This window comes from Juglans microcarpa x Juglans regia, chromosome 4D, assembly GCF_004785595.1.
Source record: "Juglans microcarpa x Juglans regia isolate MS1-56 chromosome 4D, Jm3101_v1.0, whole genome shotgun sequence".
NCBI classification, from domain to species: domain Eukaryota; kingdom Viridiplantae; phylum Streptophyta; class Magnoliopsida; order Fagales; family Juglandaceae; genus Juglans; species Juglans microcarpa x Juglans regia.
In genome coordinates, this window is record NC_054600.1 from 2927302 (window position 1) to 3064512 (window position 137211).

General features: G+C 35.7%; 7 protein-coding genes, 1 long non-coding RNA gene and 2 other non-coding genes across 13 annotated transcripts; 5 read left to right on the forward strand and 5 right to left on the reverse strand.

Annotated features, from left to right (window-relative positions):
- The first annotated feature begins 5867 nt into the window (after positions 1-5867).
- LOC121259594 (F-box/kelch-repeat protein At3g06240-like) lies at positions 5868-6749 on the forward strand. Its single transcript, XM_041161229.1, has one exon. It carries the CDS (start codon positions 5868-5870, stop codon positions 6747-6749), a length of 882 nt encoding a protein of 293 aa, XP_041017163.1.
- A 35993-nt stretch (positions 6750-42742) lies between these two features.
- On the forward strand, positions 42743-43366 carry LOC121259595 (F-box/kelch-repeat protein At3g06240-like). The gene has a single exon (XM_041161231.1). The coding sequence runs from the start codon at positions 42743-42745 to the stop codon at positions 43364-43366; it is 624 nt and encodes a 207-aa protein (XP_041017165.1).
- Positions 43367-66307: 22941 nt separating this feature from the next.
- Positions 66308-67613, reverse strand: LOC121259616 (40S ribosomal protein S28). 2 transcript variants are annotated; one of them, XR_005939605.1, is made up of 3 exons: positions 67468-67613; positions 66475-66797; positions 66308-66438 (listed from the first exon to the last, which is right to left on the reverse strand). XR_005939605.1 is itself a non-coding variant. In XM_041161253.1 (2 exons), exon 2 carries the CDS (start codon positions 66772-66774, stop codon positions 66577-66579), a length of 198 nt encoding a protein of 65 aa, XP_041017187.1. In that variant the 5' UTR covers positions 66775-66797; positions 67468-67613; the 3' UTR covers positions 66470-66576. The 2 variants fall into 2 exon arrangements, 1 of the variants encoding a protein (XP_041017187.1); XM_041161253.1 differs by lacking the exon at positions 66308-66438 and having other exon boundaries at positions 66470-66797.
- Positions 66994-67078, reverse strand: LOC121261734. Its single transcript, XR_005939961.1, has one exon. It is a non-coding gene; the product is annotated as a small nucleolar RNA snoR53Y (small nucleolar RNA).
- Positions 67220-67313, reverse strand: LOC121261730. The gene has a single exon (XR_005939958.1). It is a non-coding gene; the product is annotated as a small nucleolar RNA snoR69Y (small nucleolar RNA).
- Positions 67614-69116: 1503 nt separating the features above from the next.
- On the reverse strand, positions 69117-71655 carry LOC121259614 (F-box protein PP2-B15-like). The gene is made up of 3 exons (XM_041161251.1): positions 71300-71655; positions 69908-70029; positions 69117-69753 (listed from the first exon to the last, which is right to left on the reverse strand). The coding sequence occupies exons 1-3, from the start codon at positions 71561-71563 to the stop codon at positions 69285-69287; spliced, it is 855 nt and encodes a 284-aa protein (XP_041017185.1). The 5' UTR covers positions 71564-71655; the 3' UTR covers positions 69117-69284.
- A 768-nt stretch (positions 71656-72423) lies between these two features.
- LOC121259615 (F-box protein PP2-B15-like) lies at positions 72424-74040 on the reverse strand. Its single transcript, XM_041161252.1, has 3 exons — positions 73353-74040; positions 73084-73202; positions 72424-72964 (listed from the first exon to the last, which is right to left on the reverse strand). The coding sequence occupies exons 1-3, from the start codon at positions 73617-73619 to the stop codon at positions 72505-72507; spliced, it is 846 nt and encodes a 281-aa protein (XP_041017186.1). The 5' UTR covers positions 73620-74040; the 3' UTR covers positions 72424-72504.
- Positions 74041-82537: 8497 nt separating this feature from the next.
- Positions 82538-93902, forward strand: LOC121259613 (phospholipase D zeta 1-like). 3 transcript variants are annotated; one of them, XM_041161249.1, is made up of 20 exons: positions 82543-82974; positions 83688-83789; positions 84011-84126; positions 84258-84399; positions 84964-85125; positions 86077-86250; positions 86646-86888; positions 86978-87094; positions 88090-88229; positions 88350-88499; positions 88837-88993; positions 89239-89760; positions 90073-90183; positions 90413-90559; positions 90648-90845; positions 91193-91294; positions 91905-92036; positions 92263-92328; positions 93125-93186; positions 93270-93902. In XM_041161249.1, exons 1-20 carry the CDS (start codon positions 82768-82770, stop codon positions 93520-93522), a joined length of 3303 nt encoding a protein of 1100 aa, XP_041017183.1. In that variant the 5' UTR covers positions 82543-82767; the 3' UTR covers positions 93523-93902. The 3 variants fall into 3 exon arrangements, 2 of the variants coding, with proteins under 2 accessions (XP_041017184.1, XP_041017183.1); XM_041161250.1 differs by lacking the exon at positions 93125-93186 and having other exon boundaries at positions 82539-82974; positions 93270-93530; XR_005939604.1 differs by lacking the exons at positions 92263-92328; positions 93125-93186; positions 93270-93902 and having other exon boundaries at positions 82538-82974; positions 91207-91294.
- Positions 93903-104980: 11078 nt separating this feature from the next.
- Positions 104981-108554, forward strand: LOC121260859 (probable protein phosphatase 2C 34). The gene is made up of 6 exons (XM_041162909.1): positions 104981-105315; positions 106409-106720; positions 106944-107255; positions 107436-107553; positions 107635-107858; positions 108196-108554. Exons 2-6 carry the CDS (start codon positions 106478-106480, stop codon positions 108406-108408), a joined length of 1110 nt encoding a protein of 369 aa, XP_041018843.1. The 5' UTR covers positions 104981-105315; positions 106409-106477; the 3' UTR covers positions 108409-108554.
- A 12577-nt stretch (positions 108555-121131) lies between these two features.
- LOC121259200 lies at positions 121132-121394 on the forward strand. Its single transcript, XR_005939532.1, has 2 exons — positions 121132-121167; positions 121249-121394. It is a non-coding gene; the product is annotated as an uncharacterized LOC121259200 (long non-coding RNA).
- The last annotated feature ends 15817 nt before the right edge of the window (positions 121395-137211 follow it).

A 137211-nucleotide genomic window follows, 5' to 3' on the forward strand; every position in this document is an offset into this window, starting at 1 on the left:
ATATAATTGTATACATTTTGCCTAATCAAGTATGTAGTATAGTTTATAATTGAATAAATCATTTATGCGTGTGCAAAATCAATCAAACTCTTGCAAACCTCTTGCTCTGGAAATTGATGATACTGAGTGCGTGAAAATGAAAAAAATAAAAATAAACTAAGTTGAGCCTCCATCTAGCTATCACCGACCGCACATAACAAAATGCAAAGTGCATCGAGCAAGCTGCAAGTTTTAGCCATATTTACACATAGGTATATATGCCTCGGGAACCCTCGATTTATAAAGACAATTAATAACACTTAATGTGCAAGCTCCTACAAATTGGGCAGACATTTCATATATAGTCAACATGGGGAAGGGGTACCCATAGGGGACAACCCTTCCCCGCCTTTCCCTTAGCCAGGGATTATAAAGTGGCTTTATTCCTTAATGGCTGGGCATTTAAACCCAGTTGAGATTTATAAATTGGAGGTTGTATATATAGCTAGCCCCTCTCCCTTAGTGTAACACGAGGTTTGTAGCACGAGAAATATCTCTCTCAATGGATGTGTCTCTCTTGATGGAGCACTTTGGCTGTGGAGTTTGAGATTGTTTCTCTAGTCTTACCACGTAACACACTTTACCATCGACGAAGATGTCGGACCAACAACAATCGTGGAAGAAATCTGTAGAACAACCACACCAATCTAAGATTTGTCGCTTGAGGTAAACACTTCTGCTATGTACCCCTGTTTAAGAATTTCTAACATCGGTATCCAAGCCTACTTCGGTAGTTCCTGAGTTAGATTATGATCTACTCTGTGATTTGTTTTTACTGAAATATTTTTCGCATGTGATGAGAGAATTTTTTTTCTCTCTTGGTAACCATGGATGTCGGTGTTGGGCCACACAAGACGGAAACTTCATGAGGAGAAGTAATGCGGACCATCAAACCTGAGGTGGTGCAATTGAGGTGTAGCTCGCACTAGATGCTATTGAACACAACGAAGTGCGGCGTTAATCTAAGAGAGCATGTAAAGGTGCTACGTACACCTCAGTGTGACATGCACTTGAAAGTGGTTGCTCCATAGTGCACCATCAACCTGAGGGGTTGCGGCACCAGGTGCTGATGCCGCAGACCAAGCGGGGGTAGTACACCGTGTTGCGACGGTGCGCATCAGACCCATGAGCGCGAGACGACGAATAATGCACTGGTGCAGAGCACCTAAGGTGCCTTGCAACGAGCTCGATCTGTTGCGCGCAGAGCTGTGGCACAGTGGCGATGCAGCAAACAAAGGTGCAACAAGCCCCTCACTACGGTTCAACCACCCCTACAGGCAGCAAAGCCGGACACAAGGTCAATGCGACAGTCTCTGCCTTACCCAGAGTTGTACGTGTACTATGCCGCAGGTGGCGGGCAACCAATATCTTGGGCACCAATGCGTGACGACAGCGCGCACTGGTATGCAGGTGCCGCACTGCCAACTGCCAGAACGTGGTGGTGCTAACAAGAACCAGCGCCACGAGTTGTTGCCTGCCATGAAGGGCGGAGCCCCACGGAGTGGGGCTGAAGAAGAAGAATAGTTTTTTTGTTTTTGGACTTAGTGCACTCTCGCTGACTTTATCCTTTAAAATATATTATCAAAATCTGCTTTTTCTATTTTACATATTAAATTTTACAATACATCATATACCATTTTATCTATTTTTTCTTTTTATAATTTAATATTATAATTTTTAATATTTTTTATTCATTTCAAATATTTTCTCTAACTAATTACTAATAATATCCTCATATCTTTTGATATTTACAATATGTTCTTATATACAATGTGATAATTATGTTTTATTTTAATTTAACTAAAATTTATAAACTAAACCAAAATTTAAATTTATAAAATTTGAAGATAAGAGATTTCATCTACCCAAGAAAAAAGATGCTCGAAAATCCAAAATCTACCCTAAATATCAGACCATCCACAAATCTGTCCAAGAAAAAACCACTCGAAAAGGGAGAAGCTTGAGCTTAGGAATTTACCTCAGGAATTAGATGCTGGAGCTGTGTTGTTTTTTGGCACTTTGCAATCGTTGCCTCCTTTTGGGTTGAAGAGTAGAATCACTCTTGATAGGAAGTGAAGATGGCGCGCGAAATAATATATTGCGGCTGAAACGAAATAATCTCCCCGCAGGGAAGAAAGAAGTAGAAAAACAATAGTCTTGATATATTTTTAGTATCCAAACGAGCCCTAAACTCCTATTATTAACTTGTTCAGCAAATAGTTATGCCACATGAATATTCTTTTCCTGAAAATATTTTTGGCATGTTTGTCTAATATTCCATTATTTTGAACATGTACTTACTATTAATTTAGGCATTTTATTTATGCTCTAAGTTGCCTATATTGTTATTTTTTGTGAATAATGGAATATTATTGGGCTAAATGCCATTGCACATGAGATTATTTTATCAATAATATTTGTTAGGCTAATTTTAGAAATTGATCTTCAAATTTTTTAGAATGTGATAAAGTATATGATCGATCAAGTAGCCTAAGTATGTATAGTCCATGCTTATGATGAGCCCAAATGGATTTCTTCAATCTATGAAGAAATTATTTTTTGTATGTGACTAACTCGATAGATTGCTTATCCTAGTAGGAATATAGTTGACATTGATTTGGAATTATCTCCTATACGATATAAATTTGCGTAAAAATTAAGTTAGAAATTAATAATTTGACATTTTAGCTCAAGAGATTATTAAGAAGCTTAACGAATGCTCGATCTTGCAATGTGCGTTAATTATTTTTATTCTAACTTATAAGAATAATTTACTATAGTAGATTGAAGAATAAGAAAAGATTAAGTAAGAAATAAAGATATATCATTACTTAGCTACTAAAACTTCACAGACTACATTTATTGCACAAATCGTTTTTTTCTTTTAGCGCTTTTAATGCGATATTGGTGAAGTTTATACATAAACTGATTGACTTTGTAATCTTATTTCTCAAATGGAGAAATGATACACTAAAATATGTTCTTGGGGTATAGGATGATGGGTGTGAGACTTAAGAAATTGAACATTTTTTCGCTAATGAAATCCCTCTCCTTTACTTAGCAGAGTTAATAAGAAAATGAAATATAAGCATTTTCTACATTAAATCCCTATATATGCACACTAATATTTCTAAGGACATAAATAAAAAATCGCCTCATCATATAAATGAGATTCAAAAGAGAAAATTCTTTTTCTTAAAATTTTTTTAGTAAACTATTTTTTTCCGATTGCAATCGTATGAGTTATATAATGAGACCAAATATCTTGCAATGTTATAACTTGCTTAGAGTGGAGTTATAAGTAAATTATAGCGCAAGACAATTGTTACAATATCACACTTGGGCTGATGTATTATGGGGTTGCAACCTTAATGCTAACATGTCATCTATATTTCAAGTTCATTCACCTTTTATTAAGGCCAAGTGACTGTGTGATTGTTTTGTACAACGTGAATTCAATTAAGATGGAAATATGAAATATCTAAGGTTGAATATTTCTTGTTAAATCAAGAAAATTACTCATATTTTTTGCAAGGATGGGGTATTGTGGATTTTATTAATGCTTGATTTGTTGATATAATGTTTTATCTTACATTACCTTAATATTAATATTTTTAAATCTTCATAAAAGTTCATTGAAAACAGTCGGAGTAATTCACCAATTAGTGGGACAATACCTTTGCATGATGATATACCACTAGTTATAATGGTTCTAAAAAATTTACTAAAATATAAGATTCCCATAATTAGCATTACAGTAATATAACAATATTTTCTCTTCATTTAGAGACTAGAATGGAATATTTATAATATGTGCTCTACTAATAAACGTATTGAATTCACATATTAGGAGTCTCAAGATAGAATTTTAGATTCATTTCATTTATATGATCCAACATGTGGTTGTTGATCTTATCAACAAAAGAAACTTGGAGTGGATAGAAGTATAAATCTATCTCTTTCCACTAATTGAGCTGACTTTAATAAACATTTATCGCAAATTTGTTGGAACTTTTATGGAATGAATTAAATAGTTGACTCTCATAATACGCAAAGTATTTTGAGCGCATGCTTGTTACTTGTACTATTTTGATACAAAAAATAGGTAGGGATGACATTATATAACACGACTCGTTAATCCAACATAAACACGACACGATAATAATAGATTTTGGTTTAGTCTTAATGGGTTTGGGTCAAAACGGGTTGACCCGTTAAGACACGATTGCTTAACGGGTTGATAATGGGTCAACTCGTTTTGACCCGTTATGATCTGTTAAAAAAGCTAAAATTACAGTTATACCCTTATACCTAAAAGTAAAATTATTGATATTTTAATTTCGATATTTTTATTATTTGGATTGTAATTTTGGACTTGTAGTTAGTTTTATATTTTTTCTAGATATTGTGATTTTAACATTTATATAAAATTATGCTAAACTTAATCAGGTCAAACGGGTTTATTTCGAGTCTGTTCAATCTATTTACATAAACGGGTTGAAACATGTTATGTCGAGTCGGGTCAGGTCGTGTTAAACTATTTCGTAGTATTCACTAACGGATCAAAACGGATTGACACGACACGACCCGTTATATTAATGGGTCGTGTTAGGATTTGAGATTTTGACACGATAAGCTTAACGGGTCATGTTCAGGTTGACCCATATGGTATAATATACATGTATTGACACGACACGAACACGACATGTTAACATGATTTGACACCCCTAAAAAAGAGTATGAATGTTGCTAGTAGTATATATTTTCATGCGGCCTAAACCAACCATTTATTCTGAGAAGATATCAACCGGAAGCAATTCCAAGTATATCACTATATATATAATTGATCGTACGTATTTCATGATGCCATTGATCAATTAATCCTTTTGTTATATTAAGAAATTGTAAAGAAAAAATGAATTAAGTAGGTCAGGCACGAGTAATACGTATCTTGAGGGAAATACTAGAGCATGTTAGGTACTGATTTTGTGTCTGCGCGCATCACGTGGTGATTAATATAATAGCATTCCTTTCTATATAATATTAATTACAATAACCTAAGAATTTTGCTGATTTGCTAATTAATTGTGGTGTTTCGGGTATGGGTAAAAAAATATTATTAATTAATTAGAATCTCTCCGGAAAAGGAGATTACAATCTTTTCACAACACTCAAAATTAATCACCATTTTTTCTTTTTATATATAAGTCGATCAATATCTCTACATAGAGAAAATTATTCATACGCCATCTAATTGCCAGCTATTATAAGAATGGCCAGCCATAAATGCAACTATATATAATTATTCTGTATCGTAATTAGCAACGATCATGAAATGGGGGATTCGGGAAGACTTCGAGGGAAAGCCTTTATGAGCATAAATATCATTAACGTTGGGTGATTTTGCACATTTATTGCGCCAACTTCTCATTTACTTTTCACACCTCTTGGCTTTATAATAAGAAGACGTACATACTCATGCTTCATATTGCGCACACTAGTCAAGCTTGCAATCAAGTAAAGAAACCAAGCTGATGAACGACTTTCCAGACGACTTGTTGTCACAGATTTTGCTATGGCTGCCCGTTATTTCTTTATCGCGATTCAAGTGTGTCTGCAAATCTTGGTACGCCTTTATTTCAGATCAAACCTTCATCTATAAACACCTCCTCCACACTTAGTCCCCTTCCAACCGGAACAAGAATGCCCTTCTTCTCGTTAACCGGCGTGATAAAATCACCTCCAAACTTGTTGTCTCCACACTTTCTTACGAAACACTCCAAGTATCCCTCGCACAAGTACCCCTACCTTCACCATATTCTGGAATTATGGACAAGAGAGCATGGATGTATATCGTGGGCTCTTGTAATGGTCTCGTTTGTCTTCACGATAACAGCAGTTGGAATAATACTCTATTATGGAACCCTGCAACTAAAGAAACAAAGGTTGTCCCCATATCAAACATGCCCCGCATTTCTGTCGACTATGATTTTGTCGTCCTTAACGGCATCGGGTTTGGTTTTGATGCCAAAACTCACGACTACAAGATAATCAAGAATTTCCGACTCTACGAACCCGACTCTTACTTAGAACCATACTTTCCGATAATATGCAAGTACCATAGTGAGGTATATAGCTTAAGAACCAATTCTTGGAGACAAATTGACAGCGTCCCTTGTCACATTTGGGATTCTACTAGAGGTATGAGGACAAACCAGAATGGGATAGGTACTTGGTGGGCATCGGGTAATGATGATACAAATTGGCAAGGTATTTTGTCATTTGACATAACCAATGAGGTATTCCTAAAAACTCCACTGCCGGATGGTAGCGATATAGGTTATCCTAATGATAAATATCTAGAATATTTCTTGTTGAATGAATTGGTTGCTTTGGGTATTTCTTGGAAAGCTATAGTCGAAGAAGGGTCGCAAATGTGGTGGGATATATGGTTGTTGCATGAATATGGGGTTACGGAGTCTTGGACAAAGCTGTTCAGTGTTGGCCCTCTTACTGGAGTTTTTCGACCATTAGAATATTGGAGGAATGACATTATATTCTGGGAAAAAGATGATGGACAACTGGCCTTGTATGACCCCTCTACCAAAGAGATGACGAATCTTCAAATTGATGGAGAATTACTCTCGTTGCAGATCATTCCTTACATGGAAAGCCTAGTTTCTATAAGCGGAGCAAATGATATAGTATGAATAACAGAACAATTGTGAAAAGTGTTAGAATTTGTTTAAAGCAAACGTAGTACGTACCAGAGATAAGAGTGAAGAGAATTTTATGATTAAGGAATTAGCCTGAGCACAAGTGTTCTGCATGCACTTAAATCTTTCTTTTACATAATCTTCTTGTCTGCATGTGGTGTTTCTGCCTATGCATTAATAGCATAATAGCATTAGTTGTATGACTGAATGAAAACTACGTACAGAGAATGTTTTTCAAAACAGTAAGGCAAATTCTTCTCAATAAATTAGCAAATGTCGTTTTGAATGTTTTGGAAAATATTCCTTTAAGATACAAAGAATATAACAATCTATCATGTAGTACGTACCACCAATTACGGCCTCTATCACACCATGTTCTAGATACTGAAGCCAACACAACCTTGTATTGTCTTCTCTGTTAGATTGGGTTTAAATTTCTCAATCAGGGCTGTGATACTGAAACCAACACAGCCTTGTAATGTTGTGAATGCTTACAGATCACTCACAGAGTTCATCTCTAACAAAATAAAAAGATTAATTAGTGAGAAAGAGTTACAACATAACAACTGAGGTAAAGTGTTTTTTGAGTTTTGGGATAGGAGTGAAAAAGAGTTGAATAAAAAATATTATAAAATTAAAATATTGTTAGAATATAGTCTTATAATATTATCTTTGTTTAGAGATTTAAAAAGTCGAATTAGTTTGAAAAAGTTGTAATGATTAGTTTGAAAATATTTGTATTTGAATTATGTTTGGGAATGAGATGAGTTGAGAATTTTGAGATTAGATGTATTTCCAAACAACCCCTTAAGATCATCAAAAAAATAGCAAATAAGAAGCTAAGATAAAATGAAACTGGAACCGAACCGATTTTGACCCGTTTTGACAAGCAAAAAGCTTAAACAAACTACATCTTTATAGAACAAATCTATTCTAGACAAAGAACTTGGTCGTTACAACATAACAACAGGGCAAACAATTTCACCAACTTAAGATCATCAAAAAATAGCAAATAAGAAGCTAAGATAACATATTAATTATATAGGTCAAAGAAATTGATAGGAGAATGATCTCTAAAAAGTTTACGTCCCATGCAATCTTATGGTATTCCCCTGTCAATTGCTCCTACCTCAGACTCTTTTGGTTCATAGAATGCTCATACATTATCCAATAATAAGGCTGCACACAACATACGTATATATATTAGAGGGGGCATTAGGAAACTGAATCAAATTCCTTTATATATGTATATATATGTTAGAGGCATATGTGCACAACCTAAAGATTACTTATGCAAGTTATAGGTAAAACGACGACCCATTCTACTATGAACAGGTAGAGTAAAAGGGTATAGTATGTCAACGGCAAACCAAAACATAAGTGTACACAATCAAAGAAGCGCACATGTTTTCAAGCCTCATGCAGAGCAGGGGCATCATCACCAATGCCCCACACATCACCTATATATGTACTGGAGCAGAGCATGATTGATTTGATTGCACAAGCAAAATCTAGTCTCCAAAAACAAAGCATCACCTTTCCACTAGTAGATGAGTTTCCCTTAATTAATGCAACTCTAACTTCCCTCACTTCCCCACCTACTCAGACCTATATAATATAATATTTACTCATTACATAATTGCTATCCCTTGCAGCATTACTCTTGCTTTATCTAGTGATCTCACTTCGTAGTTACATACAAGCTGAAATACATAAGTAAATTTATCTTTAAGCAAAAAGCTATTGAAAAAATAGACAACTGACCAAACTCTTCTTACCTGAATGCATGCAGGTTCTTCTTGGTGACAAATTCCGTAGCATGTATGCAGCAGGATCTTTGGTATACTCTATGGCAGCCTGAAGCTTCAAACACAATGCAGCTTTGGTTCTAAGCAATGGCTCTTCCCTATTGCTATAATATGAAAAAGTCATAATATACCAGATACATGAGTCATAATAAGCTAACAATATATAAATCCTGGAAATCCAAATTCACACTCATATAACAATTTAAATATATATATATATATATATATATATATATATATATAAACGTGCTGCCATGTTCACCAACTCAAACATCATCAAAGTAACAACAAATAAGAAATCTAAATAACACATTAATTACACAAATTGAAGACCATGATAGGAGAAAGTCTTCTACTTATCAAAAAAATGAATGATCTTCTAAAAAATCTGAAGCAGCCTGTGATCTTGAAGGGCTATATATTCCCCTATCGATTGGTCATGCCTTAACCTTAAACAAATGAGCTTATCACAATGAAGAAGTAAGCAACTTTGAACAAATCAACTATGCAAATGGCAAAAATCTATGATGCTGGTAAAAATCTTAACAAGAATATGACAAGCGAAAGGAATGATGTTTGGTCATTAAAATTTCACTAGTTGATACATATCTCATTGTTCCCCTTGCCTAAACAATTGCAAACTCAATTTCAGAAACCATAAAAGCAACATATAAGATAGATAAGTTCAATACAAAACAATATAAAGCCACAAAGAGTTGGAGACTACCAATTTTTATATAAATGTTTCTTAGTGGATGATTTTTTTAACTTCATGTACAGAGAGTAAAACCCTACGGAGAGAGAAGACTCACTACCAACCTTCAGCCACCCTAGACCGGTGAGTGACACCTCACCATGGGCACAAACAAGACCGACGGGCCCTAGTGACTTTGCTAAGGGCTGTCTGGCGTAGGTCTTAGCTCTGGCAACCTGGTTTTTTGCTAGATTTGTCTCTCTATCTTTCTCGGAGGCGACATCAATCGTCGAACCTGTCCATCTGCTACCGCCACTGCCACCACCACAGACTTGGCCAACGGGCTCCGGCGACTCCTTTGAGGGCCTTCCAACATCGGTCCCCCTCCGGCCACCTGGAATTTGAGCTGCACTTTCATCGGTACAAATCTGGTTTCTGATCTGCTTTTTATTTGTATAATCCCTGAGATGACGAAGTGAGATTATCCTGGGTGACGATCTTGTGACTTGGGATTAGACAATGACGACATGCGACGTGGATTCATCTCAAATGGAAGGTGAGAGGTGGTTGAAAGGGAATAAAAAACTTTTACTTTTACCAAAGAGGGAGGAAATACCTTTCGCATCTCTGAACGTAGTAAAAGGATGGCTAAGATCATGTGTCTAGGTGGGACGACAGCTTCGTAGGTGGCTAAAGGGATAGAGGATTGTTTAGAACTCAACTGTCATGAAGGATTCTTGAGGGAGCTAAGCATGGGTAATGGAGTTCTCATCATTCAACATCACATTAATGCAAGGGGCAGCTTTCTGCAACTCTCAGAATTCCAAAATGGAAGGAGGAAATGTTGGTTAGTGATTCTGGAAGGTGCAAATGGCATTGGGTGGAAAGGTTTCTGCAATCCATTTGAAGCGTTACTGTGTCCAAAACCATTATTATAAAGCATGCAAACATAAGGGAGTTTATTGATGGAAAGATAGTGGGAAGGCATTCTTTGGTCAAAGGTGCCTCATATGCTTCAGTGTTGAGGTAACTGGCGGGTAGTCCAATCGAGAATAGCTCCACGATAGATGGAAAGAGTATGACACTTGTAGGAGACAAATACTGTCAAGTGACATAATACTTAAATTAAAATATATACTTATAAAATATTTAATTAAAAAACTATAATGTATAATTAAAACATATTTTGCACTCTAATTAAAATTATTAATACTTAAAATATAATAAACATAAGAATTAGAAATACTTAAATTAAAATATATACTTATAAAATATTTAATTAAAAAACTATAATGTATAATTAAAACATATTTTGCACTCTAATTAAAATTATTAATATTTAAAATATAATAAACATAAGAATTATTAATACTAAAATTAAAATATATACTTACAAAATATTTAATTAAAAAACTATAATGTATAATTAAAAAATGTTTTGCACTCTAATTAAAAATTATTATTACTTCAAATATTGGTGATTTGTAATGTAATTTTGCAAGATATTTGTGATTTGGAATGTGATTTTGTAATGTATTTGTGATTTAGAAGATGATTGGTTTACTATTTTAGTACTGGATTTTAGAGTTATTTTTACATGCAGTTAAACCTTAGATCTGTTTTAGAGTTGTGGCCAAATATTCTCTTAAAAAATATTTGGGTACAACTCTTGAATTGTTCAAAGTGGACAGTTTTGGATTCTATCATCTATATTGTAGATATATTCAGTTTAAACTTTTGTGTTAGTCAATTTAAATTTTGGTTTAGCATTTTCTTACATTCTTCGAGTATGTAGTCCATAAGTTTTTTGGCCCATGAAGAGAGTTGACGACTTATCGTGACTAGCATACTTAGAGAATTGTAGGAAAATACTACCGAAATTTTTACTAACAGTAGAGTTTTAGACTGAGTATATATGCGGTATAGATTATAGTCTCTCGAATGGGAGATGGCCAACTACCTTATAAAATATATGGTAATTAAACAAGTATATTAGAATATACTTTTGATAGTGTTTATCTCATGAAATGAGTTTTTTTTATAGCAACCGAAGAGTAACGAAAATATAGTGGATAAGAGTTTGATGATGTTGGGAGATAGACTTGGGCGAGACTATAAGGAATATGCACGAGGGGTTAAATATTTTATAGAATTTGCTCGCATGAGTGTTAACAGTCAAGGATTTATAAGATGTCCGTGCAAGAAGTGCAAAAATTTTAATTCTTATAATTTGGTGATAGTAGAGGATCGTTTATTTGTAAATGGAATCGATCATAAATATTCACCTTGGGTCTTACATGGCAAGCCATTTCCTAAATGAGTTAGATTTAGTAGTCAGTCCAATCAAATAAAAGAGGTAACAATATCGACATGGACGACATTAATATGGATGTTTCTGATGACGATGATAATAATAGAGAAGATATGATTGAAATGTTAAGCGATCTGGGTGCAGGAATATTTAGAACGAGGGATGGAGAAGGAATATCTACACAATCATTTGAGGGAAATGAAAACTTTGAAGACTGTGGGAGGATGCACAACTACAGTTGTACGAGGGGTGCACCCGTTATAGTAAGTTGTCTTTCACAGTGAGGTTACTCCATATTAAGTCTATGTGACGTCCCGACTCCCACGTACAAAAATAGGAGAATCGTGAAGTCAGGATGATGACAACACGGGTTACGCATCCCAACGAAATGTGTTCAAGTGTGTGCAACATGTAAAAGTGCACAATAAAAATTGCAGCGGATAATATAAATAAGTCATCTAAGTACCAGAAATTTACAAATATTCAAAACAAATTACCTTTAAAGAGTTATACAGTCATCTCAAATATATTACAAAGGCAACACATAAATTGATAAAAAAAAAATGAAACTCGATAAACAGGAGCAATCTCAGATCACTCCACCAACGGAGCCAAGCTAAGGCTCGTCATCCTCATCTGAATCAAAATCTGCGATACCATAAAATGGTACCATAAGTAAGTATAAACCAAACAACTCTCGGGATAAAAATACATTAATGCAACCAACATGCATTCATACGACAAAATCCACTTAGTCATAAAATATATTTTTTCTCCAAAAATGATTATTTCCAACACACGCCAAAATCCCATTTTGGCCCAAAAACATAGTATTTTATTTTCTCAGAAAATGATTCACACAAAACAAACCATTTATCGGACACTGTAGGTGGGAATCGCAGGCGGGACTATACCACCATCCCTGCTTACCATCATCCCTACTGCGTGCACCGTAGGCGGGAATCACAGGCGGGACACAACCATCATCCCTGCTTACCACCATCCCTACAGTTCCTTTCCACACAATGAATACTTATCACACAAAATGAATACTTATCACACACCATGAATACTTATCAGAGTACTGTAGGCGGGAATTACAGGCGAGACTATATCACCATCCCTGTTTACCACCATCCCTACCGCATGCACCGTAGGCGGGAATCACAGGCGGGACTCTACCACCATCCTTGCTTACCACCGTCCCTACAGTCTTTTTTCCTTTTTCCCATGCCAGTAAATATAGTCGTTTCAAACACATTCAAATCATTTCACATGAAAATCTAATTTTCAGATAAACACATGAACATGTATGCAATCATGTGAAAACCCAGTTTTCATTTACAAACATGAACATGCGTGCAAATATGCCATATACATGAAACAACACCACAACAACCAACAATTCACAATACCAACCAAACACACAACTCTGTTCATAATTCATCCGACCCCCGAACTCCTTAGACTCAGTCCGGCATGTCCAAGCAGATCACAATAATGTGTTAGTGCAAAAATACATTTAAATTACCAAAATTCTTTGGAAAAATACTTACAGTGCTATATAATAATTTTCGAAAGATCACGAAGCTGCAAGAAGTGGCGGCTCAGCAACGTAATAGTGTAAAATACACTGTGGCCGGGGGTCTCAAAAACTCACTTTTCAACGGAGACAATCCAAGACCTGAAATTGATAAGGTAGGGCCTAGAGAGGTCGGTGAAGCCAATGGTGGTGGTGGTTTGTCGTGGATGGTGGAGCAAAGGGTGGTTGAAGACTAAAAATATCCAAATCGGAAATAGAGTTGGATGTGCTTCACCGGTGACGGATCGGAGCTAGGGTTGGATCCATTGGGTTGCTAGGAGGTCAATGATGAAGTGGTGAAGAAATGGTGGCCGGAGGTGGCGCGACGGCTGCGCGCGAACGAAGAGAACGCCGCGGCTTGGTGTTGCCCGTGGAGGAGAACGACGGAACGAGAGGAGATGGAATTTGGGAGGTGGGGTCGCCGGCCGATGGGGAATCGAACGGAAGGGGCGGTGTCGCCGGACGGAGGCGCAAGGCGGTGGACTGGGCGAGCGACGGAAAGCACGGGGAGAGAGAGGGAAGACGTCGCGCGGGAAGGGGAAGAGCAGAGGAAGAAAAGAAAGAAAGGAAAGAAAAAGAGAAAGAGAAAAAGAAAAGTGGGGAAAAGAAATGAGGTCCAGTCCTCACATCTTGAGTCACAAAAATGATCCAACGGAAACGATTTTAAAACAACAAATCAATTAAAATAATTTAAACGTAATGATACAATGAAAATAAAGTAATTAAATCCCACAATCAATTAATTTAAAAAGAAGAACAATTTAAATGTACAACAATAAATAAATATTAAGAAAACATAACAATTTAATTTTCATAATTTAAAGATCATAAAACAACTCATTTAAAATATCCGATAATTATAAAATAAGAGAATAAATTTTTGAATTATTAAAAATAATCCTTCAGTGAAAATACACTAAAATACGGGGTGTTACAGTCTATTTGTCGTATTTCTGCCAAGGCCATCGACATATTGCTAGAATTATTTAAAGATACTCTCCCTCATGATAACGCTGTACCCCGTAATTTTTATGAAGCAAATCAATTGAAGTGAGGGCTAGGATTTGATTATAATATTACCCACGCTTGTAAAAATGATTGTGTTATTTTCTTGCAGCAATATGCAGAATTTGATTCATGTCCAGTTTGTCATGAGTAAAGATGGACATCCAATAAACGTAATGTACCCCAAAAAATGTTAAGACATTTTTTGTTAATTCCTCAACTTCAAAAATTGTTTACGTCTAGGTCGATTACGAAAGATATGTCTTGGCATCACACAGAAAGAGTCCAAAATGAAAACTTCATCTCACATCCTGCAGATTCCTTACAATGGAAGAAATTTGATGTCGAGTATCCATGGTTTGCCGAAGAACCTCGCAATGTACATCTTGGTTTAGTAACGGATGGTTTTAATCCATTTGGCAACATGAACACTTCTCGTAGTACTTGGCTTGTCATATTAATGCCTCATAACTTGCCACCTTAGATGTTTGTGAAGAATCCATATTTTATAATGAATTTACTGACACCAGGGCCAAGGTCACCATGGAACAAATTAGATATATATTTGCAACCACTAATTGCAGAGTTGAAAGAGTTGTGGGATCTGGGTGTCAGTACATACGATGCGGCCTTATCGTGAGAGTTTAAGATGCATGCTACAGTGATGTGGACAATAAATGATTTTCTAGCATATGGAAACTTGTCTGGGTGGAGCACAAAAGGTAAAATGACTTGTCCTATTTGCAATAAAGATACACAGACTCAATGGTTGACAAATGGTAGGAAATTATGTTTCATAGGACACCATTGATATTTACCACATGATCATAGATGGCGTTCAAATAGAGTGATGCTGGATGGAAGGGTTGAGCGTAGGTCATTACTGCCAAAGTTGTCTTGGAATGATATTTTCGCATAGTTGGGGGATGTTTCAGAAAATATATTTAGGAAAGATACAAGAGTTCGAAAGAGAAAACGACAAGCAGTGGAGTTGAGTTAGACAAAAAAAAAAGTATTTTTTTGAGTTGCCAGACTAGTCTAACTTGACATTGTGTCACAATCTAGATGTTATGCACATTGAGAAAAGTATATGTGAGAATATATTAGGCACTCTAATATCAATAGAAGGGAAGACAAAAGATACAGTTAACTCTCATAAAAATTTAAAGGAGTTTGGGATAAGACCGGAGTCGCATTTGCAAGATAATGGATCGTCAGCCTATATGCCAATCGGATAGTATACACTTTCAAATGATGAGAGAAAGAAATTATGTGATTGGTTCATGACAATCAAATTACCTGATGGCTATGCTTCAAACATGTCAAGATGTGTTCGAACACATGATTGGAAAATAATTGGTCGTAAAAGTTACGACTGTCATGTATTTCTGCAATGTCTGTTGCCTGGTGATGTGCGTGGAAAACGTACTCGAGATGTTCGTATAGCTCTCATAGAATTAGAGGAATTTTTTAGTGACATTTGTAGTAGAACGTTGAAAATTGATGTATCATTAAAAATGGAAGTTAACATTGCAGTGATATTGTGCAAATTGGAGAATTTGTATCTGCCTTCATTCTTTGATATAATTGTTCATTTGGCTATGTACCTAACTCGTAAAGCTTTAGTTGTTGGCCCAGTATAGATGGATGTATCCTATTGAACTATTTTTGAAAAAACTTAAGAGATCTGTGGGGAATAAAGCTCATCTGGAAGGTTCAATTGCAGAGTCATACATTGAGAATGAGTGGCATACCTTTTGTTAAATGTATTTCCATGGGATTGATACTAGATTTATGATACTGTATGGAAATTATGAAGGTGGATAAATTGGAATCTCATTGGCATTTTCTATATTTTTCCAAACCATATGTCCCATAGGCGCACAAGGGACTATAACCTATATGGGTGAGAGTTTGAAAGAACTCGATAGTATGTCTTAAATAATTGTGCAGAGATTCACTACTTCTTGAGATTATTGATGATCCTCTAAATAAATAATATCTAATTTAAGTTCATGTACAATAATATTGTATTACGTATTAGAAATTAATAGTTCACATGAACATGCGCAGTGAACATATACAACTACTTTGCACGAATGGTGTAACTGACGTAGAAAAGACGTACGAAGAGGAATTTACCACGTGGTTTGAACATACAGTATTATTGTAAAGCCCCATCTTATAATAATACGAACTACATACCACTAAACTTCACATATTTCTATCTAACATTGACATAACTATAATAATATTTATTTATGTAGGTTGTATCGAAATATGGTGAAAATTCAAAAGAAATCTGGCCAAAACTGTATGCTCTGGCATGTGGTCCGTCCAGACAAGCCATCCATTACTCAGGATGTTTGGTGCATAGATATAGATTTCACACAGCTGACAAATAACGATATAGGAAAACTCAAAATTGCGGGGTCGTAGTTGAAGAAAGCCATGGGGATGATAAGATTGACTTCTACGGAATTGTGAAAGATATCATAGAGTTAAAGTACGTTGGGGGATATATGATCTGTCTATTTAAATGTAATTGGTAGGATGTCTCAAATCTTAAGTTGAGAGTGCGTAATGATGAATATTTTGTGAGTGTCAATATATCTCGCACATAGTATGGGGACAATCATTTCCTTCTTGCTTGCCAACTGAATCAAGTTTTTTATTTAGATGATCCGGAATACGAGAACTCATGGCAGGTAGTGGAGAAGTTTGCACCAAAAAATGTATATGATTACATTCCAGAGGCAGAAGAACCACATGAAGAAGTTGATAGTCCAGCAAACAAAGAAGCATATAAAAAAAATGAATCAGACATCAATTTATTTGTTGATCCAAGCCAATATGACATGCTCCCATTGCGTAAAGAAAATGTTCAACCCGAAGTAATTGAGGGTGAAATGTAAGAAGAAGATGAATCAACTGAAGTGTCTACTAAGGAACTGAAGTGTCTACTGAGGATGAGGACGACTGGTCCAGCAAAACTGGTAGTGAATGAATTTCAAATAGATATTTTTGTAAGTATTATTCTTATAAATATCCGTAACGTTTGTTCGAATAATAATTTGTTACAATTTCAAACAGATATGCCTCCCAAATGCAAAGCAACACGTGTGTCAACCCCATACATTATCGACTCCCTGTATGGTTCACCTGCCATCAATAGTGGGCCAACATCACCAGATCCATAATAAGGTATTTTATCAAATTAAATATCACATTTTATGCTCAATTTAAGTAATATATATATGTAAAATAATTTAATTTAATTAATATATATATGCTTTAATTATTGTATATATAGTTGTTCTAAGCTAGCGCCGAGATCGATGTACTACGAGGGGTGTCTACATAGAGAAAGTAAGGAAAATGGATAAAATTAAAGTTGATTGTAACACCTCGTATTTTAGTGTATTTTTATTAATTCAAAAATTTATTCTTTTGTTTTAAAATTGTCAGATTTTTAAATGGTTTATTTTATGATCTTTAAATTGTGAAAATTAAATTTGATATGTTTTCTTAATATTAATTATTGTTATGCAATTTAAATTATTCTTTATTTTAAATTAATTTATTGTGGGATTTAAATATTTTATTTTCATTCTATTATTACGTTTAAATTATTTTAATTGAGATGCTGTTTTGAAATCTTTTTCGTTGGATCATTTTTGTCACCCAAGATGTGAGGATTGGACCTCATTTCTTTCCCTCCAATTTTCCTTTTTCCTTTTTCTTTCCTCTTCTTTTTCTTTTTTTCTTCCCTCTTTATCCCCTCTCCCCGCGCAACCTGCTCTCCTTTTCTCCCCTGCATTTGCGTCGTTCTCCACCCAGCCCGCCACCGTGCACTACCGTCCGGCGACACTTCCCCTCTCTCTCTCTCTCTCTCTCTCTCTCTCCGTTGGCCGTGTGAAACCTATTTGGGTTGTAAATTTTATGCGCCGTCGTGCACCTCACTGCCCCTTTCACCTCATTCTCCACCCACCAGCGACCATCCCCCTCCATTCCCAGCTCCTCCCTCGGCGCCGTTAGCTCCCTTGCACGATGCAAAGCCGCGATGCCCTTTGAGCTCACGAGCTGCCGTCGTGCCACCTCCGACCACCATTTCTTCACCACTTCATCCTCGACCTCCTAGCAACCTAACCCACCCATCCCCAGCTCAACGGCCAACCACCACCACCACTAGCTTCACCAACATCTCTAAGCCATTCTCTATCAATTTCGGGTCTTGGTTTGTCCCCATTCAAAAGTGGGTTTTTGAGACCCACGGCCACAGTGCATTTTGCACTGCAGCTGTGTTACCATTTCTTGCAGCTCCGTGATCCTTCAGAAATTATTATATAGCGCTATAAGTATTTTTCCAAACAACTTTCGTGATTTAAACGTATTTTTGCACTAACTCATTTTATCTGTGAACTGGTTGGTTATGCCGGACTGAGTCCGAGGAGTTCGGGGATCGGATGGATTAAGGACGAAGTTGTTTGTGAGTTTGGTTTGCATTGTGAGTTGTTGGTTGTTGGTAATGGCGTCGTTCATGTACATTGCATATTTGCACGCATGTTCATGTTTGTAACTGAAAACTGGATTTTCGCATGATTGCATATATGTCCATGTGTTTATTTGAATATTGGATTTTCATGAGAGAAATGATTTTGAGTATTGTTTGAAATGACTGGATTGTCTGGTTTGAGAAAAAGGAAAAGAGACTGTAGGGATGGTGGTAAGCAGGGATGGTGGTATAGTCTCACCTGCGATTCCCGCCTACGGTGCACGCGGTAGGGATGGTGGTAAGCAGGGATGGTGGTGTAGTCCCGCCTGCAATTCCTGCCTACAGTGCACGCGGTAGGAATAGTGATAGAGTCCCGCCTGTGAATCCCGCCTACAGTGCTCTGTTGAGTATCTCTGGTGTGAAAAGGAACTGTAGGGATGGTAGTAAGCAGGGATGGTGGTAGAGTCTCACCTGTGATTCTCATCTATAGTGTCCGATAAATGGTTTTGTTGTCGGTTTATGTTTTAATGGTTGTGTAACAACCCGATCCTAAGATTAAGCCATAAAATAAGTTTTATGTATTATTATTATTATTATTATTATTATTATTATTATTATTATTGTTATTATTATTATCAGATTTTATATTGTTCATTTTAATAAGATTCTTATCATTTCATTATTGGTATTTTATTATGAACCGATTTGGCAATAGATTTGAATTTTAAGCCTTATTTCTTATCTGTTAAGCCTCATCCTTATTCCCTAATCGATAATCCAAATCCTACTAGAGACCAACTCGTATGAGAAACCCTACCTTATATCCTTCAGTTTTTCCTCTATAAAAAACTCACGAGCCTCTTATTAAATACAACACAAAACAACAGCATGCACGTCTCAACCGCAACAAACCAGCGTCGCATACAAGCAAAACACAGAGCAGTCACCTCTCTTCCACCCTGAGCTACTTATTTCGCCAGAGTCTACCAAAGAAGACGTCGGAGCGCCACCACCAGCCACCACAGAAGACAGCGGACCCTCCTCAGCAGCCAAGGCACGCCGCAGCAGCCACGGACGTGAAGAAGCCTCTGCTTCTCTTCCACGGTAGCGACCTCAAGGGACGCCGAACCACCCATACGACGGCATAGAAACTTCTGGCCATCTTTGTTTCTGTCGCACCCATTCCTTTTCCGACAGTCCACGACCGTCGCCACCCTTCTCTCTCTCTCGACAGCGTTTCAGCGTGACAGAGCACCCTCTCTCCAACTCACGTTCTCTCTCTCGGCGTCTCACACCACTGCCCAAACAAAGCAGTTCCGCCGCATGTCAGCCTCCCTCTCGGTGAGTCCACCGCGGGATCGCAGAACCTCTCTCTCTCTCAAACTCTCTGCTTTTCTTTTAGTTTTAGCCATGTGTTTCGGTTCTTGAAAGAACCCGTGGGTTCTTTCTAATGGGCCCTTGGGCTTTAGGCCCTTATGCGCATGTGTTTGAGCTCATTTTGTTGGGCTCGTGTGGTATAATATTATTATGTTATGGCCTGGTTGTATGGTTTACACTAACTACTCTAATTATTTTAAATAGACCGTTTTATCAATTAAAGCTAGACTAATATTTTAAACCTAAAGTTTTTAATTAAATAAATATATTAGTCAAATGCTATTTTTATAAGGATATTTTGCGAGTATTTAGTTAATATTTCCTTTGTTGATTTAGTAGGATTTAATAAAATTATTATGTTAAGAATTTAATAAAATTATTATGTTAAGAAATGAAACTTATTTTAAGAATTTAAGTTTTATGACTTATTTTAAAATAGACCTAGTATTCTACTAATTTATAATATATTATTAGTATTTAAGTAATTTAAATACTAGGATTTATTGATTATAGTGTTAAACAAAAGATTTGTTTGACTATCTTCTAGATTGTGAATTTAATTAAGTAAGATATTAGTACTTATGTGTTTCCAAACCAATTTAGTGATAGTTATTATTTCATATAGGTCTCAAGTTACGAAGTGTTATTCGAGAAGACACGCAGTGAGGTAAGTAATTTGATCACAAGTTTAGGATCATCACAGTTTAGTTTATAGATAATTAATATTCAATCCAGTTCATTTCCAGCCATTATTTATGAACCACTCGTGTCATATGCAAATATGTCATCCAGCATAGCATACGATCATGTCATTCCGCATCATGTTTAGATTCAGAAATTATAATTATGTATGTATTATGTCATGCATCTCATGTGTATAAGACACGTAAGTCATCTTAAATTCAAGTGAAAGATAAGATCAGATCAGTTAATAAGATGGCCATTCAGATGCATGGTACCAATGTAGTTTAGTTTCAGGGTGGATATGCAAGCCACGAACTCAGTCGTGGTCCACCATAGTATGTCAGAATACTATCAGCGGCTCCCCTTGCGGCCGCGGGATGTGGGGCCGGTACACAACCTTGCACACAGGGTTAAGTGTGTTGGCCAGTTAGATAAATCAGATCAGTCAGATTAATCAGTCAGATGAGTCAGTTAATTCAGTTAAACAGTCATGCATAGCACAAGCATCAGTATGAATAGTCATGATTTTAAACTCTCAGTATGAAAGTTTTTATGAAAACCTTATATTTAGTATGTTTACGTTGTGATGGATTCCTTGCTGAGTCTTCGACTCATTTTTGTTTATTTTCATGTTTTAAACCACCCAGGTAATGATGATGAATATGAGCAGGCAGGCCAGGAGTAGAAAGAGCATTAAATTTTTATTCAGAGTTTCTAAAATAAAACATATTTTTATGACATGAGTTTCGTTCAGTTTATTTCATTTAATGTTTTTGGAAGACTTTTTATTAACCTTTTCTACAAAATAAATTGCTAATTTCATTTATGAAATTTGAGATCTCTTGCCGGATTTTATTTTTATGAAAAGTACGTGACACTCCTAGCCTGCGAGAAGGGGGAGTTACAGGTTGTGAGCATATTTTCTGGAAAATAATGGGTATTATTCATGGCGTGTTTATGTTCAAATGGGGTTTTTGGTGTGTTAGGAAAATATTCACTTTCGGGAAAAATGAGGTTTTGGGATCCATTTGTTGGTTGCATTAATGCGTTTTAAATCTTGAGAGTTGTTTAGATTATTTCTTACCTGTGGCACCATTTTATGGTATCGCAGATTTTGATGCAGATGAGTATGGCGAGTCTTAAGCTTTGGCTCTGTTGGAGGAGTGATCTGGGATTGCTCTCCTGTGTCAAGCTTCATTTTATCTCTTATTTATGTATTTGCCTTTTCAATATATTTTGGGATGACTATACAACTTTTTAAAATAATTTGTTTTGAATATTGTATTTAAATTTCTGGTACTTAGTTAACTTATTTATATTATCTGCTGTAATTTCTGCTGTGCACTTTTGCATGTTGCACACACTTGAGCACATTTCGTTCGGATGCGTGACCGTGTTGTCATCATCCCGACGTCACGATTCTCGCATTCCTGTACGTGAGAGTCGGGGCGTCAAATTGATATTCCTGATTATCACATATGTGGCTCTAGAGATTCGATAGCGTGGCTTTGTTTTTATGTTTGTATGCTTACTCACACGAATGCACCGATGGCTACATTCTCCTGGTCTAATGTTTTCCAAGATGTAAAAGATCATATAAAAAATAGCTACTTGGTAATAAGCTACATTCCAAGAAACTAAGTATATAACATGTTAATTTAAAGTTACTTTGTATTTGTCCTAATTATTTATAATTTTTGAAATGATGAGTTTGAACTTAATTTTGACCAATGAGAGGATCGATTAAAGGTTGAGGAACTAATATCGAATGCATTCCGGAGGTATAAAGGTCGATACCATGCACACTATAAGAAGTTCAGTACTACAACAGAGTCGCGCCAAAATCCATTCCAAGTAATGCCACCCAACGAATGGGAGAAGGTTTGTGATATATTTGCAGATCCTGCTTATTAGGTAATTTTGTTGCTATATTTTTTTAATTGTATATGATAGATATATTAAACATATAAACAAATTTTTTTTTAGCAACGGAGCATTGTGAACAGAACAAATATATCAAAATTAACGATACACATTTATGTGGATTTTTTATCTTTTCATTGTTTGTCTAAAAAAATGGTAAGTTATTGTTGTTCCCATTAAATATTAACATATAATACACTTTTTCTATCTAAGTTCTAATATAAATTTTCCTTTCGTAGGAAGAAGAAAGTCTTGCTGATTATGATCTGACCCAATTGTATGCTAAAACACATAAAAATCGTGATGGTGTTTGGACTAGTCCCGAAGCATAAACAAATTATGTCAATTTAAATTTCTTTAATTCTATTATCTAATAATATTTTTTTTACTTATACTAACTTTAATTTTTTGTTTTAGGACGAGATGATATCTTTTAAGGAAATTGCTCCGAATTTGACTAATGAATTATCTGTCAACGATGCTCAAATCATCAACATCATCATCCTCTTCTAGAGGCAGATTGAATGACGACAAGACTATGGAATTGGAGAAGCAATACTTGAAATAGAGCGATTGAGGTCCAAAGAAAAAGAGTTGCTAACCCGATTAGATCAAGCAGCAGATTTAGAGTCGAGATTAGAAGAGAGGCTGCAATTCAATAACCAAAAAATGTCTGAACAGTTCTAATCAATGATGTCCCAAAACTCTATGTCACCACCACAATCTTAAAATTTATTTATTTTTAATTGTCTTTATATTATGATGTTCCAAAATATTTGAACAATTGATGTTTGAATTACAATTTGTGTAATATTGGTATGGCATTTTTAATTAAATTCTGATGAGTATGATTAATATCGTTCGAGCGGTAAATAACCAGTACGAACGGTAAATTATCATTTATTAATCTATTCAAACAAAAACTAACCCATTCGAATAACAATCGAGAAATACGGTCCGTACGGACGTTCGAACAATAAAATATTTGTTTGAACAACATTAATATGCAAAACCCCATTTGAATGGATATAATTTTTGAAAATAAAATTTCTGTTCAAACGAACAGAATTTATGTTCGAACACAAGTCATTTGAAAAATTTATTAGTTTGAACGTATAAAATCTATTCGAACACTCTGTTCGTTCGAACAGGCTCAAATATGGTTATTAGTTCAAATGAATATTTCATATTGTTCGAATGGACGTATCGGTTCAAACTGAGAAATATTCCATTCGAACAATTTATTGAAACGAAATTGGTTCATCTAAAAAAAAGTTTAGTTCGAACAGTTTCGACTGGTTCCGCCCAATTTTTTCTCTAAAAATGATTGTTTGAGACAAAAGTCTCCAAAAACCTTTTGCGACGGTCTTTCCGAGACAACATAGAGATGAAATTTTTTCGTCTCTAAAAATATTTTAGGACAAAATTTGGATTTTTTGAGACAAAATTTTTTATCTCAAAAAACCCAATCTCTTGTAGTGGCTACTATTTATGTTTGATTTTATCATCTTCATAATTCACATACATATTAAAATACACGTTTTAAGTACTTTCATAGGTTAATTATTTAAAAATACACTAAAATATGACACATATATCAATCATCCATTATGACTGAAGATGACAAATCTAAAATAAAAACAATATTTCTTAAACATGGTCGACATCATTCTTTTAGATTATAATATTTTTTCCACTACAATCATTCCAAAATAAACAAATGCAATACCAATGAAATAAAAATAAAAAAGAGGGATTTGGAGCCAAAAATTGGTTCCCACCCATTTTCCACTAAGGGGAAGCCGCTTGAAGCAATTTTTGTATAGTCTAATAAACATACTATTAGACTACAACTAAAATGTGACGCTACGACTCCCACGTACAAAAACAAGGGAATCGTGACGTCAGGATGATGACAACACGGGTCACACATCCCAACGAAATGTGCTCAAGTGTGTGCAACATGCAAAAGTGCACAATAAAAATCGCAGTGGATAATATAAATAAGTCATCTAAGTACCAGAAGTTTAAATATAAATATTCAAAACAAATTACCTTTAAAAAGTTATACAGTCATCCCAAATATATTACAAAGGTAATACATAAATTGATAAAAAATGAAAGTCGATAAACAGGAGCAATCCCAGATTACTCCACGATTCTTAAGTTATCTCACCCAATGCTTCATAGTCTTGATCCTCAGCTGAAAAATCTAAAATCATATGAAAATATTGTGAAGATAAATGGGGTGAGTTATCAACAACTCAGTAAGTAGAGAACATATACTAGTATGCAAATATGAGCATTTACAGATTTCAGAAAGCAAAACAAAATATTTTATTTTCATAATGCAGAGTCAGAACATGTTATCAAAAAAATTAGAGCGAAAGTTCAAAAATATTCTTATTCAAACTTTCCTTGGCATAACATAACTGAAACATCATATTAGAACAGAATTCCATATTTAACCCCTATGGTAGGGTTGTACAAATCCCGACAGCCAACCGAGCAGAAACAGAATGTGAATCTTCCCCTTATCATTCTCGGAGCCCCGAGTGTGCACATAGGAAAGACCATGCAGAAAACCACTTTGTTTCCAAAGTGGGTGCACCAAAAACAGAAAAAATGGTACCAACCCAAACAAAGGCCATAGTTTTACACCCGTGGTAAGGTCAGAATAGAAACAAAATGTCATGCCAGAGGTTTCAAAAATCACATCATATCACATCCGAGTATAGAATATTTTCAAAACAGAACAAAATCAGATCACAAAAATATAATTCACGCACAAATTATCATATTCGCTCTCTTTTGTATAGTTCAGAAACAGAATGCCAAAACTTTGCTCATATCTACACCAGTCATGACAGAAAGTACTTTATTCTTAAACAGAATTTCATGAGTCATGCAAAACAAATAACTGAGGTCATTTCAAATTTCTTTTCATAACAAAACATGCATATTTTTCCAAAAATCAACCTCAGCCCATTTTATTTATTTTTATGCAAAATCTAGCATAAGAACCCCGTTTACCTAGATTTTTTAGCTTTTCAGAATTTTCCTCAAAATGTCGAGTCGACTATAATTCGTCACCTCTAAAAATAATCATGTAATTTCCGTAAGTTTTCAATCAATCACGTATTTCAATATTTAGGCCTAAACTTATAAAATAATCTGTTTTAATTCCTCAAAACTTAAATCCCTCATAATCCCAAAATATATCATCACTTTCTAAAATCATCAATATCCACCATAACCAACGTCAAACTCAAAACACTAATATTTAAACCTGAAACAGTCAACAAATCTCAGCATAAACCAATCACACAACCAATTCCATCATCCAATCCAACAGACCCCCTTACTCCTTGGACTCAGTCCGGCACAACCAACCAAATCACAGTAAATATGAGTTAGTATAAAAATACACTCAAATCGCAAAGATTCTTTGGGAATATACTTTCGGATCACGAAGGTGATAGAAGTGGCGTCACAGCAATATAACAGTGAAAAAAATGGACAAAGACCGTGGGTCTCAAAAATCTAACTTTTGAACGGAGATAAACGAAGACTTGAGATTACTAGAGAAGGGCTTAGGGATGTTGGTGAAGCTAATGGTGGTGGTGGTTGGCCGTGGGTGGAAGCGTGGGAGGTGTTTGGAGGCCAAAATGCTCAAAACGGAAATGTTGATGGTGGGACTTCACCATTGGCGGATCAGAGCTGAGAATGGGTGGGTTAGGTTGCTAGGAGGTCAAGGATGATGTGGTAAAGAGATGGTGGCCGGAGGTGGCGCGACGGTGGTGCTGGAACAAATTGTGGTCATAGCTTTAAGCTGTTGTGGAGGAGAATGGTGGCATGAGAGGGGCTGGAAATGGAGGGGGTGGTCGCCGGCCAGAGAGGAAGAGAATGGGAAGGGCGGTGAGGCACACGGCGGCAGTGGTGGTGGACAATGCAATGGACGGGGAGAAGAGAAGGAAATCGTGCGGAAGAGAAGAAAGAGAGAGGAGAAAAAGAAATGGGGGGAAAAGAAAAGGAGAAGAAAAGAAAAAAAAGAAAAAGAGAAAAAGGGAAAAAGAAAAAGGTGAGGGAAAGAAATAAGGTCCAATCCTCACATCTTGGGTCACAAAAATAATTCAACAAAAAGATTTCAAAACAACAAGTTAAATAAAATAATTTAAACGTAGTGATTAAATGACAATAAAATAATTAAATCCAACAATAAATTAATTTAAAATAAAGAGAAATTTAAATGCATAACAATAATTAATATTAAAGAAACATATCAAATTAATTTTCAGAAATTAAAAATCATAAAAATAAACCCACTAAAAATCAGATAAACTTAAAACAAGAGAATCAATTTTTAAATTAATAAAAAAAATCATTCAATAAAAAAATACACTAAAATATGGGGTATCACACTTTGTTTTGTCTCTGTTAAGACCCTGCCACAAGTATAATAGTGGTATAGTACAATCCCGCCATGGGTATAATGGTAATTTATAATCCTACTACGGGGTTAAACATGGTATGCGGCTGGGCCCCGCCATGTGTATAATAGAGGCATACGGCCCTGCCATGGGTATAATAGTGGCATACGGCCCCGCCATTGGTAGGGCTGTAATCGAGCCAAGTCGAGCCAGTCTTTGGCTTGCCGAGCTTGGCTTAACTCAATATACTCGAGTTCGAGATTTTTTTTTTATTATTATTCTTTGTTCGAGCTCAACTCGATAAGCTAAACTTTCAACTAGAGCTTTAGCTCGAATTGGCAGCTGTATATATGTTTTCCAATCAAGGATTCTACATATTATGTTTGTTTTCTACAAAAGAAGAGTACTACTACTGCATGGCATTAATTAATTATTAATGTTATAGGTAATATATACTGATAGACATTGCCACATGATGATCAGTACAATTTTCTTGCTATTTGATGATCTTTTTGTTTCTTTTTTCTTATTCTTAGGGTTTGATTGACCGTTCCACATAATAGCTGACATTCAAAGGCTTAAAAAATAGATTTAAATACAACTTTAAGGATGGCAATATATATAGATTGATGAGAATATATCCATCCACTTTGTTCAAATGGGTTAAAGACTATCCTGTAGGTTTTCCAATATTAGAAAATAAAATGAAAGAAAATTATCATGCCGCCTGTATATTTTCTAATTATCAAGGATTCTATCGTTGTTTTCTATAAACGAAAGCGGACTCTACATTAATGCGCGGTAGGCGATATATTCGGTAGACATTTCCCACATGAGTACATCATGAGTTTTTTTTTTTGCCCTTTTTCTTTTGTTCTTGTTTTATCTTTGTTAGGGTACTTTGATTGGACCTTTTAATTTACATAATTGCTGAGATTCAAAGGCTTAAAAAATTCCAATTTCGTGCACAACTGCAAAGATCATGACAATAATTTTATATACATGAGAATATGCAATATATATATCTTCTTTGTTTTCCCAATAAAAGAAATTACGAAAGGATCGATAATTAGACACAAGGATGCTATTATCCTTGTTTGCTATAAAAGAAGACTGCATGGCATTAGTTAATATTAATGTGGTATGTGATCGACATTGATAGACACTGCCATCATGTGATGAGTACAGTTTTCTTTTTCATCCTTTATATACATATATATATATATATATATATATAGATCTTATTCTTGTAAGGGTTTGGTTTGACCTTTCCCATTAATAACTAAGATTAAAAGGCTTAAAAAAATTGATTTCATTGCAAACATATCTTTTAATTAATGTTCATAATAACAAGTCGCGCATACATTAAGGAACAAAGCACAAAAAACTCTTAAACATCAGTTGATTGTTGTGGCAGTGGTAACATCAGTACCTAAAACTTGTTTATCATTCTCAAATATCATTTAAATATAAAATATTTTCTAATTTTTAATTTTTAACTTTTTTATCTAATCATTACCTAATCATTATAACTTTCTCAAATTCTTAAACAAAACACAAAAAACAATACAACTCTTTCAATTTTAAAAACAAAAATGCTATTAAAAAATAAAAAATTATATTCGATCATATAATTTTTTAACTTTATAATATTTTTACTCAATTTTCTCTCTCTTTTCTCAAAATCTAATAAAAGATTTTTATTAAATTATTTTACTGTTATTTACAAATATATTGAAATATTCTAAGTATTCAAATAGGGTTTAATTTTAAAAGTGACAATTTATGTACATGAGAAAATCCATCACCTTGTCTTCTTTCTTTTTTCAATTAAAAAACAAAAAGAAAGAAAACTGTGATTCCATCTGTATGTTTTCTAACTATAAAGGACCCTATCGGTCGTTGTTTTCTGCAAAACATCACAGACTATGCATTAATATAGTGGTAGATGATATGGAAAGACATTTCCCACGTAAGTACAGTTTTGATCTTTTGCCGTTTTCTTATGTTTTTGTTTTTAATTCTTTGTTAGGGTTTGATTGGACCTTTCCACAAAATTACTGAGATTCAAAAGCTTAAAAAAATTGATTTAAATGCAAACATGCCTTTCATTAATGTTGATAAACAAGCCGGCCTCATGCATAAGACTAGAACACTACAACAGAATGTGTATTTTGTGACAGAGAAAACTGTCACAAAAAAATGGCAAACCGTCACTAAAAATTTTTGGTGACGGTTTGAAACCGTCACCATGACCGTCACCTAAAGTGCGTCACAGAAAACATTTGGTGACGGTTTACTGTACAACCGTCACAAAAAATATTTTTAGTGACGGTTGGAAGTGTTACGTTCGGTACAACGTTCGAACGTTCATTTTTTGGTGACGGTTATGAACTGTCACAGAAAATAACGTTCGGACGTAAAATCAAACGTTCGGACGTTATACCCGACCGATTGGCGTTCGAATGAGAGAAGTTGACGTTCGTTGGATATCGTGTTCGAACGTATAAAATGTACGTTCGAATGTTAATGCATCCAAACGTTAATTACATTAAACGTTCGAATATTTGTTCGAACGAAAACGTAAATGTTCAAACGTAGCGCGTTTAATGTTCGGACGTATACTCGAATGTAAACGAAGGAGCGTCCGAATGCAAGTTTTCTGTTCGAACGTTAGTCGCTTTACCGTTCGAACGGTTTGTTCGTTTAAGCGTGAGTACGTTCGAACGTATAGTTTAACGTTCGTACGATTCAATTGTATTTACGTTCGAACGTTTGTTACAGTGTGAACCAACGTTCGAACGATTTTTATTTACATTCGAACGTACAGATCAGAAATACTAATTTCATAAAATTTAAAAATATAATACCAATAGTATCATATTACATACCCAATTAAGAAGTAACAATGTCTTATAAAAGTACAAAATTAGATATTAAAACTAGTCAGAAATATTGATAAAAGTTATTTCTTCTTTTTCCCTCGCCCACGGGGATTCTGTTGCAACGACATAACACGTTCCATTTGCACCATCATCTCCCGTTGCACTTGCTCTTGCACTTCATTGCGTATTCTTTCCTCCTGGTCTCTCTGTTGGTCCTGCAAACGCGTCTCTAAATGAGACTGTCGTTCTAAGAGAGACTCTAACTCTTGTTGTCTGGACCTCATATACTCATTCTCACGCCGTGCAGCTTCTAAATCTGCCGTAAGATTATTAATTTGTGAAGCCGATGAGGTTGAGGAGGATGAACATTTATGCTTGATAGATCGTCCCAAACCTCTTGCCATACTAGACTGCGGCCCGAGCACTTGCGTGAATATGTCTATGTCACTAGGAGATGATTCCTCAGAAGCCGACTGCATCTCCAACATTTTGCTCTGCAATTTAAAAGGTAATGATCGTAAATAATTAGTAACGTATTAAAAGAAATAGAAATAAGAAATAAACTATTAAAATATTATATAAATAATTTATTTAACAAAATTAACACTGCTTACATAATTATCTGCAGCGACAGGATCCATCCACTCACTATGCTCATTAGTGTGAGCAGCAGCATAGACATGAATGAGGGAAAAGTTTTCAGGATCATCACGTTTCTAAAAAAGCGAGAATATTAGCAATTTTAAAAAGATAATATTAGTACTTATCAGAAATAATATCAGGAAAATAAATGAATTCTATAATTTTTTAATTACCATTTTTTCAGCAAGACGCTGGAATGACCTTGAACCGGCACGATGGTGGACAGTCATAACGGATCTATTCTGTGCATTTGTAGAACTCAAGTGCTACAAAATATATTAAAAATGTTAATTGTAATACGTATACATATAATATATAAAACGAATATGAATGTAAATAATTAAAAGAGATAAATGTAAAATACCTGATAATCTGGAGATGCGAAAAGATCACAACACTTTCTCCAATCATCTAACTTCATCTGCTGAAAAGGAGACTGCGCAGCCTCTTCCAACGTCTCAAACTTCTTGAAGTGGTCATGACATCGTCCTTTGTGACGTCGGAATAGTGTAGCCATCAACTCATTCACGGTTCTCAAATCCTCGCTACGGCCAAAGTCGAGGTCGAATTCATCCTAATAAGGGAATCAGGAAAAAAATATAATATATTAATCTAGGTTAAAAAAATGTACTGAAAAGTAAACTCACCAGCACACGACTTCGAATGTGCTCCTTAATCTCATTCGGAACATCTCGCCATGAGCGCACATAAAATGGAGCATAAGCTCGAACTAATGTGCCAATATAGGAGGAAAGCGCTGCTGCACTATCATCCACTCCTCCAGTGGAATTATCAGGAATTGTGATCTTCAGTTTACCATGCCTTCTATTTTTTTCAAGAGAGATTCCACGTGTATAGCCACGACCGCGACGTGCAGATGCATCAACTACATGATAATAGATATACTATAATTATAATTATATAGTTATTGAGAAAAAAGTATTAACTATATATATAATTATCAACGACAATATTTCCTTACTGGTAGGTGTCGACTGGCTGTTGTTCTCTTCTGTGTTAGCTTGATCTTCAGGAACGGATTCCTCGAGTGGGAAGTCCTCAATGGGTTCAGGACTTGGACTTGGCGGAGGCACATTTCTTCGTTGTCGTTTTGGCGGCATTCTTGAAAATAATTAATTATATCAAAGAAAATTAATTAGAAGAAATTATGAAAATTCAAGATATTTTATAGTCACCTATATGAGTAAAATATTTAGTACTTTTATTCTTCAGATGAATTTTCCATGCTTGTTTCAGAATCTCCATCAATAACATCTTCATCATCATCATGCACCTCTTCTTCATCATCTTTATCCACCTCCTGCCCGGATTCTGATTCGCCTTCATCTTCTGACTCGTCTTCTTCTTCTTCCTCCTCACTGACTTGAATTGAATGATCATTTAATACAGACGGGTCGAGATGTACGGGTGGGACATCATCTCTACACAAGGGGAGCAACTCGAGTGCACCGAGGTCAACAAACAAGTTAATACCCTCTCCATCTTCCTGGTATGCCTCAACAATCGGAGTGTCATCTTCATCTCCACTATTCTCGTAATCTGCACCCGTTCCTGCTTCATATATATTTCGAAGAACAAATTTTTGTACGACTCACCAAGTTATCTCCTCACTATCTTCATCAACACTTTTCATTGGATCAATCAAGTAATAGACTTGGGTAGCTTGACAAGCCAATACGAATGGATCATCTTCGTACCATTTAGATGCAGTATTGACACTCGTAAAGTGATTATCCCTATGTATCGAAACCCGACCACCGCCTAGATCCCACCAATCACATTTAAAGACATATGTTACAGACCCACCTAGATATTTCAATCCGATAATATCACGTATGACACCATAATAGTCAATATCATCTGTTCCATGACTCCCCTCGACCAACACACCACAATTTTGAGTCTTTCTATTACGTTCACGGTCCAAAGTATGGAATCTATAACCTCGGACCGTGCATGCAGTATATCGAAGTGCTCTATTTGAGGGACCACGGGCCAATGCATACAATTCAGAAGAAATTGATCCGGGATCACGAGCACGTTGTTCCAAAATCTATAAATTGAAATAGATTATATTGATTATTTCATTATCCAGAGTTAAAAATTTCACAATATAACATATATATAATTTTAGTTCATACACGTTCTTCAAACCATCCGGGAAATTCTTCCTCGTGTCTTGCCTCTATATTTTCTACGCCTTCCGTCCTAAGTTTGTCCATGTGGTCACTGTTATAACATGTTGCAAAAGAAGTATATTTTGAGCACAACAATTCTAATTAATTTAAAGAAAACTATAATTATTCAAAGAAATGAAATGACATACCTAAGATAATCATCAATCTCTCGGCAGTTATTTAGCACATACCACCGAACTTTACCCAACTCTCCATCAATTAAATCGTAACCTGTTTGTGCACCCAAGGGTCGTACATTCTGGGAAAACACTGATAGCTCACGAGGAGGCGGAGTAGCAAGATCAGCATTTCGCTCTTGACGATTAAATCGTGTCTCAACACCACGAAGATATAGAGAGCAAAATGTTAACCATTCATCGTGTATATAGGTCTCTGCTATTGAACCCTCAGCTTTGGCTTTATTCCCAACAGTGCGCTTCAATCGACCCAAATATCTTTCAACTGGATACATCCAACGGAACTGCACCGGTCCACCCAGAAGTACCTCTCGCGGTAAATGTATTGCTAAATGGACCATGACATCAAAAAATGATGGTGGAAAGATCTGCTCGAATTTACATAGTATAGTAGCAATGTCTTCTTCCAATTTCGACAACACATCTCGATTTACTACCCGAGCGCACAAATCCTTGAAAAACATACATAGTTCAGATATGGCCACACGTACATTAGATGTAAGCTTCCCACGAATTCCCACAGGTAATAACTTCTGCAAAAATACGTGACAATCATGACTTTTCAATCCATTGATTTTCCAATCATCAGGACTCACGCATCTACCAATATTTGAAGCATAACCATCTGGCAACTTCACACCTTGCAACCATTTGCAGAAATCCATCCTCTCCTCCCTCGTCATCGTAAAACATGCATGCGGCATGACCACCCTGTTGCCTTCCACCCGTAAATGCAGATTATGTTTAATTCTCATTCTCTCAAGATCTTTCCTCGTCTTGATCGTGTCTTTCGTCTTTTTGTTAATACTCATCAATGTACCCAGTATATTATCACAAATATTCTTCTCTATATGCATTACATCCAAACTATGTCGCAACTTGCATGACGACCAATACGGCAAGTCAAAAAAAATACTACGCTTTGTCCAATTCAATTCTGGTACGGCTCGTTTTCTCTTGTTCTTTCCCCGACCTTTGCCAAAATTGTTCGCTCTAACATGTTCCAGTTGTTCCACTATCTCTTCTCCAGATAACTCTTTTGGTGCAATCCTATCCTCTACTCTCCCATCAAACTTGGCACATTCTCTTCTCCATGCATGATTTGCTGGTAAATAACGTCGATGACCCATGAAACACAACTTCTGAGAAAATTTTAGCCACTCACTAGCAGTTTCTTTATTACACGTCGGACACGCTAACTTCCCTTTCGTACTCCAGCCGAAAAGATTCCCATACGCCGGAAAATCATTTATGGTCCACATTACCACAGCATGCATCTGAAAAGATGTCGACTTAGATGCATCATAAGTTCTAACCCCTGTTTCCCATAACTCTTTCAGCTCTTCAATCAACGGCTGCATGAATACGTCAATATCATTCCCAGGTGATCTAGGGCCAGGGATGAGTAAAGTTAACAAAAAGTTTGGCGCCTTCATGCACCTCCATGGTGGAAGATTGTACGGAATCAATACCACGGGCCAAGTGCTATAACTTGTACTCATATTCCCAAAAGGGTTGAATCCATCGGTTGTGAGTCCCAGGCGCACGTTCCGAGCTTCTAACCCGAACTCTGGATACTGATTATCGAAAGACTGCCACGCAAGTGAATCAGCTGGATGCCTCATATACCCGTCATTCTTAACTCTTTTCTCCTCGTGCCACCTCATATCATGAGCTGTTTTCTTACACATATATAGTCTTTGCAACCTAGGTTTCAAGGGAAAATACCGCAACACCTTAACCGGAACGTTTTTCTTACCTTTCCACCTCGACTCTCCACATACAGGACATGCTTGTTTCTCCTCGTTCTCCTTCCAGAACAATACACAATCATTCTTGCATGCATGTATGGACTTGTACTCAAATCCTAATCCCTTTCTCAACTGCTTCGCTTCATAAAAGTTCTTAGGCAATGCAGACCCTTCGGGAAGCACCTCGTTAAATAAGTCCAATACCATGTTTATTGCTTTCGTCGACATCCCACACAATGATTTAATGTGAAGCAACCGCACAATAAACGACATTTTGGAATGTTTTGTACAACCTGGGTAAAGCTCGCGCTTTGCATCTTCCCACAGTGAAGGGAAATTTTCACAATCAGTCCCTGATCCACCAGTTGAGGCATTGTCGTTAACCTCATCCATAAACATCCCAGCTCCAATGTCACCCAACATCTCCTCCATCTCATCATGCTCATAATCATCATCCATGTGCCGCAAATAATTGTGATGATCGACCAATACATCTGCTGACCCTTCATACGGCTCACCATGCAGTACCCATCGCGTATACCCCAGATCCATACCGTTCACAAATATATGACGCTCTACTTCATCCAATCGCACACAAATTTTTACACCCTCGACATGGACACTTAATGTAACCACGACTATCAGCAGAAGCCCGTGCAAAATCAATGAAAGTTCTTACTCCACATGCATAGGGTACGTAATCCTTTCCAAGTCTATCGTCCAGACGCATCCAATTTTTATCCATTTCTAAAAACATCTATATATTAATAACACGTACATTGAAAATTCACATGCATGTCATGCTCCAATTCTCATTACTTTGTTGATAAGGTAGTTGGTCCTATCCCATTCGAGATTATATTCTCCATATTGCACAAATCTCGTCACTCTACTAATTTCTACGTTAGTAGAAATTTCGGCAGCACCTTCCCATAATTCTCCAAGTATACATGTTCAAATATAGGGATTGTGACCCGACGAACAGTATACCCGAATAACAATGAAGAAGACACCGAAACTTCATATTAAACGTGGAAAGTAGCGAGTAACAAAAATGTGCAATACAGATAATATAATCTCAAACTGTCCACACTGGACAATTCAGGAATCAGTGGACACATAAATGTACACTGATTCCCAAACGGGTCTAAGGGTATTTATGCAATGACACACGCACCTAGCAATATAATCATACAACAATATCTCCATATTTGTTAAACTAAAGAGGGATGGAAGATTATGTGACCCCCTGTTTCGTGTCTTGTACACAACGAGGGAGAATGATCTTGATGAAATGTTTAAATTTTGGTCTAATTACTTAACCGTCACAAACTGTCCGACCTCGACACTCCTCTCAAGGCCGAAGAGACTATGACAGTCAAGCAATTAGACCAAAATTTAGAGATTATAATTGTTATATATAATTTTAAATGTTATTATATAATTTTAATTATTATCATTCTACAATTATAATCTTAATTCTTATACTTAATTTAGTGAGTTATTTACTTATATAGACAATAAGTATATAATTTTTATATAAATATCTATTTGATCCTTATTTCCTTTCTCTTTAGTTTATAATAAATAAGTATATTTACATATTCAAACTCTACTTATTTAGTAGTTTCAAGACTTTTTTATTGAAGAGTATTTTAAAGGTTATATTATAATTTTAATTATTATCATTCTTAAAATATAATTTTAATTGTTATACTTACACTATCATTCTTAAATTTCAATGGTTATACAATAATTTTAATTATTATAATTCTTAAAGAGTTACTTTTATTTATTATTACTTAATTTAAAATATTATTATCACAATTTTTCAAATCCATATCACAAAAACACATTGTATAAATATCATAAAATTCAAATAAAGACAAGAAATAAAAATTTTTTCTTACCAAACTCAACTCTCTCTAACTCTCCAACTCAACTCTCTCTCTCTGTGTTGCGCGCACGGGAGAAGAAAAAATGTTCAAGGGCGCTCCCGTGCGCGCACTGATTAAGTTCTAAAATTATTTGTTTAAACGTTCGAACGTTTAACTTGTACGTCCGAACGTTACCTTAAACGTTCGAACGTTTAAGTTGTACGTCCGAACGTTATTTGATAAAATTTCCTCTCCTCGTAGCGTTCGGACGTTTACAGTACACGTTCGAACGTACCCTTCTTATTTATAACATAAAATCTAGCGGGAAAGTTCCCGCACTTTAATCATATATGTTCGAATGTATCACAAGTTTTCGTTCGAACGTTTGTAAATTTAGAGATTAACGTTCGAACATTTAACTTAAACGTCCGAACGTTTATTTCATCAAAGTGTTACCATATTTGAGAGTTAAATTTTCCGCACTAATTTAAGTAACGTTCGAACGTTAACATATTTGGTGTTCGGATGTACATAATTTTCTGGTGATTTTCATCAAATAACGTTCGAACGCATAGTCTAAACGTTCGAACGGTACAATAATCACACAGAAACCTTAATCGAGCGGGAAATTTCCCGCTCTTATTTTAACGTTCGAACGTTAACTTGAAACGTTCGAACGTACGATTCCTACTATACGAACTTATTACTTATTTGTAATAATGTAAATATATTCAAACGTCATTCATAAATAATAATTTAAATATTTAAAGTTCATATAACAACATACTAGAAAAAACTCACAATATATTCACAAAATAACATGCCACATGTATTAACATATTTTTAAAGTTGAGTAAGTAATAAACATGTATTAACAAAGCCTAATGAAAATATATACCTAATAAGAAACACAATATTTCAAATTCATATCACAACATATTTACAAAAACTCACAAACTATTTACAAACTATACAAATAATAATCACAATATTTCAAGAGTAAGTATAAAATCACAACAATATATTGATAAAGTTTAGAAATATACCTAGCACTCACAATATCCTCTTACAAATCAAAATCTTCCAACTTCCCAAAACAAGCAATCCTTCAAAAAAATACAACACTAACTTATTAGAAATATTCTATAACAAAAACACATTCTATAAATATCATAAAATTCAAATAAAGATAAGAAATAAAAATATTTTCTTACCAAAACTCAACTCTCTCTAACTCTCTAACTCAACTCTCTCTCACACTAACACCCTCTCTCTCTCTCTCTCTCTCTGTCTCTCTCTCTCTCTCGCTCTCTCTCTCTGTCTGTTGCGCGCACGGGAAAAGAAGAAATGATCCGCTTCCTCCCGTGCGCGTACTGATTAATACCGCAAATTATTAGTTTAAACGTTCGAACGTTTAAGTTGTACGTCCGAACATTATATGCTAAAATTTCACCCGCTCATAACGTTCGGACGTTTACAGTACACGTTCGAACGTAGCCTTCTTATTTATATCATAAAATCTAGCGGGAAAGTTCCCGCACTTTCCTCATATATGTTCGAATGTATCACAATTTATCGTTCGAACGTTTGTAAATTTACAGATAAACGTTCGAACATTTAACTTAAACGTCCGAACGTTTATTTCATCAAAGTGTTACCATATTTGAGAGTTAAATTTTCCGCACTAATTTAAGTAACGTTCGAACGTTAATGTATTTGGTGTTCGGATGTACATAATTTTCTGGTGATTTTCATCAAATAACGTTCGAACGCATAGTCTAAACGTTCGAACGTCTGAATAATCACACACATACCTTAATTGAGCGGGAAATTTCCCGCTCTTATTTAACGTTCAAACGTTAACCTGAAACGTTCGAACGTAATAGTCCTACTCTTTTTTAACGTTCGAACGTAATATATAAACTATACCATATATATAAATGAATAATATATATTAAATTGTTACTTATTAAATTCTTTATTATATACTAACTTATACTATAATATGTATTCTACATTTTATATATCTATAACTATATACTACATTGTATAGTATGATAGCATAATACTTTAAATGAGAACATAAATGTATATAATATATAAACTATACCATATATATAAATAAATAATATATATTAAATTGTTACTTATTAAATTCTTTATTATATACTAACTTATACTATAATATGTATTCTACATTTTATATATCTATAACTATATACTACATTGTATAGTATGATAGCATAATACTTTAAATGAGAACATAAATGTATATAATATATAAACTATACCATATATATAAATGAATAATATATATTAAATTGTTACTTATTAAATTCGTTATTATATACTAACTTATACTATAATATGTATTCTACATTTTATATATCTATAACTATATACTACATTGTATAGTATGATAGCATAATACTTTAAATGAGAACATAAATGTATATAATATATAAACTATACCATATATATAAATGAATAATATATATTAAATTGTTACTTATTAAATTCTTTATTATATACTAACTTATACTATAATATGTATTCTACATTTTATATATCTATAACTATATACTACATTGTATAGTATGATAGCATAATACTTTAAATGAGAACATAAATGTATATAATATATAAACTATACCATATATATAAATGAATAATATATATTAAATTGTTACTTATTAAATTCTTTATTATATACTAACTTATACTATAATATGTATTCTACATTTTATATATCTATAACTATATACTACATTGTATAGTATGATAGCATAATACTTTAAATGAGAACATAAATGTATATAATATATAAACTATACCATATATATAAATAAATAATATATATTAAATTGTTACTTATTAAATTCTTTATTATATACTAACTTATAATATAATATGTATTCTACATTTTATATATCTATTTATATCTATATACTACTTATTAAATAATCAATAAACACCATAAGCTCATAAACTATTCACAAAATTCACAAACAATAATCACAATTATTTCTAGAGTAAGCATAAAATCACAACAACATGTATAAACATATTGCTAAACTTTAGAAATATAACAAGTACTCGCAAAAAAACCAATAATCTAATTGTCAATAATATTATATAACATCGTAATCTATAACATAAACATTTATAATATAATATTAAATTGAAAAACGTTCGAACGTAATAATAATTACGTTCGAACGTTCTGTGTATATAAGGCCAAAACCGAACGTCGAAACGACATTTCTATTACGTTCATCGTCTACTCCGTTGCACGCCGCCACGCCTCCTTCGCCGCCGCCGTCAACTCCGCCACAACCGTCACTAAAGGTAGGCATTCATCTTTTATTCAAGTAACATGTATTTTATTGAAATTTGGATTGAGTTTTGTGTTAAACCGGATAAGTGATGTCGGATTTTCAACTTCATTTTCCGGCCACCACGGCTAGTCATTTGCCGAATAGTCACCGTAGAAATGTTTCTTGAAGTGTATACTTCATTTCCACGGTGACATTTCGGTATTTAGAACCGTGTAAAGAAATTTTTGAGATTTCAATAATGGCTGAGTCGACTCAGCCATTCTGCGTCGAAACGTTCGAACGTTTCACCAAAACGTTCGAACGTACGACGTTTAAATTACAAAGCCGTTACGGCTTCCACGTTCGAACGTTTGATTATAACATCCGAACGTAATGATTTTCTACATTATTCATGCTTCGACGTTCGGACGTCCATATTTATGTTCACATGTAAAACAAATACGTTCGAACGTATTTGTTTTAACGTCCGAACGTACGTCAGCCAATATTTATTTACTGCTTATGTTCGAACGTACATTGTTACATTCGAACGTATTTGTTTTACGTTCGAATGTAAATATATTGACATTATTTTACGTGCGAACGTATAAATAAACATCCGCACGTTTTATCTTTACGTTCGAACGTTATAGATAAAACGTTCGAACGTTACGGCAGAGCATCTTAGAATTAATACAAAAAAATGCATTATTGTAAATAATTTTTTTTTCCTTTTCTATTTTCAGGATATGGCTCTTCCATTGCATACTAGGAAACGAGGGAGGGAATGAGCCACGTCGGACACTGCCCGTATTGGAGCTCGTACTGTTATGGTAGAGTGAGAGATCTTAATTAATGAGTTCGACGAACTCTGTTGGCAGCAGACGAACCTGAGAGATGTTTTCCTCAGTAGAGGCTGGGGAAATATCTGCACATTGAGGGGGAAGGTATACCCCTCAATGGTTCAAGAATTCTATATGGGGATGTGTGACATGCCTCAGGATGCATCCTCTCACACCGTGACTGTACGCGGTGTTTCCATTGAGGTATCAGCAGATGTCATCGGCGAGCACCTTGGGATTCGTCGAGGAGTGGAGACATTTGCACACTCGACACCCCGTGAGGATGTAGGCACTTCTACATCATCTACTGGTCGGGGATGTGAGCCAGCATCAGCCAGAGATGCAGGCCAGTCAGAGGCTGAGGATACTGGCGTCGAGGCTCGGGATGATGACCGAGACGAGGATTTCTACATCCTCACCGGGAGGGATCGCATGCAGATCGAGCGGAAGAACGCCTTCAACCAGAACCATCTGCTGCATTTCTTCCGCATGTTGCACCTTATTGTTGCAACAAATGTCGATCCTGTGGCTCATAAAACCACATTTAGTCGGCTTCGGGCACAATTTTTGATACGAGTGGCACGTGGAGATCCTATAGATTTGCCATTGCACATCTTTCAGAGGATCCGTTACGAGGCGAGCATCGTCTCCACGGATAATCTCCCATATGGTATCCTCATCAGCCGACTATTACTTGCACGGGGAGTGCCGACCCAGCCAGAGGACCGGGTCAAAGATCAGATGAGCCCCCTCGACATGACCACGCATCGACGTAGCATTGGACAGGCGAGGGGACGTCAGCCACCCCCTGTAGAGGATCTAGTTCCTCCGACGCAGCCTGAGCCAGGTCATGTCGGGAGTAGTAGTCAGCATACGCCGAGTACATCTGCAGGAGATGTGCGGCCTGCTTGGGTTGATGCGGTCATCTCACAGCTGACTGCGCATATCGATCATAAGATCGATCGATCGCTCGAGGCTATATCGGTGTCTGTTGCCGAACTCACCCATCGTGTAACTATCCTCAACGACAAGGTTGATACCTTGACTGAGGAGGTACGGAGTTCGACTTTTGCGGATAACGTTATCATCTGACTGTTAATATCAAATTTTGTATTTTATTTTTAATATTTGTAACGAAAAATATTATTGAATATTTCTATCGTTTTTTAATTTCAATTTTTAACCTTCTTTGATGTTATATTTTTCAACTTTAATACTAAATCACTGCATTTCAAATATATATAAATCAATAATATATATTTATATATTACAAAGTGTGTATATATAAATATATACAATTCAATTTTTTAGACTTGTTCACAAATTATGCACAATAAAAACCACATAATTTTTAAATTAAAGTCATTTAATTTAAATTTACAATGAACGTTCGAATGTTATTACTTAACGTTCGAACATTGGTGCAAATATTTTACGTTCGAACGTAAAATTAATAACATTCAAACGGTTGCGCCAAAACATTTTACGTTCAAACGTAAACAGACATAATGTTCGAACGTATATGTAACGTTCGAACGCATATTTCCCATACGTTGGAACGTAAAAAAATCTCATTCTATCTTTAGTGACGGTTTCCAGAAATTGTCACAGAAAATACCTTTTAGTGACAGTCTAGAGACCGTCACAATTTCTTAACCGTCACTAAAAACCAATTGTGTTGTAGTGACCATATTTTGGAATTATCGACAAGAAAGTAGAGATTTTTATTGTGGGTTCTTGTAATGGTCTTGTTTGTCTTCACGACAACTGTGGCTTGAATACTATTTTATGGAACCCTGCAACCAAAGAAACAAAGGTTGTCCCTATATCAAACTTGCCCGGCCTTCCTGCCAACTATCGTGCCAGCCCTAATGGCATCGGATTTGGTTTTGATGCCAAAACTCACAACTACAAGATAATTAGAAATTTTCGATTCTTTGAACGCTACCCTAACTTAGATGAGTATGAAATGGGACTCGTAGACGAGAATGAAATGAGAGTCATGTTCTATAGCGAGGTATATAGCTTAAGAACTGACTCTTGGACACAAGTTGACAGCCTCCCTTTTTGTATTTGGAATGCTTGTAGAGGTATGAAGACAAACCTGAATGGGATTGGTAATTGGTGGGCATCGGATACTGATCATTGGGAAGGTATTTTGTCATTTGACATAGCCAAGGAAGTATTCCTAATAACTCCGATGCCGGATGATAGCCTTACATATAATGGATATCGATGTGATGTTGAATATTTCTTGTTCAATGAGTTGGTTGCTGCGGCTATTAGTTGGAAAAATAGATATGCGGAGGGGTCACGAATGTGTTGGGATGTATGGTTATTACATGAATATGGGGTTAGGGAGTCTTGGACAAAGCTGTTCAAGGTTGGCCCTCTTACAGGAATTCGTAGACCATTAGAATTTTGGAGGAATGACATCATATTCTTGGAAAAAGATGATAGACAGCTGGCTTTGTATGACGTCTCTACCAAAGAGATGATAACTATTCTTCAAATTGATGGAGATCAAGTATTCTCGTTTCAGGTCATTAGTTACATGGAAAGCCTAGTTTCCATTAGTGGATTAATTAATTAATTATGATTTATAAGAGAGCTAGGATTAGTATAAGTACTGTTTTTCACTTAAATATTTTCTTTTACATAACCCTCTTATTGTCTGTTTTCGACTTTTTGGTTTATCGACTTTGCTCATGTTAATATTAATATTTGATATCAATATAGTAGTACTGATCTGGACGAGTTTGGTACTTATCGAATGCAGGATTATCTTTCTATATTTTTCTGTGGTGATTGAAAGCATTCGTTGTATGCATTAAAGCGGTTTTAATAAAAACAAGCTTTGATTTCATAATGAATGAAAACCACGTACAGCGAATGTTTTAATTTCCAAAACAGTATGGCATGAAATTCTTCTCAATGAAGTTGCCAGCCAATGCCCTCTTAAATGTTTTGGTAAACATTTCTTTTAAAATCCAAACAAGTTAATTATCTCTATGGTGTCGACTCTTTTTGTGGAAAGCAATATGCATGAACGACCCCTGCTCACGTCCTTCAAAATTTATCCGATCTGCATGCATGCTGAGTCGAACATTGAGTTACGTAATCGCTCTTTAAGAAAAAGTAACCATATATGTTTCCAATAGCATTCAAATTAAATCACTTAATTTGCATAATTTATAATCTTCATCGACTTTCTAAACAGACATGCAAATTCCTACGTTAAGTTCACAAAAATAATTTCTCAGCTTTTTCTCAGGGCATGATATATTTTTATTGACCCTATTACTACTTCTGATCTTTCATATAAAATATATATCTTATTATCTGTCATTAAATATATATTGTAGTACTAGATCTACATGGATTAATATAAAGCTGCGCCTCATGATTATTGGGTTGAACTCTGTGAGATCTGTAGTACTGTACGTGAGTGCAAGCTGCTAGGATCGATGCATGCATGAGAGAGCTTTATCGATCTCTTTGATTCGAAATTAAAGATTGCCCTTGCATGCGTTTTTGTGGCCAGAGACGCGCGCTGGATCGTGTATGGTAAATTTCGTAAATGAGCACCATATATATGACATCCATTTGACATGGGATGATGATGATGAGAGCTTTAATTTGGTTCATGATAATCCATGCTCGATTGACGGATGAGTAATTATTCATTAATGTTCTTTGCATATATAGAATATCCAACTGCTACAATTAACTTAGCAAATCGGAAATTTTTTTGAAAGCATGCAATTACGAATTAAAATCTAGCGGCTTTTTATAATTTGGATTAATGGTTTCATTATCAGTAATTGGTTGTGTCGTGGTTTATAATGTACGTACGTACTGCATAAAATATTTTACAAAACATTTAGGTTAGAGATCGAACCACTAATAAATGAATTTTTCTATGAGAAAACAGTTAATTGTTTCGCCTTGCCAATGGAATCTGATCTTTAATTAGATGATCATGATACGTCTGAAATGAAGATTTCCTTAATCGGATGTTGTTTAATTTCTTTCCGGATCTCCCCATTGAAAATTTCTTTAGGACCTGTTTGGGAATACAATTATTCTGAGATATTTTTTTAATTTCAAACATCATTCAAATACAAATTAAACATTTTTTATTTTCAAATTATCAACTTTTTCATCTAATCATTACAGCTTAATTGTCCAAACTCTCAAGCAAAAATACAAAACCCTATATAACTTTTCCAAACTTCCAAACAAAAATTCTATTAAAAAATTATATTCAAACAAATTTTTAACCATATAATATTTTTATTCAACTTTTTCTCTCATTTTTCAAAAACTAATAAAAATCTTAACTCAAACTATTTTACTACTATTCACAAACCATTTCACTATTTTTTACAACTATTCTTAAATATTCTTACTATCCAAATGAGCCCTTAATTAGCTGGAACTAAATAAAATGAATGCCTATTCTCCCATTATTCAATTAATTTACACAACTTCAAAGAAAGTTTTAACCTATTATTCAAAGAGTTTTGCTACTCATCTTCCCCAAACATGCACCACACACTATACATTTTTTTATTTTTTTTATTTTTTTTTAATTTTTAAAGTTTTTATTTTTATTTTTCTTAAACTTAATGAATTATTATACTCATCATCTATATACCACACATTTGGTAAGATTAAAAACATATATTAAAAAAAGTGTAGTATGTGATGTGTGAAGATGATGAATAAAAATTTTCTTATTCAAAGTGGGTGGATATTCTCATGTACGTATATTGCCATCTTCGAATTTGTATTTAAATCTATTAATTTTTTAATTAAGCCTTTGGTGAATCTCAGTTGTTATGTGGAAAGGTCCAATCAAACCCTAAGAATAAGAAAAACAAAAACAGAAAGATCAAATAGCTAGCTAGAAAATAGTGATCACTTGCATGTGGCAATGTCTATCAATATTACCTATAACAGTAATGTTAATTAATGCCATGCAGTACTAGATCTTCTTTTGTAGAAAACAAGGATATATAATATATAGAAGATTCTTCGTTAGAAAATATATATACATCTGGATCCTCTGTATTAATTTTAAATATCTTTCCACCTTGTAGTACAGCCACTATAAAGGGAAAAAGAATTGTTTATTTCTTGTTAGTTATATATTTATTATTAAAATTAGTATTTTTTTATTAAAATGAGTATATTATTATCATTATTAAATAATTATATTCATTATAAATAATTCATCATAAATATTTATTTTTCTTGAAACGAGCTCTAAAATGTTTTCCATTTTTATGTCAGGATTCAAGACTATAGCTTTATGCATTCATTTCAAATATTCTGCCCACAATCATTTTTGTCTTTTTCATAAAAAGCAATATCTCAAAAATCTGCTCATCAAATGGTCAACTGATCAGGAATGGGATAAGTTTAGCAATTTATTATGGGTGGGTAACGTACGTAGGTCTATAATCCTCATCAGCTCCATCGATCTCTATATAAAGCTGGCATATCAACAACATTAACGCAGAAGGTAACACTGAAGTCACTTCACGTACAGCTACATATGTACGTACATACTTATCTTTTGGGTCGGGTCATGAGATGCATGGTAGCTTGCATATAATCATGATGATCATTGCATATATGTATGTACGTATCTCTCCATGCAATTACCTACATCTATCGTTTGGAACACACAACTCAAGTACGTACTATATACCGGCCATTTGCTCCGGCGGCCGTGTCCCAATTCAACGACCTCAAGATCCATGAGCGAGTCTCAATTATATATAATGCTACGGTATTATTCAATATTATTTCATCCTTGCATATCTCAAAAATAATTACCTTCTGACCTGTTTATATGTTTTATATTTGTTGTTGGTGTTCGCTTGATCTTTTTCATTTTGTGCATGAGATGGAAGGGGCCGGGATACCTCTTACAAATCATGTGTCAAAAGTGGAAACTAGGCTTTCCATGTAAGTAAGTAACGACCTTCACAACTTACTTCCAAAATGATTACTTTCGGATAGCTCTAAATAGAGCCCTTTCAGGAACTGTATGCCAAAGGTCGTGAATCTTGAAGCTATTTGGGACGTGGGAACAAAGGCTGTCGGGTTAGGCGTTACAAAAGGAACGAGAGGCCACTACGTACGTACATGGCTAAATACATGCAATCATAAGCAATCACCTGAGGATCATGACCGAACCCAACGACAATTAATACACAGAGCAAGAGCACTTCCATCCTTCCTCGACTACAAAATTCTTAGACAGACGCTATGCAGTGGTCCAACCGAAAGTAAGCCTTTAACAGCCTCCAATAATACTCCTTCACGGAAAAAATTCTACACAAATCACAAAGACTCATTACACTGGATAATGAAACACATCTTCCCGTCGCCGCTCATTTAGAAATCGATTGAAAGTTGAGCCCCTCATTCAGTTTTTCACTGCCCAAGAACACCATGTGTCCCATCCGCACCACTTTTACCAACTTCTTTGTTTTTCTACATTTCGCCAAAATTCATAGATAAACTCTCTCTTTCTTTCCCAATTCTTTTCTGAGGAGGTTCCACTGAAAAAATGAGAGCAGGTTTCTATCTATCTATCTAGACGTCTGCTTTAGAAATGAGGATCATCACATGAAAGTTCTCTCTTGAGGAGATTCCACACAATTATTATTGGACATCATCTGCTTTAAAAAATTGAATTTTCGATTTTGGGGTTAGGTCGTGTAACACCCCACTCTCTAATAAAGACATTTTAGAATTTTCGGAGAACCAATGTGCTACTAAACTTGACAAAAAACTTTTCCTTTTAACAACGCGCCAGATGTGAAAGATTTTAATAAATAAAACAAATACTTAAAATCTAAAATAGAGTCTGCGGAAGCACTTATTTAAAAAAATACAGAAGTCTTATGTGCTTAACAAAATAATTTATTTAACCTAAAACCATAAAAATAATCATAACATAATTTGTCTAGGCCTCTGCCTCGCCTCCCTAGATCAAGTCTTGGCATGCAGTCTCATCCTCATAAATGTCATCATTTGGGGTGGGTGGTTTAAAAAACATAAAAATATACAAAAATGAGTCGAATACTCAATAAACAACACATTATAGAGTAAACATAATAAGCATTAGGTTTCTTGGAAAACGTGCATACTCATAAATACATACGTAAATAACATGAACATGAACTTATCTTTTACTTATCATAGGTCGTTACCCATTGTTGTGGAATCTATACATAAGGAAGACATGCTGGGTGCACTACCAGCATGTATGACCTGGCAATGTAAGATGCCCATAACATAAGTACCGTCTTCATATCATAACATAGGTCATTACATATCTTATCATAATCATACTTGCATACTTGTCATATCATAGATTTCAAAAGAAATCGCATGCATACTTGTCATATCTTATCATATCATATCATAGATTTCAAATGAAATCGCATTCTTTCATAATTTCCGTGATACATGTTTCCTCACATAAAATTATGATTTTTCATAAAGTAACTTTAATGCATAAATCTTCACATAAAATCATGCATAGCTTTTCATAAATTATTTTAATGCATAACTCTCATATAAAATCATGATTTTTCATAAATAACTTAATACATAATTCTTAATATAAAATCATCATTATTCTATCATTACCGTACATACGTATAAGAGTATGATTATGCTACTTACCTTGCAACGGTAATCCACTATTTTCGACACGAAATCAGTTACCTATAAAATAAGCACACAAATTTTCATAAATTTCTAATTAAACTTGTGACTTTATTTAAAACCTAAAATACTAAAATAGCCTATATTTCCTAAAATCTTCTTAACACTAAAATATTCCCAACTAAAAATAAAAAATTCAAAACTCTCAAACTTTGCTTATAACTTGGAGGGTTATACGGCCAGCTTTTTAGTAGTAATTTTTGTAAATACTGAAAAGCTACCTATGAGCATAACTGACAGGGGCTAAAGACTTAAAAGCAACTTTATATTTTGAAAAAGTAACGATGTGATTCAACTTACTGAGAGAGGAAAAAAAACGGTAGGAAGAAAGAGAGCCTTACCGAGAGAGGAGATTGATCTCATGGATCCGACATTCTCTATGGTCGACGGTGGAGTGGCTTGGTTGAGATTTTGTGAGTATTGGTTTGAAGAAGAAAGTGTATGGTATTTCGAGAATCTGATTGTTGTGAATTTTCCGAGGGAGGATGGTGAATATATAGACGGCATTGGGTCTTCGACGTGTTTGTTTTAGAGGGCTTCGTAGGATTCTTATAGATGATAGGGAGGATATATGCATGGTAGGATTTTCTGATATGAGTTTGTCTCCCGTTGGTATTTGGATTTATTAGGGGATAGGGATGAGGCTTACGAGATAGGAAGAAATAAGGCTTAATATTCGAAACCAAACTCTAGTGACTATTGCAAAATCGAGTCCTACATAAAATTCTAATAACAATATAATAATAATCTTATTAAAATTAACAATGCAAAATCTCATAAAATTATAATAATAATAACAATAGAATATTTATAGTTATATGAAAAATACATAATTTATCTTATAGCATAATCTTATAATCGGGTTGTTACAGGTCGTAGTTTAAAAGTAAATACAAGAAAGAAAAAAGAAAATTGACTCTCAATTAATTTGGGTGTTGTGGTTTTGTATTGTGGATTTGTTGGTCAATGTTTATATTTCCTGTATTTTTTTAGTTCTATTTTGATTGAGAAGAGTTGTGGTTGTGAAGCGCTAGGACTGTAGATCAAAATTTGGATATTGATATTAATGATGTAGGTGATATTGATAGACAACATTAATATCAAAACTGTACTCTTCTTTTTCTAGAAAACAATAAAAATAGGAAAACATATATACAGTTGTGTAGATGTAAAAGTCTAGTTAGGACTAGGTGACTAAGTTGATAAGTTTGTATATGATTAGAGTGACTAAAATGATAAAGTTTATCCTATCATTAAGTTGGTAATTTTGGATGAATGTAAATTATTTATTGACTTTATCTATAACAATATTAAATTTATCTAGGAGGTATTAGAAGTTGTTCAGATAAGTCATAAGTGGAAAAATCGAGTTCCAAAGAATCTGCACTTATCTAAAGAAGAGGTTGATCTGAAATCTATTACTGCAGCGAAATGTCAGCATTTCATCAAGAGACGACTTCACGACCATCAGCAGAGTCTTATTGCAAATCAAATTCCTACGAGACTCATTCCATCAGCAAAGTCCTATTGCCGATCAAACTCCTATCCAATTTGTTCCGTCTGCAGAATCTTACTACAATTGGAATTGATTTTCAAATTGTTTATCTAAGAGATCATATTGGTTAGGATCAGTAGAGATTTAGATCTAGATATTTTATAAAGCACTTTCCAGTGCATATTGTGGTGAGAAACTTTCTTAGAGATTTTCATATTGTTTCTATCAGAGAGTAGTACTTGAGTGTGAGAAAATGAGAATTTTCTAGTGATCGACCGTCAAAAGCATGCAGGTCCTGACACCACTAATCAACATGGACAAGGGAGCTCGTCCGAAGCCACGCCACATTTAATAGGGCAAGAATGAGCCTGACTGAGGTCACGCCACATTTAATGATGCAGGAGTAGGCGCCCACGATGGGGCCACGCTGCATTCAATGCATCCTGAGAGATGGCACGCAACGGAAATGCCCTCCTCCTTGCAGGGAAGCGCCTAAGTGCTACTAGCGTAGAGTTGCCCAGGCCCCCAAAACACTACATCAACAGTCATGTTTATTGTAATCAAATGATGCCTTAATACTTGAAATGCCTGATCCCTTAGAATATTCCAATAATGAGAAATTAGATAAGTGCATTTTATGTTTAACTAATTAAGCATGAGTGATAGGTTTTTGTCCATACTTCATTAGTCTTTCGGTCCGGATCTCCCATGTCATGTTCACTACTAGCTTGTCATAGATGTCATACGTGAGTTCTTGAAAGGGCTCTCTTTCAAGTTGTCCGAAAGCACTCATTTTGGGAGCAAGTCATTGTGCGGTTCCATGTTGAGTGATGTTCATAAAATGTTAGTCATCATAGGTCAACGGAAGTATTAATTGGGCCCAAAACTTCTAACAGATGACTAAGGAATAGTGATGGAAATATTAATTTGATTAAAGCAGAAAATATAAAGAGTAAAAAGTTAAAAATTAAAATTTAGAAATTAATCTGTCTTAGAGACACACCGGATGAAGTTAAAGAGGGCATTGTCTCCACAAAACATGTTTTCTGAGATGTTAATGCAGCTGTCGATGGATTGGCTAAGGAAGGTCCAAAAGGAAAGTCTACGAGATACTCACATTCAAAGGAGCTCCCAAGAAACATACGTGGCTTTTTGTTAACAGATAAGAGTAGGAATACCATACTACAGTACAGATAAAAGAAGAATGCCTAGTTATAGTCTTTTGTCCGTTACACCACAGAATGTCTTGAATTGTTACGTTGTAACTAAGGTTTCTGTGTAAGTGACGGATATATTGAATAAACAGACATATCCAAAAATAAAAACCATAACAGATTACAGCTTCTAATACTCATTACTCCCTGCTCAAGCTGAAACAGTATATATATATATATATATATATATATATATATATATCAAGAAAAGATAGTGTTCAGCAGAGCTTCCAAAGAAAAGGGAAAAAAACAGAACAAAAAATAAACAGAAACAGAGGATAATCGGCAAAGAAGGAATATGAACTTCCAAATCTGCGAAAATGGGAGAAATGCTCTAACAGCATGTCAAAAAAGGAGTTGGAAGAAATGAACAGCCAAGAAATCAGAAGAAATGGAATGGTAAAAATGAAGAAAAATTGTATTGATTGCTCTAAGATGGAGATCTACATTTTTGTTTACAAATACACAAACTTGAGCTTACTCTGTTTAAAAACTAACTGCTAGAGTGGAGTAAGAGCTTCTGATATCAGTTGAAAATAACAAACAGAACAAATGATCTAAGCACGTGAATTTTGTATGAAACCTAATTGGAATAGATGATGACACCTCGACCACTTTCAAGATTGTCCTGTTCTTCATTATTGCGGGGAAACTAGGCTTTCCATGCAAGTAATCACCTGCAACGTGCTTATTTCTCCGTCAATGTGAAGAACAGTCATTTGTTCGGTTGAGGGTTCATACAAGACCAGCCGTCCAAAATATGTTTCTAGAAAAAGGGAGTCATTCTTCCAAAATTCTAATGGCCTCAAAGGTCCTCTGAGAGGACCAACGGTGCGTAGCTTTGTCCAAGAGTCCTGAACATCCTATTCATGCAACAACCATATATCCAAGAGCAAACCAAATCGAAAACTAATAGCCATAGCAATCAATTCATCCAACAGGAAAAAGTCTAGCCGAGTAATACAGTCATTATTTTCATCTACGCGGCATCCGGCTTCGGCATTGAGAAGAATACCTCGTTGCTGATATCAAATGACAAAATACCCTCCTAGTCGTCTCCCTTTGCTGACCAAGAACCTATCCCATTCTAGTCTATCCTCGTACCTGTCCAGGCATCCCTGACTTCACAATGGTATTGGTTGTCAATCTGTCTCCAAGAATCGATGCTCAAGCTGTATACCTCGCTAGCGTATATGAATCACTTTCCATAACAGTTGAAGAGTATAAAAAGTCTGATTATCTTGTAGTCGTGAGTTCTGGCATCAAAACCAAAACCGATACCATTAAAGATTGAGCGATAGCCAAGAGAAAGGTGGAGCCCGTTTGATATAGGGACAAGCTTTGTTTTTTGAGTTGCAGGTTCTAGAGAACAATATTCAAATCATAATTATCATGAACACAAGTGAGACCGTCACAAGAACCCACCATGTAAACCCTTACTTGATGATATTCAATCCAAGAATATATTAGAGGTAAACGATCTATGCATAATACCTAGAGAGTTTCATAAGAAAGCATCGAGGTAAGGTTGTAAATGAACCAGTCCGTACAATTGCTCTTTCGATACTCGCTCAGCTAAACTAAAATCGAGTTTGACTCTTAAAAAAAAAAAAGGCAAGCTCGATCTTTAGATAGAATTTTTTTGTTATCACTCTATGTAACGGTAACTTTAGGCAAATTTTTGACAAGTTAGTGTTATCCGTAGCCATCCAACATTTTAGTCACACACCATTAAATTAATGTTCAGTCGTATATGTAACTATATATAGCCATTTAGTGCCTATTTGGGTTTGAGTTTGGAGGCTTAAGAAACGTTTTTAAAAGCTTAAACGCTCTTTTAAAGAAAAAATAGTATGTTTAGTAAATTCTTTCCGAAGTAAGATGACAATGGATAACAATAAAATATCACTTTCTTTGAGGCCAAATAGAGATATTATTTCCTTAGGGTTCAGGTTCAGGTTCAGATTTATTACAAATAATCAAATAAAATACGATACTAAATATTATATAATAATGTTAACTAATCAATAACTCACATTCCATGGATTCTAATATTAATGGTAAATTTTGGCAAATATTTGACAAAGTTGACAATATTCGTAACACTCCAATAATCGTTTTAGTCGCATTAAACCATTAATGATGATGTTATGTCCGAGATATTACGTATAAAGTTTTATTTTCAATGAATCATATATACTTGACACTTGTGGCAATAAAAAATCCAACACAAGTTAATTTGTTTCGAACACGTCCATGTCATTACAAAATAAATTTGTCATTGGAATTAAGGCTGAAAAAGCAGTGGTTCTACCAATCATTACACCTAGAGGGGGGGTGAATAGGTGTATTCCAATTTTGATCGTCTTTTCAATATTAGAAACAAATAAACAGTTAATCAATGGACAAAAACAAATAACACAATGATTTTGGTCACGAAGTGGAAACTCATTTGAAGAACTTCTTCAAATTCTAAAACCACTCCGGGTGTAAGGCACCACCTAAAATCCACTATAGAAAAAGTTTATTACAACCAATTTAGAGACACTCACAAAACCTTTGTAGTTCCTAAACCTGGCTTGCAACATCACGAATGACCCACTCGATCTCTACACGCATGTAATGTCAGAACTCCGACCTTCTATAGCTTTCCACGAGAACCTCTCGATCTCTGCATCACAGCAGCTCCGGAAACCTTCCGGCCAACAACACGTCCATTTCAATGGACTTTGAATGAGATTTTATCTTGAGTGTGGTGTGGTGGATATGTGTTTGTCCAAGAGAGATTCACAAGGTGAGGAATAGGTTTCTCTCTTTGGCTCTTGAAACACTTAGGGTTTTTCTCTATTTTTCCACCCTCAGAACAGAAATGATCTGTTCTATTTATAGTCCCAGCAAGTCACGGCGCTCAAAACATGAATCTTTAGGTTGTCTTGAACATTGGCTCGAGCGAGGTGTCGAGCGAAGGTCGAGCGCAAGTTATCTTCTGTAACCGCTCGAGCGATGTGTCGAGCGAATGTCGAGCGAACGTTTCTGGATGAGTTCTGCTCGCGCGCAACATCGAGCGCACATCGAGCGAACCACTCTGGATGGGTTCTGCTCGAGCTCCACGTCAAGCTCACCTCGAGCGAACCACTCTGTTTGGGTTCCGCTCGAGCGCTTAGTCGAGCGCACATCGAGCGAACCACTCTGGATGGGTTCTGCTCGAGCGTTACGTCAAGCTCACCTCGAGCGAACCACTCTGCCTGGGTTCCGCTCGAGCGCTTAGTCGAGCTCACCTCGAGCGAACCACTCTGCCTGGTTCCGCTCGAGCGCCAGGTCGAGCGCCCATCGAGCGAACCTCTCTGGAAGGTTCCGCTCGAGCGCCAGTCGAGCGCCAGTCGAGCCATGTTGAGCACACTTCAATCTTTTTCATGTACCAATGCATCAACACTTGTTACAACTCAACTTTACATAGGTTTTCACAAGAATATGCCAATTAACTTATTTTTCCCTCAACAATCTCCCCCTTTGGCATTTCTGTGACAAAACCTCTAACCTATACATAGGACCTAATCCTAACACACCCAAATCAGGATTCCCATTTTTCAGGCAAAAAGTCTTAAGCACATTGAGATATTTCTGCAAACACTTAGCAAACGGTTAAACGTACCAATAACAATATGCAAGAAATAATCATAAGCATAAACATCTGTAGCACAGTTTTCAGAAAAGACTTTTCATTAAGAATTAAATCAGACATTGTTTTCAATTTAGACACACAATATTAGCACGAGCAGCATGTGATACAAATAAAAATAGCTGCTCCCCCACAAAACAAAAACAAAAGCTGCTCCAACAGCTTTCTTGCTACTCCCCCTAAATCTCTATACCACTCCCCCTTAATCTATACTCCCCCTTTTTGTCACAAACGCCAAGGGTCTCAAGTATCACCATGAGGCTGACTGCCATCATCATCAAAGCGCTCCTCTATATTGTTGAAGCGTTGAGTCACAAGCTGCTGCAGGTTGTTAACTTTAGCATCAAGGCTATCAAACCGTGCATCAAACCGGGCTTCAAGACGGGCAAGATACTCAATGACCCGCTGAAGGCTGGGTTCGGTCAAACCAGGTGCCGAGCTATGAGGCTGTGAGCTTGAAGGCTGAGAGCTCGATGGCTGAGACGTGGATGGCTGGGAGGAGGATGCAGGAGGATGCTCAACATTCAGTGGGTGAGGGGTAATGTGAGCACGACTCAGCTGCATGGTCCTACGCCCAATAGGAGCCTTAAGAGGAACTCTAGGCTCATTAGGAAGAAGCATAACAGCCTGAGAGAGGGCAATCCTAGTGATTAGGCAGGCGAGAGGCAAGCCAGTCCGTAATTTCGGGGAATTAAATGCCTCAAGCATAACCCGACAGAGATGACTCCCCAGATCAATGGAGACATCATTTATCAATGCATACAAAAAAATGGCGCGGTCAGGACCGACATCACTTTGATGACCAGTAGGATATAGGTTTGTGAGGACTATCCTACTGAGAATGAGAAACTCGAGTGTAAAACGTGAGGTGAGAATGGGTGATTTACCATCCCAACTCGAAAATGGACCGATTAAACATTCAACAATGACAGTCGGACTAGGAGGAGAAGTCTGTGTATATGGATATGTGGGGTTTGCCACTCGCGGGGCATCTAGCAAATCCGCAACCATGCCCGGAGTCACCCGGAAGACAATGTTCCGGAGACTGACTTCAAAAGAGCCATCATCAGAGATGGCAGCAATATTGGAGTAAAACTCCTTAACCAACTCCACAGAAGGAGTGGGATGACCAATGGTCAAGGCCAGCCACTGGCGAGACTCAAAAATGTGGGGAATAACAGTCTCAGAAAGCTCACCAAGGAGAACTTCCCGCTCGACAATAGGAGAACGGGTAGAAAAATTTTGAGTGTAAAATTCTCTTGCACGAGGATTGCGGAAATGTGCTTGAGCGGGGGCTGGAGGATTTTGGCGTGAACGAACTCTTCGAGACATGACAGAAGCTGGACAAAATCAGTGACCGTTAGACAAGGCTAAAGGTAATGTGAAATGCCCAATGCTTGATGAATGCACATGCCTAATTTTGAACCAAGCCAAACTTAGGTTAAAAAAAATTTTAAAAACCAGTCATGAATGTTGTCAAAAACCATTTTAAAATGCACAATGCACATGCCCAAAAACACAATTGAACAACCCATTTGGCATTTTGAGCACTTCAAGTGCAACTAAGCCAATGTTAGGTTTTAAACCCAATGGAGGTCCCAAGCCTCAATGCCAAACACTGTCCCTACACTAGAATAGACAAAAATGACCATGGGGACAAGGCAATACCAAAGCATGATGAAAATAGGAAATCAAACTTCATTGAAGCAATTCACCGAGCACTTGGAGTGCATCCAAGTACACACAAAATGAAAAACCCCTTGAGGGTTCTAAGAACCTCCTAAATACAAAGAGAATAGGAATGGACAACCAAGAGGTCCATTCAAACACCAAACAAACCAACAAATGTGTTCCATTTCGGAATCCCCAAATCTAAAGCCCTAATTTCCGAAATGTATATGCATGGAGATGTATGATGCAAAATGAAAAAAATGTCCAAAAATGATTGAGAAGAGCGAGAAATAAGAGACTTACCGTGATTGAAGCAAGATTTTGGGAGAAAATGAAGAAAACCACACGGAGAGAAGGGGAGAAGTTATCGCACGGGGTGGGGAGAGGAAACGGTGCGGGGGGGGGAAATAACGGGCTGGGGAAAAAGAAAAGGGAGGGGGGCGATTTTAAAACAAGTTCGCTCGAGCGGATTTTAAGTTAGCTCGAGCGGATGCCCAGAAATTTTCCTTCTTCTTTCTTTTTCTTACAGAAATTCAGTGTGATCCAACTATTAATGAAGTTAATTTTTAAATCATTCACACACATCAAATGTAGAAAGGCATCATGTCCTTATAAAACACGCAGGTAATAAACACAAAGTATCACAAGTAATAAAGACAGCCGTGTTAACAAATTCCTTGCTCAATCAAGAAATTTCAACCAAAAGGTGTGAGCGGGGTTGGGCTGTACAAGAAACCACAAGTGTTTGAGAAACTCTTCCAAGATGCAGAAAGTCAAACCCAATGCTGCTAGAACCTAGATGCTTCTGTTTGATTATCTGTATCAATGTTAAGATACTTGTTTACCCCTTTTTTTTTTTTTTTTTTTTAAATATATATATGCAACAACAGCCCTTTTTCTTTTCAATGACATACAATATCATCTTCTTTTCTTTTTCTTTGCACAAGGGAACAATAATGAGGTTGTCTAGCCCGTGGTCAATTCTGTGTGTAGGTAGAGTTTCCTAACACTTTTGATTGCCTCCCCAAAAACTCACGGTGGTGAAACGTCGATTGACTAAGCATGGAGTGAAGTGTGTGAAGCTAGTCACAGATTACAACTGATACTCATGTTTCAAACCTTTGTAAGCCATAGAAATATGATACAATTCTCAAAAGACACATGCACCTAGATTTTTAGAATTAACAACACCAATAACTAATATCACAACCAAGGAGAGCATGTAAAGGCAGTAATACCAAAAAAAATACGAGGAGGAATAATCACAAAATAACAAAGACAAAAACAAAACAACAAACAATGCAGGTAAAGCATGCAATGCATGTTATGCATGTTTCAACCCTCAGGTCAATGCACAAATACCAATAGCCTTTCGAAGTAATTCAAACCGAAGCCCATCCAAAGGTTTAGTGAAAAGGTCGGCTAGTTGGTGTTCGGTGGGAATGTACTCAAGAGTCACCACACGTGTTTCTACCAGCTCTCGAATAAGATGATGTCTAATGTCAATGTGCTTGGTCCTAGAGTGTTAGACAGGATTTTTTGAAATGTTTATGGCACTAGTATTGTCACAATAAATGCTCATCATACCTTGAGTAATACCATAGTCACACAACATTTGCTTCATCCACAACAATTGCGTGCAACAGCTGCCTGCAGCAATATATTCAGCCTTAGCCGTGGACAGCGATATGGAATTTTGCTTCTTGCTCATCCAGGCAACAAGGTTTGTGCCGACATAGAAACACCCACCAGAAGTACTTTTTCTATCATCTGCATTACCTGCCCAATCAGCATCGGAATAGCCTGCAAGCTCAGTATTAGAGTCTCTAGAATACCAGATCCCATAATTGACTGTCTCATTTACATAGCGAAGTATGCGTTTGACAGCTACTAAATGAGATTCCTTAGGATTAGCTTGAAATCTAGCACAGACCCCAACACTAAAAGCAATATCTGGTCTACTTGCAGTGAGATACAGTAGACTCCCAATTATGCTCCTATACAAGGATTGCTCAACATTCTTGCCTGACCCATCAGTACTAAGCTTAACACTCGTGCTCATAGGGGTTCTGGCATGGCTTTTCCCATCTAATCCAAATTTTTTGATTAATTCCTTTGCATATTTGGATTGAGATATAAACAGCCCATTGTCTAACTGTTTCACCTGGAGTCCTAAGAAAAAGGTTAGTTCACCTACCATGCTCATTTCAAATTCATTTTTCATTTCTTCTGCAAACTCAAGAGCCAGGGCGTCAACCGATGATCCAAATACAATGTCATCCACATAGATTTGAGCAACTGTTATGTCTTTTCCAACTTTTCTGATAAACAGTGTTCTGTCAACACTTCCTCTCAGAAAATTGTGATCTTCAAGATATGAAGTAAGCCTCTCATACCAAGCTCTAGGAGCTTGTTTCAAACCATATAAGGCTTTCTTCAACCTATAGACATGATTAGGATATTTTGGATCATTAAAGCCTTTTGGTTGTTCGACGTACACTTCTTCTTGGAGGATCCCATTCAGAAATGCACTCTTGACATCCATTTGATACAGCTTGAAACACATGTGGCATGCAATGCTTAATAATATCCGGATAGATTCAAGTCTGGCAACTGGAGCAAAGGTCTCGTCAAAGTCTATTCCTTCCATCTGTGCATACCCTTGAGCAACCAATCTTGCTTTATTTCTCACTATTGTACCATTCTCATCCGACTTATTCTTAAATATCCACTTAGTACCCTCGACATTGTGATACTCTGGTCTTGGCACCAAGTACCACACATTATTCCTCTCAAATTGGTTTATTTCTTCATGCATAGCATTCAACCAATTCTCATCATTTAAGGCTTCTTCGATTCTTTTTGGTTCAATTTGTGAGATGTAGCTTGAGTAAGCCAATTGATTTATCACTTTCCTCCCCAGCCTCATTCCTTCATCAATGTGTCCTATGATGTTATCCTGAGGATGATTTAACTTTACTCTTGACGAGGGCTCCTTTTGGTAACTCACTTTCTCATTTGATGAGGTCTCTAAGTTCTCATTTAGAGTATCAAAATCTTCTTGTCCAGTTTCACTTGGTGTGTGAGTTTGCTCTTCCTTGTTCAACTCCTCTCTAGGAGCATCATTGACCACCACATTTATGGATTCCATGACGGTTTGGGTGCGTAGATTGTAGCTCCTATACGCACGACTGTTTCTGGAATATCCAAGAAAAATTCCCTCATCACTCTTAGGGTCAAACTTAGCTAAGTTTTCCCTATCTCTCAAAATGTAGCATTTACTACCAAACACCCGGAAGTATTTCACATTTGGTTTCTTTCCTTTCCACATCTCATATGGTGTTTTGGAAGTGTTTGGTCGTGGATAGACTCTATTCACAATATGACATGCTGTGTTCACAGCTTCTCCCCAGAAGTGAGTAGGTACATTTTTACTGTGAATCATGACCCGTGCCATTTCTTGAATAACTCTGTTCTTTCTTTCGACCACTCCATTTTGTTGTGGAGTGATAGGGGCAGAAAATTCATGACTGATACCTTCTTCATCACAGAAACTCTCAAGATTTGAGTTTTCAAACTCTCTTCCATGATCACTCCTAATTCTGACTATTGCTTTCCCTTGCTCATTTTGAAGTTTCTTGCACAAAGTTCTAATCACATTAGGAGCTTCACCTTTTTCTCTCAGAAATTCTACCCAGGAGTATCTGGTGAAATCATCTACCATTACCAAAATGTATTTCTTTCCCCCCAGGCTCTCAGTTCTAGAGGGTCCCATAAGATCAATGTGCAGCAACTCTAATGGTCGTTCGGTCAGAATAGCCGTTGTGTGCTTGTGAGCTGTTCTAACTTGTTTTCCCAACTGACATGACCCACAAACAGGAGTCTCTACTTTACCCAGCTCAGGCAATCCTACCACCATCTCTTTCTTGGCAATCTTAGACAGATTTTTGTGATTCACATGTCCAAGTCTTTGATGCCAGAGGTCAGTAGCCTCATTCTTAGCACTATTGCAACTATGCTGAGGATTAGGGGCAATGCCATAACAATTATCAGATGTCCTTGTTCCTTGCATCATGCAATTTCCATTATTATCTGAAACAATACACATATCTTTTGAAAAACGGACTTCTGCACCATTGTCACACATTTGGCTTATACTGAGGAGATTGGCTTTTAATCCATCAACAAATAGGACTTCTCTCAAGATGGGCAGTCCAGGTATTTCAATTTCACCCCTTCCTATTATATCAGCTTTTCCACCATCTCCAAATGTTACTGTTCCACACTTGTACTCTTCAACTGTTTTAAATAGACTTTTATCACCTGACATGTGGCGAGAACATCCGCTATCAAGGTACCACATGTAGGTGTCTCTGGTCTTTAGAGCAATGTGCGCCACATTGCAAGTGTGTATTTTTCCAGTTCTGACCCACATTTTTCTAACTTTTGGAGAGATGTCCTTTTTGCTAGTTGACAGTTGGTCTATCTTGACATTGAGCATCTCATTTTGTCTAGTTAGGGCCCTGACTTGACTCCAAAGATCCAAATGCTCTCTTCTTGATTTACTATTTCCATCTCTCATAGGATTCCTCCTAAGCTCATAGCAGTTTGGTCGAATGTGACCAAACTTACCACAATTATGGCACACATAATTCTCCTTGCGATCTCTTTGTCCCCTGAAGGATGAGGCATACTTAGGAGCAGTTATGGGATTTTTACCCATTTTTGGTGAGTACACACTTCTACTTTGAGAGCGTGTATGATCATACATGGTGTATCTCTTCAATTTAAAACAGTCTCCTACAACATGACCAGTCTTACCACAGTGGTGACACACAGGACTTGTATTTCGAGCTCTTGACTTATCATGAGACTGAAGACCCATATTTACATGAGAGGATTTCTTACCCTTGTCAGATGGGTTAGCATTCCCTTTTGCAATTGACTCACGAACAAACACAGTTTTCCTCTCATTCTTATAGGAGACTTTTGAGGTAGTAGCTGCATCAGATTTCTCTGTATTATATCCTAGTCCACTCTTGTCACCAGGAGGCTTTCCTGACTCCAGGATTTCATCCAGCTTTTCTTTCCTAGTGGACAAGGATTTCAGTTCATCCTTCAACAGAATCATCTCACTTTCTTGATTTTTTAATTCCTCTTCTAGAAGAACATTTCTTATTTTCAACTGATCAGTTAAACCAATGGCTTCATTTAATTTGCTTTGAAGCTCTTCATTTTCTCGTTTGCTGAAGTCTATCTCCTCAATGTGCGCTTTGTTGCGCTTTCTCAATTTAACACATTCATTGTACAGCTTCTCGTAGACTTCTTGCAACTGATCTTCATACCCAGATTCATTTCCAGATATGCTCCCATCATCAGACACTGATTCACTACATTGACTTTTGCTACTGACAGAGGTAGTGAATGCCATGTAGTTAAGATTTCTTTTTGGAGAAGAGTTATCTGATGATTCACTCGACTCTGATTCACTCTCACTTAGAGATGCAATCTTAGCTCTTTCTTTTGCCTTTTTGTAATTTGCACATTCCAGACGAATGTGTCCAAATCCATGACATTCATGACACTGCACCCTTGATTGTACCTTGTCTTTATTTGTTCTAGTGTACTTCTCAGTGCTTCTCTCCTTGTTCCCTGAACTTGAGCCTCTATTATATCTTTCAAACTTTTTCTTCTCTGGCCTCTGGTTCTTATTGTTTCTAGCCACAAACATTTTCCTGAACTTCTTAGCATAAAATGCTATTTCTCTGTCACTCATAGCTGACTCATCGGATGACTCATCTGAAAACTTTTCTCACAATTCTGTTCTCAGGAATTCTGTCCCCTAGATTAAAACGAGAATTGACAACATCATTTAGTTTGGCATAAAAGGCATCGAAGGTTTCATCATCCTTCATTCTAAGTTCTTCAAAACTTGTGGTCAGTATTTGAAATTTAGAATTCTTTACAGCCTTGGTACCCTCATGGGTGACCTCAAGAATGTCCCAAGCTTCTTTGCAATTCTCACACATGGAGATTCGCTTGAACTCCTCCTGGGACACGGCCATGAAAATCGCATTCAGGCCTTTGCTATTCCAACCACACTCACTAATTTCCTCCCTAGAGTAATTATCCACACCTTTGGGAGTTTGAACTCCTTCAATAATAGTGACTGGTTCTCTCCATCCCTTTGTTATAGAAACCCACACTCGTTCATCCACAGATTTTAGAAAAGCTCTCATTTGAACTTTCCAATAAGCATAGTTGTTTCCATCAAAATAAGGTGGCGATGTGAGAGATTGAGACTTATCCATTTTAACCACTACAGCAGGATCACACTCAGGAATTTAATCCCAGCGGAGTGAACCCGCTCTGATACCAATTGAAAAAGCAGTGGTTCTACCAATCACTACACCTAGAGGGGGGGTGAATAGGTGTATTCCAATTTTGATCGTCTTTTCAATATTAGAAACAAATAAACAGTTAATCAATGGACAAAAACAAATAACACAATGATTTTGGTCACGAAGTGGAAACTCATTTGAAGAACTTCTTCAAATTCTAAAACCACTCCGGGTGTAAGGCACCACCTAAAATCCACTATAGAAAAAGTTTATTACAACCAATTTAGAGACACTCACAAAACCTTTGTAGTTCCTAAACCTGGCTTGCAACATCACGAATGACCCACTCGATCTCTACACGCATGTAATGTCAGAACTCCGACCTTCTATAGCTTTCCACGAGAACCTCTCGATCTCTGCATCACAGCAGCTCCGGAAACCTTCCGGCCAACAACACGTCCATTTCAATGGACTTTGAATGAGATTTTATCTTGAGTGTGGTGTGGTGGATATGTGTTTGTCCAAGAGAGATTCACAAGGTGAGGAATAGGTTTCTCTCTTTGGCTCTTGAAACACTTAGGGTTTTTCTCTATTTTTCCACCCTCAGAACAGAAATGATCTGTTCTATTTATAGTCCCAGCAAGTCACGGCGCTCAAAACATGAATCTTTAGGTTGTCTTGAACATTGGCTCTAGCGAGGTGTCGAGCGAAGGTCGAGCGCAAGTTATCTTCTGTAACCGCTCGAGCGATGTGTCGAGCAAATGTCGAGCGAACGTTTCTGGATGAGTTCTGCTCCCGTGCAACATCGAGCGCACATCGAGCGAACCACTCTGGATGGGTTCCGCTCGAGCGCTGAGTCGAGCGCACATCGAGCGAACCACTCTGGATGGGTTCTACTCGAGCTCCACGTCAAGCTCACCTCGAGCGAACCACTCTGTTTGGGTTCCGCTCGAGCGCTTAGTCGAGCGCACATCGAGCGAACCACTCTGGATGGGTTCTGCTCAAGCGTTACGTCAAGCTCACCTCGAGCGAACCACTCTGCCTGGGTTCCGCTCGAGCGCTTAGTCGAGCTCACCTCGAGCGAACCACTCTGCCTGGTTCCGCTCGAGCGCCAGGTCGAGCGCCCATCGAGCGAACCTCTCTGGAAGGTTCCGCTCGAGCGCCAGTCGAGCGCCAGTCGAGCCATGTTGAGCACACTTCAATCTTTTTTATGTACCAATGCATCAACACTTGTTACAACTCAACTTTACATAGGTTTTCACAAGAATATGCCAATTAACTCATTTTTCCCTCAACAAAGGCGGCCTACTTGTTGTGATGGTGTGAGAAGTAATCAGAATTTTCTTTGATCCGAGAAGAATTGATTGCCTAGAAGATCAAGGGGAGAAAATAAAAAGAATAATTCTTAGTGTAGAGTGTAGATTTGCAAAATGAACCAATAAGTAGAGATGTTTGGTCTACAAATTAACAAATTTATAAACTGATATGACTTAATGTGATACGTCAAATTGTATAGCACTTTTATTATAAAGTAGATCTAAGTCAAATACGGTATTATGGAAGATAGAGATTTTGGAGAGATGTGGGTGGCCAGTGGTGAAGATTTTAGTGATGGTGGTGGTGTTGGCATAGTTGTGGGTGTAAGAAGTGGAGAGAGAGATGAGGCAGGATCAGAGTAGTGAAAAAGTAGTACTGTGGCTAGACAAGCACTAGAACTCATAGTCTCATTCTATAGTTTTCTTTTGTCTCTGGATGGCTTAAATCGAGAAATGATCTAAAATCAGGTCCTCTCTACCACTTTCACGTAACAGAAATAGGCACCATTTCGAGGAAGTCATTTATGCGACTTGAGTGCAACATAGATAGCAAAAAATGGGGTATCATCGGGGTACCATTTTTCCCAATTGAGAGTATCCGTGGAGTTTTCCAAGAGATCTATTCGTTTATGTGATTCGAATAGTATTTGGTACCCATTTCTGTGATTTTCAAACAAACAAACAAAAACAAAGAAAACCTGTTTGTAGAACATGGGTGGCTCCTTTGTTTGCATTTTTTTTGCGAACAGTTTATTTCCATCTTTTAAGGCGTTCTCTTTGTAGAACATGGATGATGACCAAGAAATTAGTCATAAAAATCTATTTTTTTTTCTTTTTTATCCACCACTTTATACTGTTGTTATTGTTCTGAAATGATTGTTGGGAACCTCACCCTCTCCTATTGTATCATCTTTCCTTATGAAATATATTTGCTTGCTTAGAAAAAACAAAAACAAAGAAAAGAGTTCGTAATATTGATTTTGGACAACATTCTCTGTATTTTTCTGCCATTATAAACCACACCATCCACCAACTACCGCCAAAACCATAATCAACATGATATTAACTCCAAACCCACTACTATTCAGCTAATGTTATTAATGCACACACCAGATCACCACTGACAAATTGAAGGAATCGTGCCTGAATCTCAGGCATATCACATTCACTGATAATGGGAATTATGAATGATTTTCATGCAGCCAAATCACATACAAATCACTTGACTAATTGACTTCATTATTGCAATACTTAAAAATCCTTCTCATTTGCTAATTTGTGGTAGTTGGGTGTTAAAGTGGACTCATGATCGATTTGTGGTGGTTGTGTGATTAAGGGATCGCATTAAGTGTGAAACTTATCCAAAGCACCTCATAAGGCTCTATATAAAGCCAAGGCGTAGATTTTGAACAACAAAAGAATTGAGGTAGGCCAGCAAGTCAGCAAAAGCCAAGAGTTCTATTCTTCGGCATTTCTATCTTTGTCTGTCTGTCAATGCGGGGTTGGGACTGTTATTTATGAATGTTCATGCAATGATCAACATTATTATGTAAGCACAAGATTTGTCCCGACCTACAACGATCAAGAGTTTTGGCCTATGCCCACGGATCATCTTGTGTTTCGTAAAGATGTTGGCTGTTGCATGGCCAGATATAAACAGACGCTAGTCTGTCTAAAGACCCAACAAAAATTAGATACAGGTCAATACAACTACAATATCTGCGTTGATGGAGCCTCATGAGTTGTGAGATAGTTGTGGAATGGTTCGTGCCGACTAGATCAACACCTCAGGTTTGCAATTGTTATTGAACACTGATTTACTTTATTGTTCCATTTCAGAATCAGAGATATCTTTGTGAAATCCAAGAAAGCCCATTACAACAACAACGTCCATCTAAGGCACTTCCTAACATATAATGGGCCAAACATGCAAGTCATGTAAATATCAACAGGATTAAGTTTCTTCTTATGATTCATATGGAGAAAAAAAACTTCCTTTCGAGTAAAACACATGATGATGATCCTACATGATACACCAAAAGGTCTATCAAATTTTGCTGCAAGTATCAAAAGTTCGTGTTTATTTATTTCATCATCTCATAAATTATCATTGAAGTGTGGCTTTGTATTGCCTATCCAACCTACTGAAACATGCGCCAGTGGACTCCGGCCAATGACATCAACTCTCATGTATTGTGTACACACCTCAAAGAATAATGGACTCGGTAATTGTAAAATCAAACTTCATTAAACCAACAGTACTTAAAGTGCCATTGACTAACCACAAGAAGAAACCAGCAAGAACTTGAGAAGCAGGGGAGCAACGAGCAGCCAATTAACGCAACCTTCTTGCTTCTCTTTCAGACTCGAGTAAGGTTAGGATGTCGCCTTCCCTCACAGGTCCCTTGACATTCCTCATGATGAACCGGTTCTGATCGTCCAGAAACTTGACTCTCACCTGAGTCACCTGTCCTCTCGATCCGGTCCGACCCATTACTTTCACCACCACGGCATGCTTCACTTGAGATTCCATCCTGTGCTAAGCAACGGCGGATGCTGAACAGAGAACATGTTTAAATTTCCAGCATTAGTAAAGAAAGACTGCAACTTTGCTCGCCGATTTTTTAATTTCTCTTCTTTTCTATTGAAATAAAACCACAAAAACTCTTTTTCCAGATGAGAAAAGGATCGTGAAAATTCGTAGAAAATTCAAAAGGAATTAAAACTCTAACCTACAATGCAGTGTTTAAATAATTCCCTCAGCAAATAAATAAAGAAAGATCCGATCATGTAGTTATCAGAATTAGCATGGTTTAATCTGAAGCATCATAGGGAACAATTACTCCTCCTTACGAACATATAACGTCCAAAACAAACTAAAGCAAACAAGTTAAATGAATGAACACGTCAAATATAACTTTTAAAAAAGACCAAAATTAAACAAACCTATATTTCGAAAAAAAGAGGGGAGAAATATGTCTAGGCTCAGATAATCATGGATTAAGTCTATTCCCAGACCCTTAAATGGGCCTCATAATGAGCTGGGATTAACCATTTATCATCATTGCGAGAGAGAGAGAGAGAGAGAGAGAGAGAGCACGGACGCATCTCCAGAATTCACCACAATTTCATGGCAAATACCAACATCTGCACAGAATTCTGGAAAACAAAAAGAAGATATTCACAGAAGAAAACACGGCTAACAGCTACTGCAAGAAGAACTTACATCTCGAATTTTAGAGAGAGGTATAGCGAGAAGATGGAAGGAGGGTTAGGGTTTTAAAGTAGAGAATGGAGGGTGTGACGGCGGCTAGGGTTTAAAGTCTCAATGTGGTGATGACCTTCTTATTTTTCAGTTTTTATTAACGCCCTCGACTTTGGATGAAATTACGAAATCAATGTGGCCCAGTTCGAATTCTAGATAGGCTTTAGTGGCAATACAACATGGCCCAGCCCAATACTATATCTTCATTGCCGGCTGATGATGGACGAAATTTCACAATAAGTAGTGATAGGATTACTATAATCTTACTACTCATTTATTATAAAGTGTATATGAAATTTTTTATTTTTTTATTATTATTTTAAGTATTCTTTTAACATCCTTGATCATTAAGAAAAATTTAAAAAAAATATATAATTTTATTAATAGTCACTTTCTTAACCATAAAGTAAAATAAAAAAAATTAAATACAAAAAGAGTAATAAATGGGTAGTAGGAATGTAATAATCCTATCATTATCTTATCACAAATACAACGGTCTTTTTTACTGCCACGGAAGGCTCGGCATCGTATGTTGTGTGGTCTAGATTCTAGGGCTCGTTTAGTTGTTAGATTGCGTTCAGTTAAGTTCAGTTTAAATTTAGACCTCTTCTAACATCTAAATATTTAATTCTTAAATCACTAAACTCATCTCAACTCAAAACATCTTTACACATGAGATCCACAATATTTTTTTCAACTCAATATCTTTTTATACGTGAGACTCACAACTTTTGTCAATTTCTCATAAATATATCTAAATTTATCTTAACATTCAGAACATCTAAACTCATCTTAAATATGTTCTACAGAATTCATTTCACCATCTCAATTCATTATTATTCATAAATAATTCAATTCAACTCAAACACTAAATATAGGCAGAAACTGTAAACTTCTGTTAAAAATATAAAAGTCTAAAGAATTGCCTTTTACCGTCCTCTTTATCATCTTTTACGCGGCATTTGAAAGGTAAATAAATAGTAATAAATAATTTTTTAATCATTTAATATCATATTTGAATATGAGAGGAGAATGATAATTAAAAAGACGGTGACAGTATTTATTTTAAAAAAATCACTAAATGACGTTCTTCTCGCCTTCTGTTAACCTCAAATTTTGCCATGTAACGTCACTAGCGACCTAATTAGAAAAACATAACATCAGATCTTTAAAAATAAACAAGGTAACAAATGACAAGAAAGTATTGACGTTTTACATTTTTAACTGTATTAAGTCATGCAACGAATAATGTTTTTAGACACCAAGCTTGTAAGTAGAAATATTTTAAAAGTACAAGATCATCAATAATATGGGAGAATATAATCGATGATCAAATAGGGGTTAAATCACGAATTACATTAGAAGCTTAAGTCCAGCATATGTAATCATTACTTGTTCTAAAAGTTTAAATTAACGGAAAGATCATGTAGATTTTATTATTTATTTTATATCTTAATACACCCCTTCACATGTGGGCCAGACTCTCTTTTAATGGGTGGCTCAACACGTAGAATATATAATTAAATAGGATAGAATGTAAAATCAGGATTCGGATTCAAGACCTCTGTTCTGATACTATATGAAATCACTCATTGTCCCAAAAGTTTAAGTTGACGAGAATAGATAGATTTTATGATTTATTTTATATCTTAACATAGCTTTCAAATATAGATGCAAATAAAATAATATTTATTTTGAGACGAGAATAAATTGTTGAGATCATTTATTCTATATCACTAATTGCCCCAAAAGATAACCAAGTTTTAAATCAAAGATCTTCAATGAAGTTGTATAGGTCTGAGTTCAATTCCCTCGACAATCAGACCACCTTTGAGATGCTCACCCTTCACCTCCTTTAAACACATCCTGACCTCCTCGTCGCCTTGTTGATCATTATAGAACTGTCCCAACTCAATCTCCATCCATCCATCTTTGCGCTCAACAGGAACTTGTTTCTCTGCAGAACAGAACTTTGATCTCCGACAACTCCTCACACAACATAAACGCTCCGAATTAGATTGTTTCTTACTGTCACAGCGACTTAGATACACTGTCCCTTGTGATTTGACGACGTTGCCAACTTCGAGAGAGACCTCCGATGGCAAAGTGTCTAAACCGTAAGCACGATTGGCAAAGTGGAGAATGAGATAGGTGCCATAGAGTGTTCTTGGTGATAGAAGTTTGGTGTTCAACAATCCCAGGATTTCCAGCCAGGAAATGGTCCTGAGCTCAGCAACTTCTGCAAATCTGAGATGTTGGAAAAAAAATGAAGAAATTTATGGAGTTAATGTCCTTTTGATTGATTTAAAACATCTGGGTTATTGAATACGTGCAGTGCCTTCAAAGATTGATCAAAAGCTAGCTAGGCTTTTGAAATCATTAGAATGAAGTGCAATTAAACCTTGATTGTGGAAACTGGGGTTTCCAGGACCAATATAGAGGATGGCTCGCCCACTTGATTGAAAGCTCCCTTGCACTCAACATGTAACATTTTTTGCCTGTTGATTTCTCTATTGAGAAGATCTGCAGCATTTAAAAGAAACAGTAACATTTTTTGGAAATTTGCTTCGATTTCCTTCTTGATCATGTGGTGCATGCCCTATGTAAAGGCCAGATGTGCATCCACAGGTGGTGGAAAAAATATGAACTTCGTTTTTTGTTTTTTTGTAATTCTCGAAGTTCATATTTGTTCCACCGCCTGTAAATGTACAAAGTAACCTTGATGAAACTATATATATATATATATATATAGTTTTGATCTTATTCTCAGGCTGCATGTGCATTCGTTGTCAAATGGACCATATTAGCTCCGTACGTACGCACGTAGTAATTGGACCAATGCTTTGAATACGTGATACAATGCCTTGAGAACAAGCTTGCAAGCTAATTACATTAATTTCCTTAAAAGGTATTGTTTGAAATCTAGGATCTAGTATATAAGAGGGAGACACATAAAGTAAACTCTACAATATTTATATAACAACTATTGCAGCTTGAAAAATTCAGTAGGACCGCTATATATAAATATTGTAGCGTTTATTTAATTAAAATGTCTGTTTTTCTGATCTCACTCTGAATTTTAGAGTTTGAACAAAAACTAATTTATATATATATATATATATAAATGAGAAACCCAGTACAATATGTTACCCAATTTTTCTTTTCCAAGTCAAATATTGTACATAATTACCAATATTAAGCAGAATAAATTAAGAAGAATAGAACGGGTCTAATATCTTGCTCTCAATGGGACTAGGCCAAGTATGTATATATATATATATATATATATATATATATATATATATATATATATATATATATATATGCAATATGCATTGAAGATATATAAATTTACTTAAACAAAGTGCAAAGATCGAAAAGACGTAATCAAATATCTTAGAGAAAGAAATAAAGAGTAATGCTACGTATAATCGTGTAGTGCGTAAATGTCGTGTATAATCATTTTGAAAAAAAGTATGGTTCATTATTAAAAAATTAATTTTTTTTATGAAGACCCTGTATTTATTCATTTTTTTTAAAGAGATTGTACAGTATTTATGCATTTCATGACTATAAATCATTTCTCAAAAATAAATAAACATATGAAATGAGTTTTATTACTACATGATCGTTTATTGAGTATTTAATGCTATCGATAGCTAAATATATATATATATATATATATATGTATTAGCCTAAGTTTTATAAAATTCGAAATGACAAGTCTTACTATGCTATTATTTTTGTTAAACATTTTTATAAAATAAATCATCCCCATAATAATAGAATTTACCTTTCTACCTCCATCAATTAGCTGTGGATTACTTAACCTGGCAAATAACTCTTTCTTGGACGAATAAACAAAAGGAGAGACCAATCTGGAGAGAATTTCTTCATAGTTTGGTGGCAGAAATTTCTCCCAAACAGTGTCTGAATCGGCCACGAACCGGATCGGTGAAGAGACCAGTACTGACCGGCACACATCTTGAGGAGATGTCAAAGACATAATCTGTGCAAAACAATCTTCAGGCAACTGATCCAAAGTGATTTCACTCATATTTTTAATTGACTCTGATCTCTTTTTAATACAAAGAGTAAAAAATTCAGTGAAAAATTAATAAATATTGTTTGTATCTGATGCATTCAAAGTCACAAACTCGACCTTCTTTATATACACATCCAGTATGTACCAAATGGTCCAACAGTATCGTTAATATGACGACATAATTTTTTGGCTCTCTTTAAAATGACAACATGAAGGGAACACATGATGAGGACATCTTAGAAATCCAAAAGGAGTGATTATTTCAGAGATGGGGATTACGTTAGGAAGTAGATTTTATTATTTATTTTACATCAATCTTCTTTACGTGTGGACCAAATTATATTCCAATAAAGGGCTCAATACGTAGAATATTTAATTCAACAGGATAGAGTATAAAGTCAAAAGTCGAATTCAAAACTTCTATTCTAATATCACGTGAAATCCGACTTGTTTCAAAAATTTAAACGGATAAAAAGAAATAAATTTTATTATTTATTTTATATTTTCACACGTTACAAGAACTGGTCAATGTCATATCTATAGATAAGTTAGAGAGGATGGAAAAATGAAAACCATAATTTGAGAAAGAGAGGATGGAAAGATGAGGATTGAGGACCACAAACATAAGTTTGGATTCTATTCAAAACTTTAGGATAACTTGGATACTTGAATTCTATTCCATTGGCTTTGTGTGAATAAATTATTAGCACATGAGTGAAAAATTCCTTCCTCCTGTCTTGTATTCCAAAAGAAACAGTCCTTTGTCTTCTTGTATAAAATGTGCACATTGAACAGAATTTTCTTTTTCTACACAATTCCCACCCTATCAAAAAAGGAAAAGAAACAATCAATTGAAACACACCTACTGCAGAAAAAGCTAACACCTTTGTATTATGCCCTTTGTACTTCTCTCTTTTATCTCCCTCACTTCAAAGCAAATTAACAATATTTCATTACTCTTTAGGCCTTACTTCAATTCCTTCAATGACTAGTCCTCCTTTCAATTGATGCCCCTTAACCTCCATCAAACTCATCTTCACCTCCTCTGAAGCATCACCACTAAAGAACTCGCCCAGCTCTATCTCCATCCATCCATCTTCTCTTTTACATGGGACTCGTCCGTCTCCCTCTCCTACTCTCTTTCTCAACATTTCGATGCGGTTCTTATAAAATAGGCACTCCATTTGCTGTTTCTTGTGATCCCCACGGGTTAGATATGCTGTGCCATTGAATAGCCTGTTCCCAACTGAGACTGATATTTCAGATGGTATTGAATCCAGCCCATATGCACGATCATAGGTTTTCAATACAAGATAAGCACCATATGTTGTGTTTGGTGACAGACTTTGAGTTCTGATTTGTCCATGAATTTCTAACCAGCTTGTTGTTCTGAGCTCAGCCACTTCCGAGAACCTGTTGAAGAAAAAAAAGGGAAAAAAAAATAAAAACATGAGTACTGCTGGATGCTTAGTTTTTTTCCTCATGATGCTAATATTATCAAATCCAAAAGGTAATTTTAAGAGAAGGGAAACCTTGATTCTGAGACAGATCTCCAGCTCCAACACAAGGGTTCGTCGCTCCATGTTATGGAAAGTTCTCTTGCAGACAGCATATAGGATATTTTGCCAGATGATTTGTCTAACTTAAAGCTCTGTATTATTTGGAACATAGAACAGACAGGGATGTCAGATCAGATGTGCATATAAGAGATGTACATACAACTGGTAGCAGGGGGAGATCTTTAATGCATGAGAACAGAGAAGGGAGAGAACTTTTAGACGGAAATCATTCTCAATCGTACCTTTTTGCCACCGTCTATGAGAACCGGATTGCAGAGAAGAAGAAAAAGCTCCTTCATTGCAGAAAACGTCAAAGGGGTGACCAACCTTGAGACCAGATCCCTATAATCAGCCGGCAAAAACCTCTTCCATACAACATCTGACCCTGCCGCAGAACGAAAGGTGGATGACACCATTGAAGATCTGCATGCGTCTGATGGAGAGGTGTTCGACAGAATTGTGGACACACAGTCTATTGGCAACATCTCTGCGTCCATCCCTCCTCCCATTGAATTTGACACAAAACTCCTGAGAACCAAAACCAGTAGGACAGGTCTTTGAGTTTTGGGTTTCTGGGTCTTAATTCTGATCTGATTGTGATATTTGTATACATTGATCGTATATATACACGAAAGCTTGCGACTTTTGCAAGTCTTGGTCAAGATTTTTGACACGCTGAATTAGCAAAGTGTTAGCATGAATCGGATTGAATCCGGGAAAAAGTTATCGTGTTTTGTATTGGATTTGACCATCGCAATCACACGGAGTATGTGTTAATTTATTTTCAAAAGAGTAATGATATATACACAGAAAATGGCAGGAAGTTTCACAGAAAATGGCTTAAGACCGTGGTGGTTTGAAGTCAACTTGGCGTCTTGACTTGAACAGGACAGCTACGTACACAAGTTGTTCCCCCAAAGGATCCAGCTGGCAAGTGGAGGTTTCAACCAAGAATAATTATTGGAAAATGTTTTGTTTGCATAACAAATGACAACCATTTGAGCAAATTGCAAAGCTGTTTTTTTTTTCAATTTTTGTTAATTTATCAAAGACAAAATCATTTATCTAACTGAGTTTTCTTTTAAAAATTAAATAAAAAAAATTGTCTAATTCAATCAAAATAGTTATTAATTTTTATGCCTTCTGACAATAGCATCATATTATTTATATTTCGAGAATTCTCAATATTTTTTCTCATCGTCCAACGGAAAAATTATCGACTAGAACAAAAAGAACAACCCGCCCGCCTATATTCTAATCTTAGGTATAAGTACTTCTATTTTTTAATGGGCGGTTTTAGGGTTTAAAAGAGTAGTTGATGATTTATCAACTTGAGGTGTATTTTCAACTTCTTCCAATAATTTAGCAATCAAGTTGCTGGTTAAAGGAAAGCAAACAAGCAATTAAAAATGGCGATGTTTTGTTTTTATGTTTGTTGGGTCTTTTCTCTCTCCAGATCATGTAATTTAGTGGAAAATTGAAGAGAAGCTGATTCCATTCGTTGACTTTAGCACTATATAACATCATGAAATGTCAAGTTAATTAGATTTATTTGAGGATAAGGGAGCCTCCACCCATTTGAATAGACATCGGGGCATAAGTCGGCAAACTTTAATTGGAGGCCCATTAAAATATCAATTAAACCCAAATATATCGGCCCACGAACTTGCTCTTTGGGTTGCATCCATCAACATTAAATAATACATTTCCTGATTTTCACATAAAATAATTTTATATATAACCGTAAAATACATAAATATTACGTAATTGTTTTGAAAAAGAGTATAGTCTACTATTAAAAAATTAATTTTTTTCGCATAAGTCTCATATTTTATTCAATTTTTCAAAATAATTACGCAACAATTACACAATTCACAATTGTAAATATTTTTTCTCTTTCGCAAAAGAGTTCTCTCTTCTCATTTATTTATGGTGTAAAAAATTGAAACCATTTTCGGTGTAAAGACACTATCCTTGTTGTACTAGATTTATTAAATAAGCAAATAAATAAATCTCTATAATTTAGTAAAATACCTCACTAATTAATAATTATGAAGAAGAAATAAAATACAAGTATTGTTCGCATCACAATTGTTCTCCGGTCGGATCAATCTGACCTTGGTTAATGAAGCACTGTTCACATCATAATATGTACTAACTACGTTTGGGACAATTCGACCTTATTTCAAAAAACACAGTCGTTCAAATCATATAATTCCGAATTAACTCCGTTTAGAGTGATGTATAAGTTCTAAACATACAAATTTTATATTGCTAAAAAAACGAGTGTCCAGCTAAAAAAGAATAGATTTTTTTATGCTTTTCATAATAGGATTTACCTTTTCATTAAAAAATTCTATGAAATTTATCTAATTAAGACATATACAAATCATTGGACCACACTCTATGCCAACTACAATGGGCCGTTAGGAACTTGAAAGATATTGAGATCAACTTATTTCAGTCTAATTTTAAATTAAATCTAACATTTAAATATCTAATTCATAAATTATTAACATCATTCAACTTAAAATCTTTTTACACGCAATATCTATAAACTTTTTTAACTTTTTATAAATACATCAAAACTCATCATATAACATAACAGAGAATAACTTCATGCAGTGTCTCCGATAAACCTTCTGCATTAGAAACCAATAAGAGCTTGCCACGTAAGGGGCACATGAAGGAAATTGAGGAGCTGCGCATACAGGAGATCAAATACCCCCATATCTGCTCTCTCATTCTTATATATGTTCAGTTTTCATGGTTCCCTTGTCATACATTTTTTATAGTCTTATTGGCGGAGATCAAAGAAATTAGTGAGAAAAAACGCAAGGAAGATGATGTGCTACTTGCTATTTCTGCTGGAAATAGACGACCAATCATTCTAAATTTGGAATTTGAGTACCCTAATCCAGACATCCATGAAGATCTATATCAGCTGATTAAATATTCATGTGGAGAAGTTTGTTACAACAGAATAGTCGGATAAAGTTATGAAGATTTGGACAACATTTTCTGGAACCCATGCTTGGTGTTCCTTCTCGACCTCAGGGTGTAGAGGATACCGAAGATGTTGTTAAGGCAAAGAGCCATGCAGTCAATAGCGATGCTGCAACTGTTGGGGAAACTGATCTCATTGCTGGTGGTGGCAGTGCCACTGCCATTAATACTTTACATTCCAATCCTTCCATAAATGGTGATGAAAGTATTCCACCAGAACAAGCAAGTTCTTGCAGGGCTTGGACAGTAATTGGGGATAATGGAGTTAAAGAAGAAAGTCCTCTTAATGTTGCACATATTGTACGTAAGAGTGATACTTTCTGCAACCCTCCAAACGGTAAAGTACAAATCAATGCATCTATGGCTGATGAACAATCTGGAGTCAGCAAGAAATATAACTCCAATGAACGAATAGTCAATTCAAGCATATCACTTGCCACTGGAGTGGAGCAAAGTAATGGAAGAACTAACATAGAGAACGCATCAGGTTTGCAGAATGCTTCCAACTAATTATGCTTGTATTAATTGACAAAATAATCTTGTTGAACCTGTGAAAGAGATTGAAGGAGAGAGAAAGAGAGATTAGGGATTTTGGGTTAGGGTTTTCGTGAGGGAGAGGGAAGGAGATCAGAGATCGAAGGAGAGAGAGGGAAGGAGAGAGAGAAAGATTAGGGATTTCGTGAGAGAGATTGACGGAGAGAGAAGGAAGGAGAGAGAGGGGTTGTCTTTCGGGAGGGATATCGTGAGAGAGAGATCGAATATGAGAGAGTTTCGTCGAGCTGGAAGGGAAACTAGTAAGGGAGATTTCTGATCCCCAGCTATGCGTCCGCACTATGACTATTGAGGAACCCTTACGTGGCAAGCTCTCATTGGTCTCCGATAAACCCTCCTTATAGGAGACACTACCCGAAGTGGTTCTAAACATAAAATTCGCTCCACTATCTCAACTCACTAATATTTATGAAAAATTCAATTCATCTAATTCCAACTAGTCTTTAATATACATATATATATATATATTAAAGAAACATCATTCAATCATGATCCATATCAATTTCATTCGAGTCAAACAGTAGTAAGAGTATTCTCATTGGATTAGTTAAAAGTTAAATCCATTGAAAATTTAGCTATTAAACCATAAAATTTGATCACATTGGAATAGTTAAATTTCAAATAATTAGAATTTAGCTACAGTCACTTTTAAAATAATTTTTAAATTTGAAAGGAACTATTCATTCATCAAATACATTTTATATTAATTATTTCTTTCCCCCTTTTATATAAATTATTTCTCTCCCTTTTAAATGAAAATTGAAAAAATATAATTAAAATATGATTTCTAATTAATATATAATATTATAAATAGTAAAATATGATAAAATAAAATAAATTTATAATTAAAAAATCAAAATATTTTTGAAATTATTAATTACTCATTACTATATAATGAATAAATAGATAATTCAATATAGAGATTTGATGTGAATAACTAAAATTAAATTCATCTTATATTATTTTATTATCATATAATAAAAAAATGACTATTCTAATATAGAGACTTATGTGAATGAAATAACTAAAAGTTAAATTTATCTTATATTCATTAAAAATGTATTTTAATTTTAGCAAATACAACGAGAGTGTTCCGAAAAAATTATATTCGTGTTGTCTCTTACATGCATTCAAAACTGTTCAATATTCTTTAACGAGAATCTTGACCATAAATTAGTTTCTCTTTGGCGCCTTCTCAGTTCTCTCTCACTCTCGCAGCTGGTCTCAGTTTTCCACGACTCCTTAGTTACCCATGGCCGTTACCCACATCCTTAAAACCCATCATTTCAGTATCCCCATTCTTCGCACTTCTCTCCCTATGTAACCTCACTTCCGTTTCAATTCAAAAGCCACCTAACTCCACCTCTATCCCTTCAAGAATTCACTGCCACCATAACCCACCACCATCACTTTCCAGAAGATTGTTTCTTCCTTCAGAAACAATGCTTTTGAAGCCATAGTCGCTGTCGATGGGAAATGCCACTCTTTCGGCAGGTATATTAGCTTTCATCATGTCCTTAAACCTATTAGTTCTCACTTCCTTATTATTATACACATTTTCGTGAGTAGTTTTGGTCTCTGTAGTTTGGGCTGTTTGTTGTTGTCCGGGGTGATGCTTCGGGTTCTTTAATGGAATTCGACTAGGCAATTGAGTTAGATCCCCGTCGAAAGGCATGAAGGTTATAACTTACATGGGATTCTTGGCAATGTGTCGTTGTTATTTGGATATGACCCGAGGAATAATAAATTGTTTATGTTTGATGTCAGGAATTTGGCAAAGGGGGCCGTCATTATACTCCCTTGATAGGAATTAAGTCTTCGCTGGTTCTTCTTTGTGCTTTTGTTTGCTTGGTGAGAAAATTTTGATAAAGGAAAGACGAGCAGAATTTTGAACATAAGAAGTCCTCATATTTAGAACAACGCAGAAAACTCTACTCAATTTTTTTTCTAATTCACTCATTTCTTCTTTTCCCATGACAAGAAGTAAAATAAAACACAGTGCTCAAAATGCTGTGTGGAGATCGAAGTGGGTGTCTTCTCCACAGGGTTTGAAGAAGGGGCAGAGCACTTCAGGTTAGATGTTGCACAGAATCCAAACGATATGGAGGAGTCCATATGGTTCTTTCTTTGTGAAAGTCTCAATTATATGGAGTTAATGAAGCAAGGAGACTGTTTCTTGAGGTAAGTTTTCCAACTGTAGAACTATTTAATCTAAATTATTTAGTAAGAAAATAAGATTACCTCTATTAGGCCTCCTGCATGCATCGAGTTTGACAACTCAACTCACTTGCTAACCAACCAATGGATATTCCCGTCCATGAGACATGATGCAATATTTGTATGTGTTTCCTGTACGCAAAATTGATTGGAGTAAAGTAGTAGTTACAATATGATTTAAGAATAGGGTTCAATGCCTAGGGGTCATCTCATTGGCAGCTAAGGAACCTGGTGTAAACAAGGAACTATCAACAAGAGAGCTCTTACAGCCGAGATCAAGCACTGCTGCGGAGAGACAGTGAAACCAAGCCCTTGGCACTTGTTAAAAACCATAGATAGCCTTTTAAAGCTTACAAAAAATGTCTGGATGGTTTGTTTCACAAAATCCCTGAGGTTGTTCCGTGAACACCTCCTCAGTCAAGAATCCATGTAAGAAAGCATTGGAGACATCCAATTGCCTTATATTCCAATTAAACTGAACTGCCAGGAAAGGAATAATTCATTTGGTAGAGTTATATAACAGGACTGAAGGTATCAGTGCTATCAACTCCAGACTGCTGTTCAAAGCCCTTGGAAACTAGACGGGCTTAATATCTTTCAATAGTACTGGCAGCTTTGCGTTTGATGTTGAATACCCACTTATTACGAATGCTGTTATGATCATATGGTCTAGGACATGGGTCCAAGTCCCATTCAACAATAGAGCTTCAAATTCTTCAGTCATTGCAGTTTTAATGAGGATCAGTGGCAGCTTTGGAATAACATGTTGGTTCTGTTTCAGTCATAATGGTAGAGTGCCACAGGTGAACATCAGGCAGAGTAGAATAAAATAAAATAAAGTCAGAGAAGTCTTTAGGCTTAAGAGAGCCAGTGTGTGATCTGAGTAGCATAGGATGATGGGTTGTATAACAAAATGTGGTATGAGAAATAGGAGAAGGGGAGCATAAATGTGTCTAAGAGGCTTCCATACCACAGGAGATAGATCCATGCAGCAGTGATCATATTGAGTCAGTGCAACTGGCTTCCTTTAGAATTTTCATGTCATTGGAAGCCTGTCAAGTAAATTTTCATAGCAAGATCTGTTGTTTTTTCTTTTTAATATTAATTTAGTAAAACTTTAACTGTTCCTTGCCCTGGCTGTTACAGACAGTTTAAAACTAGATTATGACATTTTATATTGTCTGCTAAATTGCAGCACTATCTAAACTTTATGTGTTTCATGACCATTGGAAATGCCAGAAATCAGATATGAAGACAAAGGCAAGAGACACAAACCATGATAGGTACTTTATAATCTAATACTAGGATTTTGAATATGAAAGGAACTCATGACTTTTGTCTCCACAACAAAATATTCCTGCCATGATTAGGATGGAGAAAGATACACATGTCTGTCCCTTGCAGTTTCCCTGTCTTGATTCGAGTACAAATTTAAATCACCAATGTCTTCCTTCTTTACCAAGTTGTTAATTGTTTGTAAATGGCATCTTATGTTTTCTATGCAATAATGGCTATGGCCAGCAACTTAGGTCATATTTGGTTATAACATTTTTTCAGAATTTTTTACGAAAAGTTTTCAACTTCAATCCAAATATTTTTAAATCTAAAAAATTATTTCTAAAAATTTTAAAAATCATTCAATCATTTGACTATTTTTTCAAAAATAAAAATAAAAAATACATGAAAAATATATTTTTCAAAAACTTTTATCCAAAATTTACTATTTGCTTGGACAAAACCCCCCCCCCCCCCCTAAAAAAACATATTTAGAAAACATCCCAAAATATTCGAACTTTGGGATTTATGTCCATGAAAGTTGAATGAAAAGAGAAGTAGCACCTGGCAGCAAACTTTTGAGAGAAAACAGAGTTGAAAATTGACATGCAAAATGTGTTACTTCTGGCTTTCCTTTTGTGCCAATTGAAAATGACTTCAATCATGAGCAACACATGAATATTTTTGGCAGTGGTGGGAGGTGGAAGGGGATGTCTCTTAGGAGAGGACCGCCCCCGAGCCACCTCCCTCGAGGTGGCGGATTGGACCGCCCCGGATCACAATTTCCCCCTTTATTGTATTCTTTTCAATTCTTAAGTGAGCTTAAAGAATACTTTGAGAGTATTATTTATACCTTTGTTGCAAGACTAAGAGATACTGCTTATAAATGTATGTGTGAAGGAAGAGATTCGCCAGCTAAGAACATCTAACTGGTAAATGGCGACTTTGAGTTTGGTAGATTATCATTGTTTTAAGAAATTGTTTTACACGTCAAATGTTGAATGGTTTACAAGTTCATCAACATAAAAATAATCAGATAGATTCATATCTTATTTTTTTTAATAAAAAATAAATAAAGCTCTAAGCAATAAAGTAATATAACAGCTTCATATGGTATCATGGCATGTTCATTCTGGTCATTAGGTTCTCTAATTTTTTTTTCTTTGGACAAAAAAAAAATCTCTCGAATTGATCTAAAAATCGTTAATTCATGCAAAAATATTTGAAACTTTATTGGTATCTTAGGCCCCTTTTGGATAGTGAGATCAGATGAGATAATTTTAGATGAAAGTTAAAAGTTGAAAAAAATATTGTAAGAATATTATTTTTTAATATTATTATATTTTTAAGATTTGAAAAAATTTGAATTGTTTATTATATTTTGTGTGGAAATTTAAAAAAGTTGTAATGATGAGATGAAACCATTTCGGTCACGTAGATTAGTAAAGAGAGGGATTAATATTGACATAAACCCAACCATCCAACATTTAAGGTATTTATTTCTGATATTGCTAGATAATGAAGCCGTGCACGACAAAGCTCGGATGTCACAAACTTATCAATAAATAATAAGATATTTGGATTATAGTAATGTTAGGCATGTGGGTACATTTGTAAGTTGCAGCAACAAATCCCAATCATACACTTTTTTTTAGCATATTCTCATTGGTAAGCACAAAATATCTGGATATTCTCTTTGTGATTCTGCCATGGCATATACCTTTGCAAATATCAGTTTTTGAGTCTCATGGATCTTCCTTGATACCACTGATCTTATTGACCAAATTACCCTGGTCAAATGGGCTCTATTGGGGTTGAAATTCTTGCTTAATTTTGCTATACATAAGTCGGTATATCAACACTATTTATAGTCGTATTTATTATAATTTTTAAAAAAATTAAAATATAAGTTAATTTTTAGTATAGTTGATGTGACAAATTTTCACATCAACCTTGTTCTGGGTGCGTAAAAAATAAGATTTATAAATAGATTTTCTCTAATTCTAATCCAAGATCAAAGCAAGTTTTTTTTTTTTTTTTACAAATTTTATTAGTGAGAATTACAACATATATATCTTGTTCATGAATTCGGGCCACATGAAAACCTATCTTTGTGGGAGAAGATTCCCGGGAATATTGAACGGGTGATTCGGACATTCTGCATTTTTAGTTTCTTTAAACTCCTTTTACAATATAATTATTATTAACTTCAATTGAAACCTATAAAATTATTTATCTAAAAAATAATAATAATATAATTAATTAACCAAAACGAAATAGGATGGGTTGATTAAAACCAGAGAAGCTCCAAACAAGAAATGATTAGTGCCACGAGTACTCGAAGGTCGTAATCTCCATTTCTCTCGTACACATGTCTCCAATGATAGCCTAGTAACATGAAAATCCGGTGTTAACCCCGGTTACACGACAACCTAAGAACTGGGAAGCTTTTGTTGCTCCGAAAAAACTATAAAAACCGCTACGTTCTTCTCTGAAGCTCTCTTCTTTTTCCTCACAAAGCGAACCTCCTCTCTCTGATTCTGTCTTTCTGTCTTCCAAAACACATGCAAGAGGTGAATTATATTGAGTTTGTGCGAGAAGTTTGGGATGTCATCGGAGAGGCTTCTTGCCAATGGTGTTTTACCGTCAGAGGCCCCTGTGATGACAAGGTCTTCGTCATCCCGGCAATACGGCGAGCCGGCGTGGATCTTCGAGGAGTTACCGAAGGCGACGATAGAGTCGGTTTCACGGTCCGATACTGGGGACATCAGCCCCATGCTTCTGTCGTACACCATTGATATCCAGTACAAGCAGGCACCAACTCTCTCGCTCTCTCTCTCTGTATTCGTTTCTTGGTATCTCTTGCTTTTGTTTGTTCGAGTCTCTTTACTGTTTGTTGGGAAACTGTGTAAAATAGTTGTGTAAGGCATATTTTGAGTGTGGGTTTTCTTTGTTTCTTTTCTTTCGCATATTATGGATTGTGTTTAACTGCAAAAGATTTTCATATAATGATGCATTAGAAATTGAAAGTTTGTTGCTAATATATGTACCATGTTTGATTAATTTAAGTACTACGAGTCTTCTTCTTTTTTTCCCCTTCTTTTCTTTCTAATTCGCGTCTGCTACGTTTGTTTAAAGAGATTTTAATAATTTCAGTCTTTTAATTTTTGTTAGTTTCTAAGTTACGAAGGGTTAAGCTTCTAGAATCTGGTTGTTTCCTGGCCTCAAGAACTTGGGGCAAAGTGTTCTTGAGGGAAAATAATAGGGCTCTAAAAGATCCCGGAAAATGCTTTTAATAACTACCGGTAAAAAAATGAAGAATGCTACTGAAACGAACTAGTACTGTTCAATTAATATTGAAAGTGACGATCTAACATTTTGATTAGATGTTACAAATAGGTATCATCAATCAATATTTGGCCTTTTGTTGCATCCCAATCTTATTTGCTGCTTTTCTTTTGATATTCTTTCAAGTTTAAAGACGTCCTCAATATTGTGCAATTAATGACTGTATTCATATTGAACAGTTCAAGTGGCGTTTAGTGAAGAAAGCATCACAAGTTCTCTACTTACATTTTGCTCTGAAGAAACGTGCATTTATTGAGGAATTATATGAGAAACAAGAGCAGGTTGGCCTAATATAATGACGTGTCCTTGATAATTTTTTTAAAATCATTTCTGGACTTGTAGGCTCCCCAGTTTCAAACTCCTTAATCCCTTATAATTGAATTTTGCTCTTGAAATAAGAGTAAACCCAGAATGTGAATGTAGTTTTTTTTGAGTTTCAATTACCTTTATTCTGTACATGTCACAATTTGCATTTAGTTTCTGATTGAAACTTTCGTGAAAGGCTAAAGAATGGCTTCAAAGCTTAGGAATAGTAGATCAGACAGCAGTAGTGCAAGATGATGATGAACCTGATGATGGAGCTATTCCTTTGCATCACGAAGAAAGTGTTAAAAATAGGTAAAGGCTGACCCTATATGGTCTGCTCTGTTTGGTATTTCAAACTGATAAAGCCTTTTTACCAGAGTTGCTTCTTGCATCTCTTTTGACGCCTAACAAAGGAGCTTTTTGGGATTTGGTTCAATATGCAGAAATGTTCCATCAAGTGCTGCTCTGCCTATAATTCGATCAGCACTAGGAGGGCAGCAATCTATTTCTGAAAGAGCAAAGGGGGCAATGCAGGGCTATCTGAATCACTTTCTGGGAAATATGGACATAGTGAATTCCAGAGAGGTGAAATTTCAGCATTCTTTGGTGCTTCTGATAATGAATCATATTCAACTGCAACTCTCTTTGATGGGGTTCTGTTGTTCTTTTGTCTGGAGAATAACTGCTATATGTACATGTTTAAGAATTGAAGTTACATCCAGGCCTTTCTAACATTACTCATCAATCTTTTATTTTTGAATGTGATTATTGGTTCCTTTTACCTTTATCTTTTTTAAACTCTCTCTCTTTAGCTAATTTGAGCAAGTAATGTGTACATCAATCAGTCCTCTACCGGGTTCCTGTCAGGTGATTTGACCTTTATGCCTGCTTCTGTAGAAATCCCAAGACAATGTGCTTAATAAACTAGGAATATGAATTTTGGCAAGGCCCCTTATATTCCCCTTTTATTTTTCCATTTTTGTGGGGTGGTAGGGTAGTGTCTGGATTAGGCAAGAATCTTTTTAAAACTTGATTCAGATCACACGGTTTTGACATTGCTTAATGAGTTCAGTAAATCTCACTACTTCATCAATCTTTTTTTCTTGGCGGCTTAGGCCATCTATCGTGACAAGTGCCTTTGGATTGTAGGTATGCAAATTTTTGGAGGTCTCCAAGTTGTCGTTTTCACGGGAGTATGGTTCGAAGCTGAAAGAAGGTTACATAATGGTGAAGCATCTTCCGGGGGCTGATTCTGATGTGAATTTTTGTGTGTTAAATTGGACTGGGTGTTGCCAAGGCAACTGGGAAAAGGTTTGGCTCTGAACTTCTGTCCTTGTGATCACAATTTTCCTTTTCTTTCTCTTTCTTTTGTGGGTCGATTAAGTTAATATTTTCCCCTTCAGAATGAAGAGCCAGGTACAGCCATGTGAAATAGAAACAACCTTGATTTTATGGGCCATGGAATAAGTCACTCAGCTTGAAATACTGTTACATGCCTCCACATTCTGGCTTGAGGCACCTTTTATACATCTAAAGACTGCAACATACCCCTGCTCAGGACTCTAGTTGTTTAGACATCAGTCTTAAAGCACTTTTTTATTTGTCTCAATTCACTCTCCAGCCTCGGCTACTAAGTTAATTCAACATGAGGGGGTGCTTGCTTCAGTCCATTTGTATCCTTCTCCAAACTGCATATTTGATGAGGTTTTATACAACTTTATCACACCAGTGAAGATATTGCGTTAAATAATTCTTCATGCCTGCTTCATAGGGGTCAAGAAAAATATCTAGCTCAAGATTAATGGGATCTGGAACTGCAGTAGGGGTCATCCTGACCATTGGCCGCCATCTAGCTTCCTCTATATTTCAATGATCTCAGCGATCTAGTTGGAGTGACTGCATAAGACTGAGTATGGAAGGGTAGGGCTGTCAGCAGCCTCTCTTTTAATCTGCTATTGGCTTCTAAACTTCATGGCGTTAAATGCTTTCAATTAGCTTACTTGATTATTGTTATTTCACAATCAACCAAGTTAAATCATGGACAATGAATCTTATATGAAAATCAAGTTGTGTTGGTCTTGGTTTGTAGTGAATAATCAATGCATCATTACAGCCAAAACGAAAAAAATTCTATAATTCCTGTTCACATAAAGTGTGTACATTTGATTGATATGATTTACCTTTCCTGCAACCTCTCTATGTTTTCTCTGATTAATTCTTAACTATAGTTTCAATCATTATTCGCACCTTATCTGCATGCAGGTATGGGTTGTTTTAAAACCTGGGTTCCTGGCCTTTCTGGATGATCCTTTTGACACCAAGCTCTTAGATATAATTGTTTTTGATGTCCAACCAGCCTCCGGTAAAAATGGGGTCTCCCAAGTACATCTAGCAAGTCCTATGAAGGAACATAATCTTTTACGTTATGCATTTAAGGTGAATAAGCTGTCTTTGTCTTTAGTTCTTCAAAGCTTAACGATTCTAGTCACTATGTAACTTATGCATCGGCACTGTGTTTGCTTTTGATTGACTTTTTATGAGTCTAATGTAATTGCTATCTGATAGTTATGGTAATCTATATCCAAGCAATTGAACTTTTTGCTGCAAGAGAATCAGATAGCATAAAAAATTGGAACTGCACGAGCAATTTCAAAGTTAGAAGATAATATTGGTTGATAGATAATTTTATGCACATTGACTGTTTGTGCTTAGTTACTTCTTTAGAAGTGTTATAAATGATATGGATGTTTAATTTTGTTGATTATTCTGAATATACCACCTTTACTTTTTCAAATTTGATTCTAATGACAAGAGTTTGGAAATTGTGGAAGATAAATTGTGGAAGTCGGAGCATAAAGCTAAGAACCTCAAGTATGGCTAAGGTTAAAGAATGGGTTACAGAAATCAACAAAGCTGGTATGAGGCCTCAGGAGGGTTGGTGTCATACTCACCGTTTTGGTTCCTATGCTCCTCAAAGAGGTCTGGCGGAAGATGGAAGCCAAGCCCAATGGTTTATAGATGGGCAAGCAGCCTTTAAAGCAATTGCTTCTTCAATAGAGAATGCAAAATCAGAGGTTAGATTTTTAAATCTGTGCTTACACGGAAGGCACTCATTTCATGTCAGTGTCTGATTCTTTTGACTGAAGGATTAGATTGTATGCAGATATTGATTACTGGCTGGTGGATTTGCCCAGAAATGTTTCTAAAACGTCCTTTTGATAGACATTCTTCCTCTCGGCTTGAGGCTCTACTGGAAGAGAAAGCTAAGCAAGGGGTTCAGGTGCAAACACAAATGATTCCATCTCATTCTGGATAATATACCGTTTTGGTTTTGGGCTGTTTTTCTGAAACATGAGTTACTTGACTTGATGGAGGGAGGGAGGGAGGGAGGGAGGGAGGGCCCTCCAACTCAAGCATAAAATAATTTTTGGGTCAACATTCATCAAGGGATGTTAATGTCTACTTTTAGACACGGAGATCTTTCTTGCTTATTATATACATTACTTTTGATGGTCTCGTATAGAACTGAAAATTTTTGTGGACTGAGTTAAAATGGATGCTTATAAAGTCATAATCAATGTAAATATAACATTTACTAGACCTAAATTGAAGTATGCTGTAGTTGTATGATCAGAATGTCGATCCATGCCAGTTTCTCTGAGTCAGATATGTGATGAAACTAGCAGACAAAAAATAAATATTTTTCTTAAAGGGAGACTAAAAGCTTAAATTTATCACGTCATGAAGTTTGCATTTATTGTAGGATGAATTTTGTGAACGGGAAGGTTTTGGCATCACTCTCATTCTGTTTCATCATTTAGGGATGATACTTGTATGTGACGTTCTCTGGTTATTTGTTTTAGAGGAGTTCATAGCATTCAGTTGTTATGTGTGTTTTAGCCTTCAGTTTAATAGCAAATCTATCCATGTAGTCATCTGTTCTCATCGATTAGTTCATTCCTAATTGTTATAGACTTATCGTTTCAATAAAAGTTATCTTTTTAAAAAAAAAAAATATTAAGACTTATTGATTACGAGTTACAAATGCTTGCAACAGTGATTTGGCTGACTTGATTTTCAGAGTCAGATATCATTCTTCTGATAAAACATGAGGCTCGCCTTGAATATTTAGTCACTTCTTTTTATCAATTGATCTTGTTTCCCTTCTCTTATCATGTTTGTTTTTATTTGTTTTCCTACTTCTGTAACAATTTCCATGTATTTTGAGTGGATTTGTAAATAATTTGCAGTTAACAATTTGCAATAACTATGCAGATTTACATACTTCTTTACAAGGAGGTATCTCTTGCCTTGAAAATCAACAGTATGTACAGTAAGACAAGGCTCCTTAACATCCATGAGAATGTGAGGGTATTGCGTTATCCAGACCATATCTCCACTGGAGTTTATTACTGGTATGCAGTTTATGGAAACTTACTCAGAATTCTTGTTGCCATCTATGGATTTACTCTCTACTTAGAAATTACAATTACCTTGATTTCTTGCAAATGCTCATCAATTCTGGTTATATACAGGTCGCACCATGAAAAACTTGTGATTGTTGATTACCAAATTTGCTTTATTGGAGGATTAGATTTATGCTTTGGCCGTTACGACACAATTGAGCACAAAGTGGGTGATTATCCTCCTCTTACATGGCCTGGAAAGGACTACTATAACCCAAGGTACTTTACCTCTCTTCTTACATTTGTAATGACTCGGAACATTTTGTACAAGATGAAGCAAATATGATTCTCCCTTTGCTGTTTTATGGTACAGATATGATGCATTTAGCTAATTTTTATACGTGCTATGCATCTACAGAATTGTCTAATTATATATTTAACACTCAAAATATAAAGCTCTGTCCATATTAGTTTATATCACCCAGTGTGATTGTTCATATATGGAATCTATCTAAAGTTTCTCATTGCTGTTGGTATGTAGTTAATAGCTCATGCTAATAAATTCTCATCTTCTATTCTGTGTTTTTTTTTTTTTTTTTTTTACTGCGGGGTGTAGAGAATCTGAACCAAATTCTTGGGAAGACACAATGACAGATGAAGTGAATCGTAAAAAATTACCTCGTATGCCATGGCATGATGTCCATTGTGCTCTTTGGGGACCACCCTGTCGTGACGTTGCCAGGCACTTTGTTCAGCGCTGGAACCATGCTAAGGTTAAGATTCTGTTAATGATAATCTCCAGGTCAAATTAACTTTTATATAAGAGTAATGGTAGATGTACAAGTTCTACTGCATAGGCTTTAAAAACTGATGTATCACTGACAGGAAGTTAAAATGAAATAGCAAGTCAAACCAATATTTAGTACATTGGTGATGTGTTACCAATCACATGATTATTGTAAGATTTGTAGTAAGTTTTTCATTTTTCTTTTTATAACATAATGGAGCATTTATTCAGAGAAACAAAGCACCAAATGAGCAAACAATTCCATTACTTATGCCTCACCACCACATGGTCCTCCCTCATTACATGGGAAGAAGCAGAGAGAGAGATATTGACAAGAAGTCAGATGAAAATCAGAAAGGCATCAGTAGGCAGGACTCTTTTTCCTCACAATCACCATTGCAAGATATCCCATTGCTTTTGCCTCAGGAAGCTGATGGACTAGCAGCTTCCAATGTAGACTCAAAGTTAAATGGCCTGCATATGAATCATAACCTTGTTGATCAGCCAAATGGAGAACGTGGAAGTTATTCATTTTCCTTTCAGAAGTCAGAAGCTGAAGACTCAGCCCCAGATGCACGGATTAAAAGCTTTGCATATGACCTTGACTGTATGGATCTTCAAAGTGAAATGAATTCAGATGTAGTGGCACACTGTGGCATGAAAGCTTCGGATGAGTGTGAAACTCCCAAGGAAGGTGATCATGACGTTGCTGCTAATGACTGTGTTGGTCCATGTACTTCTTGTCATGTTCAGGTTAGCACTTTTTTATCTATGCCTCATGGAGTCTGCAAACATAATATGAGTTCCATTCTAGGAAGTAGTAGACCATTTATTGTTTATAGTATTAGCCATCCACTTCTGCTAGGCACCAAGCATAAATTCATAAAAACTAGCCAAATCTAAATCCAGGCTTTAAAAAATTATAAATATTATCATTATGAATGCAAAGTTATTACACGATATTACTTGTTTACTGTTATATTCTCCTTCCATCTTGATGTATCTCAATTTCCCTTTTTAAAATTTTATCTCCTGCCTTCTTTATATACGTTATGTGGTGTATAGATAATCAGAAGTGTCAGCCAGTGGTCTGCTGGGACAAGTCAACCCGAAAAAAGCATACATAGTGCTTATTGTTCTCTCATTGAGAAGGCACAGCATTTTATCTACGTTGAGGTATTACATTTTGTCAAAGCAGCTTTATTTTTGGGTTAAAAACTAATTGGATTTCTCTTGATCCTACGTATATTCACAACTTATTGCTAATGAAAAATTTAATTTGAGCACAGCATGTTAATAATATGATTGGTGGATTGTGTTTTGAGAAAAAGGATAGTCTGCAGAGCAGTTTGATTTGTCTTTTATTGCTAGCATTTAACCATCTTTATTGTTTGCATGCTTCCAGAATCAATTTTTCATATCTGGACTTAAAGGGGATGAGATAATACAAAACCGTGTCCTGGAAGCTTTATACAGGCGTATTGTGAAAGCACACAAAGAACAGAAGTGTTTCAGGGTCATTGTTGTCTTACCACTCTTACCTGGCTTCCAGGTACTTACTCTTGGTATTATTTCTTAAATATTGAATATTAAGTTCCGATACTTAAGTCTTTTCTTCTGTTTTGAACCTTTTATTGCAGGGGGGTCTAGATGATAGTGGTGCAGCAACTGTTAGAGCATTAGTGCATTGGCAGTATCGTACTATTTCTAGAGAAAAGCACTCAATACTGGATAGGCTTAATGTCCTTCTTGGTCCTAAAACCCATGATTATATTACTTTCTATGGCCTGAGATCATATGGCAGACTTTTCAATGGTGGTCCTGTGGCTACAAGTCAGGTAATGTCTTGCTCTACATGCCTACATGCACCATGCATGACAATAGGGCCTCTCCACATTTGATTCCATAGCCTCCCATACTTGCTTTATAGATGCACCTGGACCACATGGCAAGTGGCCTAGGATGCTTTACAACTGGATCACAAATCAGGGATAACACCTCCAGATTCTGGTCCCATGACCCCAAAATGGGTTGAGGTGTTGTCATCCCAAAGTTGCATCTCTATACTTAATAAATAAGGCCTAGATTAATGTAGGATTGTTTTTCATTTTTTTTTTTCTCAAACAGTGATGATTCCCACGAATTTTTAGCTTGCTTTTCTTTACATATCCTCACTCTTATGCAGGTTTATGTGCACAGCAAATTAATGATAATAGATGATCGCATTGCCGTGATTGGATCATCCAATATAAATGATAGGAGTTTGCTCGGATCAAGAGACTCTGAGGTATCATTTCTACTTTGGCACAATAGCTACCATAATGAGCATATGAAAGAGTTTCAAATCTGGAGTACATTTACTGAATTTTTTCCTTGGGGATCTAAGCCAAGAATATAAACTCTTCTCAGATTTAGGAGATGCCAGGGAACTGTTATGCTACATTCATCCATTGCCACTCAACACGAATGCAATCTTCTATTCAAATACTTGAGATAATTGTGGAAAAAAATTAGAATTTGCGATATGTTGTCAGAATATACTAGTAAAAGGATGAGTTCTTTCAGTTTCTGCTTGAGAAGAAGGAATGGATTTCTCCTAGTGTGTGTTTGATTTAATGTTTTCAAGAATCGTGTCACTTTCTCTTGGAATATGCTGCCAGTACTCAACTAGTTTGGCATATTTCTTGGATGAAAAAAAGAATTAGATATCCTCTAGAAGTAGCATAATCCAAATAATGCTAGATATAAATTTGAGAAAATAATGACTAGATCAAATTTAAAATAAGAAGCCAAGTCTTATTGATTTATTTATATGAAGATGGTGTTTTAATCTTTTCTCGTTTTGTGAGAAATAATGTAAATTGAATATATATTTTACTATATGATTGTTGTTTCAGATTGGAGTCGTCATTGAAGATAAAGAGTTTCTTGATTCATCTATGAACGGAGAGCCTTGGCAGGCTGGAAAATTTGCTTATAGTCTTCGGTGTTCATTGTGGTCCGAGCACCTTGGCTTGTCTGCAGGAGAGGCAAGTAATATTAACTAAACATGCATGTTTCTGCACCCTTCTTGCTTCCACAAAGTTTCAGAGGTGATATGTAAGGCCTGCTGCAGTATAAAACTGAATGAGATTAATGTAATTATAACTCCACTATCAAACATACTTAGCACCGCCACCTATTCATCAATTAACTAGTGATAGTTATATGGTGCACTAATACCATAAACTCTTTTTTTTTTTTTTTTTTTTTCAGATCAGTCAAATCAGTGATCCACTATTAGACTCAACATACAGAGATCTGTGGTTAGCAACTGCAAAGGTGAAATTTGCTTGTTTTTGTGAATGTTCAGTTAGTTTCAGTGGGGTGTATGTGTATTGTGTGCTGTATGCATATGAAATCCAATATCATATTCATATACATGTAACAAAACTGACCCGTACAACTCCCACACACACACATGCTGGCAATCACAACACATAAATTAATATGTTAAGTAAAAGTCTATGGTAGAATGTGGCCTTGACATGTGTTTTTTCTAGAAAGTTTCATTGTAGCTATAGACTAAAGGATTTTTCCTGGTTGTCTGGATTTAATGACTTGGTTTTTCCCCATGCAAGTCTTGGAGGAAATTGGGCTACTTGATATTACAGTGTAGTGTCTAATGTAGGTTAGTGGCATCTTAAGAAATGATCTGTATGTGGAAAAGTAGGCTGTCTCAATCATTGTTAATACTCCAGATTAAGTATCGAAAAATGGTGAATGGGATCTCACACTGTCTGGGGGAGATGTTCTTGTGGTTTATAAAATTTGAAAGGACTCTAATTGTAACCTCGACTATTTTTTTTGGGATTATAGTGCAAATATGACTAGTATTTTCTTGTGTGTTGTTGCATATGGTATGTGAGCCACCTAGTAAAGCCAGCCCATATTACTGAAACACTCAATAACATAGCCTTAACAAGATAGTCAGGAATTCAAGAGGGAGAGTTTGTAACTCCCGATTCCCATGCGGGGAAAAGGAATAGCTTTATATTACTTTACATTTTTTTCCCTTTCCACTGATAGTTTTTCCTTTTGCTACACTACCTAATGAACATGCTATAATATGTGACAGGAAAATTCCATAATCTACCAAGACGTCTTTTCTTGCATTCCCAATGATCACATACGCTCCCGGTAAGATACCACCATGAATTTATATCCTTTTTCCTCTCGCTTTCCACTCTCCCACATATGTTTAATCTCGCTATCAAACACAGAGCTGCTCTCAGGCAAAGCATGGCCCATTGGAAGGAGAAACTAAGCCACACCACCATTGATTTAGGAATAGCCCCTGAAAAGCTAGAATCCTACAACAATGGAGAACTCAAGTTAATAGATCCAATGGAGAGATTGCAGTCTATTAGGGGACATCTTGTTTCCTTCCCATTAGAGTTCATGTGTGAAGAAAACAATATGAAACCAGTATTCAACGAGAGTGAGTTTTATGCAGCTCCTCAAGTATTCCACTAAGGAGATAGGAAAAAAAAAATAGTAGATACAGAGAATATATATAAATATATATTTAACAAGACCATTATTTTACCTATCTACGATGTAGATAATCCCATTTGTGATAGAGAACAGGAATGCCAAGTTGCTAACGGAAGCTACTAACAGAAAGTTGACAGCACTCACAATATTTTGTAGATGTGTTGGGTAAAATTATTCAGAGTGCCACATTGGCCTTCATGTAATATCTACGACTACTGGAATTGTAAAAACTAAAGTGTGTGCTGTGTGTGTGTGTGTGTGTGTATATATGTATTCTTTTTTCCATTTATTATTTTTTTTGTAATATGTGTGTGTATATATATATATATATATATATATATAATATCGTTTTCATATTCTGTTTTAGTTTTTCTTATTTTTGTGCTGGAGTTTGAGAACTAGTACATATTTTGGCTTTCAAATCCCATATACTGGTTCTGATCCTAAACTTCCCAGATAATGAGGCGATCTTGAATCTTCAGATCTCGTTGTGTTTGATAAGTGTCTGAGAATTAGCTTCTTTTGGTTACAGAATCCGAGTCTAAAGTAAGGCACGACGGTTAAAGGCTTAACTCTTAACATGCAGTTGTAAAGCCAAAATAATTAGTGCCAAAAAGGGTGGTGTTGAGAGTAGCAAACGATTCTCGTAGTTTGACATTTTGACTTCGGATGAATGCCAAAATAATTCATACGCGAATGAATGTCAAAAGGGAAGAAAGAAAATTGCACCAGGCTTCTTGTTTGGAAGATTAGATGTCGTTTTGCACATTTTTCTGTCTGCAATAGGCCGGGTTTCAACTGCAGTGAACTGCGTAACCAAAAGTTCGTAGATATATAGCTGTAAAAAGAGAGAAACATATCAGATTTTGGTTTCCTTTTTCTGATTATAAATATGTCTTTATCCATTTAGCAAGTTTTGATCAATGGTCTTGTAACTTAGTGTTGTGTAATGTTGTGCAAAACACACACATTAATGGTGGCAAATAAAGTAAAAGCAATCACAATCAAGCACACGACGCACAATATACGTGGTTCGACAAATTATCTACGTCCACAGAGTTGCAGAAATCTTGTTAACTAGAAGAGATTACAATTACTCTATCTCAACTCACACTCTCTAGGGATTTTTGTTCTCTCACACTATATGCACTTACTTGATAATTGTTCTCTCTCAAAATAGGCTGAAAATCGTACAAAACAAATCAAATATGACATATATATATATATATATCAAATGGCGTTGGAAACCCTAATTTGGCAAAATTTGAGTTCTTCGCTAGAGCGGCGCGTCGAGCACGCATCAAACGAACAACATTGGCTCGAGCGGGAGGTCGAGCGAACACTAGAGTTTGTGTCTTGCTCAAGCTCACTGTCGCATAGGACTAGAGCGAACTCGCTGGTTGAGTTTCACTCGAGCCCACTGTCGAGCCCACGCCAAGCAAACACGTGTTTTTCGATTTTCAGCTCCAAAACCAATCTCCACATACACCCCAACAATCTCTCACTTGGAGACTAGGTCTGTACATGCCAGTCATTATTTCCAGCCAAGCCCTATCATCTTTGCAGCTTACAGTTCCTATCTTCAAGCCAGAAGATGCACTGAAGTCAAGCCCGACTTCAGTCTTCCGTGTACATTGCCCTTAGTCAGCACATCTATTAGGCGACTCACAACTCCCATTGCACTAGGATTATTCAGTCTCAAACCGATCTTGGCAACCTTAGCCAACTTTCTCAGGCTTTCATGAGGAACAACAAAGCTGACTCTCTTTGCCTTCCTCACTTGTTTCACGCAATCAAGCCTGCATTTTTGCACTCTTGTATTTTCCTACACATCACTGGACCAGCGCACCTTTAGTGATCTTCCAAACTTTTCCAGAGAACACTAATGCAAAACCATTGTCATCAAGCTGTCTCATAGAAATAAGTTTATTCTTCAGATTTGGAACGTGTCCGACTTGCTGTAAAGTCCACACGCCCCTGTTTGGAAGTGTGATGTGCACATCACCCACTCCCACCACATTCAGTGTCTTTCCATCAGCAGCATACATCTTCCCAAAATCACTAGCAACATAATTCTGCATGATTTCTCGATGTGAGGTACTATGGAACGAAGCCCCTGAATCTAACATCCAATCATCAGTCGGACTGTGCACTGCAATAAGTAAGGTATCATGAATTTCTTCTGCCACTACATTCATCGCATCATCCTCAGCACTTTCTTGATTCCTACAATATTTCTTGATGTGGCCCAGCTTGCCAGCACGTGATCTACTGCCCAAATCTTGTCTTGCTCTTCCCTCTACTCTTGAAGTTTGACCTGTCATGTCATCTATCCCGATTGTCAACATTCAGGGTAGATCCTGAACCCAAGAACTCACTCGAGTCTCTCCTACGTATCTCTTCAACAAGGACCATGTCACGTATGTCGTCGTAGTTCAGTTTCATCTTGCCGACTGAACTACTCACAGCCATCCTCATGTCTTCCTAACTATTTGACAACGATACCAACATAATCAATGCTCTAATCTTATCATCAAACTCAATCTCTATAGAAGACAGTTGATTTGTGATCGTATAGAATTCATTCAAGTGTTGGGCTACAGACATACATTTCTGACATCTTCAGATTGAACAATTTCTTCATCAAGTACACTTTATTGTTCACCGACGGCTTTTCATACATGCCTGACAAAGTTTTCATGAGACCTGTCGTGGTTCTCTCCTTACTGACATTGTGTGCCACTGTTCTGGACAAAGTCATCTGAACAAGCCCTAGAACCTGTCGATCTAACAGGGTCCAATCAACATCATCCATGCTCTCCGGCTTTTTTCCCAACAGGGGAAGGTGGAGCCTCTTCTCATAAAGATAATCATTGATCAGCATCTTCCAATACCCAAAATCAGTGATGTCGAACTTCTCGATCTTAGGAGCATTCACTTTATCTCTGACCATCATTCTCTTTCAGATCTGACCTTGGCGCATGATACCAGTTGTTGTGTAATTTTGTGCAAAACACACACACATCAACGATGACAAATAAAGTAAAAGCAATCACAATCAAACACACGACGCATAATATACGTGGTTCGGCAAGTTGTCTACGTCCATAGAGCTGCAGAAATCTTGCTAACCAGAGGAGATTACAATCACTAAATTTCAATTCACACTCTCTAGGGTTTTTTGTTCTTTCACACTATATACACTCACTTGACAATTGTTCTATCTCAAAATAGATTGAAAGTCATACAAAACAAGTCAAATATGACATATATATATCAAATGGCACTAGAAACCCTAATCTGGCAAGATCTATGTTCTTCGCTCTAACCGTGTGTCGAGCGCGCATCGGGCGAACAACATTGACTCGAACGAGGGTTAAGCAAACATTAAGGTTTGTGTCTCGCTTGAGCTCACTATCGCGTGGGACTCAAGCAAACTCACAGGTTGAGTTTCGCTTGAGCACATTTTTAGCACATGTCGAGCAACACCTGTTTCTCGATTTTCAGCTCCAAAATCAGTCTCCACATACAACCCAACACTCAGGATCGGTATAAGAACGTAACTATTTTAAGATGGTCTCACTATCCTAAATTATTTATAAATTATTCATTATTTTTTCACTATTATTTCATTACTATTTTACTATTATTTATAAATTATTTTTTTAATATTTACATATATTTTCAAATATTCTTAATATTCAAGTTAAATTCTTTATCCTGGGAATGACAGGGACTGTTAACCTAAACAAGAGTTGCGTTTGGGTAGTGAGGTATTCTAAAGTATTCTGTGAATAGTAGTGAAAAAATAATTAAAAAATAATGATAAAATATTGAATAATAGTTAATAGTAGTAAAAAGTAAGTGAAAAGTAATAATAAAATAATAAAGCGAAATGCTTTGCAACGGTCGGGCTAATAAACGCCTAAGAGCAACCTCCATTCAGTGGTTGCCACGTTAGGAAAAACACAATAAGAGAAATAGGCTTCACCACACAGAAATGGTTCTAAGCACCCACACAGAAATAGGCTTTCAGCTCTCTGCCCCTCTCTTCCATCTCTTTGCACTGCCGCCCAAGACCAAACTTAGTTCCACCGCCATCATCTCAGTCCGACGCCAACCATCTATTGCCTAGCTTGGTTTTTTAGACCACCTGACCCTCACAGATTGAGCACCATCTCACCCACAGGGCCACATGCACCACCGTCGGCCACACGGATTTCACACCACCACCACACCACCCTAGTCAACAACTAATAGTTTTTCATGACTGACATTGGGGACTTTGGTGTTGCTCAGATAATTTTTACCATTCCCAGTACTCAATCAGCATTCTAATGGGTTGAAATATATGTGTTTAATTAAATGTAGATGAGAAGATGAAACTCGATACAAAATGTAATTAGAAGGGAAGGGAATCTGAAACCCAAAATATATAATAGATTTTTGTGTTCTGGAACTAAGGAGCATGATTCTATGGAAGCTATCTAGAGTTGTATTTTCCACTATATGTAATGTGGTCACTTTTGGTCACCATTCATTCAACCAAGCACCTTTTGCAAGCTCTAAAACTTTCAAAAGAGTATGTAACACAATATGTCAATATATAGTACTTTAGTGACTCACAAAAAAAAAACACTGATGCCTGGATGGTAACTCAAAACAGGGGCGAAATTGGATCATTTATAATTTTAATAAATATAAGTCAAATACACAATCCAAAATATTAAGTAGCATCAAATATATAGAATAAGGATAAGAAAAGTACGAACTTAGTATTTTATTGATGTTCGACTCACTACTTAATGGTGAAACTATACCAGATATATCACCATTGATGACAGACAAAAGATGGTTTTAAGATTTTCTATTTAAATGGTGAACCTATACTAGAGAGGGAGTTCTAGGGTTACCTCTGTTCGATAGTGGCTAGTACCAGTCCTTCGTCCTCGGCTTGGAGATAGACGGAGACGAAGTCATGTGAGAGGGGGTGGCATGCGAGAGGTGGGTGTCGTGGGGGGTGCGAGCTCCAGCCGTGCGAAGGGGCAGAGAAGGGGGGTGCAAGAACCTTTGTGTCGAAGGGTTTACATGTTTTTGAAATACACGATAATTAGATGTAGTGCAACCACATGATAATTGTGATGGAAAGTGTAGGTATCAGTTATTTAGTGGTGGGCTTCTCTTAGACTATTAGAAGCCCGACCGTTTTTAAGGTTTTCTCAACAATGAATAGTAGCTTGACACCCAAAATATTCGTTCAGAATGTTTCTTTGTCGTGCTGCCAAATATGAGGTCCATATCGATTCGAGTCCATTCATTCACTGTCACAACTTGTCATTACAGGTTGTGTATTTCTTCGCTTGTGGCACAAAACCAGTCGACATCCCATTGTTGGTTGGCATAAAGAAGTAACACGTCTAGTTTCATAGTCAAATATGTCCTAAGATTGGCTCCGCCCTACACGCATGGTCTGGCCATACCCATCATGCAATGCCTTCTGGTTTACCATAGGGTGTGGGTGTCGGCTAGGTTAAAATAAAAAAAATAAAAAACACACACGCATCTAACCCTGTATAGTGGCCCAAAATATCTGCCCCTCCAATGTCTAATCTCATCAAAAGTCAGTTTTAAGGATGCCTTACAAAAGCGTGTATTTCTTTCTTTGCAATTCAGCCTCCTATTCAAGATTTTTATTCAAATACTTTAATCCATAAAAAAATTATATAAAATAAATCTATAAATTTTATATAATTTTATTTAATACGTTAGATTATAAAAATATTTTTATTATAAAATAAATTTAATATATTATATAAAATCATATCAGTTTCTGAATTTATTTTAATGGAGCTGTAACACTTCTCAAAATATTAAAAAAAATAGATTTTTTTTTTTTTAGTAAGGGTTCATGATCCCTGCACATATATATAATGTTCCAAATATTTTTTTTAACATCCATATATTTTGTGCCAATTTTTCTTGATTTTCCAAAAAAAAAAAATATTTGGGATAGAGACTAGAGAGTACTGATAAATAATTCTTACTAATAAATAATCCAATAGTGAGGATTGTATCCTTCTTCTACACATTGATTCACACGTGTATGAATGAATGCCAGGAAAATTTTTTTTTCTTTATCCGAAACTATCCAATCAAAATTAATAAATAGATTCTCCTTACTTTTCCATCTAATTTTTTATTTTTATTTTTTTTCAACCATGAAGATTTTTTCTTTAAATTACACAGTAAAGAGTGAACCTGGCCAAAGTGCGCAGCTTAGAACATTAGTAGTGACTTTTTCATCTTCATCTTCATCTTTAAATTTAAAAAAAATATCTTTAAATTCATCTATAATGACTTATGCATCTTTAAATTTTTGCATAGCTATAAATAATGTTTCTTTAAATTTAAAGAAGCATTATTTATTCTTCAAATATTATTTTGCTATTTTTTTTTCTTTCTTATTCATTAAAATCAATTTTGTACAATTTATATTAAGATGATTTTGATACATAAATTTGTATTAAGTTGATAATACAAAATGAATGTTAATTGTAAAATATATATAAAAAAATAATTTTAGGAAATAAATAAAAAATAAAAAAATAATAATATTTTATTATTATTAAATTCAAAAATGTATAAATCAATGTAAGAGTTTTTTTTTATATACAAAATCATTCTTCAAAAAAAATAATTTTATATATGAAAGATACATATTACACTGCCAATGCTCTATTACAGCTATCTAAATTCTACCCAAACCCAATTGATTGAGTTTGAGAACACGTGATTGTTTGGACGTCGTTATCCAGTGCACCCACCGCCCCACATGTGATTGTTTGGTCCTTACGTGGCATCCTTTTATTTGCCACTATTACGAAAGTTTGGAGGACTCTTTAGTTTGACTCGTCAGCCATGTACTCTACCTTTGCACCGACCTCCATCATGTTGTCTCACCGCTACAAGTAACACGTGTTCCACGATATCACACGTGTTCCATCATGTCTAACCTTTTTTTTTTTTTTTTTGTTAGATCTGATTTTTTTTTTTTACAGAATTAAACTTATTATTAAATTTAAAATATTAGACCTAATTTATAATAAAATGAATCTTACAATATGACGTATACATCAAATCATATAAGTTTGTATTATAAGATTTATTTGCTGATCAAGTATTTTTATTTATTAAATATTGAATCCTTTATTATGGACAAATCAGCTACTTATATAATTTGTTCAAAAAATATTGAATATTAATGAACTATTATAAGATTGGTATTTCTTTTAAAAAATAAACATAAATTTTGAATAAGAAATCATAAATAAGTTGAATTCATTATTATTAGAGCTCAACTAATCTCATAGGATCTAAGAGTCTAACAGCTTGATGACATATAGTCATGTTCTTCAAATAAAAAAAAAAAAGACATATAAACTATGAAGGTGTGTCAATTAAAAGCAATCTGCATATAATCATAAAATATATAAACGTCACGTAATTATTTGAAAAGTGTAGATTTTATTATTAAAAAATTAATTTTTTTATATATATCTCGTATTTATATAAATTTTTTAAAAAAATTATACAATATTTATATATTTCACAACTATAAATATCATTTTTCTGTAAATTAATTCACCGTAACCTTTCCCATACACGGGAGATAAATATTAGGTACTGCAGAATCTATGACTCTGTAAAATTTGGGCCCACAAAAATATGGGTCGTGAGTAATTAGTGGGTCATCCGGCACTGACAAAGACAAGTTAGTGGTTAGCCATAGATATATTTGGTGGGGATGGGCCCATCTGATCATGACCCTTCCCTCCGCTCCATTATTATACCTAAATTTTACTTCTACTACCCTTTTGTGGTAGTGGGTTTAGGGAGGAGCTGTCTCCGTAAACTTCTATTTCTGCCATTTGAGGGAAAAAAAATAATTATACTTTATATCCTAAAAATTAATATTTGATACTCTCAAATTATTATTTTTTTTTTAAACTAAACTTTACTCTCTAACTCAATTTTGACCCAAAACTTTCTAGTTATTACGCCACCCCCAACAAAAAAAAAAAAAAAAAAACTCAAAAATAAGGACTCTAGATCATATTTTCACCGGAATTGGCTTCCTCCTCATTTCCTTCTTCTTCCATTCACCCACATTCTCTATCAAAATTTCTTTATTTTATTTTATTTTATTTTCTTCAAGGCCAAAAAAGATAGATCTACACATTTTTGACAATTATCGAGAGACACGCACGTCATAGACAAATTCATTCACAAGTTGAAAATCATTCAAAGGAAATTGGTGATTTTACAAAATCAACACCACTCGCGGTTCTCATGCACCGCTCACATCTATGCGTGGTTCTCACATATGTGGATGAAAAGAGACAAATGTGTTACCTTTACCGGCCGTCACAAATTTCAAAGTCTACTGGAGTTGATCCAAACTATAATCCATCATTTTTCACATCTATCTTAATGTTTTTCTTTTTAGTTTTCTTATTGTTAATTAAAATAAAAAAAGAGAGTTCCTCTCTCAGACGTTTGTCTGTAGAGGTTGAATCATCTCTTTTTATGAAGGGTGAGGTTAAGTCTCTATTTAGACAGAGTATGTTGTCTATTAGATGTTTGTTTGTAGAGAGTATCAACAATATTGAAGACCAAACCAATCACAAAATGAAATAGTATACTGGTAGAGCTCCAAGTATATTATTTTAGTTTATAATGTCATGTTTGATATGAAGACATCCTAGAATGTATCCGCTCATAAATGTAATTTTTTCTAAATAATAAATAATGACAGTTTTCCTTAAAAAAAAAAACTCAATTTTGACCCTCAAATTGAAATTAAAAAATATGTGACAGAATACAATCTTAATGGTGAGTATAAAGCATCATTTTTTTTATCACATAATCAATAATTCTATTTGAAAATCTTTACATAACACACCATTCACGTAACATAATTTAATTTAATCAAATAACACGATTAATAAAATCTCTTCAATAAACAATTTGCAGGAGTAGTATATAATATAAATATAATACATAAAAGTCCATTCAAAGAATTATTAGTTATTTCCTATCATTTATCTATTGATTATTTGAATTATCAAAAAATATGAAACTTTCAAAGACCTACGTACTAATATAAAGAATTTGTTTCAAATCATGCAAACTCACAAAACAAATAATTTTCTGTTCTGAATTTATAATTAATTTAATCTATTGTGATTTGCTTCTAAACGTCAGCTTTGCAAGACCTACTTATAAAATAATTATTTCACGCCAACCACTAATTCATTCACTTTAAAATAAATATATATATATATATATATATATATTACTATATTAATGTATCACTTCTGAAATAAATAAATAAAACAAATGGTAATGATTTTTTTACAGGAGATTTTTGGATAACATTAGGTTATTATAGGTATACATTAAAAATACAACATAGCATCGTAATCTCCTCCCTGCCACCTAATTAATTATGTGTCATTTTAATATTATATAAGTGGTGCATTTGTGAATTTATCAATTTTATCTTGTTAGGTCATGCAAAAGGCAATCCATATTATATGTTCTAATCATATATTATATTATGTACTATTTTAGAGGTTTTATGTTTCTTAAGATGCCATACTTATTTAAACAAAACTTCTATGTGCAGTCACTTTTGTGTATTTTTTGTGCACACCACTTATGTGATTGATTGCATCACTTTTTTAATATAAAATAATTGTTTTAGCCGATAATATTAGTGGAGTGCACAATGAATATGCAAAAGTGACTATATGTAGCATAACTCCAAGAATTTTCTACTCATTATCCTCATACACCACACAACACAATTATTATTTGATTTTTTTAATTTTTTTTGGTTTTATTATTTCTAAATTAATTGATTTCTTCTACTCATCATCCATACACCACACATTTAATAAGAGAAAAAAAAATCAAGTGTAATGTGTGGTGTGAGGATAATAAGTATAATTTTTCTACTTACAAATACGTGAGTTTTACTACTTACAAGTCAGCGTGTAATTATTTATTATTGTGAAATTCATTTCAATTATAAAAAAATTAAAAAATTAAAATATTTTTACTTTGATTGAAGTGAAAACTAATATAATATTATATGCATTAATAAACAGACTTATAAATAGGTTATTTTATCATTTGATTTGCATTTGCTTCGGAAAAAAGACTTGAACGGTTTATATCATTAAATTATTTCATGGAAAATTGAAGTAATACGTTGAACATATAAAGTTGAGATAATTGAAAAGCACTCTGAGAAAAAATCTTAGCTCCCAATTATTATAGATGAAATTCATGAATACCGAAAGAAGAATATTTAAAAAAAAAAAAAAAAAACAGACGACACACATTATAATAAAACTTTTCCATTTAATTGAATAACATAATTTCGCAAACTCTTAATCTTGTTTGGATACAGAAACTGTCTTATCTCATCTTATTTTATAATTATAATTTTTTTAAATTTTCACACAAAATATAATAATCAATTTAACTTTTTCACATTTCAAAATAATAATAATATTCTAAAAATATTTTATTCAACTTTTAACTTTAATCTAAAACTATCTCATCTTATTATTTAAACGGGATCTTATTTTGTTTTATTTTATTCATATTTTTGTTTTGTAGTGCCTGTGGCTACAAAGACAGGATGGCATTGAAACCTATATTTAAGTTTATCCTCAATTATGGATATGATAATATATATATATATATATATATATATGTGTGTGTGTATATATATACCGTATAAATTAATTTCTTTCGAAGCTCAGCCCCCACCATAGTTGACCTTGACCATGTAGTTAACAATTGGCGTACACCAAACCAATAAAAAAACTCGTTTTCCAATTTGAATTGGAAGGGAAAAAAAAAAAAAATACACACATGTGAACCCATCTCATTATTTATATATATATATATATAGATAATTAGTATATTGATATACTAATTATGTTATTGGTGTTGAAGTCTATAACATTAATTAATAAAAAAAATAACTCCCACGATATTATGGTATAAATTTAGTGCATTCATTTAAAAAAAATCACATAAAAAACTTAATTTTAAATAATATATTTTATTTTATTTTTAAAATAAGCAGCCACACTCCTTTTAAAAAGTATATATTCATAAATAGAAAAATTCTATGAATAATATTGATTATGACATAATATTTCTTTTATTTAAAGAAAAAAAAATCTATTTGCAGCCTTAAGTGAAAAATTACTAATGCAATTTTATTGATGAATTGAAATAAAAGAGAAAAAAATCATTTTTTTAAAAAAATATTATTATAATTTTTAAAATTTTTGTAACATGATTGTATGAAATTATTAACAGTCCCGTTTAGAGAAAAGCCACGCGAGGATACAATCATACAACCTTTGAACTTCCTTTTTTAACAACAGAAAAACACGCATAGATACAGAGATAGATTACGTACAGTGATTGTTGTTTGTATGCAGAAAAGGGTGTCTTGCTGTGGCCTTGTTTTCCTCTCCTCGGTTAAATTACAACCAGACAAAACACGTTACTAGTACTAATATGGATTGCCATGCTTCTCAATCTTCCTTTCTCATACTCTCAGCTTGGCTCGTCGGAATTCCGTCACATTCCGGCAAGGGAAGCCCATTTCCAGCTGAATGCGTCAGCTTTCGGCTCTCTAGCTAGTTCCACGTTATTCAACCAAGAAGTCTCTGGAAACTCAAGGTCTTGTTCACATATGGATTGGTTTTGTTTTTGAATCTGTTAAAGGTCTGGATTAGGTTCTGGAAAGAAAACAAGGGAAAGTTTCGCCTTTTGTTGTTGTTTTCGCTTGGCTTTTGGCGGATGAGAAGCCTGGCTCTGCTATATGTGTTCTCTGTTTTGCTTTTCTTCTGGGTATTTTTTTGAATGGTGGCAAAATTGGGATGAAATTAAGTTTTCAAAGAATCGTGCGCGAGTTCTGTTTTGTGTGGTCGGTAATGGATGGGAGAATCGACTTAGCCTGTTTTCGTTTTCTTTATCAAATTTCTCTTTCTGGGCTTTGTTTGGTCTCCGAGAAATTGAGGCAGGAAAGAAAGAAAAAGAAAATTCTTCTTTTTGACAATGGTTGTTTTTAAAGAGTAAAAAGGTCATTTCAGTCAAGTACGAAGCTGTCTTGATTGCTGTTTAATGGGGTTTGGGCTCCTAAACTCCTAAACGATAAAACACCTGAAGCTTTAGATATTTTGCTTCTGGGTATTCGCACATTGTCTCAGCATCCAAAAATAGATCCAAATGCGTTTCGGTTGGAAGCTGAGAAAATTAAGAAAAGAAAATATGATGATCGAAATTCGTTCTGCCTTCCATTTATTTTTACTTCTCAAGGACGGAAGCAAAAAAAGAGAAAATATTCCCTTTCATTTACCTTTTTCTTAGCTGCAAAACAAAGAACTACAAAATAGCCTGCAAAGTTGTAGATTTTTTATTCATATTTTAAAGAAATTTTAGCCAGATAGTTTAAGAATTCTACATGCAATGCTGGAATTCCATGTAAGAGTATCGGTATTTTCTGCAACGGCTTTCAGATTCAAAGTTTTTTGTTTGTTTCTGGTAAATAAATTCTGAGGTTCTTAGCTTTCTGAGTCAGATCATAATGTCCTTTAGTCACTGTATGACTCAATTAATATACTTCTGTCTGGTCTCAAGAATGGATGTCGGATAAAAATATAGATAAATATTTCTTCCTTGCGAATATTTAAGCATTTTCGTATCTTTGAACTCATTCTTCCCATGATCCCTATGTCCTTTTATTTTATTAATATAAATTTCCTATGTACAGATTTTTGAGTCTACAAAAAGGAAGAACCAAACCTCATTAGCGGGTAGTGGAAATTGAATTTTGAGGCTGATGGGACATTTATCCTCCATGTTCAATGGGCTGGCAAGGTCGCTTTCTTTCAAAAGAGGGAGGAAGTCTGGGAATTGCAGTGGAAGAGAAGCCGCGGAGGCAATGGCTAAGGAGGCAAAGAAGAATGACTTGATTTTACGCACTTCAGGGTTCATAAATGCTAATGGATCTAACAACTTTGCCTCAGTTTTCTCCAAGAGAGGCAAGAAAGGAGTGAACCAGGATTGCTGCACTGTGTGGGAGGTAAGGAATGATTAGAAAGTTGGAAGATTTGTTTAGTATTTTTTAGCCTAGAGCAGGAAAACTAAACGAAAATGGGGGCTTAAAATTTTTTGTGTCGGATTCAATAATCTAGAAAACATATTGGGTTCAGTTTCACATTTTCATTTCCTTGTGTTGTCAATTTGATGGAACATTCTCGCTTATATTTATTGATAGATGTGAACAATGTTGGTTTTGGTTGTAGGAATTTGGGTGCCAAGAAGACATGATATTCTGTGGGATTTTTGATGGGCATGGCTCATGGGGCCATTTTGTGGCTAAAATGGTCAGAGAATCGATGCCACCATCTTTGCTAAGCAATTGGCAGGAGACACTTGCTGAATCTTCTCTTGACCCAGAATGTGATTTAGAATCTGATAAAAAGCATCATCGGTTCGATATATGGAAGCATTCCTACCTAAAGACTTGCGCTGCTATTGATCAAGAACTTCATGAGCAATATCGTAAAATAGATTCATTCCACAGCGGAACAACTGCACTCACACTTGTTCGGCAGGTACTTTAGATTCGCAATTCTAATTATAGACTCAACATGTGTGAATGATAGTGAATATAATATAGTGCCTCCCTTTTTCATTTGAGAATGAAAAAAATGGTAACTTCTCTTTGTAATCTGTTGTCAGTTCACACATCCCTATTCCTAGGACAAGCAAAATTGACAGCTTCTTTATTCCAGGGTGAACTCATCGTTGTTGCAAATGTTGGCGATTCGCGTGCTGTATTGGCTACCACTTCAGATGATGGAAGCTTGATTCCAGTTCAGCTTACTGTAGACTTCAAGCCCAATTTACCTCGTTAGTCTCAATCCATGTTTATTTACCCGGGGAAAAGAGAAAGGAAAGCGAAATCTAAAGCTATGTTTATTTTGTTTGCAGAAGAGGCTGAGAGGATACGTCAGTGTGAAGGGCGGGTCTTCTGTTTGCAAGATGAGCCAGGGGTGCACAGGGTCTGGCTGCCGGATGAGGAATCACCAGGACTGGCAATGTCTAGAGCCTTTGGGGATTACTGTGTAAAGGATTTTGGACTAATTTCTGTGCCGGAAGTGACACAAAGGAGTATAACCAGCAGGGATCAATTTGTCGTGCTGGCAACTGATGGGGTATGCATTAGACTCTTCCTGTAGATTTGTTCTTTATGCAGAATATGATGTATGCTCATCAGAAAATCTTGAAGAAACTATGATTTTAAAGTTATGATTGTTGCCATACTTTGTTTGGCTAGGGCTCTTTGTTCAGATTTATACATGTGCCTGTATGGAAGAATGAAGGCTGGAAACCTGAGGTTGCTTTTATAAAGAATCAAATTCTCAGTAATTATAATTGGAATGTTTGTGTCATGAAAACCCAAGCGAATGTGTGTCTAGAAGTTCTGTAGGACTTAATTTGCATGATAATGCTAAGACTGCATTAAGATCTTTGACTGCTTTTCTCTATCAGGTATGGGATGTCATCTCCAATCAAGAAGCAGTAGAAATTATATCTTCAACACCAGACAGGACGCAATCAGCCAAGCGTCTTGTTGAGTGTGCCGTGCTCGGATGGAAGCACAAGAGGCGGGGCATTGCTATGGATGACATTTCAGCCATTTGTCTCTTTTTTCACCCTTCTCCTCCATCCCTGCAAGTGCACCCTCTTGCTCTACTGGAATAGTATTGAAAATGTCAAGTTACTTGCTGTGTGTTTTGCAATGTAATCTTGATTTTGAGGTAGTTGATGAGCTAGAATTCTTGTGTGAAGATCAAGATGCTTGCATTTGCTAGTCAAGATATAAATTTATGGGAAAATAATAGAGATTCCCCACGTGTTTCCTCTCCTTTTTTTGGTTTCTAATTTTGAGCTTTAAAGCATAGTCCGAAATTTAGAGCTTAAACTGGGAGGAAGATACATATAGAAAGTGAGCCACGTGGCATTTATATTGCAATTTTTTTTTTTTACATATAAATGTTCAATAAATATTATGAAATTTATTTGACGTGTTTATATTTCTCCCATTTTATCTCTAATTTCAAACGAAAACTTTAGAAACTTGAATGTTTCCCCTTTAAATTTCAAAGAGAAATTAATTGAAATTACAATTTCATTTCTAGAATAAAAAAATAAAAAAACCATAAAACCAACAAAAAAAAGCAAAGGAAATGGACCAATTGGCCATGCAGTGATCTCCCGTAGGCCGTCACCTTGCATGGAGGGGGAAGGGTCTATCCTGTAGAGGTACTCAAACTGGATCAGTGATCGATTTCTAGATTTCGTTCTAAACTTAATTGGTTACTTCCAATTACGTAAATCAATACTTCAAATCTCACTCAAAGGTAGGACATTTTCCATTTTTATAGAAACTTTTCTAGCAGAAACAATGGTATCTCCAATTATAGCCCTTCTGAGATGTAAAATATATCTTTTTACATCGTGCAAGAAGATGGATCCTCCACCCTGTACAAGTAATGATCTCGTGGTAAGATATTGGCAATTTTTTGTGTGTTTTTGAGTATGATGCATGCATTTGCTAGTCAAGATACACAAACTTAATAGGGAAGCATGACTGTATTCCAACTTAGAATTTAAAAAATATATGTTTGTATTGTCTATTCAGGCTCCATTGTAAAGAGGAATATTAAATGGGTTAGGCTATCCTCATGGGAAGCAGCAGCATGTCACAGTACGTACTAGTCTACACTTTCTGCACTATCACCAAAAGGTAGGCTGCATTAGAAAATAATATATATGCTGCTGCTGTTGCTGTTGTCACAGGTTAAAAGCTATTTGCTATTAAATTCAAGTTTGCTTGACTTGAACCCTAAAGGACAAATTGGCTTTAAGAGGTAGTTGCAATTTTGAAAAAGCCTTCCATTTGGTTGAATCTGAAGGGAATATTGGATTTCATGTGAGACAACTTTACATCAGTAATTTAGAAGCATCAGCTTGGAGTGTGGGGTACCCAAGTTTTGAGTAATATGATTCTGGTTGCAACTTGTGCTATATATAATGTGAGTTTTTAAGTGCAACTTGATGATCTATTAGGTTTTGGGTACATTCTCCAGCAGTTTGCAAGAGATCTAGATTTGATTATGCAGAATAGTTTCCTGACAGAAGAAGAGCCAAAAAAATGTTTGAGTGGTTCTGGATTTGGTAGCCAATGGTTTGTTCAAAACTAGATCCGTGAATGAGACTCAGCACCTTGTTTATGTTATATACCCAATGGTCTAGGTTACTTGTAGACAAATAAAAAAAAATTGAGTATTATTTTAAATTCTTTCGTTTTTAACTATAACTAATTAAGCATGCACGTGTAAGGCACGTGCTTAATTCCTCGTTATTGATTAATAATTTTAAATTTGAAAAATTAATCTAAACCTATAGATTAATAATATTAAATTGAAAAAAAATAAAGAGTTTGACCTAAATATGTCAAATCCATAAGCAACAATGTTAAGCGAAGTAAGTTGACGTGCATGCTTTTACATGCATTCAAAATTCAATAATAGTATTTGGATGCTTGCCCCCTGCCTGGGGGGCTAGCACTTTTGCTATCCTAGTACTGTTTGGGATGAGCATTTTGATTTTTCCAGGATACTCACTGAAGTTGCGAGGTTCATGCCTTTCACGTTGCTAGCCTAAGGGAGAGCGTGAGCACTTTTGCGCTCCACGATGCTCGCCGAGTTGGTGAACACTTTGCTTTTATTGGTTCTCGTCTAGAGCAAACACTTTTTCTCACCTTGATGCTTGCATGGTGGGTGAGAACTTCTCTTTTCCTTGTTCTCGTATGTGGACGAGCTCTTTTTCTCTTTTTGGTGCTCGCATGGTGGACAAACACTTTATTTTCTAGGTGCTTACCAAGGGATGAGCACTTTGCTTTCCCACATTGCTTGCCAAGGTGGCGACCTTTATAATACTTAAAACATTGCTCACCTTGGAGTGAGCACTTTTATTTTCCATGAAACTTGTCGAAATTGAGATGTGTTGCTCGATAATCTCAAGTAAGAGGATTGTCCTTGTTTGATGATCCCAAGCAAGCATTTATTTTCTTTCTATGCTTGATTATCTCAAGTAATTTCTTGTGAAGATCGGCCTTGCACAGTAATCCTAAGCATGAGTACATGTTTGACTCCTCCTATAAAGATTATTTAAAATTTGAAGCATAATAAAACAAGTAGTGATATTTTCAAAATACCACAAGAGGCAAGTGCTCAGAATTAAGGGTGCGCAAGGAGTGGTCGGACCCTTGGCTGAGCACCCTAAGCAACTGGTATCAAACAAAATCCACATTCAGGGGAAACCAATTGCAAGACTTCTAGGATACTCTATAAGCCACTAAAATATCTGTCACGACCTCATAATCGTTCAAGCATTCATTTCTCTTCTTTAACATCACTCTTTTCTTTCTTTTGACAAAACATGATGTTACTTTGCGCTCCACGGCCTCTCACTTTTACGCTTGAATATTAGTTTGTGTAATGTTAAAATAAGAGGCAGACAGTCAAAATGAAGTTCATTTCTGACTTCTTCTGACACTTGCGGTAAGAAATTTGAGCGAGAAAGTGAGGACCAAGGAAAAGATGAAACCCCATATACCTAAACTTATCCTTGACGAAGAAATGCAAGAACCATTTATTATAGGCACTTATAATTAAATAAAATGTAAAGTAGAATTTGGCACTTCGAGGGGCCACCGTCCTCCAAATACATAGACACAAAGTGGATGAAATCTGATGTTCTTCATTAATGATCAAGTGCAATATTTATAAACATCATTCAACCCATACTTACTAGACTAAGGAAATAACTAACGACTTAAAATGACTTAACTAACCCACTAACACATAAACCCAACTTCCTAAATGTGGCCCATGACCAAGTCCTATTAAATAAAAAGAAATAGAATAAGAATTTACATGCATAACCCGGGACTAATTACAATTGCCCCTTCCAACGTAGCCCTTAGACATAAGCCCAATCCCTAGAGCTTCTAGAACATAACATACTCTTCCCCTTCAAAGGACCTTGTCCAAAGGGTTAGGGAAGCTCATCACTACCAGACCTTCCATTGAATCAATACTTCAACTCCTGCAGTACGCTCCTTCTTTATCAGCCTTCTTTCGATTATCCTTTCTAGTTTGGGCACTAGGGTTCCTTCAACAGAGACTCAAGGAAGATAGGGAACAACCTAAACATGAGCTCCCAATTTCTTTTTAAGATAAGAAACAAGGAAGACGGGGTGGATGAGGGAATCTTCCTGCAAAGCAAGCCGATAAGCTACCTTCCCAATCTTCTGTGTAATCTGGTATGGTCCATAGTATCATGGCAAGAGCTTGAGATTTTGTCGTGCCATCATTGACATCTGACGATAGGGACGTAAGCGAAGGTAAACCCACTCCCCTTCGCTGAATTCTCGATCTGTCCTTTTCTTATCTGCATACCATTTCATCTTAGCTTAGGCCTCTTGTAGATTCTCTTGGACTAGGGTTGCTATAAACTCTCTACTCTTGAGCTTCTTTTCGACTGCTTGAACTCGAGTAGATCCAGGCTCGAATGACAGCAATCGTGGCGGGGGTTGTCCATAGACAACCTCAAAGGGGGAGATCTTGGTCGAAGTATGTTCTGATGTGTTATATGCATACTTTGCGAGAGGCAACCATCTTACCTAGTCTCGAGGTCGATCTCCCATGAAGCATCTCAAGTACCCCTTCAAACCCTTATTCATGATTTTGGCCTGCCCATCCGTTTGAGGATGGTATGCAGAATTAAAGAATAATTCTGTCCCACAGATTCGAAAGAGCTCCTTCCAAAAATGGCTTGTGAACGTGGGGTCTCTGTCACTAAGGATTGTTTGGGGCATTCCATGCAAATTGAATATGTTGTCCATAAAAACCCTTGCGACTGTCAGTGTTGTATAAGGATGTTTAAGGACATGAAGTAAGCATATTTGCTCAATCTGTCCACAACCACCATTATCATTGTGCGTCCTCCTGAGAGGGGAATCCCTTCAATGAAGCTCATGCTTATGTCAACCCAGTTTCGCGAAGGAATGGGTAAAAGTTGAAGAAATCCCGCTAGGTGAAATGTTTCAACCTTATTGCGATGGCATGTGTCACATTCTTGAACAAAGACTCTAACATCTCTGTGTGAACCAGGCCAAAAAAAGTCTTTTTTAATTCATGAATATGTTTTATACACTCCTATGTGTCCCCCTAATGGACAGATATGGAACTGTTGCGGGATCTGTAGCTGGAATGGCACCAAGGTTCCCAAATGTAGCCTGCCTTTGTAAATGAGTAGTCCATTGCAAACTTGGTAATGAGAATGATCCAGGGCCCCTTGATGGTAGTTGTTGATTAGCTCCTGCAATTGTGGGTCTTGGGAGTAAGTTTTTCTAAGCTCTTCTATCCACTAAGTTTGTAACATACTGACTGCTTGGATTTGCATACTTTGTTTGGTGTTTGGTGGAATTGATTCTGGTGTATGGTTGGTCTGTTGGGTTGTCTAATGGTTGGTGTTTGGGTTGGCTGGGAGACTTTCTGGAGAATGGGTTTGGTTGGGGATGGTTACTCGGGATAGTGCATCTACTACCTTGTTTGTCTTCCTACTTTTGTACTCCACAATAAAATCATAACTCAATAACATAGAAATCCATTTCTGCTGGGCAGGGGTTCCTACACGTTGTTCCAACAAATATTTCAAGGCTTGCTGATTAGTGCAGACCTTGAAATATTGTCCTGCCAAATAGTGTCTTCATTTCCTAACTTTCATAACGACTGCCAACAGTTCTTTTCCATAAGTAGATAGTGTGAGACTTTTACCTTTTAAACATTGACTAAGATATGCAACTAGCTGCCCTTCCTACATTAGTACTGCTCCCAAGCCTTCTCCTGACGCATCACATTCCACCACAAAAACTTTTGTAAAATTCGAGAGCCTTAAGACTGGGGGGTCCATCATGGCCTTCTTAAGTTGATCAAAGGCTGCTTGTGCTTTCTCTATCTAGAGGAAGAACTTCTTCTTAAGTAGTGCTAGAAACATATGAAGAATTCCTGCACAAACTTTCTGTAGTAACCAGTATGTCCTAGAAATTCTCGTAGAGCCTTAAGATTAGTAGGAATGGGCCAATTCTATATGGCTATAATCTTCTGTGGGTCAGCTTTGACTCCTTTGGAAATTAGATGGCCCAAGTATTCCACCTCCTAGCTGCCAAAAGTGCATTTGGAAGCTTTTGCAAATAATTGGTAAGACTGTAAAGTCTCTAGAACAGTATGCAAGTGCTGCAAATGCTCCTCTAGATTTTTGCTATAGATCAAAATATCATTGAAGAAAACCATAACAAATTTCCTTAAGAAAGACCTGAAAACTTCATTCTCAACCATTGAAAAGTTGATGGAGCATTGGTGACCCAAAATGCATCATCAAAAACTCGTAATGATCAGCATGGGTTCTAAAAGTAGTTTTTAGAATATCTTCGGGGTGCATTTTGATTTGGTGATACCCCGAACACAAATCTAGTTTAGAGAAAATTATAGCCCCATAAAGTTCATCAATATTAGGAATAAGATACTTATCTTTTATTGTACCCTTGTTGAGAGCACGATAATCCACACACATGCACCAGCTTCCATTTGCTTTCCTAACAAGCAAAATAGGCGAGGAATTAGGATTTTGGCTGCTTCAAATTATGCCACTTTGCAGCATCTCCGTCAACAATCGTTCAATCTCATCATTCTGGTAATAAGGGTACTTGTAGGGCCTCACACAAATGGTTTTCGAACCCTCCTGTAACCTGATCTAGTGGTCATGACTCCTCGGTGGAGGTAGTCCATTGGGTTCAGCAAAAATGTCCTTAAATTCATCGAGCACCTGCTAAACTACTGGTGTAATGGAGGTTGTAGGTTTTTTGCCAACTTCCTCTATCATCTGAAGCCATATTCCTCGTGTAATACCCTTCTTAAGCTGCTCTATGTGGTCAGAATCCTCTACTGTTCGAGTTGGTAACTGTATCCCTTGTAACTTGACCGCAGAATTTTTAACAAAGAATTACATAGTAAGATCAGTGAAATTCCACAAAATAGACTTGAGACTAGGGCTACAAACGAACAAAGTCGCTCGTGAGTAGTTTGAGCTCAACTCGTATATTCTCGGTTCAAACTCGGTTCATTTGATAAATGAGTTGTTCGCGACCAATAATTCGAATATTAGACGAGCTAAACTCGTATAATCTCGACTCGACTCGGTTTTGGCTCGTGAACAAAATTCGTATAAACTCGACTTGACTAATTTTGGGCTCGTTATAATACTCATAATATTTCTATATATATTCTTACATATATTTTTTTTATTATATATATTTTTATGTGTTATATGTATTATTTTAGATACTTTGTATATGTAATATACTTTGTTACATTATGTATAACAAGGTTACGAAAGAATAATGTTGAGTATAATAATGTATTAAGTTCACAAAACAATTATTGAGTCAAATGTTTATAAAGAGTAAGCAACTTTAATTTGTTTACGACAATTTCTTATCTAATTCCAATTTAATGATTTGGCCATATTTAGTATCATATCATGATAACTGGATATTTTAATATTAAATTAATAACTTTATTATGTATTTTTTTAGAATCATGAGCAATAATTGTATTAGGCATTCTCGTTATAAGTCTAATGTTAGTGCTCTGCCCAATACTTCACTTCCCAATACGTATGACCTAATACAATTATTAAATTGATGCAACAGTTCATATGGCCAAATTATTAATTGATTTGGCCATATGAACTGATATAAATAGCGTTAAGTGATGTCATATGTTGGGAAGTGAAGTCTTGGGCTTTTCTCAACTTAACACTTTTCACAATTTCTTTCTCTTCCTTCCCAAACACAGGACGACGCTTTCCATTCTCAGTTTTTGCTTCAATCTTCTTCTTCATGCGCATTTATGTCCAAGCTCCAAAATTTTATTGAAAAGTTGCAAACACTCCAAACCCTCACTCCATAAGTCTTTGACTCTCTACTCTTCTGGTGTTTATATTCTTCTAAACAATCCAAAATCTTTTTTTTTTTTTTTTTTCATTCTCTTGTCCAAGTCATAGGTTCAATTTTGGAAGCAAATTTTGTTAGATCACCTCATGCTTGGGTAAGAGTCTAACTTGATCGATAAAAAAAAAATTATTTATTTTTCTCTATTTCTCTAATAGATATTTGATTAAATGCAACAGTTTTCATTCTTTAGTTTTGTATTAGTGGCTTATATTCTCTTTAAATTTAATTACTTAATACAGAATGCACCTTTTTGTACAAGTTTTAGGTTATAATATTATAAATCATATGAATATTATAATATTCATATGATTTATATTTGTTGTAAACTTACACGTTCCTATCATCTGCATGATTATAGTTGTGAGTAAGATGCATTAAAAAGTTCACTAGGAGGTTGTTTGTGCGTTAGGGGGCTTGCTGGCATATCTAGCAAATTTTAGTAAATTGTTAGTCATACGTTATTTTAAGCATGATTCATTTTGACTTGTTACTGTGCTTTCTTTTAAACGTGATTTCTTTTAAATGTTACTCATTTTATGTTATTTATGCTTTCTTTTAAATTGTTACTCATCTCTTGTTATTCATGATTTCTTTTAAACATGCTCTTTATTATTGGTTGATTGTATAATATTTTTAGTTTCCTTTTTAATAAAAATGAAGTCTAATATTATCACATTGATAAACAAAATAGAGTATGAAGATGATTGTCTAAAATTCTTTTTATTAGACACGTCTGAAAATGTTACAATTGTTGAATGCTCATCTATAAGTCCACTCATGGAAGACATAGAATCTACACAAGAAGTTGAAACTGCTACAACCTTTATAGAGTGTGATAGTAATGGTGAGAACCTTGAAAATGACGGTATTGGTGGAGAAGAAAATCCAAGTACCCCTAAGGATCCCCAAAAATATGCATACCAAAGAAAGTCTAGGAAGAAAACTTCTACTGTTTGGAAAGATTTTAAAGTAGTGGTTAATAATTGTGTAAAGAAAGCTGAATGCATCTATTGCAGAGACCAATTGTCTATTTCTTCATCAGGTTCTACAACTCAATTCCATAGGCACTTGACAAGTTGTCTTCCACACATAGCTTCTGCAAAGCCAAAGGTTTGAACTATTGACATGAAGGGTCATGAATGTGTGAACACAGTGAAAAACTTCTCGTATGATTTAAAAAAGGTAAGAGAACTTATTTCTCACATGATACTTTATCATGAGTATCAATATCCAATGATGGAACATGTTGTGTTTAATAAATTTATGAGAGCTAATTCTCCTTATTGGCACAAGATAATTCGTATTACAATAAGAAATGATTGTGAATTTACTTGTGAAATTGAGAAAAAAAAAAACCTAAAAACGATATTGAGAAGTGTAAATAAAGTTAGCATAACAACAGACATGTGGACTTCAAGTCAAAAGATTTCATATATGGTTGATTCTAATTGACATTTACAAAAAAATCTTAAACTGTCATATAAAGTTACCTGTCATTTTGTTGATTCTAATTGACATTTACAAAAAAATCTTAAACTTTTGTAATGTGCCACCCCACACAGTGGGATTATTGTTGTTGATGCTCTTCAAAAGTGTTTCACAGACTGGGGAATTGAGAACAAAGTGTCTACAATAACAGTGGACAATGCTAGATATAATGATGTAACTTTAAAGGTTCTCAAAGATGTTTTCACTTTGAAAAAGAAGTTATCTGTCGAGGGGCAACTTTTTCATGTGCATTGTTGTGCACATATAATAAATTTAATGGTCAAAGATGGATTTCACGAAATTGGTAAAATTGTTGACCGTGTTCAAGAAGGGGTGAAATACTTGGTTGTATCAGAAGCTCGTAACAAGTAATTTAGTGATATTGCAAAACAATTGCAATTACCAACAAAAAAACTTATTTTGGATGTTCCTACCTGATGGAATAACACTTACCTAATGCTAGTAGCAACCTTAGAGTTTAAAGAAGTCTTTCCAAGATATGGAGATAGAGATAAAAATTTTCATTATGTTCCAAGCGTTGAAGATTAGATAAAATTGGAAAATGTCTGTCAAATTTTGGGAATTTTTAATGAGGTGACAAACATTATCTCAGGAATTGAGTATCCAATCGTTAACTTATTCCTTCCAGAAGCATGGATAATAAAAGATGTGTTGAACAAGAAGTCTCTTGACCAAAATGATTACATACGGGCAATGATTGTGAAGATGAATATGAAGTTTGAGAAATATTGAGGGGAATGTAACTTGCTTATGGCAGTAGTTGCAGTTTTGGATCCAATGTTCAAAATGATGCTTGTTTGGTTTTGTTTTCCAGTAATTTATTCAGAACCTGAAGTCACTAAAAACATAGAAACTATCTTGAGAATCTTATATGAGTTATATAATGAATATATTGAAGAGTATAATTTAGCTTAAGTGGAGTCAAGTGGACATGAAAATGCTCGAGACATAGGTTCTTCTTATGGTAGTTCCGTCAATGCTATAAGGAAGAATGTAATGAGTGGTAGGTCCATATTTGAATCATTTGTTAGAAGTGTCGATATCATTTGATCGGTGAAATCTGATTTAGATGTTTACTTAGAGGAAGGTGTATATATTTGTAGTGAGGATTTATATTCATATTTCGACGCTTTGGAGTGGTGGAAGGTCAATGATATAAAGTACCACATTTTATCTAATATGGCACTTGATATTTTGTCAATTTCAATTACTACAATGACTTCATAATCTACATTTAGTGTTGGTGGTAGGGTGATTGATCCTTACCGTGCATCAATGTCTGTTGAAACAACAAAAATGTTGTTATGTGGAACTGATTGGGTTCTGGTACTTTATGATTTGAAAAAACCATCAACTGTAAGTAAAATTTTATTTAGTGATTTTTCATTGACAAGTTCTTCATGGTTTGAAAAAACCATCAACTGTAAGTATAATTTTATTTAGCGATTTTTCATTGCCATTTAGATTTTGTCTTGACTTATTGAGAACTTGTCCTAACTATTTTTTTTTTTCATTTTGTAGAAAAAAGAACCAACTTATAAGGAGATTTTGCTGCCCTGACGTGAATTATTGGCAGGTTGTTGGTTTTTGGTATAATCGCAAATATTTAGTATTAAATTGTTATTTTGTTATATCTTTGTATTTGGTTCAAGTGTTATTGCTAATGATGTGATGTTTTTGCATCATAGGTTGATGGAGATTGGCTTTTGGTTGGTTTTTTATTTTGTTGTTAATTCATCTACTATCAGCTGCGAAAGGAAGTATGCTTTAGTTCTATTGATAGGTTGTTTAAGTAAGGGTAAAATTATTTTTTGTGGAAAAAACTTGTTGACTAATTCAAGCTATCCAGTTGGGTAAGGTTGCTCGAAATTTGGAATGTTAGTTGATAAGCTGCTATATATATATATATATATATATATATATATATATATTTTTTTTTTTTAAAGCTTGGAAATATAGGATTGTTTCATTACTTGAATAGCTAACTTACTTGAATTGTAGAAGTATAGGGAATGTTGTAAAACACTATTTTTGTAAAAGTTTAATTGTACATGGGAAAATGCTATGCGCCCCGCTCGTATCTCTCGCTCCCATTTCCCGCTTGACGTGGAATGCCACGTTCTAAGCGTTTAAAAATTAAAAAAAGAGGCCACCTATTTGAGCATTTCAACGAACCCATCAACAAGAGAAACCCACTTCTGAGAAACCATCATGTGCTCGCACCATTTCGTCTTCAACCTTCTGAGAAATCCATGCCGTGCTTGCACCATTTCGGAAGTGAACAGGTATATTTTGGGAGTTTTACCCGATGAACAGGTATATTTTGGAAGTGAAAAAGTGGCTGCACGCTTCTCCCTCCACCTCAGATCCCACCTCCTCTGAACCACCGCCAGCTCCACCACCCCTTTCATGTTCCCCATCAAACCCCCACCGTCCTTTTCCTCCAACGATCTTTCCCTCTCTAGCCTCCGCTTCCTCTTTATCGCCACCTGGCGCCACCCGACCTATCCCAAGACCGTGGATATCGGTGCCTGGGCCTAACAGCTATAGACCCGTCGCCTCTGGACCTACGCCCTCACCTTCAGCTGCGTCGCTGGCTTCATCGTCATCGTCCTCAACAACTTCCAAGACCAGCTCGTCTTCTATCTCACTCCCACTGACGCGCTCTAGAAGTACGCCGAGAACCCTTCGAAGACCAAGTTTCGACTGGGCGGCTTGGTCCTCGAGGGAAGCGTAGTACATCCCTCAAGTTTCGATACTTCATTTGTTGTAGTGCTAAAAACTCATTGGCGATTGTTATAGCATTTTGTCTTCAACGGAATAATGAATAAACTTTGATATGATGAAATAAATTTTCTGTCCACAATACTTGGATGACATTGTTGTCTGATTTTCCTTTTAGGATATCTCTGAGATGATTCTAATGATGTTGGCAAAACTTCATTTGTTGTAATACCTTTTTTTTTACAAGTACTTCATTTGCTGTAATGCCTTTTTTTTAGAAGTACTTCATTTGTTGTAATGCTAAAAAACTCATTGGTGATTAGTACAACGTTGTCTTCAATGGAATGATGAATAAACTTTGATATGAAGGTGTAAATTTTTTGTATGTCCACAATAACTGGATGACATTATTGTGTGATTTTCTTTTGGGAAATCTCTGAGATGCTTTTGATGATGTTGGAAAAGTTGTAGTTAATGGGACTAAAATGCACCAAGCCTTACTAGCTAAATGGCTGGCCTGTTAGCATTTGCCTAAGTTAGACATTCAAAGGAAGCCGCATAACGCTGTTTAACTTTAGCAAGTAATCCCTTACAAGACAATGTCGGAGACGACAGAGTTCGGATGGAGGAGAGCCGGAAGATGGCGCTGGAAAGAAAGTGGCTAGCTTTCTTGGTTTTAAAACATGGTCAGACGTCAGGACGAGTCGAATGAAATGAACGTCTAAAGAGGAAATGAGGAGCAAGGGAGGGGGTGTTGGGCAGGAGATAAAGTCTTTTTTTTTTATAAAAAAATTTTAAAACACATGGCACGCCACATATAGCGGGAAGCTCAAATGGGATGTTTGAGCGGTAATTGTAGCACTATTTGTCCTTGTACATGATGGTGAAATATGGAGAACGTGGAATAATTTTTTGTGGAAACCCTGTGTGTCTCTGTGGGAACCCTAGTGTGGCCCAAGCTATGTAGGGGTAGCTGGGCGGCTTCGATCAAAGCCATTGGATTATGCAATTATTGACCAAGAAGAAGAAAAAGATGCATGTGAAAATAGCGTCAAGGACAGGGCTTTACAGAAATTAGACAATCAGAACACTGAAGAGCAGAATCCAGCTTCCACGCTTCCTACAACTCCATTACGACTTAGCAGGTTCAATTTTCAAACTTTTTTGTTGGCTAATGATGCCACATGCAATTTAATGAATTTTTAAATAATAATTTTATGTGCTAGACCCGTGCTTCCACTTCCGTTTTCTTCAAATTGCAAACCGCCAAGATCTTCATTTCTTACTGTGGGGTCTTCTTCTGGATTATATACCAGCCAAAATTTTGGAAAGCTAAATATTTTTCGATCCCTACCCAAGTTTGAGAGGCATTCCCAAATAGTCCCTGAAGATGAAATGCAAGAGATTATGCGTGGCAACACCTCTCCTAATATTGGCATCAAGTCTGCTTCTCCTAATAGAAAGAGGGTCTCTCCTCCTCATAGTGGTTTTGGGTCATTTGTTGGAGTGGCTGGAAGCTAATATTACAATCAATTCCTTCATTTCCTTTTTTCAGTTGATTAATTACTACAGGTTTCTTCGAATAGAAATAATCGTATTGGAGTGCCACTCAAACAACCCTAAGAAGGTGAAATGGGAAGGGTAGAACAATTCCTTTGTAATCAAACAACTTAGAAATTGTAGGCTCCTCGATCATCTTGATTTTCTCTGCATTTGCTTAATTTTTTATTTTTGGGTTGAATTCTATGCGTATGTTTACATATCAAAGGAGAAGTTTTTGTTCATTGAGTTAAAGAAAAAAAAATGGGTATAGCCCGGAATCTAGATTTTTGGGTTGTAAAAATTCGGATTCATCCGGGTTCCACCCAAGTTTGAAATTTGAATTCTAGGCCGGGTAAACCCAGATACCCGATCTAGAATCCAGATGAACAGTGCTAATTCTCATGCACAATAGTAGTTTTGGCAACTTATCCACACTTATGTAACTTTGTCAAATGAGGAATTGGCTCCTATATTCAAAGGTGAAAACCAATGTATTTAAATTAATAATTTATTTGGACTTCGTATGTGTAGGTCATTGCAATGGGAATGTTGTTTAAGTAGTGCTATGTAATTTATTGTGATACATTTGAAATTGGAATTATTTACCTATTTGTAATTGTATTGTGGCAATGTGGTGAATCATTGATTTGTCCAATGAGGGGTTAGATTGAATAAGAGTTCAATTTAATATTTATTATCAAAATTCTAATTAAAATAAATTAAAAGAAATAATCTTATTCCAAGAGAATTAACTCGAGCTCGAGCTCGTATCGACTTGTTTATTTGTTTTATTCGAATTCGAGTCGAGTTTAACTTTAATATTTGTTAGGCAAGCTGAGTTCGATCAGAAGATTTCAATTTTCTCAAGCTTGAGTCGAGTTTGAGCTCATATACTTGCTACTTGAGCTAGTGAACCCTAGTTCGAATTTGTCTCAACTCGGTTCGTTTGCAGCCCTACCCGAGACTCCTGAGCCAATCTGCCCCTACTACCACATCGTAGCCACCTAAAGTTAGAAAATATAGGTTAGGCTTAATATGGAGTCTTTCTACCTGAATAGGATCTGCCTTACAAAAACCAAGGCAAGGAAGGCTAGCACCATCGACCACCTTGATTGACAACTGGCTTTTCTCCACTGGCAATCGAGTCTTCTTTGCTACATAAGGATTAACAAAACTATGAGTACTTCATATATCAACAAGTATCAACACCTTTTGGTTATTAATGGCCCCGTCTAATCTCATAGTTTTTTGTGATGGGGATCCAACTAAGACATGTAAGGAAATGCCTAACAGCTCCCCTACCTCTCCATCTCCTTCATCCTCTTCCTTGGGTTGTATTACTGCTAAGGATCGATTACATCTATGGCCCAGGTGGAATTTTTCGTCACAATAATAACAAAAATCTCGCTCTCTTATTTCTTGCATTTGTGTTGGGGAAATCCTCTTGATGGCTATAGTAGGTTTCCTGGTTGGGTTGTTGGGTGGAGTGTTGGTGTTATAAGGTCTGGTGTCTTGATCAGGGAGTGGTGCAAGAAGCTTAAGGTTATGGGTTTGGTTGTTGGGGTTTTAGGCTTGGTTTCTCGTTAGGTATCTTGGGCTTCTACGCAGCACCTCCTCTTCCTGCAGTTTGGCTAGCCTAAAGGCTGCTGATAGAGTGGTTGGTGTAACACCCTGTATTTTAGTGTATTTTCACTGAATGATTATTTTTATTTGTTCAAAAATTTATTCTCTTGTTTTAAAATTATCGGATATTTTAAATGGTTTATTTTATGATCTTTAAATTGTGAAAATTAAATTGTTATATTTTCTTAATATTTATTTATTGTTGTACATTTAAATTGTTCTTCTTTTTAAATTAATTGATTGTGAGATTTAATTATTTTATTTTCATTGTATCATTACGTTTAAATTATTTTAATTGAGATGCTGTTTTAAAATCATTTTCGTTGGATCATTTTTTGTGACCCAAGATGTGGGGATTGGACCTCATTTCTTTCCCTTCATTTTTCTTTTTCCCTTTTTCTTTTCTTTCCTTTCTTTTTTTTCTTTCCCTTCCCCCAGCTTCCCCCCCCCCCCCCCCCCCCCGCGCGATGCACCCCCTTCCCTCTCTCCCGTGCGCTTCTTTCTTTCCACCCAACCCACCGCCGTCGCGCCGCCCATCCAGTTCACTCCCCCACCGGCTGGCGACCCTTCCTCTTAAATCCCAGCCTCTATCTCGCCGCCGTTTGCCCCCATGAGCCCCTCCAAGCCGCGACGCATCTTGAGCTCCAGCGCCGCCGTCGCGCCACCTCCGGTCACCATCTCTTCACCACTTCATCCTCGACCTCCGAGCAACCCAATGGACCCAACCCCAGCTCCGATCAGTCACCAGTGAAGCACATCCAACCCCATTTCCGATTTGGGTATTTTTGACCTAAAACCACCTTTTACGCCGCCACCCAAGGCAAACCACCACCACCATTGGCTTCACCGACCTCTCTAGGCCCTACCCTATCAATTTCGGATCTTAGTTTGCCTCCGTTGAAAAGTGGGTTTTTGAGAACCACGGCCACAGTGTATTTTACACTGTTACGTTGCTGAGTCACTACTTCTTGCACCTCCGTGATCCTTCGAAAATCATATTATAGCACTGTAAGTATTTTTCCAAATAACTATTTTGATTTAAATATATTTTTGCACTAACTCATATTATTGTGAACTGGTTGGACATGCCGGACTGAGTCCGAAGAGTTCGGGGGTCGGATGGATTGTGGATGGAGTTGTGTATTTGGTTGGTATTGTAAAATGTTGGTTGTTGGTATGGTGTTGTTCATGTACATGGCATATTGCACGCATGATCATGTTTGTAAAGGAAACTGGGCTTTCGTGTACATGCATTCATGTTCACATGTTTCATGAAAACTGGATTTTCATGTGTTAAAAGATTTTGGGTGCGTGTGTATCACGACCCCAAGTCGAGATGTGGCATTATCTCGGTGGAGCTCTTCTGGTCACTCGGGAGCGGAATATATTGAGTGACGTCCCCTGGATTGTCGCTGGGCGACAACAGAATCAGACGAGATGGTCTCGTGCCGACTCCGTGGCCCCTCTGCTGGTGGGGGCTAGAGGATGCTTGGCCATGAACGCGCTGGGCGCGGAACTGGGCATCGCTCGTTGCGTAGTGGGTGCTTGGCCACGAATGCGCTGAGCGCGAAACTGAGCATCGCTACGAAGCCAGGACGTGCGGATGATCCCTAGGGGAGATCATGGTGTATTGGTTAATGGAATAATGGGCTGTTTTCTGAGAAAATAGCATGTGTTGATTAAAAGGATTTTATGTGATTCATTTTCTGGGAAAATGAGGTTTTATTGATTTGGGTCATTTTCTGAAAAAATGACGGAGTATTCTTTTTGGGCCAAAATGAGATTTTGGCGTGTGTTGGAAAATATCTATTTTCGGGAAAAATAGTATTTTTGGATTTAATGCATATCTCATCATATGCATGCATGTTGGTAGCATTAATGTATTTTTATCTCGTGGTTATTTGAGTTATACTTACCTGCGGTACCATTTTGTGGTAATGCAGATTTCGATGCAGATGAGGCTAAGGGTGAGCCTGAGGATTCGGCTCCTCCCGAGGAGTGATCTGGGATCACTCGTTTTGGTTTGAGACTTGTAAAATATTTATTTTGGATGACTGTATAATTTTTAAACATTTTTACTGACTATTTAAATTGTATTAACAATTCTGGTACTTAGTTGTATTAATTATCCGCTGCGTTGTTTTTGTACACTGTTGCATGTACACACACTTGGCACTAACGTTGAGATGTGTGACCCTGTTGTCATCATCCCGGTGTCTCGATTCCCGTATCTCCTTACATGGGGGTCGTGGGCGCCACAGTTGGTTTAAACATGCTTACAATGATTTAGAGATCATTTTTGAACACTTTAAATATTTTTAAAAAATAAAAAATTCATAAATTCATTTAAAAATACTTTTTTAATCATTAAGTAAAAAAAAAATTAAAAAAAATAAAATGCAATTCGGTAAAAATTTTTGGTAGAAAATTTCTGTGGGAATAGTATTTTCCATTATATAATATAATATATGCATGAATAAAACGAAAAATCCCATACGTGCAATAATTTTTTTTTTTTTATTGTGAGGTGTTTAATTAATTTTAATGATGTCAGAGTTACTCATAATTTTTATTTGTTACAAAAACCAGTCTTTGTCATCATCAGATAATTGTCTAACACCGGTGGCCGGTGGGTCATGACGATGGCAATCCGATATTTTTTCCTTTAATTTGTATTCTCTATTTTTTATTTTAAATTTAATTCAATATTATGATAGCCAGATTTACGCTTTTATAATGTCTACTAATAGAAATTTAAATATAGTAGAAATTTAAATGGAGAATAGAGTAGGAGGAGAATGAGAGAGAACTTAATTGGAAATCTAGCAACATGCATTTTTGCGTTCTCAATTAATTGATTACAAAGTATAAATTCATATTTGTAAAAAAATATTATATTGAAATGAAATAAGGTAAAAATCTTATAATGAAAATTAAATCTTTTGATTTAGATAGTAATTAAATCAATTTTTTTTTAATTTGATATTATTCTTAGATAAATGATTTGTACAATCATAGATTGTGCAAATTTCACATGACACTCCATTTAAAAAAAATGAGTAAATATAGGACACACTATTAAAAAATTAATTTTTTTTTACATGAGTCTCATTTTATGAGTTTTTTCTTTTATAGCTCATGTCCTAAAATTAAAAACATAGACACAATTTTTTATATTTCTTTATTAAAAATAGACTGGAAAATCTTTTTATAATTATTTTATACTCCCATGAAATAGAAAGTAGTTGTATAGCATTAAAAATCATTTCGTTGTATAAAATTAAAAATTATTTCTAATAAAATTACATAATTAGATTAATTTATTATTAAATAATTATAAGTATATTATTATCCATATATGTAAAAAGACCTTTTGACTCAACTGGACACAACTCTTTAAGGCCTTGTTTGATTATACGAATCATTTCATTTCATCTCATCATTATAATTTTTTAAATTTTTATTAAAAAAAAATCTTTCACATAAAACATAATAAATAATTAAACTTTTTAAAATTTTGAAATAAAAATAATACTAAAAAATATATTTTAATAATATTTTGTTCAATTTTTAATTTTCAACAATTTCATATATGTATAACCAAACGAGTTCCTGTCTGATCACCTTTGTCAAAAACAGAAATCGTAAAGTTAAAGAACAGCGTTATAAATATAAATAAAATATTAATAAATGAAAATTAAAGAATAATTGATCTTTTATGGGCATATACTAATAACTGTTTGCACTTAACACTTTAGTGAATAATATCAAGGATTTTTTTTCTTTCTTTACTCGATTATCTCAAGTAATTTCTTGTAAAGACCGGTCTTGCTCAGAATTGAGTACGTATTTGACACTCCCTATAAAGATTATTTAAAATTTGAAGGATAATAAAACAAGTAGTGATTTTTTCAAAACACTACGAGAAGCAAGTGCTTAGACCTAGGGTGAGCAAGGAGTGGTCGGACCCCGGGGTGAGCACCATGATCAGCAACATGGTTTCGAACAGAATTTACACTCGGGGAAACCAATTGCAAGACTTTTAGGACACTCTGTAAGTCGCTAAAATATACCTCCCAATAAATCTATTTCTTTCTCTTCTTTAACATCATTCTGTCTTTCTTTTGACACGACATGATGTTACTTTGCACTGCATGGCCTCTCTCACTTTCGCGCTTGAATATTAGTTAGAGTAATGTTAAAGTAAGAGGTGAACAGTCAAAATGGAGTTAATTTCTTACTTCTTCTGACACTTACAGTAAGCCTAAACCTGATCCTTGACGAAGAAATGCAAGAACCATTAGACAAAGCAAAACTAGCAAAGAGAGAAGACTGACTCACTATGGAAGAACCGATAAGCACTTAGAGAATGAAAAACATTGTGTGATTGGAGAAGTAAACGCAGCGTTTAGTCTTTTCATCTTGAGATGCAACGCTTCCTTGGTAACATGCGAGACGGGATAGGGCCAAGAGAGTAGTGAAAATTGATTACAAAGTATAAATTCATATTTATAAAAAAAATATTATATGGAAATGAAATATGGTAAAAATCTTAGCATATGCAATTATATATTTTAAAGCCATCATTAATCTTAGACCAATAAATTTTGAGTCATTGGCGTGGAGCGAAAAGTGTGAATGATAATAATTTTCTAACATTGCCCTTATATATACGTAAATGCTTAGAAGATATGGACCTAATTAGGCCTGCAATCCGATCCACCGAAACCAGAATTGGGACCGACTTGACACGATCCATCAACACCTCAGGACGGTGTTAGACCGACCCGCACGATTCGGTTCGGGTCGAAATCTTTCATAACCGAATGCTGCATTTCACATCTCCTTCTTCTTGCACTGCGAGGTCAATACAATATCACACCCAAGTTTCGCAAATGGATTCCAAAGAACAAGGCCTACGCATAAGGTTGTCCTCTCTCTCTGTCAAGATAAATAAAAGCCAAAAAATATTAGATTTTCTGTTAAAAATACTTGCCCAACAACGTCGACAAATCTTGGGATTAATAGCTTCGATGTCGGCGCCAATCCCTTGCTTTTGCGTCTGAAATTGGACCAGATGGTTCGGCAAACAGAGAAGAAGGAGAGGTCGTGAAGGCGATCCAGAGGCGGCAAGCTCCGAAACCAAGCGGAGCCGTCCAGAGGAAGTGGAACTTAGAGCGAAGACCGTGAAGGCGATCCAGAGCGGCGAGCTCCGAAACCAAGCAGAGCCGTCCAGAGGAAGTGGAACTTGGAGCGAAGGCCGTGAAGGCAATCCAGAAGTGGCGAGCTCCGAAACCAAGTAGAGCCGTCCAGAAGACGGGGAACTTGGAGCGAAGGTCGAGGAAGACGATATCGAAACCAAACAATCTCTACCAGCCAAGCGTAGCCCATATCGAAACCAAAAGCTTCTTCCCTAGCCTATATAATTAAAAGACCAACGTTCTACTTCTCCTGGTGGAATCGTGAAACAAGCTGCTCACAAAGTTAAATAATGGAAAAGGGAGAAATGCAGAAAATGCGGACGGGTTGAAATAAAAATGCAAACCCGTTAACTAGTCGGATTGGAGACCCGATCATATACTAACCTGACAAAATGTGGGTCAGGTCAGGTCGGGTCTGGTCTGGTTGGTTACTCTAAGCGAGCTCATCGGATTTACAGGTGATTTGCACAGCCCTAGACCTAATTACCACGATGATTTGCCAAGAGCCGAATGGCCTAATGGCATATAGTCTAGTTCTCCAAATGGAAAACCTGAGTTCGAACCCCCCACCCCCCATAAAAAAAAAAAAAAAAAAAAAAAAAAAAAAAAAAAAAAAAAAAAAATTTACTACGATGATTTGCCAAGAGCCGAATGGCCTGATGGCATATAGTCCGGTTCTCCAAATAGAAAACCTAGGTTCGAACCCTCCCACTCCCCCTATAAAAGAACAAAAAAAAAAAAAAAAAAAATTACCACAATGATTTGCTGTAAAATGAATTTATGAACAATTATTCAGGAGTCTGGACTCGACAATTAAGGGCATATTTAGGTAATGAGATGAGATGATAATTTTGTGAATAGTAGTGAAATTATTTGTGATAATATATTTTTATTGGGTTTTGAGAAATTAGCAAAAAATCTCTGAATAAAAATGTTATAAAATTAAAATATTGTTATAATATATATTTTTAATATTAATATTTTTGTTTTGATATTTGAAAAAGTAGTATTATATTTTGTGTTTTGTTTGAAAATTTGAAAAAAATGTAATGATTAGATGAAAAAATTGAAAATTTGAAATTGAAAAATGTAAGTGATGTTTGAGAAGGAAATTATGAAAAGTTTTGAGATGAGATCATCTCACTTCCCAAACAAGCCCTTAGAGTTGATGTCAGCCTACAGATAGCGACCTAAATGCATCATCATCTGTAGATGCATCATGGGAAGTAAATTATGGTGGGTGTGTATGTATCATGTGTTGATGACAGTCGACAACTAACTACCTTATAAATGCATTTATAAACAAAATACTGGCAAAATGTTTGTTAAATCTTAATTGTTGTATGTATAAATATTTCATACAGCATCAAATAAGCATGGAAATAATGTAGGATGATCCATTTACTGTATCATGACTCTTTCTCCAAATCGAGACCCTCGAATCCGAAGAAAAAATTAAAAAAATATTTTCCCTTTTCTTCTATTGGCAAAATGATTGTTAAGATGTCACTAACTTTAGCCACGTTGATATCGTTCTCATCTTTATAAGAGTCATGGTTAGACTCTTCGATAGTCAACAATGTATCATAAATGAATTATGACGAAAGCAAATGATCCATAGCACTGGATCATCATCACATTGCAGCAATTAATTATGATCGATCCATCCATCCAGTATCCTTTTCAATTTTTGGAGTTGATTTTACATCTGCATTCACACATAACTATGTTATAGCTCGCTCTCTAGTCTCTATATATAGTACGTATGTCCCAACATCCAAGTTTTCTGAACTCAAAAACATTTTATGCAGTGTGGGTGCAGTACTGCAACAGCAACGGGAACATGGTTGCACTAACAACAAAAGCATTGCTTGCTAGCTGCTTGGTTATTGCGACCGGAGTTTACTTTAATTACCTGCAGGATTTTGAATACTTCTATTTGGCCCTTCAATGGCCTGCATCATTGTGCGATAAAACAGGTCCCAACAAGTGTTCCCGGCCGGTCCCTGACTATTTCACTATTCACGGGCTGTGGGCACAGAAGAGCAATCACGAGTCATACAATTGCCTTCCTCCTGTTGATGCTTTTAACTATAACATGGTATTATTATATTTATGTTTTTTATATGTCCCTCAATTTTTTTACGTGCGCACCACCACCATAAAAAAATACTAATTTCTAAGGGATTTTTTTATCATTTTTTGTGCAGCTGAAAAAGAATGAGGTGCTCATGGAGATGATGAACAAAAGCTGGCCGAGCCTGGTCTTACGCCCAAATCCGAACAGAGACTTTTGGAGGCATGAATGGGAAAAGCATGGCATGTGCACCTTCAAATCCCAACAAAATGAGTACTTCAACAAAACTAATGCAATGTGGAAAAAGGCCCCGCTGCTTAGAATCTTTGCAAAACATAGTAATATTTAAGTTTTTTCAGTTTCTGTCAATATTATTTATTAAATTATTTTTTCCAAAAAAAAAAAGACTAAAACAATTATTGTTTTATTTTATGGTGTTCTTCTTTTATATATATATAAAAAAGACATTACTCCCGGAGATCAAACGTACTTTCTCAGACAGTACACTGATGCCATTGAAGATGAACTAGAGGTGAAACCAGGGAGATTTAATTGCAACAAGAACAAGAACGGTACCAAACAACTGCTCCAAGTAAGACTATGCACAGACAAGAAAGTGACAAAATTTGTGGATTGCACTGCTCCGGAACCTAAATCTCCCTCATGCGGTAAAGTCGATGATCCCGTCCCGATCGCATTTCCTAGTTATAATGAAGATGATGAAGTACTTACTACTCATGTAAGTCCAGCTTGATCTATAATCGTATCATGTATCCCTAATTATTATATAATCAGTAATATGCATGAATAAAACGAAAAATCCCATACAAATAATGTTTTTTTTTGTGTGGGGTTAATTAATTAATGTTGTCAAAGTTGTTTATAATTCCTTTCTATTCTCTATTTTTTATTTTAAATTTAGTTCAATATTATGTTAGCCCGATTTAAGCTTTAATGTCTACTAATAGAAATTAAAATTTAGTCAAAATTGAAATGAAGAAGAGAGCAGGTGGAGAAAGAGAGATAACTTGGAAGTCTACATTTTTGTATTCAAGACCGCTTTGGAGCGTCGGTCGGGCCAGTCCTTCGGCTTTAACAACCCTCAATCACAATTCTACCAAATCAACAATTTTATCTAAAGCACAATGAAACTTATCACACCAGATCTTTCACAACCCTTATCACACCTTATAGAAATCAATTCAACATTCTTTTGTTCAAGCCTTCAGCACCACCGCAGGAGTGCACTTCAGCAGCGTCATCCGTCACCGTTGTCCTCACCGTCTGCCACTATAAAAATCCATTGTAGCTGCCATATATGCCTTAAAAACACTCTACTTAAAAATTACAGATTTTTCAAACCAAAGGAGGAGAAATAAGAACCTGCTTCTTAACAAAACTAAAGAACAGGTTTCGGTTCTAAAGACAAGCAAAAAACAAGATAATAAGAAAAAAAAACAAAAAAACTATTATCTTCAAATAAAGATCAAAGAGCTTTAAAATAGACAACCTCTTCTAATCTAAAAGCCTAAAAAACCAACCTTGAGGGATAAAAAAAAACCCTCCAAGCCGATCCAAAGAAAAATGAAAAGAAAACGTCTAAAATCTACTAGAAATTAAAGGCAAAAAAAAAATTCTTTTTAAAAAACGTAAAAAAAAAAAAAAAAGCCTAGATCTCGATTCTAAAAACACCTAGCTTCCGAAAAATTCGTCTAAGGTTGCTTCTTGTACATTTTAAAACCAGTTCTTTTATACACAGTCGTTTCATGTAGACGTCGTGCAGTCGGCTTATGTGGCATGACGCCATGTTAGCTGATATTTAAAAAAAATTAAAAAAAAATGGAAAGAAAAGCAGATTGAGACCCATTTCTCTGGTTTCCCGCTTCTGAGGGTGCAAGACCAAAATCTTCTGGAAAAACTCTACATTCAGTTCCCACGAGCTTCTTCCTCGTGTGGGTGCAGAAGATTGAGGTGGGCATCTGTGTTGGGTGGATAAGTGCATATAATCTTTTGAGTCCCATATAAACTCTCAGATGGGGACTTCTAAATATTTATTTGGATAAGTGCATGAGCCCCAGATTTTTCTTTGCATAAATGCATTATCCATATTTGCATTTTTTTTTCCTCACTCTGATAGGGACTATTAAATATTTGTTACTTTCCTTTCCAACTTTATGTCTTTAATTGGGCTACCATGAAAGTTCCTTTAGTCTGGCAACTACACAGCAACGAAGTTCCAGTGCAAATGCATAACATCAAACCTGATCCCAAAATATAAAAGAGGAATTGCCTTACAATTCTCCCTCTCTTTGGCAATATACACACGTATGTCTATTCAGGCACATTTACAACAACCTCATCTAATTGCATGGCCAGTAAAAAGCTCAAATCAATTCAATTCAAGCTCATATTTACAACAACCCCATCACGAAAGGCAGCAAAATAAACGAAAGAAAACACAGCCGCCCGCAATTTGGAAAACTACTTTTCTGCTCGAAATAAACATCACGAAAGTTAAAAACCCGGCTTTTCTCCTTTTCTTTCGTCAATTTTCCCCCATCAACCAAACAGAGGTTTTGAAACACTGAAAATTTGCAGATATTTAGGAAAAAGAAGAATAAAAGAAAAGCAAGTAAGATGAAGTAAAACTGAAAGGCAGACCTCGTTGGAGTAGAAGAAACGGCACGGACAATCCGATAAGAGCATTTAGAAAGCTCATTAGTCGAGGATAGATCGTGAAGAGAAAGAGAAATCCTGGAACCAAAGAAAGAGATATTCGGAAGGTTAAGAAGGAAGTGGAATTGGTTGCGAGAAGGATCACTTCTACGCGAACAGGAAGAAGAGGGAGCAATAGAGAGTCGCAATGGCGGGCAAAGAGAATCCATGAAAGAAAGGAGGCTGACGAAGGGAGGGAGGCTTCAAGGGAGGGAGGAATGGAAAGTGGAAATGCAGGAGATGGAATCTGAGAGAGAGAGAGAGGGAGAGAGGGACAAAACGATGCGTTTGAGTTTTTTTTTACCACATCAGCCCGCACTTGCCCGGCGCTTACACGAGGGGATTAAATGTAGAGTTTTTCTTTTAAAACAAACCCAAAAATCATAACCAAAAGCTCAAGAGATCGTCAAGTCACTACAGGAATTTTGCCTTCTCGCGGGGAGCGAGATCCCCGCATTTCCCCTGTTTTCTCGCAGCAACAATTCACAAACTGTGATTTTCACTCTTCGCTAATCGGTCAAAAATAAAGCGTTTGCTCAGAGGAATTTCGGTGAGAAATCATGGGCCCCTGCAATTGTTGCAGCTAACTCAGCAGACATTTCTCGCAGCAAAATCGCCTAAGCAATTTGGTTTGAAGGGCAATTACGGTGAGGAGACGTCGCAAATTTGGGTCATTTACAGCGATTTTGCAGCGCTGTAAAATCCAAATATTCGGCGATTTTGGGGCTTGCAGTAATAAGCTTTGTTCCCATTTGTGATAAATTCGTAGACGCTGCAATTTGAGACTCTTCATACGGTGATTTTGGGGCTGGCGGTAAGAAGCTTAGTTCCCATTTATGGTGAATTCTTAGACGCCACAATTTCAGACATAAATATACGGCGATTTTGGGGCTGGCGGTAAGAAGCTTTGTTCCCATTTGCGGTGAATTCATAGACGCCGCAATTTCAGACTTTTCATACTGTGAATTCGTAGACGTCACAATTTCAGAGATTCTACATGCGGTGAATTTCTAGACGCCACAATTTAGATATTCTACATGCGGTGAGGATGTATGGCGCAGGAAATGCCAAAACCACAGCTTTCTAAAATTTACAGTTGTTGGGCTGGATATGCGGTGAATAAATGAAGAAACCCACTCGCAGAATTAGATCTATGGGTTTTCCAAACGCTAGCTTCAAACAATAGTTGAGCAAATTTATGGGTTTTAGGAATGCTGCGCAGCAACGTTAACGATATTTGAAAGCTCATGTTTTGAACCCAAGTACGTTTGCAAATCAATCGATATATGCAATTAATTGAAATAACCTCTATCGCAATTTCCCTGTATATAATCTTGGCATATTGATTCTACACCAATCATAACTTAAATGTTTAAAATATTGATTCTTTGCCAATCTAGCCGCCTAGTATATGTTTCATGAATTAATGACCAATCATAAAAAATTGATGACAAGCAGATGATCATTTCAAAAACATTAATATGCTGATCAAGAAATATGATAAATGTATATGCATCTAATTTAATTGAACCCAATAGCTCAGTACGTACTCTATGTTAATCAGCGCCTTATAGCTACCTAGCTAGGGTCGATGATGATCAGTAGGCCGTGTGACTCATGAATTTGCCAAAAATAAATTACAAGCTTGGAGCAATATTATATATAATAAGAGCTATGGAAATAGCATATATTAGCATATAGCAGTACTTCAAGTCTATTTAGAAATTTAAGATGAGGTTCTCATTCCATGCATATCGATGATTCTTTATATAAATCATGGAACTAAAGAAACATAGATACATAAAGGGCCTTTACAACTAATTTTTGCAATACTTTGCAGTGTTTATTAGTTTCTTAACATCTTGGTGGTAACAAGATCTAATTAGATTAAGCTAAATTACACTGCACTAACTCAGGAAAAAACAAAGAAGATCAAGAAGAAAAAACTCTAAAGAGTAGTAACGTACGTAACCAAAGAATAATTGAAGCTTTCCCAATAGCAAATTAGACTTATCTTTGAAATTCCTCTTATTTTTGTACTCTGCCAAACCTGTATTTGAGGACTTTTGTTTTAAATTTAATATAAATCAAACACCATATATTTCACCAATAATTTATATGTACATTGCCATCCAGTTTTCATACAAATAAGCTTGAATGTGAACATTTCATTTACTTTCACATCATACATTATAGCAAGTTTCTAATTGTCATGCAATTGCTAAAATTCTGAAAAACATCTACTGTCACTAAACACATGAAAAATATGTGTGTCTCGTTGGAATTGTTGTCAACATGGCTATACATTAATTTAAACCTATGAGTAAATCCATATATGTAGCATCCAATAGGCTCATTAGTGCATCAAAAAATTCCACTTGGCTGATATCAACATTTGAGAGCTTATGTCTACCTACAAAATACACATGCTTCAAACAATTATTTATGTGCTTGAAGTAATTATTGATGTCTACCTGCAAGTTACAACGAATCAACCAAAAACTAAACTTATGCCGGTCATTGCATGTACATACTAAAGCAGATAATAATTCATGCCAATCATTGCATGTACAAACTAAACTAAGCAAAAGACTCCAATAATTCATTAAAAAATATGTTATATCATCCATATTTCACAGGAAAATAGAAGATGCATTAGGCAGTGTCATGAATTTTTCCAGTTCAGTGCTCTAGGCTCAAGAATAAAGACCCTTCTGTGTTTATCAATGTACAAACATAATAGTTTTGAGGCATGAGCTCGAGGAGGAAGGGCAAAGGAAAATGATCTTTCTAACACTTGATCAAGGAAGGGCAAAGGAAAACAATATTTCCTAGTGGCGGCATTTAACTTCCTATAACCTATACACATTCGCCAACCAGTAAAAATCCTAGTAGGAATTAGTTCATTTTTCTCATTTTTCACAATAGTAAGCCCATATTTTTTTGAAATCACATGAATGAGACTTACACACTTGCTATCCACAATAGGGTAGATAATTCCTACATCAAGTAGTTTCAAAACCTCTGTTTTTACTACCTCTTTCATTGTAAGATTTAGTCTCATTTGCATCTCCCTAGAGACTTTAGCATATTCCTCTAAATAAATCATATGAGTACACACAAGAGAATTTATACATTTTATATCCGTAATTGTCCATCCAATAGCACATTTGTGCTTCCTCAAAACTTCCATTAGTTTACTTTCTTGGATATGATTGAGCAGGGCTAAAATCACCACTGGGAAGGTGTGATACCTCGTATTTACGTGTAATTTAAGTAAGTAAATTATTTAATTAATTAAGATTATGGGATTTCTTGTTTTAAATTTTAGATGATTTAAATAGTATTATTTTAAAATTTTTAACTATTAATTTAATGTGTTCTCTCTTTATTAATTATTGTTCATTATTTAAATTGCTCCTTATTTTAAATTAGTTTATTGTTGGATTTAATTATTTTATTTTTATTTAGTTACTGTGTTTAAATTAGTTTATTAAATTGTTGTTTTGAAATCATTTTCGACGGATCAGTTTCAAGACCCCGAGTTGAAAGACTGGATCTCATTTCTTTCCCTTCATTTTTCTTTTTCCTCTTTTCTTTTTCCCTTTTCTCTTTTCTTCTTTCTTTTTCTTCATTTCCCTCCCCTGCCTCCCAGCCTGTGCAACCCCCTTCCCTCTATTTTCTCTCAGTGCGTCTCTCCCCCAGCCCACCATCATGTGCCGCCATCCAGCGTCACCACTCAGCCACCAGCTCCACCACCCTCCTGCGACCTCCCCCACCCCAGTTTCCCTTCCACACGCTCTCTCTCTCTCTCTCTCCTGGCCATGTGGAACCCATTCGGGTTGTGCATTTTCTGTGCCGCCATTAGACAGCACCTTTTCACTACAGCACCGGCAACCTTCCAGCTACCTAACTTACTCATCTTTAGCCCTGATTTGCCACCAGTGAAGCCCATCCATCTCCATTTCTGATTTGAGTTTTTTGGACTTCAACTGCCGCCTATGCTGCCACCCACGGCCAACCACTACCAC

What these genes read in the sequence shown, in the direction of transcription:
- LOC121259615 (XM_041161252.1), bottom strand. Translation starts at nt 73,619, where the DNA reads ATGGGAGGAGGGATGGACGCAGAGATGTTGCCAATAGACTGTGTGTCC. An exon ending in TCATAGACGGTGGCAAAAAG is followed by an intron (nt 73,203 to 73,352) that starts GTACGATTGAGA and finishes CAAATAATACAG; the next exon opens with AGCTTTAAGTTAGACAAATC. An exon ending in AGATCTGTCTCAGAATCAAG is followed by an intron (nt 72,965 to 73,083) that starts GTTTCCCTTCTC and finishes TTTCTTCAACAG; the next exon opens with GTTCTCGGAAGTGGCTGAGC.
- LOC121259614 (XM_041161251.1), bottom strand. Translation starts at nt 71,563, where the DNA reads ATGAGTGAAATCACTTTGGATCAGTTGCCTGAAGATTGTTTTGCACAG. An exon ending in TAATTGATGGAGGTAGAAAG is followed by an intron (nt 70,030 to 71,299) that starts GTAAATTCTATT and finishes TAAATGCTGCAG; the next exon opens with ATCTTCTCAATAGAGAAATC. An exon ending in CCCCAGTTTCCACAATCAAG is followed by an intron (nt 69,754 to 69,907) that starts GTTTAATTGCAC and finishes CCAACATCTCAG; the next exon opens with ATTTGCAGAAGTTGCTGAGC.
- LOC121259595 (XM_041161231.1), top strand. Translation starts at nt 42,743, where the DNA reads ATGGGACTCGTAGACGAGAATGAAATGAGAGTCATGTTCTATAGCGAG.
- LOC121260859 (XM_041162909.1), top strand. Translation starts at nt 106,478, where the DNA reads ATGGGACATTTATCCTCCATGTTCAATGGGCTGGCAAGGTCGCTTTCT. An exon ending in ATTGCTGCACTGTGTGGGAG is followed by an intron (nt 106,721 to 106,943) that starts GTAAGGAATGAT and finishes TTTTGGTTGTAG; the next exon opens with GAATTTGGGTGCCAAGAAGA. An exon ending in CACTCACACTTGTTCGGCAG is followed by an intron (nt 107,256 to 107,435) that starts GTACTTTAGATT and finishes TCTTTATTCCAG; the next exon opens with GGTGAACTCATCGTTGTTGC.
- LOC121259616 (XM_041161253.1), bottom strand. Translation starts at nt 66,774, where the DNA reads ATGGAATCTCAAGTGAAGCATGCCGTGGTGGTGAAAGTAATGGGTCGG.
- LOC121259613 (XM_041161249.1), top strand. Translation starts at nt 82,768, where the DNA reads ATGTCATCGGAGAGGCTTCTTGCCAATGGTGTTTTACCGTCAGAGGCC. An exon ending in TAGAGAATGCAAAATCAGAG is followed by an intron (nt 86,889 to 86,977) that starts GTTAGATTTTTA and finishes GATTGTATGCAG; the next exon opens with ATATTGATTACTGGCTGGTG. An exon ending in CACTCTTACCTGGCTTCCAG is followed by an intron (nt 90,560 to 90,647) that starts GTACTTACTCTT and finishes CTTTTATTGCAG; the next exon opens with GGGGGTCTAGATGATAGTGG.
- LOC121259594 (XM_041161229.1), top strand. Translation starts at nt 5,868, where the DNA reads ATGGACAAGAGAGCATGGATGTATATCGTGGGCTCTTGTAATGGTCTC.